This window comes from Trachurus trachurus, assembly GCF_905171665.1.
Source record: "Trachurus trachurus genome assembly, chromosome: 2".
NCBI classification, from domain to species: Eukaryota; Metazoa; Chordata; class Actinopteri; order Carangiformes; family Carangidae; genus Trachurus; species Trachurus trachurus.
The window spans coordinates 2441343-2585521 of NC_139914.1; the positions used below are offsets into that span (position 1 = coordinate 2441343).

The 144179-nt window shown below is 42.4% G+C and overlaps 8 protein-coding genes and 1 long non-coding RNA gene across 9 annotated transcripts in view; 6 read left to right on the forward strand and 3 right to left on the reverse strand.

Moving 5' to 3' along the window:
- Positions 1-6358: 6358 nt before the first annotated feature.
- LOC310997780 (double-stranded RNA-specific editase 1-like) lies at positions 6359-27853 on the forward strand (the record flags this gene model as incomplete). The annotated part of the gene is made up of 10 exons (XM_083987572.1): positions 6359-6458; positions 15797-15847; positions 17736-18790; positions 19557-19671; positions 20781-20949; positions 21507-21661; positions 23116-23284; positions 24642-24823; positions 26347-26525; positions 27327-27853. 10 exons carry the CDS (start codon positions 6359-6361, stop codon positions 27501-27503), a joined length of 2352 nt encoding a protein of 783 aa, XP_083843698.1. The 3' UTR covers positions 27504-27853.
- Positions 27854-30937: 3084 nt separating this feature from the next.
- LOC311000418 lies at positions 30938-31511 on the forward strand. The gene is made up of 3 exons (XR_014596087.1): positions 30938-31011; positions 31292-31359; positions 31453-31511. It is a non-coding gene; the product is annotated as an uncharacterized lncRNA (long non-coding RNA).
- Positions 31512-58257: 26746 nt separating this feature from the next.
- On the reverse strand, positions 58258-65297 carry LOC310997451 (uncharacterized protein; the record flags this gene model as incomplete). The annotated part of the gene is made up of 11 exons (XM_083987152.1): positions 58258-59393; positions 59617-59793; positions 59888-59971; positions 60284-60553; positions 60649-60951; positions 61035-61292; positions 61428-61676; positions 61766-62020; positions 62119-62382; positions 63382-63828; positions 65008-65297. 10 exons carry the CDS (start codon positions 65295-65297, stop codon positions 59730-59732), a joined length of 2484 nt encoding a protein of 827 aa, XP_083843278.1. The 3' UTR covers positions 58258-59393; positions 59617-59729.
- Positions 65298-69212: 3915 nt separating this feature from the next.
- On the reverse strand, positions 69213-72852 carry LOC310997459 (nucleotide-binding oligomerization domain-containing protein 1-like; the record flags this gene model as incomplete). The annotated part of the gene is made up of 5 exons (XM_083987163.1): positions 69213-69220; positions 69307-69449; positions 70231-70485; positions 70643-72287; positions 72462-72852. The coding sequence occupies 5 exons, from the start codon at positions 72850-72852 to the stop codon at positions 69213-69215; spliced, it is 2442 nt and encodes an 813-aa protein (XP_083843289.1).
- Positions 72853-75376: 2524 nt separating this feature from the next.
- On the forward strand, positions 75377-92472 carry LOC310997467 (protein Shroom2-like; the record flags this gene model as incomplete). Its single annotated transcript, XM_083987175.1, has 11 exons — positions 75377-75547; positions 76710-76864; positions 83958-84053; positions 84629-84950; positions 85470-87026; positions 87116-87171; positions 88262-88768; positions 89409-89858; positions 90844-91018; positions 91131-91403; positions 92200-92472. The coding sequence occupies 11 exons, from the start codon at positions 75377-75379 to the stop codon at positions 92470-92472; spliced, it is 4035 nt and encodes a 1344-aa protein (XP_083843301.1).
- A 3023-nt stretch (positions 92473-95495) lies between these two features.
- LOC310997479 (claudin-34-like) lies at positions 95496-97008 on the forward strand (the record flags this gene model as incomplete). The annotated part of the gene is made up of 2 exons (XM_083987184.1): positions 95496-95719; positions 96531-97008. 2 exons carry the CDS (start codon positions 95496-95498, stop codon positions 97006-97008), a joined length of 702 nt encoding a protein of 233 aa, XP_083843310.1.
- A 1436-nt stretch (positions 97009-98444) lies between these two features.
- sumo1 (small ubiquitin like modifier 1) lies at positions 98445-102155 on the reverse strand. The gene is made up of 6 exons (XM_083984945.1): positions 102048-102155; positions 101135-101323; positions 100680-100754; positions 100375-100452; positions 100211-100282; positions 98445-100086 (listed from the first exon to the last, which is right to left on the reverse strand). The coding sequence occupies exons 2-6, from the start codon at positions 101144-101146 to the stop codon at positions 100018-100020; spliced, it is 306 nt and encodes a 101-aa protein (XP_083841071.1). The 5' UTR covers positions 101147-101323; positions 102048-102155; the 3' UTR covers positions 98445-100017.
- A 137-nt stretch (positions 102156-102292) lies between these two features.
- On the forward strand, positions 102293-115191 carry map3k2 (mitogen-activated protein kinase kinase kinase 2). The gene is made up of 17 exons (XM_083984934.1): positions 102293-102336; positions 104286-104358; positions 104631-104749; positions 104842-104882; positions 104989-105088; positions 105170-105283; positions 105379-105475; positions 105571-105701; positions 107722-107801; positions 107896-107960; positions 108060-108152; positions 108274-108513; positions 109193-109341; positions 110463-110594; positions 110711-110840; positions 111520-111697; positions 112371-115191. Exons 2-17 carry the CDS (start codon positions 104304-104306, stop codon positions 112588-112590), a joined length of 1944 nt encoding a protein of 647 aa, XP_083841060.1. The 5' UTR covers positions 102293-102336; positions 104286-104303; the 3' UTR covers positions 112591-115191.
- Positions 115192-131970: 16779 nt separating this feature from the next.
- LOC310997487 (uncharacterized protein) overlaps positions 131971-144179 on the forward strand; it is a 13730-nt gene continuing 1521 nt past the window's right edge. Inside the window, exons 1-10 of the mRNA XM_083987196.1 lie at positions 131971-132224; positions 132395-134015; positions 134175-134429; positions 135432-135719; positions 142033-142473; positions 142725-142988; positions 143087-143341; positions 143431-143679; positions 143811-144068; positions 144153-144179. The exon at positions 144153-144179 is cut by the window's right edge and continues 276 nt beyond it. Of these exons, the coding sequence (XP_083843322.1) occupies positions 132077-132224; positions 132395-134015; positions 134175-134429; positions 135432-135719; positions 142033-142473; positions 142725-142988; positions 143087-143341; positions 143431-143679; positions 143811-144068; positions 144153-144179 (3806 nt within the window). The 5' untranslated portion in view covers positions 131971-132076. The remainder of the gene's footprint in view (positions 132225-132394; positions 134016-134174; positions 134430-135431; positions 135720-142032; positions 142474-142724; positions 142989-143086; positions 143342-143430; positions 143680-143810; positions 144069-144152) is intronic.

Here is a 144179-nt window from a genome sequence, read left to right on the forward strand (position 1 = left end):
ACCCCCCTTGGTTTTGCGGAGGACAGATAAGGTCAGCTGTGAGGAGGATGATGCATTCCCCTGCAGCTCGGGCACCAGAGTCCCGTCTGAACGCTGCTGCTCACTCTGATGCAGCTTGCAGATTTATTTTATTTTATTTTTTATTAAAGCTCGAGGTTTCAATCTGTCGACGTTTTGCTGTTTATTTAATTTTCAAACAATAATTTGTAAACCATGTGGATCCTTCATAGGAAAACAAATTCCCAGATAACCCATCAATCAGTCAATCATATCAATTACATCCGGTTTGCCTGTCCACCCGCTGGCTTAAACCAACATCCCTTGCTTTTTCTTTTAGTTTTTAGTATGTTTTTTTATTTGAACTTGTATTATAAGTATTTAAAACTATTTATTGCACCCCGCGCTTTCTTTCTTTCTCTTTTCTTGGATATGTTTGCCTTGGTTACTGTTATAGTGTATGTATTGTGTATGTATGTATTGCATGTACAAGGCAGCTGTTATAACGCCACTTGCCCAAGACAAATCTCCCCTTGCGCGACAAATAAGGTTCATTTGATAACTAGAATACTAATAACTCATTATTACTATTTTTTCCCATATGATCCTTAAAGGAATAGTTCACCAAAAAATGAGATTCAGTCATTATTGACTCACCCTCATGCTGATGAATACTCTGGAGTAGTTTTTTATTCCTCAAAGTGCATTTGGAGACCCGGGAGGCCGGCTCCTAGTCCAACCAAAACTTTATATGAGAGTCAATAGGGCCGGACACAAAAACGTCCATAAAACTACACAAAAACCATTTAATATTCCTCCACACTGCTCATCCACTGCAATCCAAGTGTCCTGAAGGGATATAGTCCAGAGTTTACTGGAAACTACCTCATTTAGGACATTTTTACAGCCTGAACGGTCCTGTATTGAATTTTCCTAGGGCGCGCGTGAACACAAGAGCGCAATCCAAGACTGTTTAGGCTGTAAAAATGACCTAAATGACGTTGTTTCGAGTAAACTCTGGACTATATCCCTTCAGGACACTTGGATTGCAGTGGATGAGCAGAATGGAGGAATATTTTTATATTTTTTGGTGAACTATTCCTTTAATGACGCTGTCCTCCTTTATCGTAAAGAGGAACAATGCAGGATTTTCACCTTAATTCAGCAGCGTCAGAGTGATTGTGATGGTTAGATGACTTGTCAGCCTTCCACATCGCTGAAAACCAACCTTCAAGGATCAGAGCCTCCGACACGTAACCTGTAATCCCTCATTAACGTTCCCCACCTTCACTCCGGGCGCCGCACCGTGGCTGCCCACTGCTCCTCAGGGATGGGTTAAATGCAGAGAAAGAATTTCACTGTACTAGCTGTATATGTGACAAATAAAGTACCTTTGATTGGCTTTTCGCTGGCTTGGTTGAAAACAAATGCACATGGCTGGGCAGAGGATGCACAGTGTTGTAAAATATGAACTTTGAAACTGTAGGCGAGGGGCTTTGTGGAGGAAAAGAAAATATGTTTTTTGCTTTTCCTGCATTTCTTTGTGGACTGAGGCTTTGGTATTGTAAATATTGATATGAAACCTAGGCCGTGATGACTTTTAGTCGTCGGTTTGTTGGTGCTGCTTTTTGTTTCTGTAAAAACAAATGGTGGGTGGGTTTAGGTTGGATCTTGAGGGATCCATCCACCCACTGGCTGCAGGATGCATTTGAAGGAGTCTTTCGATGTGGGACGGCCTCGTTGCACTGCTGTGACGCAATTGGTCTTGAAGTGCAACCTCGGAGGGATCGTGGCCCCTGAATTGGGACACGGCTCTTATCATCTCCTTGGTCTCACTCACCATAGAGATACGTGTATAACATTCAGTCATGTCAGGGAGCTGCTGAAGACGTGGCGGTGGTGGTGGACAGCTCCTGGTGCTGAAACCAGCTTTTTTAATCGTTTACAGCTATGATGAATTTCAAAAAGGACGACCCCGTCAATGATGAATCGATTGCAAAAAGATGGTATTACGCCGTCAGCTGGTGTCCGACTCCTCACCGGCCTTCAGGCAGCAGCTCTGACCTCTGACGGCTTAGATGAGAGAGATGAAGCTGCAGCGTCTCGCCTCAGTAGTTGTTGTGTTTTTGCTTCTGCAGGAAGAGACTTTGCCTGTAAAGTATGACCGTAACAGCTGTTATTTAGGCTTGTTTGGTCTTTATACCATGTCTTCATTGTGTCTAGTTTTCCTTTTTCTTTTGAAGGCAACTGGACTTTAGATGTTTGAGCTTCTTGAAGCACTGAAGTCTTTCGAATGAGCTGAAACATCCTCAAGACTTTGTGTAGCTCATAGAGACTCCTCACATGTCTTCATTAGGTTCTCACTATCTACTAACTATATATATACTAACTATATATATATATATATATATATGCTGCAGACAATATCTTTATTTTAAAGGTCCCATGTTCAGCAGGTTAATATAATATGGGACCTCAAAAGAGTACTTTTTGTAAGTGACGACTAAAAAGAAGATCTCATTCTCAGTTGTGTTTTATTTCCAGAACAACCTAGATTGAAAATTCGGCAGGTTTATGATATGAATCGATCACAAAAAGATCCTATCACACCGTGAGCTGGTGTCCGACTCCTCATCGGCCTTTAGGGCAGCTGTGCAGCTCTGACCTTTTCTATCACGCTGCCAGCAGCCGGTGTCGCCTGCAGAAGTGTCTGGAGGTGAAGCGTCTCGCGTTTGACATTGAAGACACGTCCAAGTGATAAACTGCAGATGTGCCTCTTCTATTTAAGGCTCTTTATGCATTTAGCAATTCTGTCTTTAACCTCAGACGTTAAAATGTTGCGTATACTACCCAAAAGTACTGTTCGCCTGACTAATTCTCATGAAATTTATTATTTTTCAGCACTTTATGGAGAATATCTATGCCTAACATGTATATAGAATACTTCCTTAATTCATAAGCTTCCATTTGAGTCCAAGAGCCTTTCTACTAGCTACTGGAAAGCTACAGGCTGTCTCCAAACAATGCAACACCTATTGTGAAAAACTGGCATGCATGTTAACTGGCATGATCAGAAAACATTCTATTTCTGGTCTCCCCAAAGTGAACAGATAGATAGAGAAGACCGTTGGCCACAGCAAGTGGGGCTTTGGAGATAGAAAGACTATCTTGGACTCAAATGGAAGCTTATGAATTAAGGAAGTTTTCTATATACATGTTAGGCATATAGATATTCTCCATAAAGTGCTGAAAAATAATCATTTTCATGAGAATTTGTCAGGCGAACAGTAGGCCTACTTTTTTTTTGTCTTTTTTGGGATGTTGAGGGAGAGAATGGGACTAAAAACAGTGAGTGATGTGGATGTAATTGTGTAATGGGCAGTGAAATGAGTCCATAGTAAAGCCTGTGTTGACTCGCTGTGGACGTTTTCTTTGATTAAAATCTGAGTCTGAGTTAATCGGCGGCCTGGTCGGGGTTGTTTTTGATTAAAGCTCCTTCAGTGTAACTCGGTCCCGGTCTGTGTTGGTGTTGGATCAGAGGACGGTAACGCTCCACATCACGTGTGTTGTTTCAGGCCGAGCCGAGGAGAAAGTCCTGTAGTCCAAACTAAGCAGCACATAACTCTGGATTGGAGCTCATTATTATTTTTTAATTTTATTTAGAATTTATTTAACCAGAAAAAACAACAACTCATTGAGATGTTTTACAGATCAGTCCTGGCCGAGTCAGCAGCAGCAGCAGCAGCACAACGAACAAAACCTTTCGCATCCACAATGAAAACATGAAATGAAAACATATTGATATATATTTTGTACAGTTTATATAGTTCATGATATATATTTATTATGCATAATGTCCTGTTTCTCTTTTATATTAGGCTGCTGCGACAAATGAATTTCCCCCCTAGGATGAATAAAGTTTAACCTCACCTAACCTAACTTACCTAAATATCATGGAAGCAGACCCAGGAAACATTTATGCTATCCCACATGTCAGGAAAATAAAATTAAAAAGTAAATTGTCCTGGAAAATAATCCAAAATCTGTGTCTGATTACCGCTTATAGTTAGATAATTTAAAAAAAGCAAAGTGAAGCTGCAGTGACGGCCGAACTAACGTCACTTATAACCAAACGCTGCACTGTTAAGGTAAAACAGACCATAATATTTGATGTATAACTGTCGTAGTGGTGCACAGGTGTGATAAACCTCATTAAATACTTCACTTCCTTTCTCCTGATAAAGGCAGTAAGCGACTAATTTAAAGTAAATGTCTTTGAATTGTACATTTAGCTGTAAAAGTTCAGTCTAAATTTGTCAGTAGGGAAAATTATGGGATATAATTTTGTGCTGTTAGTGCACAGAGAAGGGTTTTTAATGTAATTTGCAAGTAAGAGTCAGCTTTTAAATAAATTAGATGATGATACATTTTATTTATAAACCACTTGCCAAGCATTAAAAGTACGAGGTGTCGTTCATATTTTACTATACACAGGAAAAAGAAGAATAAATAGATACGAAAGTCCATAAAGACAAGAACTAGACGTCAGATACATATATGGAGTCATTTAATTTCTTTAATAACTAATCCAGACCACCTTTGTTCACATATAACTTCATATATCACATGAAGTTCAATGTGTTCCTCACTCAGTGTGGAGATATAAAGTACAACAGCTCCACCTACAGGCTGCTCCCTGTAACTGCTTTTTTTAAACATATATTTTTGGTTAATTATTCTTTTATGCAGCAAGTGGGATGATTTTCTTGATTCTTATTTGTATTTTAATCCTTACTAAGTCTGTTTCGCTACCATTTTGCATCATAATAGTGACATATTTCTTTGATTTCTTTTGTTTCAGAGTTTCACAGTGTTGGTGAAATCTTCCCTGATCCAGGAAACAGACATAAACCAGGTCAGTTTTACTCCTGTTTTTATTTATATGGCATATTAAACAGGCTAAATTATATAATTCCAACTCACAGCCAAGTTGAAATTCTCTAAAAAAAAAAAAAAAAAAATGAGCTGCCCACATCCGGACCCAGAGATGGTATGAAGGACAGACAATGCCGTTAATGTCGTTACAGAAAAACGTTGCGGCAAAAAGAAGTGGTGTGAGTGCAGATGTTATCGTATAGAACTGAGCAAGAAATGCTTCATTTTACATGGAAACGTAATTTTAATTTCTCTTTTAGTTGCTTAATATATACTGTATCATAATAACCAATATATAATGGGGTCATAACAGGGAAAATGTGTTGCATCTGTCTGCCAGCTGTGTTTCTGAGAGAGCACCACAAGGGGGCAGTGTTGGTTTTTAAACTGTCAAAGCCTCAACATGTTCGTCTTTGCTGGATCCTACAGTTCCCATGATGCAACACACCTCCGTTATCTTACTAGTTACAGATTTTTTTTGTTTGTTTGTTTTTTAGTATTGCAGATGTCAGGTAAACAATCCCTCCTTGTTGTGACATCACAAAGTTACAGTATTATTATAAAACCTACATGTAGAGCTACTTAATTATCAAAGAACACAAGGACAGCTACCTTTACACTGTATGACATTATCAAACAAAGAAAGACATTAAAGCCTCACTTTATATAATATGGGACCTTTAAAGGTGCTCAGAAGTGGCCGTTTGTCCTGTTTGTCGCCTCCTTCTACGAGTTTACCCGAGTAAGGAAAACAAATTTGATTGGTCGTTATCGAGCGGGCGGGATATTCAATGTTTGGGGCGAGACTGAGCTCGGTGTGTGTGTGTGTGTCTCAGACGTTTGATTGATGGATGACGGATCCAATATCAGTGGCTGATGAATCGTGAGCAGGCTGACGTATAATTTGTGTGCCTGAAAAAAAACTACCCCACTTTCATCCTGGATTTACTCGAAAATAGAATTTTGCACAAAGTTTGGGCTACATCGTCTGATAGATGAGTGGAATCAAATTCAATTTTCTTTTCTGTACAGCTTTAAGGCTCGGTTTCATACAGGCAGTGTGGATGTGATACTTTTATAAAACCTACATGTAGAGCTACTTAATTAAGGACATCTACCTTTACACTGTATGTTTGGAACCTTTTAATGTGTATTCCACAGACATTATTAAACAAAAAAGACATTAAAGCCTCACTTTATATAATATGGGACCTTTAATGTTGGTATTATTAGTATTCCTATAGAGTGTGGTTTTTTAGAGAGAGGAGTCTGGCTGACAGAGGAGGGGACGGCCATGAACGAATCAATGTGCCGACAGCTCTCTTGGTAGACTGCCCCTCCCCTCCTCCTCTGTCCAAAGTTGTATGTATGTATGGGCTGCGTGTGGCTCAGTACTTGGCGTGAGGCAGAGAGAGAGGACGACAGCATGGCTCTGCTGCTGGACGGCTCCCACAGCGCAGCAGCTTCCTGCTGCCCGGTCCGCCGCCGCTTCAGGAGGCGCAGGAAGAAACGCTCCGAGCGCAAAGGTACCGCTCTGCTCTGCTCTGCTCGGCTCGGCTCTGCTCTGCTCGGCTCTGCTCTGCTCGGCTCTGCTCTGCTCGGCTCTGCTCTGCTCGGCTCTGCTCTGCTCTGCTCGGCTCGCTGTCGTTGTGTGTTTGTGTTTTTGCTGTTTAGAGGACGGCATTTGATTGCTCTCCCTCAGATGAAGCCCTGTGGAAACTGGCTGTGCAGGTCAGAGACGGAGAGATGAAGCTGCAGCGTCTCGGCTCAGTAGTTGTTGTGTTTTTGCTTTTGCAGGAAGAGACTTTACCTATAAAGTATGACCTTAACAGCTGTTATTTAGGCTTGTTTGGTCTTTATATCAGTTTTGTTTTTTGAGGCAACTGGACTTTGGTAGTTTGAGCTTCTTGAACATGTTTCTTCAGCACTGAAGCCTTTCAAAACATCCTCAAGCCTTTGTGTAGCTCATAGAGACTCATCACATGTCTGCATTAGGTTCTCACCATCTAACTTTTTATATACTAACTATATACTATATGTTTCAGACAATATCTTTATTTTAAAGGTTGCATGTTCAGCAGGTTTAATATGATATGGGACCTCAAAAGAGTACTTTTTGTTAGTGATGACTAGAGGAAGAAAGAACTTTTTACATATTTATCTTTTTCCTGATCTCAATCTCAGTCGGTTTTTATTTCCATATATAATATAAAACAACCAGATTGAAGAAATACAACAATATTGTGTTGTGTCAAAGCAATCCTTTCATGGTTTCCTACAGTATGATTGTAGTCACAGTCAGTTTTATTTATACAACGCCAATTCAAAAGCGTTATCCTAAGAAGCTTTACAGCATCAACAAGATGTTATGAAATCTATTGTTTGAATATAGCTAATAGTTTTGCTTCTGCTAGTGAAATAATAATAATAATAATAAAGCATTGATAGAGAAATGAAAAATACTCGATTCAATGATTTCCACAACTTGTTAATTGAATTCTAAAATCATTATTATATACTTTGTCCACACATTAATTAAAATTTCACTTTTCATCCTTATATCCCACTGGGGAATATTCAACTAAGCTTCACTCGTATTCCTGCAGAGTAAAAGCTAAACAGCATAAATGTGTGTAAAAAGAAGAGCTGTTGCTGTGCATACTGGTACTTTGCATGCAGGGAGAATGAGCAGCCCATCATTTCCGCGTCCCGCTGTATGAGCACGGTGTTGTGAGACGAAGTGAAGTGTGAGTTTAATCTACTGGGAGCAAAAGTGAATTTCAGACGAGGTATAAGCCCCACATGCTCCTTCAGGCGTGTACGGCACACCGCCGCCGTTACGGGATGTGTCTGTCGGGCCAAAACCGCCGCCACTGATCTCTGTCTGGCAACCAGCCACTGATCCACCCTCCTCCTCCTCCTCCTCCTCCTCCTCCTCCTCCTCCTCCTCCTCCTCCTCCTCCTCCTCCTTTGCCCTGCAGTCGTGGTTTGGCCTGAAGCTCGCTGATAACCCAGACTCTCCTCTGAAAAAGCACCACATGCATCAGCTTTACCAGTATTGACCTTTAATTTAAAGGGATAGTTCAATATTTTGGCAGATTGGCCCATTGCCATAATCCCTATAGTCATAGCAGTAGGTTCGTTACCTTTAATTGTCGGTGCAAGCTGTTTTTAGAATGGTGGAGCAGAGCCGTGAGCTGCTCAGAGCTACGCTACGGAGGCTCATGGGATTTCTTGGTTTCCCTCATCAAACTCATCAAATACACAATCCAACAACTCCACAACGCTCTGGTGGACAAGTTGTGACCTTCACATTCACCACGCTATGAGATAATAACACAACGCTACCACACAGAGTTGTTTTAGAGGGAAATTCATGCAAAACCGCTGATGCGCGTTGCGTTCAGGGACAGTTTTCCATCAACAGTCTCTGTATTTCCCTCTAAAACAACTCTGTCTGGTAACGTTGTGTTATAATCTCATAGCGTGGTGAATGTGCAGGTCACAACTTGTCCACCAGAGCGTTGTGGAGTTGTTGGATTGTGTATTCGATGCGTTTGATGAGGGAAACCAAGAAATCCCATGAGCCTCCGTAGCGTAGCTCTGAGCAGCTCACGGCTCTGCTCCGCCGTTCTAAAAACAGCTTGCACCGACAATTAAAGGTAACAAACCCACTGCTATGACTATAGGGATTATGGCAATGGGCCAATTTGCCAAAATGTTGAACTATCCCTTTAAGACAGATTTAAAACAGTGGACAGTAACTCTGAAGCGTGCTCTGCTCGTCAGGCATCAGTGGGCAGCAACCAAACCTCCACACGCCTGTCTGTCTGTCAGCTCCCGGTCGTCGTAGTTACTAATCCTGAAGCCGTGGGGTGTGAAATTCAACATCGGCCCCGGGGCTTCCCATCCGTCCATCCTCTTCCCTCCCTCTCTCCCTCTCCCTCTCTGTGAGATAGCGGAGGACCGGTGCCTTGACCACGGCGAGAGGAGAACAACGATGGCTATCAGTTGTGCGTGATGAGGCCGGTGATGCGGAGAGAATAGGGTGGAGACGGGTCAGCGAGCCGCGGCGTTAACCTGTAATCTCTCACACCGATCTGCCCACAACTTATGAAATATATAATAAAGAAAAGAAAAGAAAAGTCAGAGCTGAAGCAAAGTAAACAGAGCAGTTGGTGAAGGATTCAGGCTTTCCATAACTCCAGCAACTACAAAGTCTCTCTGATCTTTGTTGCTGCTGCTGCGACTGAAAATGAAAAACTTTTATTAGACCTTTTTGAACTTTTGAAACCTGCCATTTACAATCCTCAACTCTCAACACCTGGAAGTCCACCACACTACAACCATCATTCCTTGCTATTTCAAAGTTTCGCTTCTTCTTCCTCTTCTTTTCGGTATTGGAAACTTAAAAATTAAATGTTCTTTCGTGCCTTTAAGAAGAACATTGATAGGAATTTAATTTCCTTGCATACTAGATGCACCCTGTGTTAGTGTAGAGTAGCCTACTCCAGTTCTTTCAAATTACAACCCATCACTAAAGAAGAGTTAAAGTTCCCTGAATGTAAATGTAGTAAGTCGCCATTTGTTCAAACAAAGAAAAGTTTCAAATCATAAAAATCAAATGGCCACTGTTGCACCATGGGTTGACACAAAAACATAATGTCCAATGCAAAGCTCAGTTTCAACAGAAAAAAAGGTGGTGAGTATGTGTTTTCTGTATGTATTTTTTTTTTTGTTTTGTTTTTTTTTTTTTTGTTTTTTTGTTTTTTTGTTTTATGTATTAATGTATTTTATGTGTTAATGGTTTGTATTTGTCATTTATTATGATGAAAAGACCCCAGGAAGAATAGCTGCTGCGTGGCAAAAGCTAATGGGGATCTAAATAAACTAAATAAAAAAAACTAAATAAAAAGTTTATTTGACCAGAAAATGAACAACCAAAGAACAAAGAAAATTCCACTGTGAGTCTCCTTTTCCGGTAGAAAAAAAATCGTAGCCCTACATACAGTATATTCTGTGCCCAAATGAAATAAACCACAAATAACAAACAGGAAAACACTGTTGTATTGTACTGTACTGTATCGGATCGCAATGTACCGTACTGTACCATATAGTACCATATCGTACCTTATTGTATTGTCCTGCATCGTACCATACCACACTGTATCGTATCATATCATTTTGCACCGTATCATACCGTATTGTACCGTATTAGATTAGATTAGATTTAGTCTGGGGCCGTTGACTCGCTGTTTTGGTAGGAAACTGATCCAGGGCGAGAGAGACAGGCCTTTCCGTCAAAATAAAAGCACCCAGCTAATAAAATGCGGTGAAACTCTTTAATTTAAGGAATATAATTTACAAGAAAGTCCCAGAGCCATTAAGTTAACATTTTGCTTCTTTTGTATTACAAGTTAATGTCTATTTTATAAGTTTTATGTTGGTGAGCACTTTTATTTTGGTGAATTTTGTGATTTCCGGTTCCGGTTCCGCTGTAACAGACACCAGGCTCTTCACCTGTCTGAAGAGCCTGGTGATGCGAGGATTAGATTAGATCAGCTTTATTGTATCATACCGTATCATATCGTATTGTACCGTATTGTATTGCACCGTATTGTATCGTATTGTACCGTATCACATGTATCGTTGATCCTGCATTGGGGTCCAGGAGTCACTGAGCTGACAGGAAACCCCCCGACCTCCGAGTGGTCACACCTCAGATGACCTTCAGCTAAACTCAGAGCTGTAGTTTAGTGACTCGTGTGGTCGCTCACCTCGAAGCCTGGTTTACAAAGCGCCAGGCTGCTGAAGCCTTATGGACCGAGATAATCCACTTAACTGCTTTACCTTCAGGAAAGCTGCGGCTTCTCTTCTGTCCCCCAGCGGAGACGAGGACACTACAGTGGTTTGGTCTGAGCAGCCTCAGTGTCTCTGGGAGAGGAAGCCCTGTTGGTTAGAACTTAAGTGTGTTGCATTAGCAAGTGCAATTGATACCGCACTGACCCCGTCTCTCCCTGCAGCTACGCTACCGCCGGGGCCACGCACCAAATTAAAGCCGTCATAAAGATTTCACAGAGTCGCTGTGAAAATGTTAGAAAGATGTCTGGCGCCAGAGAGTGTCCTCGGGAGGAAGGGAGGAATTTATTTTCTATATACTTTAAGCAGCGCCACTGCATCACAGCTTAAATGAAAGAGTTTCTCTAATGAGGTTGAGACTAAACCAACTTTAATCCATTAACAACGACCTCCACTACAAAGCTGCAGAGCTCCGTTGTGTGCAAAAACTATTAAAGATCCTGTGTTATCTTATTTCTATATCATTTTTATTAATGATTTTAAGACTTAACCCAGAAGAAGATAGATGAGTGACACTGTTGTACTCATTTTCTTGCGTGCTGAGAATTCGTAAAGTATTCTAAGTCGTCGCAAGAAAGTCGGTAGTGGAAGAAGTTTGGAGCAACTTAGGATCCTGTGTGAGGAAACTTGCAGAGGTGGTTTTCCTTCTTATAGTTTTTTTTTCAAAGTGCAGCAGTGCACACTGGCTGCATTGCAGAGTGTTGTGTAATCCGCCGTGCACCACTTGTTGCCTGAAGCCCACACAGTAGCCAGGCTGCAATATCCAGTGGAGTGTAGTTGATTTTTTTTTTTTAATGTTGGGTTTTGTTTAAGGACGTGTCCAAATGTTGCTGTTTTTATTGGAAAACACATTTCTAGCAGTTTTTTCTAGCGCTACTTTGCATGTTTTCCCTCAGTGGTGTTCATTTTATTCGTTCTTTTATTTCCCTGTTACATTAGACAGATCATGTTTTATTTTTCTTCTAATCTGCTGTAAATGTCACGTTTCTCGAAGGCTGCGAGTAAAAAAAATTAAAAAAGGGAGTGAATTATTCCGTGATGCAGGTTAATCAGCTTTCTCAAACTGAAAAGGTCGACCAATGAGCTCGTTGAATCAAACCAACTTTGAAAATGTCTTATTCTTGTTGAAAGTTAATAATTACGTTACATTATTACGGTCGGATACCAAACCAAAAACTTCCCTCCAAGTGTTTCCAGTTGATCCCTCTCAGTCTCTCTCCTCTCATCCACCATCTCATCGTCTCTCGCTGCACCATCAATATGTCACACCGCGGTCCGTCAGGGTCCAATTTCTGCACGTCTCCAAATGTCATTTCATGGGGAGAAAATTGAGTTTTTGTGCGAGAAAGCTGCAGAGCTGCCAGCAATATTCAATAAAGTGGGGTTTTTTTTTCTTTCTTTTTTTGTTTGTATCTCATGTTTTAGGCCTCTATATTTTTTATAAACGTATATTGTTTTCCTGCTTCTCCTCAGCATCGATCCATCTGCATTAGGCCGGTAAAGGAGTTCTCTGACAGCTGTTTGCAGGAGTTTTCTCTTCTCTCGGTGTAACATCCCTCCAGAAACAGTAACAGGCTCCGAAATCCATTCATCACTGTCGGCTCGGCTGCTCGTTAACATGAGTGTCTACATTTTCTGGTCTTGTAGCCGTGGTGTCCTGAGGAGGCTGCACAAGAGACCGACTTATAGACCATGAGCTCAAACCTTAAAGGTCCCAGATTATAAAATAGAAATAAAGTAAGATTTCTGTCTATTTTTATCTCTATATTTATACTGCTCTTAGTCCACAGAGAGATGCACACAATCTGTATTCAGAAACTTTTAAATGAGCCGCCGGGACTTCCTGAACTTTGTGATGTCATAACAAAGCAGCCTTATTATATTATATATATTATTAGCATACTGCAAAAACTCAAAATCTTTCCAAGAATATTTGTCGTATTTCTTGTCAAAATGTCTCATTTCTAGTCAAAACTAATCTCTTTCCACTTAAAGTAAGACTCATCACCTAAAAATCAACTTGTTTTTACATAATTTCACTTATTTCAAACAAATTTTCACTTGAAATAAGTAGAAAAATCTGCCAGTGAAAGTTTTTTTTGCTTGTAATAAGAAAGAAAAACTTGCCCCACTATCAGATTTATTTATTTATTTATTATTTATTCTACTTATTTCAAGTAAAATATAGTTCAAAAAAGTAAAAAGTGTCTAAAAACAAGCTACTTTTTAATGTGATGAGTCTTATTTTAAGTATAATTGTTTTGACTAGAAATGACATTTGGACTAGAAATAAGACAAATATTCTTGGTAAGATTTTGAGTTTTTGCAGTGCATTTTCATAACAAAACCAAATTTCCTCAGAAAGTCTAGAATTTCTTAATTGTTTCTAAAATATGAAGAAAGAGAAGTAAGCAGCTGCCTTCATTGCAGGCTGTTCTGTGATGCATGAACGGAATATTTTTAATTCAGATAAAACTGGTTCTCCATGCTGCCACTTCCTGTTTATCCTGCACAAACTCATGATGCTTTAAATGACTGCTAGACCAACACAGTAAACAAGGTTTTTGAGTATTGTGACGAAGCGTCCTGTTGATGCTGTCCTTCTCCTTTTGAATGAAACCCTGTTTTCCTTCCACTGGTCTAAATGAAGCCAGAGCGGACTGATCACATGGTCATGTCTGGTGTTCGGTGCCATGCAGCTGAGTGGTTTCGTGGCAGGAGACTGTACTTTGCCCACAGATGAGCCATTACTACAGAGTCTGTACTACAGAACTCTCCATGGTCCTGAAGTATGGACTCATACTAATGATAATGGTCTGAAACTCAAACTAGATGCTTATCGGGGCTTTTTATTTCCTCCTTCATGCTGTGTGTCAGTTTATTTGTCAGAATAGACTGAACCCGTTACGTTTTGAGACTACACGCAAGTCTGGTGTCTCCTCCTCTGTGTCTCTAACCCTCCTCTCCTCCGTGTGCATTTGTTTCCAACGAAGCCGGTCAGAAATCAATCAAGCGGTGGATAATGTTATTTATAGAAGTAAATTCATGCAAAACAGCTGATGCACGTTCCCGTCTGGGGCAGTTTTTCATCAACAGTCTCTGCATTTCCCTCTAAAACAACTCTGTCTTGTAACGTTGTGTTATTATCTCATAGCGTGGTGAATGTGCAGGTCACAACTTGTCCACCAGAGAGTTGTGGAGTTGTTGGATTGTGTATTTGATGAGTTTGATGAGGGAAACCAAGAAATCCCATGAGCCTCCGTAGCGTAGCTCTGAGCAGCTCACGGCTCTGCTCCACCGTTCTAGAACCTACTGCTATGACTATAGGGCAATGGCAATGGGCCAATTTGCCAAAATGTTGAACTATCCCTTTAAGTTATGTGTATTTTCTGTTAATGTTGCATAGGAATATGGTCTGTATCCTTAATTGCCTTTCTAGCTTGTTGATTTTTTATAAGCAAATCTGTTTTTATAGAGGCGTTGACGAAGCCATCAGGTTTTCAGGCAGATCCGGATCATTTACAATTCATATTAATTTAATTTCTCTGCTGTCTGCAGCGTTGTGTTGTTGTGATGTTGACCTTGCTGGAAGGTTTTTGTTGTTTATTATGTGTCAGCGCAATTATGCAAAAAAGTACTCAACCAACTCAGTGACTTACTTTTAGCTACAGATCTGGTTTCAGGGAGGAAGTCATGTTTAATTTCTTGCTGTAATAAATCTGATATTTTTATACTGGTAGCACTCTGCTCATGTGGTGAAGACTGAGACCAAACTTCCTCTCTCTGAAACTGAAGGACCATGAACTGTGAATGTCAGCGATGCATAATTAGGCTTCGGTCTGTCTTAGATCCACAATGAGGAACCAGGGTTTAGTCTGTTCAAGCAGAGAGGTGAGTACAGATGAAACCTGCTCCCCTCATCTCTGCAAATTGACAATAATTATCATGTCATTTCTAGCCAGACACAGTTTATTTGTGTTATGATGAAGGATAATACACTGCTGAGTGACAGTTTCCTGATGAGACCGGAGGAAATAATGGCAGCTCAGTGTCTCTTATCGAGTACTTCTGTCTGACGGGAGTAGCCACAGGCAGAGAGGAGGAGGAGGAGGAGGAGGAGGAGGAAGAGAAGGAGGAAGGGTAGCTGAAGGCAGAATAAGGGAGGAGGAATAAGGATGGATCGGTTCTGCCTAAAAATTAAAAAAAAAACTTTGCTCATTTGATTGTCTTCAAACTTTTTTTGTATGTAGGCTATTATTTAAATAAGAGATGCATTGTGGGGCCCTGAAGGTGTGCTTACAAAAAAAATTCTCATGAAGACTTTTGCATGACGCCGATATATGACTGTGTTTCTGAAGTGTTTACCCAACTACGACCAAGACTATACACACTCAATGTGTATAAAAGAGCTGCAAACTGATGCAGAACTGGGACAGGAAAGGTGGAAGTCTTGTGGAAAGCGAAGGCCACACATACAAGAACATGTTTTTATCTCGTTATTGACCGATAACGAGATAAATCATCCTGTGATAATGGAATAATTATCCTGTTTGTCTTGAGAATAAACAAAGCTGTAATGTTATCCTCTTATCTTCACAGAAATATTTGCAAGTTTGAATTTTTTCAGCTACCGTACAAAAGCAAAGGCCCAAGTGAACAGGACTGAGGCTTTGATACTTTCACAATATTGATATACTAGAACCTAGAGCTGCTTTATAATTGTAAAAATGAATATGGGACCTTTAAAGAGAGAGAGAGAAGGAGAATTTTTACCTTAATTAAACCCATGATCTCTTGTTTATGACAGATAAGACTACACAGATATACAGATATACACATGGTAACATGGTAGGTGATAAATAACGTTATCCACCGCTCGAAGGATTGATTTCTACTTTGTTGGAAACAAATGCACATGGAGGAGAGGAGGGTTAGCACTTGTATACTGTAGTTACTCTTTAATTCAATTAAATTCAAAACTTGTTCCACTCTGTGTTTCCTCCAGGTCACCAACAGAGGCTTCCCGCGCTCGAGGAGGACGGAGCAGAAACCATGAGTGAGTCTCTTTTCATAACGATATTGATGCATATTTATAAATGATGATTATGAAATATTCTCCGTGCACCGACGTCTCTATGACTTGTCCTTGAAAATACATCATCCGACTCCTTGTTGCGGGCGGATCGGGAGGCAGCGGGATCAGGGTCAGGGTGTATCTGCAGACCGTTTGGATGGCGGATTCTAAGCTCGTCCCCCTTTTGCTCCCAAGAAAAGCTCCCTAAAGCCTCCTGAAGAGCCACATCTGGAATTGGACCGACCGACCTGACCCCCCCGGGATAAAGCCTCAATAGGACTTTATTGAAAAGATGGAGATAAAAAATAATAATAAAGGTTTTAAGTGAAGTTAACACAGAGAACAAACTAAATTTACTTTTTATCTGACAGCATTGGAGGTTTGGGTTTGGACATGTAATCCTGTCCCTGCTCTAAGTGAAACCAACATGTGGATTAAGCCCCGACACTGGAGGGAGGGGTTGGTCAAGGTTATTCAAGGGCTTTTTTATTTATTTATTTTTTGCAATAAGTATAAACAGAAAGTCACAACATAAATGAAACATCGATGTTTCCGGATGTATTTCTGCCAGCTGACCTTGCAGTTGGCTTTTACACAACCCTCAGTGGACTTTATGTTGCTGAGCTGCAGCGCTGTCTGTTTTCTTTTCTTTTCTTTTTTTTTGCAAACAATAACAATATGTTCCCTCCTCCCCCAGCAGACATACAATCAACCCCCCCCCCCCACCGCCCCCACCTCCTCCTTCTGTTGCTTGGGGGCATTATCGGCCATTGTGTGTTTCATGTTGGAGTTTCATCTCTCTCTTACATGCTTGTTATTTTGTGCAGCCTCGTCCAGGAAAAAAGGGGTTTACAGTTTATATTGGAGGTTGTTTTACAGTGACAGAATCTGAAACTCCAGTCCTATCTACCGGTAATCCCCCCCCCATCTCCCTCCCCCCAGCACCAGAGATTTTAAATGTAGTTACCGTACCTCTGGGAGAATGACGACACGACCGCCAGAGCCTCTCGTCCTACAGATGTCACAGATAAAATGATGAAAACAGAAGCTTTGTCCCAAATCAGAGGTGGCATCATTCGGAAACTGCATTTGAATTTCCCAAATTCTTTATAATCCAAGATTCACTGGGTTCATTGAGATAAATATAACATGATTATTACATTTTGGAGGTAAATATAACATGATTATTACACTTTGGGGATAAATATAACATGATTATTACACTTTGGGGATAAATATAACATGATTATTACACTTTGGAGGTAAATATAACATGATTATGACACTTTGGAATGTTTTGTGTTGCAGCTGCAGCCTCTGATTTACGACCGTTAACACCTGCAGTTGAAGTTGTCTGTGTCTTGATGTTTAACAAATGCAAAAAATAACATTTCTTCTGATGTTTTTCTTCAGGATCTGAATAACTTTGACAGCCTTATTTGACCCCCTCCTCCTCCTCCTCCTCCTCCTCCCCCTTCCTCTTCCTCCATCTTCCCGTCTAAACCTGCATTTTATAGGATTGCTTTCTGTCCTGAGCACCGAAAGGAGTAACCTATCGAGCTTTTGCTGGAGGATGTTATAAATGGAAATTTACATTAAGTTCCATCGGCTTTGTTAACAGGGCCTGGTGATATGTGTTCCCCAAAAACACAGAGCATCTCCCCAGAGAGAGAAATTGAAGGAAATAATGAGTTCTTCTTTGTAATTTGGGGGGTTAGGGTTAAACTTTGTTAAAGCTAAAGGATGGCTGACGACCTTCAATGTGTTAATGTGCCTGGACTCACTGTGGTTGTGTGTTAGTTAGTATTTGTGTATTTCCATATAGTGTGAACATGGTTTAGTGTATTTTTCTGTTAGTGTAATGATTAAGGAACACACATCACTTGTTCAGTTGCAAAGAGAGATAAAGGAATCTCTAAATTTTACATTTACAAGATCCTGCAACGAAGGCATTGTAAGTTACTCTTTCTGGGCACCGCAGGTTCATGCAGCACAGATGTTAAGGAAAATCGGAACTTGGACAACCTCTTCTCCAAAGAGGGTGTTGCAGCTGAGGCTGCTCAGCCTCCCAATGGGAGCGCTGGGGGTGGGAGGAAGCGTCCCTTAGAGGAGGGCAATAACGGGCACACGCAGCACTCCAACAAGTACAAGCCCAAGAAGCGTAAGAAAGCTCCCGGGCCCATTCTGCCCAAGAACGCGCTCATGCAGCTGAACGAGATCAAGCCGGGGCTGCAGTACCGGCTGCTGTCCCAGACGGGGCCGGTGCACGCGCCCGTCTTCGTCATGACGGTGGAGGTGAACGGCCAGCTGTTCGAGGGCTCCGGCCCCACCAAGAAGAAGGCCAAGCTGAGCGCGGCGGAGAAGGCGCTGCGCTCCTTCGTCCAGTTCCCCAACGCCTCCGAAGCCCACATGGCCATGGGCCGCACGCTGTCCGTCCACACCGACTTCACCTCGGACCACGCAGACTTCCCAGACCTGCTCTTCAACGCCTTCGAGACGTCCCATCACGACTCTTTCTACCTCGCCGCCAGCAGTTACGCTTCCTTCAGGTCTTTGGAGATAGAGTACCCGCTGCCCCCTTCCTCCCCCGTCCCAAACCTAGTCCAGGTGTCATCGCTGCCCGTCCCCACCGCCTCCGCCTCCGTGTCCCGTACGAGCAGCAAGAACCCGGTGATGATCCTCAACGAGCTGCGGCCGGGCCTCAAGTACGACTTTGTGTCCGAGAGCGGGGAGAGCCACGCCAAGAACTTCGTCATGTCGGTGACGGTGGACGCGCAGAACTTCCAGGGCTCCGGGCGCAACAAGAAGCTGGCGAAGGCGCGCGCCGCCCAGGCCGCGCTGTCCGCGCTGTTCAACGTGCAGATGGATCAGGCGCCGTCGCAGCAGCCGATTCCCAGAGAGGGGCTGCAGCTGCACCTGCCACAGGTACGAGACGGACACACTCAAGCAGTAGGCTAGTTACCTTTAATTGTCGGTGCAAGCTATTTTTAGAACGGCGGAGCAGAGCCGCAAGCTGCTCAGAGCTATGCTACGGAGGCTCATGGGATTTCTTGGTTTCCCTCATCAAACTCATCAAATACACAATCCAACAACTCCACAACGCTCTGGTGGACAAGTTGTGACCTGCACATTCACCACACTATGAGATAATAACACAACGTTACCAGACAGAGTTGTTTTAGAGGGAAATTCATGCAAAACCTGCTGATGCACGTTGCCTTCAGGGACAGTTTTTCATCAAGCAGTCTCTGTATTTCCCTCTAAAACAACTCTGTGTGGTAACGTTGTGTTATTATCTCATAGCGTGGTGAATGTGCAGGTCACAACTTGTCCACCAGAGTGTTTTGGAGTTGTTGGATTGTGTATTTGATGAGTTTGATGAGGGAAACCAAGAAATCCCATGAGCCTCCGTAGCGTAGCTCTGAGCAGCTCGTGGCTCTGCTCCGCCGTTCTAAAAACAGCTTGCACCGACAACTAAAGGTAACAAACCTACTGCTATGACTATAGGGATTATGGCAATGGGCCAATTTGCCAAAATGTTGAACTATCCCTTTAAGATTCAGTCCTACACTTCGCATAAGTAACTTATATTTATAAGTAACTTAAAAGTGCAGCTTTTCAGAAGCCTAGAATGTGTTATGTGAAATAAGTGAGGACATGGTCTGTGTGTGTCTCTGCTCTCCGTCCTCAGGTCCTGGCCGACGCCGTCTCCCGTCTGGTTGTGGACAAATTCAGCGAACTGACCGACAACTTCACATCTCCGCACGCTCGGCGGAAAGTCCTGGCAGGCGTCGTCATGACAACAGGTGGGTCAGTTTTACTACAAAAAAATACTTTTGTTAAATACTTTTTATAGGCTACGTTTTCTCTGGAAGTAGTAGTGGTGCCAATTAAAAGCTAGAGGAGTGAGACGGAGCCAGAGGACCGTTCCCCCCTGAGCACCAGGAGCCAGTCGGTTTGTTAGAAATTGATTAAGTAAAGCGTGTTATGAGAATATTACAGTTACAGCATGAGCAGGAACGATAAGGCTCCTGTAGTAATACCTCATTCTGATTCCCTGTATAAAAATCTGGTTATTATTAACAGTACTGGGATTGGGCTATGGCCAATATATATTTGAGATGTTTCCCACCATATGCTTTATCTGCATGATACTGGATTTAAATTGCTTTTTGGATATTGCCTAAGCATAACTGAGACTGTAACAACTGAGTGTTTACATTCCCGATCACTATATCATGTGATAGGTGTCCAAATAATTCAGTTTTAGACTCATCTGTCTTTGTCTTTGTCTGGTTTTCTCTGGAAAACTTCAGTCTGGCCTCCATGTTTCTCTTAGACAGAGTCTCTTCTGCGATGACATTTTAGTGTTTTTGGAGACTTCTTTTAGCATCTTGTGCTCTGCTCTCGACATGTTGCCAGTTGTACTGAATGTCCTCCATTTGTAGACTATTTTCCGGACAGTGGAACGGCTGATTTCAAATAGTTTTGAGATGTTTTTAAAATACTTAACCAGGCTGATAAGCTGCTACAGTCTCAGACAGCTCTTTGCATCTCACCACGGTGTTCACTCTCACTTCAACAGTCAGGAGCATCGTACCAAACTAAACGTCTGAGGTTTAAATAGGACAAAAATGTATAAATGTGGGTGTGTCCTAATTTATTCCTCAACAAAAAACAGCTTTTCTTTAGAATTGCAGTCTTTTCTTCAGGTTTATTTCATTAGTTATATCACTTGAATCTCCCAGTATTATTAAAATCTATATTAAATATCCAAATGTCCAAACATTTTAACAAACAGATCATCAAATGAAGACATAATGAACCAAATTAAACTATTTTTTAATGATAATAAAAGAGTTATTATTCGTTCACTATTGTTTGACAGTGTGTATGTCACCACTCTGCCGTCCAGGTACGGATGTGAAGGAGGCCGAGGTCATCTGCGTTTCCACGGGGACCAAGTGTATAAATGGCGAGTACATGAGCGACAGAGGTCTGGCCCTCAACGACTGCCACGCTGAGATCGTGGCTCGGAGGTCTCTCGTCAGGTACCTGTACTCGCAGCTGGAGCATTTCCTCAGGTGAGGCACAGCACAACTCTACCCACAATGCACCTGCAGGTCTCCAAGGTCAGCCACGGGTCCTTCAAGGGATAGTTCACCCAAAATTCAAATTTCACTCGTTATCTATTCACCCTCATGTGGACTAAGGGCTGGGAGAAGTTTCAGAGTCCTCAGTCCGTGGCTTCTCTGAGTTACAGCGGGGCTCCGTGCAGCACTGCATGTCCATATGACGGTTGAGAACGGAGCTCACTTTACTTTTCTTCCTCCAAAAAGACACACCAAAAAACATCCAAATACCTCCATAGTGCTCGTCTGTAATGTCCCTCTTGTATTGAAGCCCCGACATGAGAAATTGTTCCGAAAAAAAATTAAATAAGTCTATATATTAAGGTTTTTTGTAGCAGAAGCTCCCAGTGTTGCTCTCTCTCTGAAACTTCTCCCAGCCCTTAGTCCACACATGAGGGGGAGGAGATAATGAGTGAAATTTGAATTTTGGGTGAACTATCCCTGTAAAAACGTCACAAAGTCAGAATCCTTTTGGCCTGTGAGTCATTTGTCTCCATCTGTGTGTTCAGCAACAACACAGAGGAGCAGCACAGATCCATCTTCACCCGGTGCGACAACAGACAAGGCTTCAGACTGAAAGACAACGTCCAGTTCCACCTGTACATCAGCACCTCGCCCTGCGGAGACGCTCGCATCTTCTCCCCCCATGAAGCCGGAGTGGAGGGTGAGTGAGTGGACCAACACCAGAATACGTCTTCAGTGTGTTGATTAGAGATAGTGATTAGTGTTGGACACAATAGTCTATTCTCATTGCAGTTCCTGGGGAAGAAAAATCTTCATTTGTTATTTTCTCCTCATAAATGAAATCATTAACAACATGAAAAGGCAAAACTTAGCAGATGCAAAACAAAAATTTCTGCAAAAGTATGAGCTCAGCATTAGCAAGTGCCAAATACCACATCCATTGTGCAAAATCTTGTGTTTTGTTAAAGCAGATATCAGTGGAATGTTTTTGTTAATATAAGTCCTAAATAGTCCTATTTTCCGTCAGCAATCACTTACATGAAGTATTTCAGCCTAAACACGAGTCTCTCCGTCACTCTGCTCTGCTGTAACCCGAGGAGAAAATTTTCCTTGTGGGATACAAGTGTTATCCAATGAGGAGAGAGAACGGCATGAAGGGCTGTGTGTGCAGCCAAGGGATGCGCGTGAATGTGGTGACGTAGCACGAGGACCAATTGATGCCTGACAAGGGCGGGGGCTGCTAACTCATGGTGCGTTCAAAGAAACTCGTACTTTGTGTTTTTCCTTCCTGTGAAGTCATACCAGTTCGATCTGGTACGAGTTCACGGGTCGGAAGTTACGAGTGGCCGTTATAGGGAACTTTCACAGACAACAGGATGGTAAAAACACGAGCTACGGGTTACCTGGAACGCTACCAAGTCGTAGTTGTGACTTGAAGCTGTAACTTACGGTTTCAAAAGCGTGCCTTGAACGCAGCATTAGCCGAAACGGCCGTGAAGCTGATATCTGCTTTAATTAATTTAAATTATTTTTTTGTCTCTTAAAAAAAAATAGAAAGCAAATACGCCAAGAAATGAATCCTGGACTTGTCACGTTTTTTGTTGTTCTAATTTATAATTCCTTTTCTTTATTATCTTGCTGCTCCGATTTATGCCTTATGCTTTATAATGCCTCATCTGTTACTGTCTGGTGTTGTTTTGTTTTCCTTCATGAATGTTTTTGCACTGCACTTAATTTTTCAACTGTAATATTATTATCCTCATTGAGAGTTTTTGTTTGTCACTTTCAAATGCAATTACTCTGTGTTTTACATCACCAAATGTGTCCCACGGCTAAAACTCTGTGGTGACGTCTTCATCTCTATGCCAGAAATGGCAGCCATCTTGGTAAGGGGTCAGCTGGTTTGAAGTTGAAGTGGCGAAGGGGGATTTTTTTTAAAGAAACAGAAGGACACGAGTGCTGCTGGCCTTTCTTCTGTTTCTTTAAGTTTATCTTTTGGCCGTGCACCTCTTTAGTTTGTTCCTGAGAGTTTTGTTGGAGAGTGCGTGTTTTTCTTTGTTTTCTACTACTGATTTTTTTTAAACCAATATAACCCACAACTGGCTGATATGTGACACTATATGAGAACATGTGTGAGTTTGTTTTCTGTGTCAGACCAGGGAGACAGACACCCCAACAGAAAGGCGCGCGGCCAGCTCCGCACCAAGATCGAGTCCGGAGAAGGAACCATCCCGGTGCGCTCCAGCAACACCATCCAGACGTGGGACGGCGTCCTCCAGGGCGAGAGGCTGCTCACCATGTCCTGCAGCGACAAGATCGCCAGGTCTGACTGGCTTTCATCTCATCCACTCATTCACTCTGTAAACACAAAGTCAGACGGCCAGTTGGTAGCTTAGTTTTAGTCTTAGTCTTGTGTCAAACACTCTTATTAGTTTTAGTCATATTTAGTCAACTCGTATTTTTTTTTTTTCGTCACATTTTAGTCAACGAAAAGTCTTGCCGTTTTAGTCAATAGTATTGTTTTAGTCTTTGAAAGCAGATTGACAGTAATGTTAATCAAAATAAATCTAGTCAAACCAATAGATTCATTTCTGTCTTTTTCTCACTCATCTCACAAGATTTACATATGTCTTTCTCTGAGGTAAGATAGGTTGCCAAAGAGCCCACCAAATTTAATTTTTTAAGCAGGTAAATATACGTATCGACCCAGATGCAGCTACGACATCTCAAATGAGGAATAATAAGTTTTATCTTCTATTGTTCAGTGTGTTTCAGGCAGGAAAATACATTTATTGAAACACGGGTTAACACGTGAAATGACTCTGTGTATTGATTGGCAGCACTTTTTGGATTGTAATTTGATTTCATCTCATCTTTTTTGCCACCAAAAAATGCGTGTTAATTTCGTCACAGCCAGTGTTTAAAGGTGTACAGAAAAGAAAATTGAAATTGAGCCCACTTTGGGTCATAAAATTAATGTGATAACTCATCTTTCAGACGTTGTAGACCAAACTTTGTGCAAAATTCTATTTTTGAGTAAATCCGGGATGAAAGTGTGTATTTTTTTTTTCGCATTGGATAATGCAGGCGCACGGATTATACGTCAGCCTGTACACAATTCACCAGCCACTGATATTGGATCCGTAATCCGTCATTCAAACGTCTGAGACACGCACACACACACGGAGCTCGGGCTCACCCCAAGCTTTGAATATCCCGCCCGCTCGATAACGACCAATCAAATTTGTTTTCCTCACTCGGGTAAACTCGTGTTGCAGCTCGTGACAACTCGGCGCGACAAACAGGACAAACGGCCATTTCTGTACACCTTTAAGGGCATTCGTCATGAAAAAAAACATCTTTGACAAATATATTTCATCTCGTCTGGTCTGATGAAATGAACACTGTAGCACCACATGAACCATCTGCCACTGTTGCCACTTTCATGTTTTATCTTTATTATTACTTTATTTATTATTACCAATACTATGAATAATCATGCTGCTATGAGCACTTTGCACTTTGTCCACCACACATATTGTTGTTTAAATTAGCTGGGAGCTAAATCTGGTGCAACCATCTTTTCATTTTTTTCCTTTAAATGATTAATGTAATTGCACATTGTCCCTTATTAAACTAATAAACTAAACTAGAAACCAAACCTTGGCTCTGTCCTTCAGGTGGAACGTGGTGGGCTTCCAGGGCTCTCTGATGAGCTACTTCACCGAGCCCGTCTACTTCTCCAGCATCATCCTGGGCAGCCTGTACCACGCCGACCACCTCTCCAGAGCCATGTACCAGAGGATCACGGAGATGGAGGAGCTGCCGCAGCCCTTCAGCCTCAACAGACCGCTGCTCAGCGGTGAGTGAGTGAGAGGATGAGGAACGCTGCTGCACTTTCACAAATGAATGCTTGACTGCTCTACTGACGGGAAGCTTTCAAATCCATACAACCGGGGCCGTGGAGCATCCTTCACACGTCTGGAAAGCAGCGTTTCCCCGCTGCTCGCTGCCGCTTTTATGGAAGGTTGAGGGCTGTTTGTCAAAGTCAGGAAATCGACTACTACATTTATCATTTTCTTTCTCATTTAAAGGCCCCGTACTACTTAAAGTTACATTTCCATGTGATGTTGGAATTATAAAGCAGGGCAGCGGTCTACAGCTCTGGAAAAAAAACTAAGAGAGCACTTTCACAAATGTTTCTTAAAAGCATCTCTACATGTATGACAGTCATTCTTTTCTTTTCTTTTTTAAACACCAACACAAACACAACTCATTCTACTTAATGAGACACTGATGAGGTCATCACCTGAACCACATCTGGTTTTATAGGAAGATTATAAATACAAACCACTGCTGGGATAACATTGACATTATCCCACAAAAACGGATTTATAAACTCTTCCTGAGTTAAAATATTCTTGCTGTGTTGTTTAGGAATAAATATGAACATGTTTTCTTTGCATTATTATTATTCAAGGTCTGAAAAGCCAATAAAAACTCTAAATGACAACATTTTTATATCAATTTTGGGAGAAATGTTGTTGGTAGTTGATAGAATAAAACACATTTTTTTAAATTAATTTTACTCAAACACATACCTATAAATAGTAAAACCAGAGAAACTGATCATTTTGGGAGTGGTCTCTTCATTTTTTCCAGAGCTGTATAATGTTAATGCTGTGAAAGTACCAAAGCCTCAGTCCACACACAACCTGAATCATGCTGTATTTAGTCGCTCAGAAGACAGTCAGCCAGTTAGACGATCACTGACTGTAAATAGTGTTGGCTTAAAGGGATAGTTCAACATTTAGTCAGATCCTCCTCTCACCATAATCCCTATAGTCACAGCAGTAGGTTCATTACCTTTAATTATCAGTGCATGTTGATTTGAGATCGGCGGGGCAGAGACGTGAGCTGGAGGTGAACGTCATCAAACTCATCAACTACACAATCCAACAACTCCACAACGCTCTGGTGGACAAGTTGTGAGCTGCACATTCACCACACTATGAGATAATAACACAACGTTACCAGACAGAGTTGTTTTAGAGGCAAAAGCGCAAAGTATTAAAGATTATTTCCTTCATGTGTCATAATGTTACATAATTATACATGATTATCTCATAGCGTGGTGAATGTGCAGGTCACAACTTGTCCACCAGAGCATTGTGGAGTTGTTGGATTGTGTATTTGATGAGTTTGAGATCTCAAAACAACATGCACCGATAATTAAAGGTGATGAACCTACTGCTATGACTAGAGGAGGATCTGACTAAATGTTGAACTGTCCCTTTAGGTTTTCTTCTTGTTCAGGATGGTATAGCTTCCTTCAGTGTCTCGATTAATAAAAACTGGATTCCCATGCTGCTTGATGCTCTGTAGGAATAAGTAACGCTGAGGCGCGTCAGCCGGGAAAAGCACCGAACTTCAGCGTGAACTGGACGGTGGGCGACCAGGGGCTGGAGGTGATCAACGCCACCACGGGGAAAGACGACCTGGGTCGACCCTCCAGACTCTGCAAACACGTCCTCTACAGCCGCTGGATGCGCCTGCACTGCAAGGTAAGGTAGCAGCAGACGTCACAACAAGACTTCAGGCATCAATCGGCGTCGATGTTGACTCCCAGGGTTCTTACGGATCCTTACAAAGTCTTAAAAGGCATTGAATTCATTCATCTAAAAACAAGGCCTTGATTGGCATTAAAATGTCTTAAATCAATTTTTTAAACGTCTTAAAAATGTTAACACTTGGTAAGTGGGATTAAATTTCTCACCGCCACCAGCTCCCGAGTCAGTTTTTTTTTTTCCGGACTTTTTATGCATTTATTTTGAAAGGACAGCTGCGGAAAACCCGCGCGAGTTTGGGTAAAATTGTCCCTAACCCTATGTAATATTCAGCTCTGGAAAAAATAAAGAGACCACTCCCAAAATGATCAGTTTCTCTGGTTTTACTAAGAAAAACGCAGTTTTTATTTGGACCTAACCAACTCACGTATCCCTCCGCCCAGGGTTAGCGCCCGGCGCCCGCCGATCAGCAGTTGGTTAGGTCCAAATAAAAACTGCGTTTTTCCTGCACTTTGAGGGGCTGGAAAAAATTATATTATAGCGAACAATGGAACTGTGTTTTTTTTTTTTCAGGTAAAACCTCTTTTGTATGTATGTTGTAAATCTCTGGGCAGGGCTATGGGCTGGCGTTGCTAACGGGAGGAGTGTAGAGAGTCTTATACTGCAATTAAAGTACTTAGGGGCTATTTGTAGATCATACAACCCCACTTTTAAAAAAATGCTACTATCCCTTTAAATTTCATTTCAAGTGGCATTAAAACGTCTTAAAAAGTCTTAAATTTCTTAAATGTCCCGTAGCTGTCCCCGACGCTGCGGATCAGGACGCCGCGGCCCTGCAGCTACCACGAGGCCAAGCAGGCGGCGGTGGAGTACCACGCGGCCAAGCAGAGCCTCTTCAGAGCCTTCCACCGAGCCGCGCTGGGCGCCTGGGTGAAGAAGCCCATCGAGCAGGACCAGTTCGCTCTCACCACCTGAGGCCGCGGCCGCCGGCGCCGCTCGGTCGCTCTGTCCGCTGGATCTTATGAACCGAACCGCCACGGACCGGACTGTGTGTTACTGGAAAGAAAGACGCACCGAACCCAGATGTCAGCATCCACGGATTTAACATTCCTCATGCTATTTTTGTTCTCAGCCAGCACTACAAACTCTCTCCTGTCGTCCAATCTGTTCCCTTCCTCCATCCTTCCTTCTTTCCTTCCCTTCTCCCTTCCTTTTTTCTATAGTCCTTTTTACTTTCCTTCCTTCCCTTTGTCCTCATTTCTTCCTCCTTCCTCTTTTGATCCAATTGACCTGATCTGTTCCCTCCTTCCGTCTTTCTTTCCATCCTTTTCCCCTTCCTTCTTTCCTCCCTTCTTTGCCTTCCTTCCCTTTGTCCTTCCGTCCTTCCTTCCTTCCCTTCGTCATTCCTTTCTTCCTTCTTTCCCTTCATCCTTCATTCCTTCCCTTCGTCCTTCCTTCCTTCCTTCTTTCCCTTCGTCTTTCCTTCCTTCCCTTTGTTCTTCCTTCCTTCCTTCTTTCCCTTTGTCCTTCCTTCCTTCCTTCCCTTCGTCCTTCCTTCTTTTCCTTCCTTCCTTCCTTCCTTCCTTCCTTCCTTCCTACCCACCCTGCTTCATCCTTCCTTCCTTCCTTCCTTGACCCAGGAGGACAACAGGAGGGTTTTAAAACAAAGATAATTATACAGTTATGCAACTTTATACTAAGGAAGACCGGGAATGCAAACTCGCTGTATGTGACGTATTAATCTTGCATGTATGATTGCACCAAAGTGAAAGGAAGAAAGGTTCTCAGTGCTTCATCGGCTCGGCTACAGCTCCCTCTCGAGGCTAACCGTTAGCTAACCGTTAGCTCCATCCATCCATCACACTTCCTGTCAAATGTAACACTTAATACGTAAACTGTAAATTGGTGAAGCCATATGGTGAAGGCAGGGTTGTGACGTGGTCCAACAACCACATCAAATAACAATAATATTTGAATTTCATATTGAAAGGAGCACTATTACGTTACTAGCTAGTAGGCTAGTTGTGATTAGCAGCAGGTGCTGAGGCCACATTTAAAACCGGTTTACTCACAGATGACCAGTTTTCTTTGGTCCAAACAAATGCTTCATTCATTTTATTTTGTTGGTCCTGTCCTTTAAATCCTCTGTGTTTGCTCATTTCCTCAACGCACAGGTTTGGTGACCGAGTGGTGCAGGATTAGTTCCACCAACTACTCTTATGCAAATGTGTCAGAGTCGGTGAATCCGTCCTGCAGTCGTAGTTCGTAAGAAGAAGAAGCCAAACACTGTTAATATTGTTGGTGTTGAAAGTCATTTTCACCACAGTGCAAAACACCAAAGATGATGTCAGCATTTTGCTTTTTCTAAAACCTTTGAAATGTATTTATTTTCTCTTTTTTATTGTTTTATTTTACACAAACCCGCTACCCTCTACAAACCTTGTACCTCAAACTATTCAACTGTATAATGTATGATGTGGTGTTTGACTGTATGTTTCTGCTCCTTTTAACCTCTACTGATCCACTATGTTTAACATCAGATGTTACATTTATTTTGTTAGTTTTTTCCTGTAAATAGGCCTATGTTTTAAATTTTCTAAAAAAAAAAAAAATCAGGCATCTGCCGTAAAGGACTTCAGATTTTTAACCTCTGGCTTCAACTAAATTATTAACTTATTTTCTTTATATATTTTCAATGTGCAGCCTTCTGTTTCTAATTGAATTCTGTCCATATGTTGGTGTGTGATGAGCCTATGCAGCTCCAGACGACTTCATGCACTTTGTTATTGTTTGAGATTGGGACTGCAGAGCCGACTGCATGAGGTGTTTGTGTAAAAGCATGAAAAATATACAATATAGCCTACAACATGTAGAAACTGAGTCGAGTCACTGAGATAGAGATTTAATAAAATGTTACTGCGGTAGCCTACTGCTGTTCTGTCTTTGCCTTTTGCTTTAAGTTAAAGGCAAACACACAGTGTATTGCTGGAGTTACCATGGAAACGAGTTGGAGCTTCACCAATCAAGACTGGAGGTTCGTCTTCTCACCTCGTGATGAACCTTGGACATGTGGGGACTGTACTGTTGAGCTGGCAGGTCTTTTGTTTATTTAAATTTTTTTTACGTATTATCTGAGTTTGAGATGATGAGCAGTCTGTTTTTGTTTAACCTGTATATGTATGTGCACGTATATTCACCCAAGCAGTAGCGAGACACTGCAGGTTGGAGTCTGGAGGAACCAGTCCCAGCTGGATCACGGTGAGTTTTGATTGATAGATTTTTGATAGATCACAGTCTGTCACACTCAGATTTACACTTGACCTTAATGTTTTGCAAGAAAAAGAACCCAAGAGCAACTCGAGGCCGGACGATCTGCTCCATACGGGCGGTGATCGAATCTCATTGAGGTCAGTCATCACTGTTGTCCTTCTGGGTCAAATTGACCCAATCTGTTCCCTCCCTCCAGCTTTCTTTCCTTCCTTTCTCCCTTCCTTCTTTCTACAATCCTTTTTCCCTTCCTTCTTTCCTTCCTTCCTCCCTTCTTTCCCTTCGTCCTTACTTCTTCCTTCCTTTTTGACCTAATTGACCCAATATTCCCTCCCTCCATCTTTCTTTCCTTCCTGTTCCCTTCCTTCTTTCCACAATCCGTCCTTCCTTCCTGCCTTCCTTCCTTCTTTCCCTTCGTCCATCCTTCTGCTGCCTTCCTTGAACTAATCTGTTCCCTCCCTCCCTCCCTCCATCTTTCTTTCCTTCCTTCCTTCTTTTTTTCCCTTCGTCCTTACTTCTTCCTTCCTTTTTGACCCAATGTTCCCTCCCTCCATCTTTCTTTCCTTCCTTTTCCCTTCCTTCTTTCCACAATCTTTCCTTCCTTCCTTCCCTTCGTCCATCCTTCTGCTTCCTTCCTTGACCTAATCTGTTCCCTCCCTCCCTCCATCTTTCTTTCCTTCCTTCTTTTGTTCCCTTCGTCCTTACTTCTTCCTTCCTTTTTGACCCAATGTTCCCTCCCTCCATCTTTCTTTCCTTCCTTTTCCCTTCCTTCTTTCCCTTCGTCCATCCTTCTGCTTCCTTCCTTGACCTAATCTGTTCTCTCCCTCCATCTTTCTTTCTTTTCTTCCTTCTTTTTCCCTTCGTCCTTACTTCTTCCTTCCTTTTTGACCCAATCTGTTCCCTCCCTCCATCTTTCTTTCCTTCCTTCTTTCCACAATCCTTCCTTCCTTCTTTCCCTTCGTCCATCCTACTGCTTTCTTCATTGACCTAATCTGTTCCCTCCCTCCCTCCCTCCCTCCCTCCCTCCATCTTTCTTTCCTTCCTTTTTCCCTTCCCTTTTCCTTCCTTCAGTCCTTAAATGAAGACAGACAGAGACGCAGCAGCAGCCTCCATGTTCATCATCTCTGTCTCTTCTGACACAGACAGTCCCCGTGAGGACAAGCGGATCCGATGGAGTCTTCAGGACCTGGACGGAGCTGCAGGGAAAAGAGGAGAGGTGAGGACCAGACCAGACTTTGTGCTCTAACAGTATGTGGAGATGTATGTTAGTGTTCATGCAGACAGGCTGGATTGTTGACTTTGTGCTTTTGTCTTTGTGTGGCCACAGAACTAGATCATATGTTTATAGTTTATTTCACTTTGTAGTAAAAACTAAAAGCTCCTTCATGTAAAAGAATTAGTATAAGAAAATGTTTGTCAACTTTATTCATGTTTTCAATGTAAACTGGTTTTCTGTGATTTAAAACTAACCAGGTGTAATTCTATACTTTGACCAGCAGATGGCACCACATCACCAGCTGGAGCCAGGAGTGAGCCACCTCAATGTTTCTGGAGAAAACACAATGTAAGTGTGATTTGTAGCTGAAGTGTTGCAGCTCAAACATTTCTAAATGTCAGGATGAGTGACTAAATGTTTTTTGTGTATGTGTTGTCCCAGGTGGAGAGTCAGAGGTGTTTGTGAACATCACAATGAAGATGAAGCAGGAGGAGCTGACTACTGTCTGCACAGCAGTAAGAGCATTTCTTTATTTGTCATTAATGCTAGCTTGTTTTTCTGGGGTTCCCTTAGGACCTCATTGATGTGTAGCCATGTGTGTATTCAGTAGGTTTATATATGACCAGCTAATTGTAACTACTAAAGCTATGGTCAACAATACATGTGTTTGTATTTTTGCCTTATTGCTCATGTATTTCTTGAACATATCTTGACTGTCACACTGACTCATTCACTCCAGATGTCTCCAATTTGATGCTCAACGAGGCGACAGCCTCCTGCTTCTCCATTGGCTGAGCACAGGTGTCTGCACTCCCGTCTGACGATCAGGGTAAGTGAGTTTGCTCGCTTTTATTCAATACGTTGTTTACTTCAGGTTTTATTCATTGGATCATGTGTTTGTTTGACTCTAATCTTTGTCTCCTGTGTAGGTGTTGAACCCTGAGCTGACTGGCTCCAGCGACCATGTGCTTGTACTGCTGCCACCTCTACTTGGTAAGAAACACTCAAGGCATACACAGAGAAATCTTTATTTACTTCACAACACACATAGTCACAGTTGCCTCCATCTTGTTCAGTCTGAAAGACAAAGGACACATTCAGCATGAGTTGCAGGTAGTCCTGTCTAACACTGATTGTCCATGTTCTCTCTTTCAGGAGCTGCTGTCCACCTTGAGTCCAGAAGAACTTCACCACCCGGTTCAAAGAAGACATTGTTCAACAATGTTTGTCAACCTTGATCCATCTCTGGTTTGTGTTGGCAGTGGAGTCTACCATGTGCTTCACTTGGTGAGTCAGCCATTTTGTAGACCAGGCCATGTGGCTGCAGGCGTTTGACTGATCGAATCTGATCAGAGTACTCTTGGTTGTTGGAGCAAACACCTGCAGCCACATGGCCTTGTCTACAAGATAGCCGACTTACCCAGTCAAGCACATGGCAGATTCCATTACCAACACAAACCAGAAATGGATCAAGGTTAAACACAATGTAAAGTTGTTTGAAAATGAAATAAAAGTACAAAATAAAAACCAAACCTGAAGTTAAAGACATAAGGCGCTGTGCTCCATGGCTCCATCTCAAAGTCGCGTTGGGTAAGTCGCATCTTCTAGCTGGTGCACCAGCAAACTGAATGACTATTTGTAGGACACTGCTCCTCTGTTTGCTGCGGCTGCTCATCAGGACCAGAGTGCAGGCACCTGTGCTCGGCCAATGGGGAAGCAGCTCCGCCTTCCTGGAGGACATCACCTCGTTAAGCACCAAACTGGAGACATCTGGAGTAAATGAGTCTGTGACAGTCATTGAGGTGGTCACTCCTGGCTCCAGCTGCTGATTTTGCGCCATCTGCTGGTCAAAGCATAGAATTACACTGTTAGTTTTAAATGACAGAAAACCTGCAGTTTACATTTTAAACATTAATAAAGTTGACAAACACTTTCTTATTAGTGTGACTGCTGAAGCAGTCACACTATTGTTCTTCTGTTTGGCCATTTTCTTCCGCCTTTTTACGGTCTTCTTCTAGTCCTTCATACTTTGTGCTATTTCAACAATTCATATATCAAAACGTGCAGCTTTTTTTGAACTTTATTGGCATTACTTTTCTCTTTTTAACTATTTATACTTTTTCAAATATTTAACCTTTTCTGATTTTTTTCAGCTTTATAATGGGTGTGTATTGCGTCTAACGAGCAGAGCCAGAGTGGTGTCAGAGTGGATAGAGGCAAAAAAACATTCTAGAGTTTTTCTGGCTAAACTGTCAGCACGGCCACAAATTAAACTCTAGACAAATTATTTTCTCCAGTTTTGTAGCCACACTTGTCTTCTGGCTAACATTCTGGTCAAAAATGCAAAGAGACTTAGATAATAATTTAAAATATTTTTTAAATGCAGCCAGGGAGCTCTCTGCTCTCATTAAGCTCAATGCATTTTTTTCACAGCAGCAGGAGAAGGAGCTCAACTTTGTAACTTGCTGTTAAGTGCTTTTTAATTCATTTTAATTCACCAAAAAATAGTCACAGGTCACAAAAAAGTCCTCTCCTTACTTGGTGTGGCTAATCTATACTCATTTCTTTTTATTTTAAGCATCATTGAAAAATCTCACATTCATCAAAGTCTCAATCTCTCTTCTTCACAACTCCACTGTAGTGTAGGGGTTAGGGTGGCTGCTTGCCAACCCTAAGGTCACTGGTTCAAATCCAAGGGAAGAACTCTTGTTATGTTATGTTGAAGTCTGCTCTCCTCCCCCGCCTTCAATTGGTTACAGGTGTTTGTTATCTCCTTGATTACTCATACCAGTTTGCAGCACATCATCACATAACAATGAATGACAACAGTCTTGAAAGCAGTGTGCTCTCTGTAGCCGAGTGGCAGAGTAAAGGTTTAGTAATCATATGGTCATGGGTTCAATTCCTGCCTCGGTCATTTCACATCATTGCTTGACTTTTGATTCCAATTATTCAGCTGTCATTGGACAGTCTTTGATTCCTCATAGTATAAAGCTCATTGTAACTCAGGTTCTCTGTGGCCATATGGTTAGTGTGTTAGGTGTTGTGCTATTTCAACAATTCATATATCAAAACGTGCAGCTTTTTTTGAACTTTATCGACATTACTTTTCTCTTTTTAACTATTTATCTCTGCTCTCATTCAGCCCAATGCTGAGAGTTCTCCACAACTCTGTCTGTAGCCTAGTGGTTAGCTTGCTGGTCTGGGGACCTGAAGGTTGCTGGTTCAAATCTTGCCTCAACAACAATTATAGTGAATTATTTTCCCAGTTGTCCTCTGTTGACTTCTGATAACTTGCTTCATGTTGAAACTGCTGCTCTCAGCCTGAAATTCACAGAAATTTTCATTCTAAGTCATTCAAGCTTGACTCTCAAGCTTTCTTGATGTTGACAGTGTGCAGATCATTAACAGACAACAGTCTCTGCAACTGTGTGTGCACTGTGGCCTAGAGGCAGAGTGGAAGTCTAATGACCATGAGGTTGTGGGTTCGATTCCAACCTTGGTCAAACATTTTTTTTTTTTTTTTTTTTTTTAACAACTTTATTTAAGGCATTTTCAGTTATATAAGAGTAACAAACATACAAACAAACGAATAATCAAAAATACAAGATACAAGATATCAGATCTTGTGAACATAATCCCATACTAGTGCCCTCCCACATACCCTCCCTTGGGACCAAGAGTAGAGAAAAAAAAAAAGAAAAAAAAAAGGGGGATCCAATGTTGCAAAAGTGTGACATCAAAAGACTAGTCAGACAGATTGAAAATAACAAAATAATATGATTAGTTACAGAATAAACTTCTTAACATAATCAATAAAAGGAGACCACACTCTGGTGTATGCGTCACAAGAGCCGTTTAGTGTATGTCTTATCTTTTCTAACTGAAGCAAAGATAGAACCTCCTGAATCCATCTCCTGAAGGGTGGGCATTTATTAGATTTCCAGTTCATTAAGATCACCCTACGAGTTATAAGGCTGCAGAATGCTATTGCTCTCTTTTGTTTATTAGTGGTGTATATTTCTGAGGGTGTGACTCCAAACAAAGCGGTGAGTGGGTTGGGTTTGAGGGGTGTGTTGCATAGAACAGATAGACAGTCGAAAATGGAGGACCAGAAATTAACTAAAGAGGGACAGGACCAGAACATATGGCCCAGTGACACTTGGTTGCCACACCTAGGACAGGTAGGGAGAACAGACGGGTATATTTTAGCTAGCCTATCATTGGAGTAATGTAGCCGATGAAATACTTTGAATTGTATCAGCCCGTGCCTAATACATATAGAGGAGGTGTGTATGTTAGAGATACATTTATCCCAGACATCATCTGGTATCACGGTTTCCAGATCGCGTTCCCATGTTTCATGCGTTTTAGTGTGTGATGGGGGATCCACATTGTGTATTATATTATAAGCCTTGGAGATCAGACCCCTGTTCCATGGATTCAGATTTAACAAATCATACGCAGAATCTTTATCTGGCGGTTTGGGGAAAGTAGAGAAATGTTTGGAGGCAAAGCTGCGTACTTGGAGATATCTGAAGAAGTGAGATCTTGGGATATTATGGTCTTTTACTAGGGCTTCAAATGAAAGGAAGGAGCTCTCATCAAACAAATCGTCAAAGAAAACCAGTCCATGTCGATGCCAGCCAGCGAAACATTGATCCACCTGTGAGGGTGCGAAGAGATGATTGAAAGAAAGAGGGGAAAGGCTATTGATCTGATCAAGGTTAAAATGCTTGCGAAATTGTACCCAAATTCTAATGGAATTTGACACCACAGGATTAGAAAAAGTCTTATAATTTGTCTGCGTTGCCAGTGGAGCTGTTAGCAGCGAGATGGGGGATATTGATGCATGTGATGAAAGCTCCATCATCGCCCAGGCAGGCCCATTTTTGTCGGAGAAAGACGTCACCCAGTATGCCAACTTGGAAATATTTGATGCCCAATAGTAATGGAGGAAGTTGGGGAGACCCAATCCTCCTTCAGATTTAGGCCTTTCCAAATAGATTTTCTTTATACGAGGCATGGCTCGGTTCCAAATAAACGAAGAGACATACTTATCCAGCTTAATAAAAAACTGTTTTGGGAGCCAGATAGGGATTGTTACAAACATGTATAGGAATCTAGGCAATACTGTCATCTTGAGAGCATTTATGCGGCCTGCTAGCGAGACAGGAAGGCAAGACCACCTCTCTAAATCTTTTTTGGTTTGTTCTAATAAGTTATCAAAATTGGTCTTTTTAAGTGACTTAAATGAACTGGTTACTTGTACACCTAGGTACTTAAAGGACTGATGTTCAATTTTAAAGGGAAATCCGTCATAGTCTAATAATTTGCTTACATCATTTATGGGAAAAAGAAGACTTTTTGATAAATTTAATTTATAGCCAGATAAACTCCCAAATTCCTGTAGTAACTGCAGAAGGTGAGGTATAGATTGGCTTGGGTTGGAGACAAAAAGGAGCAAGTCATCTGCATAGAGTGCAGTCTTATGGATTGTGTTTCCTCTAGTGATGCCCTTGATTCTCTCATCCCCCCTGATCGCAATGGCCAGAGGTTCTATGGCTAAGTCAAACAAATATGGCGACAGACAGCAGCCCTGACGCGTGCCTTTATATAATGGAAAATATGCTGATGTTGAGCCATTCGTTTTTACGGCCGACATAGGACTACTATACAAAATTTTGATCCAGTTTCTGAATGTTTCCCCGAATCCAAACTTCTTCATGACTGCATATAAATACTCCCACTCTATCCTATCAAAAGCCTTTTCGGCATCGAGTGACAAAATTACCTCAGGCTGCTGTGTGGAATGGGTGGAATACATTACATTAAAGAGCCGCCTTAGGTTGAAAAAGGGCTGTCGGCCTGGAACGAAGCCAGTCTGATCCTGATGTATAAGTGCTGGTATCACATCATTTAATCTGTTAGCCAAGGCTTTGGTCAGAATTTTGTAATCACAACAAAGGAGACTGATGGGTCTGTAAGATGAGCAGTCAAGTGGATTCTTATCCTTTTTTAATATTAATGATATGGTTGCTTGGGTGAGAGTTGGTGGTAAGCAGCCAGCTTCCAGAGTTTCATCATACATTGCTTTAATTAAGGGGACTAGTTTGGAAGAGAATGTCTTATAGTACTCAATTGGAAACCCATCAGGTCCTGGAGTCCGCCCGCTCTGCATAGAGTTTATAGCGGCTTGAATCTCATTGGTGGTGAGAGGTTGATCAAGGGAGGATTGGATGTCTGGGTTAAGAGTGGGAGCATCTAGAGAGTCCAAAAATGATTGAATTTGAGCCGTATTTGTGTCCACATTGGACAAATAAAGATTTGAGTAATACTTTTTAAATTGACTGTTTATAAGGTTCGGGTCAGACGTGGTTACGCCCGGGCCGATGTTAATCTCTGAAATTTGGGAATTGCTAGTTGACTGTCGGAGCTGATGCGCGAGCATTCGACCTGCTTTCTCACCGTGCTCGTAGAATTTTTGTTTAGTTTTAAGCAAATTACTTACTACTTTATGGGTAGAAAGGTTATTATATTCCATTTGTAATAAGATGCGCTCTTTGTGTAGATCTGATGAGGCCTGTGTTGAGCACTTCTTATCGATGTCTGCTATAGCCTGCTCAATTTCCAAAAGGCGTTTATTGTGTTCTTTATTTTTATGTGCTGTATATGAAATTATCTGACCCCTAATATAGGCTTTATGTGATTCCCACAAGGTACGACGGGATATATCTGGACAGTCATTTATTTCAAAAAAGAGGTCTATTTGTCCAGCAACAAATTTTTTAAATTCAGAGCATAACAACAGGGCAGGGTCAAGCTGCCACGTTCGTCGGGATCGGACGTTATCCGGGAAGTAAATGTCCAATTGTACAGGAGAATGATCTGACACTACAATACTATGGTATTGTGAGTTGGTAACATGCGGGAGGAGGTTATTATTGATCAGGAAGTAGTCTATCCTTGAATAACTTTTGTGGACAGGTGAGAAAAAAGAAAATTGTTTTGCATCTGGATTCAGTTTCCTCCAGGGGTCAGAAAGATTGTACGAGTGCATGAAAGAATCAAGGACACCACCAGATTTGGACAGTTGGCTGCCCGGTTTGGGATTGGACCTGTCTAGTTGTGGGTGAAGCACACAGTTCAAGTCTCCAGCTATAATAAGCTGATGGGTGTTGACATCAGTTAAGGATGAAATTACTTTAGTAAAAAATTGAGGGTCATCCCAATTTGGGCCGTAGATATTGACAAGAATAATGGGAGAGTTATATAGCTTGCCAACTAATATGATAAATCTACCACTGGGATCTTGAATTGTTTTAGTATGACTGAATTGGACTCCCTTCCTAAAAAGAATTGCGACACCTCTTGAGTTGTGGTTAAAGTTGGAATGATAGACCTGGCCGATCCAACTGTTTCTCAACCTTGTATGATGATTGACCTTCAGATGCGTCTCCTGCAGAAATATAATGTCTGGGTTAAATGATCTCAAATGACAAAAAATCTTGTTACGTTTAACTGCATTGCCCATGCCTCTAATATTCCAGGAGATGAAAGAAACAGAGCCAGGAGCTCTATGTATCTGTCTCTGTGACGTCATGTTACATTGAATTTGCAAAGATATATCATGTCCTCAAGCCCTTGGAGAAAATGGTTGGATCTAACAACGCAAACATACAGTGTAAACAAACTAAAAAAAAACTTCTGAAGAGTTGAAAACAGGTTAACAAAATACTCTTGGTACCCATCCTTAAAGGCTATCAGCCCACCCAAGTAGGTTGCTCCATCACCAGTTGAGCATACCATCGAACAAGAACACTTGGTGTTAACTAAGCCCTACAAGAACTATGCATGAAAAGAACAGTTAAAGACATAATGATCCTCTAAGATTAGGATTGCTGAGTTAGTTACTTTAAGTAGCTGCCATAAACAAAAAAAAACAAAACAAAACAAAAAAAAAAAATATATATATATAGTAATAATAATGGTTATAATAATAATAAATAGATAGAGGTAGATTGAGGATTATCCGTCCACTTAAAGTGAAGCCTGTGTAATGGTTCATTACTTAACGACAGAGGAAATGAAAAGGGGAAAAAGTAAATAAAAAAAAAATAAAAAATAAAAAAAAAAAAAATAAAGAAAAAAAGAAAAAAAAAAAAAGAAAAAGAAAATAATAAGAAAAATAATAATAAGTGAACAAATGAAAAAAAAAAGTGTTACCAGGGTTAACAAACTACCCGCACATTATTGATTAATAATAATGGCTACTGTGCTCTGATTTCAAATAAACCCCATGAAAATACTGGCGTATCTGGTTAATGTACCCTTTCAAGATTGTCATGACTTAGTTTACCGTTCAGGTGGAGAGTAAATAAACTGTACATGACATTTTGTGGCATAACAGGTATGTGACCGTGGGGTTTACAGTCCTTCAGTTACCTGCCTCCTCGGTTTGCAGGTGACCAACAATGTATTGCTTAGCTTCAGCAGGATTGTCGAATGATCTCTGTTCTCCATTTGGGCCGGTGATTTTCAACGTCGCGGGGAACAGCAGACCAAACCGGGTGTTGGGGCAGTGGCTCAGCAGCTCTCTCGCTTCCTTGAATGTGGCCCGGCGTTTCCTCACAGCAGCAGTATAGTCTGGATATATGTAGATGGGCTTGTTGTTATGCTGAACCGGGCGTCGGCTTGACGCTCTTCTCAAGACATCCATCTTTTCTTGAAAATAGTGAAACTTAACCACGATCGGTCGCGGGGGATCCCCCTGCTTGGGTTTGGGCATCAGGCTTCTGTGGGCTCGGTCAAGTGTTGGGGTGTAGTCCAGACCCAGTGCGTCTTGTAGCAGTTTAGCTACTGACCTTTCCATACGAATATCCCCGAGGCTTTCCTCCACTCCGATAATACGTAAATTGTCTCTGCGCTGCCTTGACTCCAGATCTTCCGCCTTAGATGTTAACTGCTTGACTTGGGAAGACAGCGATGTGAGCTGTGTCTCAAGCTCAACGACCCGGTCGGAGTAGTGGTTAGCCCCGTCTTCCAGGCTACGTATTGATGTAGCATGTAGCTTGAGCTCCTGGTTAGCCGTCTCCAGAGCTTCCCGTGCTTCAGAGCGGACTGTGTTTATTTCTTGACGTAGCTCGTCGGAGAGGCTCTCAATTTTCGTGTGCAAGTCAGTCGCTAGTGTAGAGACCGTGTCTTCTATTTTAGTCAAGACCGACCGTTCAGAGGCTTTGATAGCTTCCATTATGGAGGCGACGGCCGAGGTGTCCGTGGGAGCTTCTGCCATGGGAGAGTCCGGGGGTGTAGTTCCTCGCTTGGGCCTCGGTTTACGAGGCATGCGCGTAGGCGTTAAACGGGTGTAAAAAGACAGAAAAAAAGAAAAAAAACTGCAGCGACTGTATAGTGCAAGGTTTAGGATACGATTTTGTTAGTTATTTGATTGTTTTAGAGGATTAAATTTAACGAAATTGTAATTTTCATGCAGAGCTCGAGGAAGATGCGTGTTTACATGTTGCTGCTCACGAGCGCCGACCTTGGTCAAACATTTGTATGATGATCACTGCTTGCACTATTTGCTAATTCTGCAACAGCGTTCAGTTGCTGTCAGCAGTCACACCATTTCCATTCTTGGAAATGCTTTTTCTAGTTCTAATTCTCACACTGACATTTACATTTATGTCAAATAAACCTCTGGAAACTTCACACTTGTCTTTTGTCAGTGAACTGGGCTCTGTGGTGGACTGTTGTGTGTCTCTTAGGGACAAACAAGATTAAGGCTTCATAATATCATATCATATAATATCACACATACCTGTATCAAACTATACTTGTATCAAAGTATAGAGTCAAACAGCATAGATCAGCATGATGCACTGATCTAAAAAGTCTAGAAATTATGACCAGAAGAGATGGTGAAGATCTTCTGGAGCCTGTTTACTTTTTATCAATGCATTTATTTGTATTTTTATATAAATAAATGGTAATTATTTACTCTTTGTATATTTATACTTTTATATATTGTTCTTCCCCTGGCACAACAGCATTGTTATGTACACAAGTGTTCATAAAGTTAAAAAAAAAATTACAAGAAAGGGTGTTTAATTTCTTAAGTCTTTCATTGTGTTACTGAGATCGGCTCTATCTCTAGATCTCTAGATCTCTAGCCGGAAAAGGAGTCAAACTAGCTATAGAGTCAAACAGCATAGATCAGCATCATTTGTTCTCATGATGCTGGAAAAGGTTGAGGGGTCTGTCGGTCCCTGAACACCAGGATCCTCTCACGATCAGCACTCCCAGTTTTTTTTTTTTTTTCCATCACCCGCTTGTGGTCCAATGGATATGCACCCTGCCTGTCAACGCAGTGGTCGCTGGTTCGAGACCACGCAGTTTTCATCATCATCATCATCATCATCATCATCCTGCTCCAAAACAATCTCATCAACAAAGACCAACCAAACATGTCAATGAAGGAGACTGTCATAATTATTCACTTATTCATCTTCATGAGATAACTCCATCTCTTCAGCTCAACATTCAATCACTCTGCTGTACAAAGTCCACATGTTCACACCTGGAACTGTTGGTGGTCTGGTGGTGCAGTGGGTTTACTCATGTTATTGAACGTGGAGATCGTGGGTTCGAGTCTATGTGCTGCTTTTGGTTTGTATATGGTGTTGTGCAGCCGTACGAGTCACTACACAAGTTCCAACACATCAAGAACCACAGCCAGTTGTTAGTGCAGTGAATCGGCTACTTACTTGTAAACACAAACGTTGCTTGTTCAAAGCCACGCACAGCTTTTGTTATGTATGTTGTTGTGCAGCCGTACGAGTCAGTACATGTTCCAACACATCTTACCTCAGATCCACTGCTGGTGTAATGGATCTAGTACTGGCTTTGGACTCAAGAGATTGTGGGTTCAAGTCCTGGTGTTGGCTTCTTGGTTTCCTCCTTAAGTTTCTTTGTATGTGCTGCTTTGACTATGTCAAATACACTATGACCAATGTCTTTGTTACACTGATTAATGGTTGAGTGGGTTGTGCTGCCGCTTTGGGTGCAGTAGACCACGAGTTCGATCCCCGGGAGCGACAGAGAGAGATTTTCTCTTTAAGTTTCTTTGTAGCTGCTCTGACGATGTCAAATACACTATGACCAGTGGATTGTCTCGGGCTCGGTGGTCGAGTGTGTTGCGTTACCACTTTGGGTAGCGAAGGCCACGGGTTCGAGCCCCAGTGGGAGCAGTCCCCTCCCCCCCACCACGACGGTGGGTCACAAGAAGGCCGGACAAGGGCGTTACCGACTACTGACCGGACCCGACCGGACCTGACTGGTCCCGACCCGACTTATGTCGTTCGTCTCGTTCGTCTCTGTGTTGTGTTGTTCGTCTGTCTGAATGCATGCGTGAATGAATGTGGGTATATAGGTCATAAAATAGGAACTAAAAGTAAGGAATAAAGTAGAAAATAAAAGTAATGATAAGTAACTAAAAGTAGTGTAGGTAAATAAAAAAAACTAAAGTAAGAACTATTATTAAGTATTATTGTATAATTAAGTAATAAAGTCAATAAAATCCCACTTATTTACTCACTTCTCATGCATCTCTTTAACCGGCCTTCTTCTTCTCTCACTGTCCCCCCTGGGGATTGAACCCGTGGTCTGCTGCACCCAAAGCGGCAGCACAACCCACTGTACCATTAATCGGTGTGACAGAGACATTGGTCATAGTGTATTTGACATCGTCAAAGCAGCACATACAAAGAAACTTAAGGAGGAAACCAAGAAGCCAACACCAGGGATCGAACCAGCGACCTCTTCAGTCCATAGCCAGAGCGAGATCCACTACACCAGCGCTGGATCTGAGATTTGATGTGTTGGAACTTGTACTGACTCATACAAAGCAGCACATACAAAGAAACTTACGAAGAAGACCAAGAAGCCAACACCAGGACTCAAACCCACGTTGTCAGAGTCCAAAGCCAGGAGGATATCCACTACACCAGCGGTGGATCTGAGACCAGATGTGTTACTGACTCGTACTGTGACACAGATTGAATGTTGAGCTGAAGAGATGACGTCCTCCAGGAAGGCGGAGCTGCTTCTCCATTGGCCGAGCACAGGTGTCTGCACTCCCGTCCTGACGATCAACTGCAGCAAACAGAGGAGCAGTGTCCTACAAATAGTCATTCTGCACTGGAGCGTCAGCGGAAGCGTCAGGGAATGCGACTTTGCTCAAAGAACAGGCATCTTACACTTAAGGCTTTTATTCATTTGATAGTGTTTGTTTCACTCATCTTTGTCTCTTTTGCAGGTTTTCAACCCTGAGCTGACTGGCTACCATGTGCTTCTACTGCCACCTCTACTTGGTAAGAAACACTCGAAGCATACACAGAAATCTTTACTTACTTCCCCATGCACATAGTCACAGTTGCCTCCATCTTGTTCAGTCTGAAAGACAAAGGACACATTCAACATGAGTTGCAGGCGGAAGCCTCAGGAAATGCGACTTTGCTCAAAGACCAGGCATCTTACACTTAAAGTTTTTATTCATTTGATAGTGTTTGTTTCACTCTATCTTTGTCTCTTTTGCAGGTTTTCAAGCCTGAGCTGACTGGCTACCATGCGCTTCTACTGCCACCTCTACTTGGTAAGAAACACTCACGGCATACTGTTGAATACACACAGCATCTTTACTTACTTCCACAAGACGCATACCATCTTGTTCAGTCTGAAAGACAAAGGACACATTCAGCATGAGTTGCAGGTAGTCCTGTCTAACACTGATTGTCCATGTTCTCTCTTTCAGGAGCTGCTGTCGACCATTGAGTCCAGAAGAACTTCACCACCTGATCAAAGAAGACATTGAAGACTCAATGTTAATCGTGTGGAAATGTTTGTCAACCTTGATCCATCCCTGGTTTGTGCCATGTGCTTCACTGGGTGAGTCGGCCATCTTGTAGACCAGGCCATGTGGCTGCAGGTGTTTGTTTCAACCAAGAGCACTTTGACTGAGTCAGTCTGGTGTACTGCTGCTTGGTTGGAACAAACACCTGCAGCCACATGGCCTGGTCTACAAGCGTCGGGGTATGCGACTTTGCTCAAAGACCAGGCATCTTACATCTTTTACTTAAGGTTTTTATTTATTTAATGGTGTTTGTTTCACTCTATCTTTGTCTCTTTTGCAGGTTTTCAACCCTGGGCTGACTGGCTACCATGCGCTTCTACGACTGCCACCTCTACTTGGTAAGTAACACTCACGGCATACTGTTGAATACACACAGCATCTTTACTTACTTCCACAAGACACATAGTCACACAGTTACCTCCATCTTGTTCAGACTGAAAGACAAAGGACACATTCAGCATGAGTTGCAGGTAGTCCTGTCTAACACTGCTTGTCCATGCTCTCTCTTTCAGGAGCTGCTGTCCACCTTGAGTCCAGAAGAACTTCACCACCTGGTTCAAAGAAGACATTGAAGACTCAACAATGTTAATATCCATCTCTGGTTTGTGCCATGTGCTTTCACTGGGTGAGTCGGCCATCTTGTAGACCAGGCCATGTGGCTGCAGGTGTTTGTTTCAACCAAGAGCACTTTTGACTGAGTCAAGTCTGGTGTACTGCTGCTTGGTTGGAACAAACACCTGCAGCCACATGGCCTGGTCTACAAGATGGCCGACTCACCCAGTGAAGCACATGGCACAAACCAGGGATGGGATCAAGGTTAAACAATGTAAAGTTGTTGTAAATGAAAATAAGTACAAAATAAAAACCATATATAAAAAACCTTCTTTGTGATTAATGTAGCTTGTTTTTCTGTGGTTCACCTCATTAGTGTGTGTATATATAGGTGGGGTTCACCTCATTAGTATAGGTTTGTATATGGCCTTTGTAACTGTACATACTAAAGCTATGGTCAACAATACATGTGTTTTAAAGTTTTGTATCCAATTTATTGCATCTTGCCTTATTGATATACTCATTTACTCAAGATGTCTCTAATTTGACACTCCAACGAGGTGACGTCCTCCAGGAGGGCCATGGAGCACAGATCTTACTTCAGGTTACTTATTTTCATTTACAAACAACTTTACATTGTTTAACCTTGATCCCATCGGTTTGTGCCATGTGCTTCACTGGTAAGTCGGCCATCTTGTAGACCAGGCCATGTGGCTGCAGGTCTTCGTTCCAAGCAGCAGTACACCAGACTTGACTCAGTCAAAGTGCTCTTGGTTGAAACAAACACCTGCAGCCACATGGCCTGGTCTACAAGATGGCCGACTCACCCAGTGAAGCACATGGCACAAACCAGGAATGGGATCAAGGTTAAACAATGTAAAGTTGTTTGTAAATGAAAAAAGTACAAAATAAAAACCAAACCTGAAGTAAAGACGTAAGATCCATGGCCCTCCTGGAGTACGTCACCTCATGGGAGTGTCAAATACATAAACAATAAAACAAGCAATAAGGCAAGATGCAATAAATTGTTTATATACACTGCTCAAAGAAATAAAGGGAACACTTAAACAACACATCTTAGATCTCAATTAATGAAATATTGCAGTTTAAAATCGTCATTCAATATATAACATACAATTATCAATGTAAATCAAAATTATCACCCCAGGTTGATTTCACACGGGTGTGATATACTTGGAGTTACAATGTGTTGTTTAAGTGTTCCCTTTATTTTTTGAGCAGTGTATATAAAAGATACAAAACTTTAAATGTAAAATACATGTATTGTTGACCATAACTTTAGTATGTACAGTTACAATCAGGTCATATACAAACCTATATATACTAATGAGGTGAACCCCAGAAAAACAAACTAGCATTAATGACAAATAAAGAAATGCTCTTACTGCTGTGTAGACAGTCAGTCAGCTCCTCCTGCTTCATCTTCAGTGTGATGTTCACAAACACCTCTGACTCTCCACCTGGGACAACACATACACAAAAACATTTAGTCACACTCATCCTGACATTTAGAAATGTTTGAGCTGCAACACTTCAGCTACAAATCACACTTACATTGTGTTTTCTCCAGAAACATTGAGGTGGCTCACTCCTGGCTCCAGATGGTGGTTTGGCGCCATCTGCTGGTCAGAGTATAGAATTACACCAGGTTAGTTTTAAATGACAGAAAACCAGTTTACATTGAAAACATGAATAAAGTTGACAAACACTTTCTTATTATAATTTGCACACTGACACTATGCGGATAAAAAACTAATATTAAAGATTGTAGGCTGGAGAAAAAAATTGCAGCAAATATTGTGTTAAAAATAAAGGGTTTTACATAAAGTGGCTGTAGTTTTTACTTTTTACTACAATGTAAAACAACAACAACTAGAACTAGACTAACTAGAGTGGTCACCCATTCTGTGGCCAGTGGCCACTCCAAAACAAAAAGCACAAAGCAAACAACCAATCCAGCCTGTCTGCATGAACACACTAACATACATCTCCACTGTTAGAGCACAAAGTCTGGTCTGGTTCTCACCTCTCCTCCTTCACACTCAATAAAAACCACATCAGACAACACAGTTTGTAACTAAATAAAGCCACACGCGCTGTCACCATATACTCCACAGGAAATTAAGTAAAGAAAACACAGAGAGAAGTGAGGTCTATGTATGACAGTGGAAAAGTACAAGACACGTATAAGCAAAGTGTAGCCTAAATAAGATCCTCCTGAGACTGGATCACAGGAGGACAGCTAGATAGACATTTAATACACTGCTCAAAAAAATAAAGGGAACACTTAAACAACACATTGTAACTCCAAGTAAATCACACCTGTGTGAAATCAACCTGGGATGATAATTTTGATTTACATTGATAATTTTTATGTTATTTTGTTCTCAACACACTCTACTATATATTAAATAACGATTTTAAACTGCAATATTTCATTAATTGAGATCTTAGATGTGTTGTTTAAGTGTTCCCTTTATTTTTTTGAGCAGTGTATTACAGTACATGTAGAAATATATACAGTTGTGTTCAAAATAATAGCAGTCCGACATCACTAGCAAGATAAATCACTGATTTGGTTAGAATTTCAACTTTTTTTTTTTTCACCTTTTTCTAGAAGGTTTAGTAAAGGTATAGAAAACCAACAGAACCAACAGGCATGACGTGCATGCTGCTGATTCTGTGAAACTGAATCATTTACTGAAAGGGGCGTGTTCAAAAAAATAGCAGTGCCAGGTTCAATTATTGAGGTCATTGATTATGTGAAAAAAAATCGGTGTTAAACAGGTGGCCCTTATTCAAGGATCAAGGCAACTGATGCTGCATATGCTGGCTGTGCATTTGTCCTTGAAAAACAGAGTAAAATGGGTTGTTCAAGACACTGTTCAGAAGAAGAGCATTCTTTGAATAAGAAATTAATAAAAGAGGGGAAAACCTATAAAGAAGTGCAGAAAATGATAGGCTGTTCAGCTAAAATGATATCAAACGCTTTAAAATGGCAGCCAAAACCAGAAAGGCGAGGAAGAAAAAGAAAAACGACTATTCGAAGGGATCGGAGAATAACCAAAATGGCAAAGGCTCAGCCAATGATCAGCTCCAGGAGGATCAAAGAAGATCTAAGATTGCCTGTGAGTACTGTAACAATCAGACAACGTCTATGTGAAGCCAAGCTACCACCAAGAAGCCCCCGCAACATAGTGCGAATTACAGGGGGGTTTGGGGGGGTTTGACCCCCCTAATTACGACTGCGACCCCCCTAAAAGAGGTACAAATAACAGATAGGGGGGGTTGAAACATTTATCTTTCTTATTAGTAATCTTAAATACTACAATATACAGTATTTCCATAGTCATGCCAGGAAGATGCTTGTAGTAAAATTTCAAACACCCCTAGTGGACTAAACCATTTCATTGCCTGAATCTGCGTGTGTCACTATGAACCCGAGATACCGGGACTGAGTCCAGGTGTTTCATTCCTGTGTGGAGTTTAACATGTGAACCCGAGAGTAGAGCTTCAGAACCAGAACCAGCAGGTCCACGGACAGTCCTGGAAGAACTTTTACCTGAACCAGAACCAGAACCTGAGCCAGAATCTGAACCAGAATCTGGACCTAAATCAGAATCTGAACCAGAACCTGAACCGGGGACTGAGGCCAGGTGTTTCGTTCCTGTTTGGAGTTTAACATGTGAACCCGAGATACCGGGAATGAGTCCAGGTGCGCTGTGTAAAATGTTGGCCCCCCCAATTGTCATTGTATAATTCGCACTCTGCCCCGCAAAGTCCCATTGTTTAAAAAAAATACATGTAATGAAGCGGTTACAATTTGCCAAATAACACATTGACTGACCTAAAAAGAAATGGCGTAATATTTTGTGGACTGATGAGAGTAAGATTGTTCTTTTTGGGTCTAAGGGCCACAGACAGTTTGTCAGACGTCATTCAAGCCACAGTACACAGTGAAGACCCCCACCCCCCCACAAGCATGGTGGTGCAAGCATCATGATATGGGGATGTTTCTCGTACTATGGTGTTGGTCCTATTTATCGCATACCAGGGATCATGGATCAGTTTGAGTACACCAGAATACTGGAAGTAGTCATGTTGTCGTATACTGAAGAGGAAATGACCCGAAACAAGACAATGACCCCAAACACACCAGCAAGCGTGTAAAGAAAGATGTCAACACTGCTATTTTTTTGAACATTATATTTCTTGACTTTCTGTAAAATATTATCAAATTAAATTACTTTTTCCAATTTTCTTGGTTTGAAATAGAATGTGCAGTGTCCCCAATGCAGTTGTGTTCCTTAAAATACAATTTATTTGAAGAATTTTGAGGTTTGCTCACCTTTTTAAACACACTGCTATTATTATGAACATAACTGTATATGTAAGTTAACCTTTCTGACATCAAAACACTGAAGCAACTTTATAAGACACGACAACATGTTTCACTAACACATCCAGCTAGTGATTCGAGCCAAATGAAGCGGAAGTGTCGGCGGCTGCAGCTTCAGCGGTGCATCATCACTTTCGGGGCAACAACTGTGTCAAAGTGGTTCAGTGCTTCAGAAAGCTTCGGTTTCACCACCACTACATCCAGCTCTTTACAACACTCTAGTTCACACATTTACATTGGTCATAAACGGAGCTAAACAGACACACAGCTGAAAGCTAACACTGCTGTTGCTATGGACACGGAGCGGCTTGTAACGTCTCTTTCTACGTGTTCACGTCTCTGTAGCTCCTCGACCAACTTTTCTTTTCATTTGTGAAGGTTTTATCGCACTTACAGTGACTTTTAGCGAAGTTCTCGTAGACTCCGGTGGTCGGTTGTCTGCTTACTGCATGGATGAGCCATGCTTTCTTAACCGGAAGTGGTTGAAGCTGCAGCTTCACCAGCGCCGCCTGGCGGTGAGGAGCATAGGCAGCTGATGACCCAGCTGTGTGGACCAGGACCGATCACATGGATAAAAACAGGATAAATTAACTGGAACAGAAACAAATACAAAGTATCCCTGCTGGTGTTTCCATGTTAGCCTATTTAAAAGCACAATAGGACAGAACCCAACATTATCTATATATGTGCTTTATTTCAAGAAGAAGTTGTATCAGTTCCGTGTGTAGTCACTTATTGGAATAACTAACTCTAATTCAGTAAACAACCTTGACTGGAAGAACCAGCTAGATATATGATAAATAATAGAATAAAAGAAGTATCGTTCAAAATAATGCACAGAATTAATTTACCCTTCTAAAGTCTTCTTTTCACAACGTTTAAAATGTCACAATACAAGTTGCTCTTTTTGTTTGGGATGGCGGGTTCGATCCCCAGGGGGGGGCAGTGAGAGATGAAGTAGGCTGGTTACAGTGATGCATGAGAAGTGAGTAAATAAGTGGGATTTCATTTACTTTATTACTTAATAATACAATAATAGTTAATAATAGTTCTTACTTTAGTTTTTTTTAGGGACACATAAGTCGGGTCGGGACCGGTTGGGTCAGGTCATTAGTCGGTAACGCTCTTGTCCGGCCTTCTTCTGTCCGACCGTTGGGGCTTGGTACCCATCGTCGTGGTGGGGGGGAGGGGGGGGGGGGGGGGGGGGGACTGCTCTCTCTTGAGTCCATAGCCAGAGCAAGACCCACTACACCAGCGCTGGATCTGAGATGAGATGTGTTGGAACTTGTACTGACTCGTACGGCTGCACAACAACATACATAACAAAAGCTGTGCATGGCTTCGAACACGCAACGTCTGTGTTGACAGGCAAGTAACCGATCCACTGCCCCAACCACTGGATGTGGTTCCTAATGTGTTGGAACTTGTACTGACTCGTACTGTTGCACAGCACCACATATAAACCATGCACAAAGCAAAAGCAGCACATGGACTTCATCCTGCGACCTTCACGTTGAATAACATGAGTAAACCCACTGTGCCACCAGGTCACCAACAGCTCCAGGTGTGAACATGTGGACTTTGTACTGCAGAGTGATTGAATGTTTTTGGTGATATATATATATATATATATATATATATATATATATATATATATATATATATATATATATATATATATATATATATATATATATATATATATATATATATATATATATATATAAATAAAAGCTCCAATAGCATAAATCACACCTCACAGCTGCTGCTATTGGAGCTTATATATATGGAGCTTATATATATATATATATATATATATATATATATATATATATCAAGGGCGCCGGAATGGGGGGGGCCAAGGGGCCATTGGCCCCCCCACTTTACGCCCCTGCCCTGCTCTGCCGGTCGTTGATCACCATAGGCCGCTATCCCGGTTTCAATAATTCCCCCGGTCCCACCCACATCAAATGAAATAAACCAGTAAAACATAGAAGAATCTTTCATTTTAAATCAAATCTAATGCTACTCTGTCTGTAGTGCAGCCCAGTAAATAGTCCCAATTCAAGTCTCTCCGGCTATATGGTGCTCACGTGAATGCACAGCTGAACGGAGCTTCTCCAGCTTCCCTCGTCGGGGTCCGCCCGCTATTCAGACATCCCGCTATTCCGACATGTCACTATTTAGACATCCCACTATTACGACATCCCTCTATCTAGACATGCCGGTAGTCCGACACTTTTTGATACCGCTATTCTGACACGTCTTTTCTTTTTTTTTTCTTCTTTTTTTACAGCTGCGATACCCAGGCGCGTCTCTCTCTCTCTTTTCTTTTCAGCATGTCTATCACTGGTTTGATGAGGGAGTGATGTTCTTAATCTCAACAACTCAGCTATCAAGTCACAAACAAAACTGACACATATGATAAACAAACAGAACTATGCTGCAGTTTGTTTGTCAAGTTAACCTGTCACCTTCAGCACCACGGACAGCGCCGCGGATGAGCCGCGGAGCTGCAGCTGTGAGCGTCTGGGCTCTGGGCTTAAGGCCTGGGGCCTCATTTATCAAAACTGTAAGTAAGCAGTGTAAAACTGCTGCTACTAAATGTTTTGCTTAGGCCTACGGTGAAAAGACAGCCCAAAATATTTACACCTTTTTCAGATCTATCAAACTGTGCGTGCACAACTCTGCACCTCAACTTTGATAACTGGATCCAAGAATGGTGCGCAGTTGCGCACGTGAACACACCTCCGTCCCCGGAATGCCTACACAACCATATATGGTCAGCACGTGCATATTAATTAGCCATGTGCGCTCTGTGGAGCGACAACAAAGTGACAACGAAGACAACGGGCGGAGGGAGGGGGAAAGAAAGCGAGATACATGGCATTGGGCAATAAATCAGGCAAAAACCTCCCAAATCTCAACAAAAGGGAGCAGAAAAAAGAATAATCTTATGTAATCTGCCCCTTTATTCCAGACAATCTTTTTTTTCTTCTTTTACCTATGTTAAAACAATGTAAAGCAGCAGGATAAACTCAGGTGACAGAATAATAACAGTCTCAGTAGCTGCAGATCAGTGTGCGCTGCTGCCGGTGTGTTTTTAAACTTGGAGGGTTTGCTTTTTCTTCTCTAATAGGCCTATGTATTTGTGTATGAGAAACAGTGTCTCAGATGAAAAAATAAAAATAAATCAGAAGGACACGTCTGACTATAACGTAATCAATCAATGTCGGAAAAGCGGAATGTTTGAAAAATAGTAAAGTGCCGCTACTCCGACAATGAAAAAAAAAATGTCGGAATAGTGGGACGCTTAAAAAATAATGTTAATGCCGCTATTCCGACAATTAGAAGTCAATGTCGAAATAGCGGCATGTCTGAATAGCAGCATGTAACCTCCGTCGTCCTCCCTCCGCTTATTATCACCTTCACCTTCGTCACCTTCTCATCCTGTAGGCTTCATCCACAAACACTGTGGACCTAGTGCACCATCTCAGAAAGTGCAACTTCTGCTCTGCCGGTGAGCGAAGGGAAGTTTACTTTGAAAAAATGCGAGGAAAAGATTAATTAACCTGACGTGTTAATAGCCTAGTTCAGCTTTGGTGATAAATGCCTTTAGTTATTATCAATACCAGGTGATTTACAGTTGTTACAGCTGTTTCACCTGGAGATGACGTAGCCTACACACCCACAGAGACAGGTGATGAACCGGACTACAGCGGCGATAGATTTATGACGTTACGTAATTCAATAATCAATATTAACGAGGGCGAGTATGGTGACTGCTTATTTCCAGCATGTCACTGTCTGTTTACAGAATCAACATCTAGCTCATTCCTAAAGTTTGTGATGTGTGTGTGGAGCGGTCGAGCGGACCTGCTGACAGATGTGCAGCTGACAGCCATGACATCACTAGACCTGAGCCACCAGCTGATCCTCCCTCGCGCACGTCCTGAGGACGGGACAAAGTCTCCTGGATATTATTTTTTCTTTTCCTTTATTCATTTCTAACTGGCTTGTTTTGCCAGTAAAAACCATAACTTGTGAGAAAAAGAAGAAATGCGCGAAAACAACAAAATTGAAACATTGTAACCACAGCTGGCCCGAGTGGTCTATAACAGCGGTCCATATGAAGCGAGCACAGTCACGGACTGAGACAAAGTTATTTAGCTACATAAAGTCCAAACGTCTGTCTTAGCAGGCGTTGTCCTTAAGCATTGTTCCTATTATTAAAACATGAATGACAAGAAAAGAGGTGAAAAGTAGCCGCTGCAGACTGATGCGCCACAGACCTGAGTGCTCATAAACTTACAGTTACAGTAGGCTACTTCGGCTTTTACAAAGGCTGATTTTCTGCTTGATCCATGATGATTAATTTACCTACAGAAAATCTAAATGCATGGTAAAAGTAACATTATAGCCTACTAATATTTTAGAGATCTCAAATTCACAAATGATGTTTTCTATTATTAAAATTCTGATTAAAAAAATTGGGTCAGGTCGGACCACGGGCTTCTTTTATTTTTTTATTTTTGCCGTGGTCCAGCCGAGAGACTGCTCGTGAGTCTGGCTGCATCAGGTCCAGGCTTCAACACCTGGGATCGGACCGGGTCGGGTCGTTGAGAACCTAGCAGTTTATAGAAACTGCTCAAAGAGGTGTAGTATTCACAACATTTTATTTACTCAAACCGGCAGCCAGACCAGCACAGGAGACCGGAGTACAGGGCTTTCTTTTTTTTCTCTTCTTTTTTTTGATAAATTACGGTATCATGAGGGTCTGGGAGACGCTGGCGGAGGAGGGGGGGGGATTACGCATTATGCTGGTATTACGCATCACGGCCGGACGCTACAATATGACTATTGCACCGACAGTGAGTGTGTAAATCTATGCCCCGTAACAACCCAACCTCCATGGCCCCCCCACCTCTAAAATGAATCCGGCGCCGCTGATATATATATATATATATATATATATATATATATATATATATATATATATATATATATATATATATATATATATATATATATATATATATATATAAGACTGAAATATAAACATAAATCACACCTCACAGCTGCTGCTATTGGATCTTATCAATGTTTAAAAACAAAAAAAATTATATCTCACACACACCCAAAGAAATAAATTAAATGTCTCAGCATGTTGTCATATCGTGTAGTGTTTGAATGTAGGATAGGATGATCTTTCATTTTAAATCCCTGAATCCTTGCTCTTCCTGTTTGAATGTGTCAAACATTTAATTTAATGAAGTTTTCTTCTTTTTATCTCTTCAATAAATCTTTATAGACAAAGGCAGTTATTAATTAACAAGTCAGCGAGGGGCCAGCGGGGGCATATTCAAATAAATACAGTGAATAAAAAGCATAAATTAAATGTTTTGACAGCTTTCTTATGATTTGAGTCCCAGGTTGTTTGATGCACAAACATCAAGGCAGAAAAGAAGCGCACTTTTATTGAGAAAACCGTGTGGTGCAGTACCGCTGTTTCACCGCAAGAGGGCAGCATACAGAGTAAAGACAGACACAATATAGCATGGATGTACTTCCGGAACTCTTTCAAAATAAAATAAAAATGGCGACTCGACGGGCCGTGGCTTTACCTCAACTTTGTCCAGTGAAATGAGTGATTTGTAGCCGTGGTGGTGGTGCTGGGGGGTCTCGGGGGGGTACAGCTGTCCGAGCAAGAGAGCCAGAAGTTGGATTGGTCCCGGGGAGCGCAGCTGTCCGAGGATGAGACCCGGGAGTTGGAGCTGCTAACGGGCTACGTTGCTATCGGTTGATATCCGCTGAAATGTGAGAACGTTACGACCGTATCACATTCTTCCAGGGTTAAATAAATAAAGCGTCTACTTCTGAAGCTGTTCCTCGTCTAAACCACTATGTGAAAGGTCGCAGTACTTGTCGTTACCTGACCGTAAAGTTAGGGCGGTCGAAGTTATTTTATATTTAGAAAGCGAGTGGCGACTTCCGTTTGTGGCCTTATGTAACTTCTCTAGCTTGACGCTACGGTGCGATGCAGTTCCCCGTTGTGACCAGCAGAGGGCAGCAGACACAACGTGTTTCAATGGGTTGGATGAATTGTATTTTTAAATCCCTGAATTCTTGATCTTCTTTTTTTAAATGTATCAACAGACATTACATTTTATGATTATTTTTGTTTAATCTCTTCAATAAATCTTTATTGACAATAATAATTTCAGTACAAAGGCAGTTATTAATGTAGGCTCAAGCTGACAGCTGCAGGGAGGAAAGATACTACTACGAATATGAACAACTGTATTAATCCCCAAATCATGTACGTATATCAATATATATAATACTGTACACTGCTATATATCACTCTAGATGATTATTAATACTGTAAACCACTGTGCACAGCTGTTAATTAACTGCAGTAAAGCCCAGAAGACGCTGTTTTAATGTGTTTGCAGTGAGCTGCAGTTATCTAAAGTCACCACAGGGTGGCGATCAAGAGCCACTGTCCTGTTATATCAGCTTCTCAACAGTTTTATATGGAAGAAAATTAATAGTAGACTGAAATATAAACATAAATCACACCTCACAGCTGCTGCTATTGGATCTTATCAATGTTTAAAAACAAAATGTTGTAATCCGGATTAGAACCAAGTACCTCTCTCTCCCGGTCCCTCCAAAAACTAAAGAAACTCATTTTAAGATCTTAAATGATATTTACCCTTGTAATGATTTTCTTAGAAAAAGGTTTAATGTGGAATGTAATAATTGTAATTTCTGTGACCTAGATATTGAAACTCTTGAACATGTATTTTTTGAATGTCATTGTATTAGAACTTTTTGGGGATTTTTTCAAACCTGGACCTCAGAAAAGGACGCTCAAGCACCGATCCTAAATTTCAACACTATTAAAATAGGGGTTTTGATGCAGGATAAAAAAAGAGATATGCTATATAACACTTTAATTATTTTGGCGAAATATTTTATCCATAGATGTAGATTTCCAAACAGCACACCACTGTTTTTAATTTTTTTTGAATGAGATATTTATTTTCAAAAAGTCCTTAAAACATATCAAAACGAAACAAGCCTTATGTGTTTATGAAAAATTGACTACTTTAATTCCTGACTAACTCTGACTGTGTATTTTTTATTTAATTATTTATTTTTTTCATTTGTGGTTATTTTTGTATTATCTGCTTGGTCATGTTGGCCACATGTTGAAAGAAATGTTTTGAATTTTGTGTATTTTGGCTACATATTGACGGATATATTTTGAATTGTGTCTATGTTATGCCGGATTTTGTTAATAAAAATTTGAGATTGGAAAAAAAAAGAAGTTTAAAAACAAAAAAAATTATATCTCACACACACCAAAAGAAAGAAATTAAATGTCTCAGCATGTTGTCATATCGTGTAGTGTTTGAATGTAGGATAGGATGAGCTTTCATTTTAAATCCCTGAATCCTTGCTCTTCCTGTTTGAATGTGTCAACAAACATTTAATTTAATGAAGTGTTCTTCTTTTTATCTCTTCAATAAATCTTTATTGACAAAGGCAGTTATTAAGTCAGCGCGGGCCAGGGGACTTATTGAAATAAATAAATACAGTGAATAAAAAGCACAAATTAAATGTTTTGACAGCTTTCCTATGATTTGAGTCACAGGTTGTTTAGATGCACTCATCAGTTTCCCTCTGGGATTGACACAAAAACAGGCAGGAGGCAGAAAAGAAGTGCACTTTTATTGAGAAAACCGTGTGGTGCAGTACCGCTGTTTCACCGCCAGAGGGTAGCATACAGAGTAAAGACAGACACAATATAGCATGGATGTACTTCCGGAACTCTTTCAAAAATAAAATAAAAATGACGCCCGCGGCGGGATGTGGCTTTACCTCAACTTTGTCCAGTGAAATGAGTGATTTGTAGCCGTGGTGATGGTCCTGGGGGGTCCCGGGGGTACAGCTGTCCGAGCAAGAGAGCCAGAAGTTGGATTGGTCCCGGGGAGCGCAGCTGTCCGAGGATGAGACCCGGGAGTTGGAGCTGCTAACGGGCTATGTTGCTATCGGTTGATATCCGCTGAAATTTGAGCACGTTACGACCGTATCACATTCTGCCAGGGTTCAATAAATAAAGCGTCTACTTCTGAAGCTGTTCCTCGTCTAAAACACTCTGTGAAAGGTCACAGTACTTATCGTTACCTGACCGTAAAGTTAGGGCGGTCGAAGTTATTTTTTATTTAGAAAGCGAGTGGCGACTTCCGCTTGTGGCCTTATGTAACTTCTCCAGCTTGAAGCTACGGTGCGATGCAGTTCCCCGTTGTGACCAGCAGAGGGCAGCAGACACAACGCGTTTCAATGGGTTGGATGAATTGTATTTTTAAATCCCTGAATTCTTGATCTTCTTTTTTAAATGTATCAACAGACATTTAATTTTATGATTTTTTTTTTTATCTCTTCAATAAATCTTTGACAATAATAATTTCAGTACAAAGGCAGTTATTAATGTAGGCTCAAACTGACAGCTGCAGGGAGGAAAGATACTACTACGAATATGAACAAATTACTGTATTAATCCCCAAATCATGTACGTATATCTATATATAATACTGTACACTGCTATGTATCACTCTAGATGATTATTAATACTAGATATTGTATTTAGGAACGAGTTGGAGTCAGGGATGAGCAGTGGTCCAGGTAGTGTCGAGGTGATGTCGTCAGCTGCCATACATCACAGCAAGGGTCAGTGGGATCCTCAACTCAGCCCAAAGCCTACTACGTCTCCATTTTCATTCTCTGCTCAGTGGAGTTGATGTGAGATACGTTCAACCTTTTAAAGAGATAGCATACCAAGGGTTTTGTCAGTTTTGTCAGGACTACAGATGGAAATTAGTGGCTCCGCTAAATCTGGTGCAGCCATCTTTTTATTGTCTCAATAATTAATGTCACTGCACACTGTCCTTTTTAAATAAATAAATGAAAAAATAAATCAAGTCAGTCACTACATACATTAGTGTTCAGACATGACTGACCTCAATGAGATTCAATCACAGCCCATATGGAGCCGTATTTCACTCTTGTATTTCCAGGTGCAATTAGAAGACTTTTATTTTATTCCATAATAGCAATGAAAGCCAATTGTTTCCAGCTTCAGGTGGTGTCTCACAAACACCTCTGAGGTGGAAGAAGCTTTAATGGGAAGACAATGACGCCATCTTGGATTCCAACACAGGCTGAGTTATCAAAGAGACATTAGTCAGAACTTCACCAGTGGACAGACAGCAGGCTCTGTGGGTCTTTATGGGATTTATTGACCATAACAAAGACAAAATCAAGAATTTTAAAATGATATTTACAGATGCAGGGCTCATTCACCACAAAATAATCAAGTTAAACAGGAAAATAATACTAATATTATTAATTTGGCCAATTTCATAACACATAACAGAATAGCTGCAGTCCCTGTTAAAATCCTGAGTCCATATCAAGAAACAAACAAAACAACAAAAAATTTCAAGACAAAACCTGAGCTTTTGTTTACATCAGTACATAAATGTCAAATGATCAGTCACAGAGCCATACTCAGGAACAAATAAGTCAAAATGTTTGAGGAGATTAATAACGCACCACATAAAGACCCTGTCCCTCTAATAAACGTTACATGTACACATTTCAATAAACATCTTCATTAAAAGCAAAATCTCTATGATGATAAAATACATAAAAAGTACCCAGTAAACAGTACACAATACGAGTACCGTACAGATTCAGACTGAATTCACATGGTCATGTTGAACAGTCTGACAGCAGAGGAGATAAAAGACTCAGACCAACGTTTACTCTGACGAGCTGGCTGGGCACAACGAGGCCCTGAAGGCAACAGTGAGAATTCATTTGCTAAAATATACTAAAAAATACTGTGACTTCCTCATGACCTGTTGCTCCCACAGAGAAGATAAATCTCTGTGTTTCATCTTGGAGCAGGTTTTCACAACCCTGTTAAGACTGTTCCTGTCCTTGAGTGACAGGTTGATAAACCAACAGATAAAAGAATACGTTTGAAGGCTTTCAATGAAGGACTGATAAAAACGACACAGAATCACTGGACTGACAGAAAAAGCCTCAGTGTTTACATCCCATTTAAGTTGGTCGTCACACACAGTGCCGAGGTATTTGAAGGAGCTGACCAATGTTGACTTGATGGTTCCCTCATCTCAGTTGATGGCAGGTTATGAGAAACTAACACATCTAATAAAACAACAACAATAGAAGCAATAAAAAGCTGTTGCTGCACATGTGCCTTGTATGTTGACTGTAGGGTGATGAGGTAATGATCAACAGGTAAACACAGACACTAGCTGAGTATGAGGTCAGTCCTGATCCAGACAAGTGGGATGCTGGGTGGAGTCAGCATCATGACTGAGGGTCCAGTTCTGTCTGAGTCTGACCAGTCCAGTTTGTTGTTGAAAGCTGCAGACGTCCAACATGTCCTCTCTGCACTGATGACTGAGGTTCACAGTAAACAAGGTATTTGAATGAGGACACGACTCTCTCCTGATCGTCTCTTACAGTACTTGACTATAAATGTTTCTCATATTTACATATTCCTGACGTACTGGAACTGAATGTGGGTTTCTCCTGATTGGAACTTAATTACAGTTCACAGGATACAAAACGACAGTTGTTCTCACTAACGGTAAAAAGATAAAGAAGAATGAGGCCAGTCGACCTGGTGAGTCTGATCTGAGCTGCTGTGGTTGTGACACTGCAGTGACGTTTCCTCTGCTCATCATCAGACTCTGGTCAACACTGACACACAGATCAGAGATGACGACTGCTTCATCACACTTCAAACTGCCTGTGTCTCTGGAAGGCTGCTCTGTCCACGATGCTGTTGTTGAAGAGTCTAGAAGGAAAACACAGAGCAGAGAGTGAACGTCACTCACTGACACACAACAACAAGTTGTCGACTCTGAACAAACTCAGTGATGTGAACTCACAGCACAGACTCCATGGACGGGTTGATGGAGACCAGCTGCAGCAACTGGACTGTAGACGCATCAGTGATGTTGTTGTGACTCAAACTGGAACACACACACACACACACACACACACACACACACACACACACACACACACACACACACACACACACACACACACACACACGCACACACACATACACAGTTCATATTTAAATGTCCAGAAACATTTGTCCACATGAGACACTGACAGGAATCTTCAGATGCTATAAACTAGAATAATGTTTGGATGCAGGATTATAATTATATTTCTGGATCTTTAATTTCACGTTAACTCCTGTTAATGTTGTTTTAATAAATATTTAAAGCCGACACTACATCACAGTGTTGTCACATGAACAGTGTGTCACTCACTCCAGGACTTGGACTTTGTGCAGATGTGTGGTGAGTGTGAGCAGCAGCTGGTCAGTGAGCCGACAGTGACTGAGGTCCAGCTCCTTCAGTCCTTCAGACCAGTCCAGCATCCGGCCCAGATCTGCACAGACACTCTGATCCAGATCCGTGTGACTGAGGTCCAGCTCTCCACCCAGGGCTCCACTCAGAGACACCGCCCGTGTCCTCGTGTCCCACTCAGAGATCTCAGGAACCAGGGACAGCAGGCGGAGGACGACAGCTTTACTGGCTCTGCAACACAAGCAACAGAGACAGACTGTCATGGTGCATGAACATGAAAGAGAAGCAGCTTCCTCTCTGGTTCAGCTCAGCGTGGGCTCTCTGACCTGAGGTGGACTTTGTGTAGGACAGGAAACAGCAGGTCCAGTCCGCTGTCGTCCACCTCACAGTCTCTCAGGTCCAGCTGAGCGTCCTGGCTGCTGCGTGTCAGGACGGAGGAGACGGCGCTGCAGTCCTCAGCAGTCAGACACAGAGTCTCAGGCTGGTCCTGCTCTGACAGATCCACTGAGAGGGAACAGGACAGATCCAACCTGTGCTGAGTGGCTCTCAGCAGCCGTGATGCTGCCTCCTGCTGGTCGCCACCGGCAACACAGCAGTGGATCAACCTCAGCAGCAGCTTCCTGTCAACACTGATACATACATCACTGTGTTAATGCATCTACAGGAAATACCACAGACTGATGATGGGATGGAGCTCGTCTGTTTGTCTGACCTGAGCTGAGAAACTCTGTCCAGAGAGAAGAGGATGGACTGTGTCTCCTCTGCTGGTATGGAGCTCCACATCAGGTTCAGTTGAACTCTGTCACTGTGTGTGAGGGTGAAGAGCAGAGCAGCACAGTCCTCTGAGTCCAGCTCTGTGCAGGTCAGGTTGATCACATGATCAAGTATTCTCAGTAAACTGGGTAAACTCTGTCTGGACTGAGTTTCATAGATGTGTCTGATGGAGGTCAACACGAAGCTGGGAGTGGACCTGGAAACACCACAACAGGGTTTAGATGTAGAGAAACAGCTGATGAAACAACAACAAGAACAGACATGACACAGAGGATCAACTGTTTGTCTGTGTCTGGTCAGAGGTCAAATCAAACATCAATAAACTGATCACCGTTTAATGATGATCCTGTCCAGGAAGGGAAGCAGCTGAGTGAAGTTCTCCTGTAAGAAGTGGTGTTTCCTCAGGTCCACAGTGAAGCTCTGAGCTGGTGAATGCTGCAGCAGATAGTGAAGAACATCCCAGTCCAGACAGAAGGAGCTCAGGTCTCCACCAGTCTTAGTCAAGGTGGACAACGTCAGGTCCTGGTCCTGGACTTCATGGAGGAAGGCCGGGAGCTGCTGGAGACTCTCTGCACTCAGTCTGTAGGTTCAACAAATACAACTAGTGAATACACAGTGTGTTACCACAGCAACTAGAGTGAATCTGTGAGACTCAGGAAAGACATTTACTTGACTGGTAGAGGACGGTGGTGAAGCAGCAGTGTAACCAGACACCGAGCAGGGACACAGAACTCAGTCAGGTCCAAACTCCTGACGTCCCAGTGTCTCAGCAGAGACGCCACGCCACCGACCACCTGCTGCACTTCTCTTTCTGACAGCTGGACTTCCTCAGAGACAAGAGACAGCTCCTCCAGAGACACGGGACAGACCAAGCTCCGTCTTCTTACACATCGACACAGCAGCAAGGCCACGTGATTGGACAGCCTGAGAGTCAAGAGACAGGACAGAGCAGCTCTCACATCAATAATACATCTTCAAAGAGGACAAGATGGCGTCATGGCAACAAGAGACAGTGATCATACTTCAGACTGTGCAGTCGTGTGGTGGATCTAAAGAGGAGGGAGACTCCTCTGACAGACACTTTACTGGGAGTCAGGGTGAGATCCACGTTAGAGGAACAACGTCTCAGAACCATCCCCACAGTCCTGCAGGTCTTCCTGTCTAACGCTCCTGTTAAGAGCAGGGTGAAGTCCAGGAGCTGCAGCAGAGAGACCAGCTGCTCCACATCCTCTCTGGACCGGACACAGATGGATGAACACACACTCTGGAAGAACTCAGGATCACAGCTGAAACACAACAGAACAGATCAACTGTGAACACACATGTACAGCACAATAACAGACTCACTGCACTACAATGTCATCCTTAAATAAATGTCTTACCATCTGTACATTTGGTGTTGGCTGTGAATAACATTACATTTAAAGACCATACATTGTCAAATAGTCACTCATCAACCTTTAACTCCACTGTTACTTTGTAAGAAACAGCTTTTTTTTTCTTTCACATCTTGTTATTGTTTTTTTTTTCCTTTCAAACATAGTACATCTGTTAATTTGTATACAATATTAACAGTGAGAGCACAATATGAACTCGAACCCCTTCCACCCTGTCAAGCCCTTATTTCCCATATACTGAGACCATACATTGTCACAATCTTGTATATATGAATGCAGAAAGGTAAATAATATATACAGGTACATATATATATATATATATATATATATATATATATATATATATATATATATATATATATACATATACACAAGCACACTGGAGCCGATTAACACAACTTTGCTGGAAGTAATAGGTAATGTTTACACTGAAATGGAGAAGAGGGAGTAACTGAAAGCAGGGATTGACTAGGAGTAAAGAATTTTCCTGTAATCATTTGTCGAGGTGAGTGAGATTTATATGACATGTGAGAGCAGATAGGATTGCAAGAATGATACCCTATTGTGTATTAAGACTTTTAAAGTGTTCGAGGAAAGGTCCCCACACATTCAAAAACTTTTTGTATGAGTTATGGATTGAGTAACAGATTTTCTCCAGGCTCAGGCAGGACATAATGTCCCCCAGCCATTGAGCATGGGTGGGCGGGGCAGCATCCCTCCATCTTAGTAGTACTGCTCGTCTGGCCAGAAGAGAAGCAAACAACAATACATGGTATTTATATGAAGTCAAATGAGAATCATCTCTTCTAGTTATGCCAAAGAGAGCAGAAACAGCTTTTTAAGGACACAGCTGGGTGGAAGAATCTTCATAATGTTTGTATGGTTTACCTGAGCTGTGAGATATAAGGCAGACACTGCAGAAAACTCCTCACTTCACTCTCTTCATCTGACCAGTCTGTCAGCTCCACTGGTTTCTTCTCTGGTTGGAGTTTCAGCACTTCCAGGAGGATGGAGGTCTTTCTCTCTGAGAGGTTTATGATCCAGACTGAAGGAGCTGACTGGAGAACTGAGTGTAATGCTGGAAGGACTCTCAGACCTGTTTTAGTCTCATGGTCCTTCACATGGGAGAAAAGATCCAGCAGGAAGTCACTCTGATATTCTGCATAATCATCATCATCCCTGTATCTGTCCGTCTGAGGGAAAAAACTGTATCTGCACACTGATGTTAACGTCTCCAGTATCTTCTCTCCTGTCTGATGTTCTCTCTCTGCTGCTGCACAGAACAGATTCACAAACAACTTGACTCCATCAGAGATGTCAGACAGTTCAGAGAAACTGGAAGAGAAGAACACATTGAATGAAGACGTCAGTATCAGAAACAGAGACACACAACACTGACATACAGGGAGTGGAGCTGCTAAAAGTCACTAAACAGCTGCTAATGAGCAAAACACAGTCACATCAATCAGCCTGAAACTCAACTAACAACCACTTTGACTGACCAACTTCACTACATGTTGAAGGAACCAGGGGGCTGCTGCACAAAACCAAGAGAGCTTTTATTAGGCTGCTGGAATTGTTACGTGTATTTCAAGACCGTTTTACCAACTGTTACATGAAGTTTGATGAATACTTTACATATATCATGAATAATATTATTAATAAATAGTTGATGATGATGAAAAGGTGCTTTTTTCTGTGGGGGGAAGGAGGGGCAGGAATCACTGCAGGGACATCTGAATAAAGGCACAGTTTCAATCAACTGTGATAATTATTATTAAACCATATTTAGTTTACATTATTAAACTCTGCTACACAAGTGTAAACCATTTATTTGGAAATAATGTTAAGTGACTCACTGAATTGTAATTATTACCTTTCACTGTTAGAAAGTTCATGTTTTTTAACTTTCACATTCAGTTGATGGGCTCATGACTGTCAGGCTTTTCTTCTATAACAGCAGCTGTATTTCTGAAATGAATCCATCACCTCCTGGTGAGTTTCCAGCAGCAGCAGCTGCTCGCTCAGTCAACAGTTTGCTGCAGCGTGTCTTTTCAGCTTCTCCATCAGTAAATCAGTGATCGATACCGTGGTCTGATTCAGAAAAATGTGGACGCGCTCTGATCTGAATCACTGACACCTGGTTTAACAAATCTGTGATCAAATCATCCTGGATCAGTAAATGTGCAACGGACTGAACCAGGATTCACTGAGGAGGCTTTGTCAAGTCAGACTTTATCACTTATCCTGGATATCTTAATTCAACCTTTGTGCAACAGGCCTCTGGAGCTGTGTCTCCTTTCTGCCCTGAGGAACTCTGGGTAATGTAGTCATCACTACGCTGTAGTGGCTGGAGTCACAATGTTCCCTCAGTAAAACTACACAGCATGATGTGATGTTCATGTGGACTGGTCAGTTCAACACTTCACCTTCAAACTAACAGTGAGCTGGTGGAGATGAAGAACACAGCTCCACTAATGGAAACTCAAGTCATGTTTAGTACAGTACATTTACCTGAGCTGTGAGATATAAGGCAGACACTGCAGAACACTCCTCACTTCACTCTCTTCATCTGACCAGACTGTCAGCTCCACTGGTTTCTTCTCTGGTTGGAGTTTCAGCACTTCCAGGAGGATGGAGGTCTTTGTCTCTGAGAGGTTTATGGTCCAGACTGAAGGAACTGACTGGAGAAGTGAGAGTAATGCTGGAAGGACTCTCAGACCTGTTTTAGTCTCATGGTCCTTCACATGGGAGAAAAGATCCAGCAGGAAGTCACACTGATATTTTATACCTTTGTATTTCATGTCTCTGTCACTCAGAGGGAATGATCTGTATCTGCACACTGATGTTAACGTCTCCAGTATCTTCTCTCCTGTCTGATGTTCTCTCTCTGCTGCTGCACAGAACAGATTCACCAACAACTTGACTCTATCAGAGACTTCAAACTCATCAGAGAAACTGGAAGAGAAGAAAACATTGAATGAAGACGTCAGTATCAGAAACAGAGACACACAACACTGACATACAGGGAGTGGAGCTGCTAAAAGTCACTAAACAGCTGCTAATGAGCAAAACACAGTCACATCAATCAGCCTAAAACTCAACTAACAACCACTTTGACTGACCAACTTCACTACATGTTGAAGGAACCAGGAATGTCAGACAACAGTGGTGGATCCTCCAATCACTGATCAATCAATTAGCTCCAAAGCCTGAAATACTGGACCTCCATTTACAACATCCATCATTCTGTTCAACTCTTTACAGATCAATAAAGTTGTAGTGACGCATCATCAGGATTCACACTGGTTTACTGTCACTTAATCATGATCTGTTGTATAATTTGAATAAAGCAAAAATGAATTTAAAAAATAAAGTTCAATCTTCTAATAGATTAATTCTGTTACCTGAGCTGTGAGATATAAGGCAGACACTGCAGAAAACTCCTCCCTTCACTCTCTTCACCTGACCACCCTGTCAGCTGCACTGGTTTCTTCTCTGGTTGGAGTTTCAGCACTTCCAGGAGGATGGAGGTCTTTCTCTCTGAGAGGTTTATGATCCAGACCGAAGGAACTGACTGGAGAACTGAGTGTAATGCTGGAAGGACTCTCAGACCTGTTTTAGTCTCATAGTCCTTCACATGGGAGAAAAGATCCAGCAGGAAACCACACTGGTATTCTGTATCTTTATCATCATAATCCAATTTCATGAATCCGAGCCTCAGAGGGAATCCTCTGTATCTGCACACTGATGTTAACGTCTCCAGTATCTTCTCTCCTGTCTGATGTTCTCTCTCTGCTGCTGCACAGAACAGATTCACAAACAACTTGACTCCATCAGAGACTTTAAACTCTTCAGGCAAACTGGAAGAGAAGAAAACATTGAATGAAGACGTCAGTATCAGAAACAGAGACACACAACACTGACATACAGGGAGTGGAGCTGCTAAAAGTCACTAAACAGCTGCTAATGAGCAAAACACAGTCACATCAATCAGCCTGAAACTCAACTAACAACCACTTTTACTGCGTATTTTGCTCCCCCCAACACTGGGTGACCATCAGGACAATGATTTAGGGGTCAAAAATGACCGAAATTCTCCTTTAACTTAACTCATCCTGGTGTTGTATAGGTTTAGTCAGCTGTCAGTCTGATCAGAGATCAGTGTGTTGTAGTTATTTCAGGGTCTCATTTTTATCAGTGCATTAAAACACCACAGATCCTCCATCATTCAGTGAAGAAGCCTCTTTTATTAGGCTGCTGGAATTGTTAAGTGTATTTCAAGACCGTTTTACCAACTGTTACATGACGTTTGATGAATACTTTACATATATCATGAATAATATTATTAATAAATAGTTGATGATGAAAAGGTGCTTTTTTCTGTGGGGGGAAGGAGGGGCAGGAATCACTGCAGGGACATCTGAATAAAGGCACAGTTTCAATCAACTGTGATAATTATTGTTAAAACATATTTAGTTTACATTATTAAACTCTGCTACACAAGTGTAAACCATTTATTTTGAAATAATGTTAAGTGACTCACTGAATTGTAATTATCACCTTTCACTGTTAGAAAGTTTATGTTTTTTAACTTTCACATTCAGTTGATGGGCTCATGGCTGTCAGGCTTTTTTTCTATAACAGCAGCTGTATTTCTGAAATGAATCCATCACCTCCTGGTGAGTTTCCAGCAGCAGCAGCTGCTCGCTCAGTCAACAGTTTGCTGCAGCGTGTCTTTTCAGCTTCTCCATCAGTAAATCAGTGATCGATACCGTGGTCTGTTTCAGAAAAATGTGGACGCGCTCTGATCTGAATCACCTGAGGGGTATGGGCTCTATGCACAGCTCCAGCACTTGCTGAATTTAAGGCAGGTCCTTCATTTCCTGTCTTACATTATTGGACACACTGATTAATCCAGGTGTGTCTGAGTAGTCACAATGGTCAGACACACCTGGATTAATCAGTTTGTCCAATAATGTAAGACAGGAAATGAAGGACCTGCCTTAAATTCAGCAAGTGCTGGAGCTGTGCATAGAGCCCATTGCACAAAAGTAGAATAAAGAAATCCAGGATGACTGAGCAAGCGCGGCTTGACCTAGTCTGCTCGGCGCATCCTGGCTTAATTGGTTGCACTAACGCTGAGCCAGGCTGAGGAGCAGCAGCTTGGTCAAGCCAGGTGTAACTAATTCTCTCGTCAGTAGACCACAGAAATTGATCACAGATTCACCGATGAGAGGACAGGTGTGGCTACTTTCCTCCAATCAACAGGAACTTAATGCTGACGTCAGTTGACTCACCTCTTAAAAAAAAAAAAAAAAAAAAAAAAGCACCGCTGTCGTAAAGCTCAGAGAGAGCGCAGCGGACAACTGCGGACTGATTGAATGATCCAAAACTATAATCACAACTCAAGTTCCTTTCACAAATGAACAGTTGTGCACTTTGCCTTAATGATGAGCAGTAGAAGTTGATTCATTGCACAAATTCATTATAATCTGAACGTACATAACAAGTAATACAAGTTCATACAGCAAAAGTGGCCAAAAGTGCAACAGGTGAAAATGAATTACCGGTAGGCTAAATATAAAAACATTATGCAGTCTGCTGCTTCAATAAATTGCTGATAACAATGTTCACATGAGGTGTATAAATTATTTGGAAGGTGGTTGCTCACAGACTCAATTTTATTCTCATTTTACTTCAACCAATATTTAGGCCAATATATTTTGTAACATATATTATAAAAAAATAAATCTATATGCCATTTTTGCTCCATTGCTTTTTATGAGAAGCCAGTGATGTATAGTGGTCATAGAAAATATCATAGATGGACACATTTGTAAATGTTTAGTTATAAATCAGGCCAATATGTACATAAGAACATGGAATAACTGTATGAAACACATTGATTTCTGATCAGAGTGACTGCTGACTTCACAACAGAATCAACTAAGCCTGGCTGTTAGCCTGGTCAGGAGCAGGCTAGCTGCAGAGAATAAATCGCCATAGTAACTTGACCAGGATAGATTTAGCCTGCTTTTGAACAACCGACTTGAGGCTAAATTCAGCCAGGATAACCAACATATCCCGGCTTAATCCCTGTTTTGTGCAATACCCCTCTGGTTTAACAAATCTGTGATCAAATCATCCTGGATCAGTAAATGTGCAACGGACTGAGCCAGGATTCACAGAGGAGGCTTTGTCAAGTCTGACTTTATCACTTATCCTGGATATCTTAATTCAACCTTTGTGCAACAGGCCTCTGGACTCTGGAGCCGTGTCTCCTTTCTGCCCTGAGGAACTCTGGGTAATGTAGTCATCACTACACTGTAGTGGCTGGAGTCACAATGTTCCCTCAGTAAAACTACACAGCATGATGTCATGTTCATGTGGACTGGTCAGTTCAACACTTCACCTTCAAACTAACAGTGAGCTGGTGGAGATGAAGAACACAGCTCCACTAATGGAAACTCAAGTCATGTTTAGTACAGTACATTTACCTGAGCTGTGAGATATAAGGCAGACACTGCAGAAAACTCCTCACTTCATTCTCTTCATCTGACCAGCCTGTCAGCTCCACTGGTTTCTTCTCTGGTTGGAGTTTCAGCACTTCCAGGAGGATGGAGGTCTTTCTCTCTGAGAGGTTTATGATCCAGACTGAAGGAACTGACTGGAGAACTGCGAGTAATGCTGGAAGGACTCTCAGACCTGTTTTAGTCTCATAGTCCTTCACATGGGAGAAAAGTTCCAGAAAGAAACTACGCTTATATTTTATATCATCATCATCATCATCACTCTCAGGATCCATGTTACCTAAATGTAAAATGTGTCTGCACATAGATGTCAACGTCTCCAGTATCTTCTCTCCTGTCTGATGTTCTATCTTTGCTGCTGCACAGAACAGATTCCCATAGACAGTGGTCTCTCCTGAAGGATCTGAGGACTGAGGCACAAAACTAAAACCACAAGCACAAGAAAATAAAAAAAACAACATAAAAGAGATGTATGTATGTTTTTAAACAAATATCAAACATGATTGTATGTACACAAATACGTTAACACAATTCTTAAATATATATGAAGTGAATCTGTGATCTAAATTTTAAACATTCATCCTACATATGGAGGCTCACCTCAGATCTCTCTGGTTCTACAAAGTCTAAATGTTGACTTCATTATTGTCATGAATATTACAAGTCACTCTGTCACACCTGATCACTGTGACGCCCTGTGACGTCCAACAGGCTCTAAACCTTTAACATGTGTTTTCAGTACAGAGCTCGACAAACAAAATGTTTATGAGTCATTAGTAATTCACTGCGTCATGATGTTTATAGACTTCATGAAAAAATATTGAACAGATCAATCAAGAATATAATTCATCTTTTCTTTCAGCCACATAAGAGCAGATTATGATGATGCTAATTGTTTTTGAATGGGTCTGACGGTGATTTTGCAAGTTTAGATGTCAAGTAAATGAACTGTGTCATCGTAACTAATTCAAGTGGACTTTCATTTATCCATCACGGCAAATTAAGCGCATCAATTATGTTTCCTGTTGAAATGCCTCAGTGGGTTAAAGCATTGGCTTAGCCACCTCTAAAAGCAGAATGTGTCACATTTTCAAATTATAAATGGATGGTCAACCCAAAACATATTTTCATTTGAACACAGACGTTTTCACTCAGTGATAAAAATGAAGATGTTTGTAATCATCATTAGACAGAGACCTCCTACCTGAGAGTGCTGATGTGGGGCAAAGCCTTTGAGAGGAACAGACACAGTCTGTGACAGACAGGATCTGGGTTCTCCCAGTAGAAGGAGACATCAAACTTTGTCTCAGCCTTCTGCAGGACGTTTACAGCTCTTTGAAAAAGCTGCTTTTTACCCTCAACTGGAAGGTGCAGCTGATTCCCAGCAAGGCCAAGTAACTTGACATGGTCCAACTGCCCTTCACTGAGAAGGATCAGTTTCCACAGCAACAGGTCACACCTACAATTAGAGCAAATATCAAGGACATATTGTAAGAGCAAAGTACAACATTAAAACAGTAACGAATGTCCTGTCCACTTTTATACTTTCTATCCTAAAGTAGAAATGTAGAGACCTGAGCAGCTGTTTGACACTCAGAGCTCATGCTCACCCGTACCATTGGACATTTTGACGGCATCCAATCAGTCGTCTCAGTCCTGGTTCTGATATCACAGCGTTTTCAAGGTCCAGCTGTATTTTCCTCTCCTTGGACTGAGTGACCACATAGGCCACAGCACAGCAGGAGTCTGGGTCCAGACTCCATCCACTGAGGTCCAGGCAGTAGTCCAGTTTGTCCAGAAGGTGGACGCATGCTTCAGGACATTGGGACTCATACAAGCACTGACACAAGAACAGTATGTCCACATCAGACCCACTGTCCTCAGCATCAGACTCGTCTTGCTCACGCAGACTTTGATGAAATGTGTTAATCATCTCCTTAAAGAACCAGTCAGACGTCTTCTTGAGCTCCTCAGCTGGAATCAGACACTCCATCAACCTCGGGTTCTTCTTATTCAACAACCTGCACATGAAGGGGATCAGATACTTCATGTGTTTCTTCTCTTTGGTCAGGCATTGCTGAAGAACTTCCCTGATTTTACCTGGCTGCTTGAGAAGCCACAGTGCAGCAAAAAACTCCTGCATGGTGTAATGGAGAAATGCATATGTGTTTTCTGTCTGGGTGGGACCAAATCTGATAACAAGTTGTCTCAGGAAGGAGAGGACACAGCTGTCTGTGCAGGAAACATCTGTCAAGTTCACAGTTCTTCCTTCAGTTGCATGAAAAGCAGCCTCAGCCAGAGACAGGATTTCACTCCCTGTCTTTCTGATGTGGACATCCAGATCCTTGGTTCTTATTGGTTTGTTGCTGTTCTTCTGAAGACAAAAACGAACGATGTTGATGTATATTTCAGTCACAGTGCAGGGCTGTGGAGAGTCTTGTGATGAACAGCTGGCAGACACCATCAGTGCATACATTGGGACGTGACAGAGAGAGAACAACTCCAAGTTGTCCAAGACCTTCTTGTGTTCTTCACCAAGTGTTGAGGTTAAGTATGTTTTAATGGACTGCTCACTGAAGCCTTTCACTTCCACTCTGACAAAGTCTTCAGAAAACAGCTCTTCATCTTCATCATCTGGTCTGCATGTCACTATGATCTTTGCTTCAGGTAGTAGGTCTTTCTGTACAAGTCTCTTCACCACAGATGAAGACAGATCTGTGACTCCATCAAAAATGATCGTCACATTGTCAGAGTTCTCCTTTATATCATTTAAAACCTCTTCTTTGTCCTTGTTTGGTTCACTGAACAAATTGAAAAGAAGTTCCTCCAGACTCACAGCCTTCATGAAGTCAGGTGTTTCTCTCATGTCAAAGTAAAACATGTAGTCCAACACCTTATCATCACTTTCTGCCCAGAGTTTCAACATTTCTTGTGTGACGGCCGTCTTCCCAATCCCTGCCTTACCAACCAAGACGATGTTTTTACCTTTTTTCAGAAGTTCACTGGGGGAGATTTCTGCTTTCTTCTCAGGGATGTATGTCCTCATCTTTTTATGGCGACTCATCTTACTTTTCTTGCCCTTCAGTTTCTTTATTTTAGATGAAGAAACATTTTCTTCTGTGTCTAATACAAGTGGTGTGTATGACAGCTCAGGCTTGTTGCTTCCTCCAAAGAGGTTTTTGTTTGCCGTCCAAAACTCATTTGATATTCTTTGTGCTTTTGACTTCAGCTTCTTCTGATAACTGTGGCACGACCTGGAACCTAAGACAACAGCACAGAAAGAAATGTACTGTGAGTTTGTTGCTTTTTTTTTTTACACACTCCTGCTTAAAAATGGATGAATATATGCACATAGATAGATAAAAGTGAATCAAACACAATGAGTACAACAGTGATAAATAATGAAATGTTAATTAGAACTCATAATCAGCATACCTTGTAAGTAGTTGTATGTAGTTTCTGGGTCATCATTAAAAGAAAAGCAGCTGATCCAGTGGTGCAGGTCAAATGTCTCGTCCTCAGGAGGAGCTTCACTCTTTCTCTCTGATGGGATGGGTGGTCTTTCTACGGTCCTATTCCTCATCAAGTCAATAATTCTCAGTAACTCGTAACAAGCTTCTTCTCCCTTCTTTATGACTTTGTACAGTATTTCTCTGTTCTTTTTCATGTAAGACTTCTCTGCCTCTATGTCGCAGACCTCTTCATCACCAAAAACTTTTAGCTCACACAGGTTATGTAAAATGACAGAGGGATACTTCAGTGCTCTCACAAGTTGGGGTACGGCCTGCCTGATGTACTCTACGGCACTCTGTGATGTACAAGCCATGTTGTGACTTCAATGATCTGGAAGATAAAATGTTAGAAATAAAATGTTGATTAAAACAATATTTAGTAGTAATATTAGTTGAAATCATTTACAGTAACTAACCCTTTTTGCAGGACTGCCTAAAGACTATATAGTAATTCAACATACAGTAGTTTTACTGTACAGTAAGTTAGTAGGAGCTTTTCAATGCAGTTCAACATGATTTTAGATGTTGTAAATTGAATTTGGTATCATTTATCAAATGTATTTATTTCAACTTTATTTTATACATTTGTACATCACTAGAGAAAATGTGTTGTTCCATAAGGTGCTAATGTGCAACCTAGCTAGCTACCTCCTATCTTCACTAAAGTTACAACAGGCACTAACTAGACTGCCATTAAACTATAATAAATTATAATATTATATTATTATTTTTGATTAATTATTATTGCCATTATTTTATCTTCCAGAGTCTGGCAGATTATGATAATTATGATATTGTCTGACATTAAATATGAATATGGGGCTAATTTCAATAACATACACGGCTTGAATTCAGTATAATGTTTTGATATTGATAATAGCAATGATAAAAGTTTAATAGTAATAAACACACACACACACACACACACACACACACATGCATGCAAACACACACACAGAAGAAGCAATGTTGGAAGTAAAACAAAAACAAAAAAGATAGAACGTTTAAGTGAGATAATATAATTAATATAATAAATATAAGTCTCCAGGTAGGTCTTTCACAGGTCCTTCTTTTTCTATTAAAAGCGGTGTAAAAGGCCTGAGGGTTTTACCTTTTCTGCTACAGCTTCCAGGCGACATGTGTCCAACTAACTGTGTCCATCTCTCCCTCCTCAAAGATCCTGTTCCTCTGTGTCTTTCCTGTCTCCGTCCGAACCTGAGCACAGAGTCACGGAGAGACTCTCCGTCTCCATCGTTAAAAGTTTTAGTTTTAGTTCTGAACTTCTGATAGTCAGGTTCCTTTCTGCTCGACACTGAGCTAACGGCTAAGAGCTGCTTTGTGTTGTAGGCTACTCTGAACTTTTTACTTTCACTTTTGAAGTGACTCATCCACGCGTGGCACGCATAGGCCTATGTCATCTGTGACGTGTTCATACGTCAAATACGTATGAGGAAGTCCTCATTCAATCTAAATAGATTATTATTAGTATCAACAATAATAGATAGATAGATAGATAGATAGATAGATAGATAGATAGATAGATAGATAGATAGATAGATAGATAGATAGATAGATAGATAGATAGATAGATAGATAGATAGATAGATAGATAGATAATCGATTATTATTGATTTATTACTGGATTAAAACTAGATTACATTGGATGAATTATCACTAATTAATGGTTTATTGATTGTTTTTTTTGTTTTGTTTTTAAAGAAACAAAATAATGTCCCAAGTTTACGTGAGACACCTGAAGGCAACTCACAGGTCTGGCTGTGTCCGAAATCACCCCCCTACTCACTAGTAGGGAATGAGGGAGTGATTTCACTCCCTCATTCCCTCCTCCCTGCTCACTATATAGTGAATTCAATATAGTGCACTATATAGTGAGTAGGGGGTGATTTCGGACACAGCCTTGTGTATGTCATAGACTGTAAAGGTGACGCTGCACGTCGCCGCCGCCAGGGGGCGCGGTGACATCATGTCTGACGTGTGTAACTGGCACGCGCTAGTAACGTAACGGTCGGAGTCGGAGGAGGTGTAGGCACTCTAGTGTAGAGGAGCCGGGGTGAGTTGAGTCCGGGGGGGAGGAGGCTCCAGAGGCCGGGGCCGGGGTCGAGACACGGACACACAGCTCCAGCTTCTCCCAGCCACTCGGTTCAGTTAAAATCAATAAACTAATTAGCGGCTCCATCACCTGGTGGAGACCGGAAGTCGTCACCTGTCCGTCGTAGCCATGGATGTATTATAGGTCGTAGCTTGTTCATCCTCCTGGGAGCGTCTGTGCCGAAAACATCATACAGGTGAGTTAAAAGTCTTAGAAACCGACTAACAAACACTAAAACATCAATTAAATTATATTTAAGTCATTATAAAGAACTGTATCTGTAGAAAACGTGTTTAATGTGGCGGAGCCACTTTTTGTTGGACATTAACTGAATTGAGATGGTTTTACTGGTTAATTAGCTGATTTATTTCGAACAGGATTCAAATGTAAACATTTATTTTTCCATAGAAAAGCCAAATTGATCTTGCATAATTCCTCAAGCGTTGTTATAGTAGCCTAACTGAGTGTCATTATTTACTTTTATCTCTTGTTTTGGCTAAAACTGTTTAATAACATTTGACAAAATGTGAGATAACAAGTGAACAATCACATCTGAGATACATGTTGGATTAATCAATACTAAGAATAGATGTTAGATAATTTTCTGATGATAAACTGATCACTTCCTGCTCTGTATTTGTCAGTGAAGTGAAATACTCAGTGAACAGTGTTCTGTTCTCCTCTCTCAGTGAACTGATGTCGATGGAGCCCACTGGACCGGAGGTGTCATGGCTGCCGTGGGCTACGGAGACGACCTGAGGATGAAGTGGCGGAGGAGGAGAGAGGAGGAGGAGGAGGAGGAGGAAGAGGTGCTGGAGGTGCTGCTCCAAGGCAAAGCTCCCTGGGGCTTCACCCTGAGGGGGGGCACCGAGCACCGAGAGCCTCTGGTCATCACCAAGGTGACGAACCATCACTTTCATCTATCTATTTTCATGTATTCAGAAAAGTTGCACCTCCACCTGTGTTTGTTCTGCGAGGTGCACGTCACGTCGTCCTGCTGCAACCCGAGGAGTCACATTAAACTTTAAAACGGTTCAGCGGCTGAAACCTGAGGGAGTCAGCTCCATGTTGGCTGCACCTCACACCTGCACATGGAAAGTACAGCTCCTCCCCCCGAGATATAATGACTCTTTATTATCAGATCATTCTCATTTGAGTATTTGACCTTATGAGTCTGTGTGTTATTGATGGTTTCTGATGAAATGATCCCCATCCAGCCCACAGCCCTACTGGACACAACATGACCAAAACACTACAACACTAAACCTGTTTTCTGAATAAACTACTGTTTTTATTTAAGAGGTTGTGACACTTAACCTCACAGTGATTGTTTTTTATATTTGTAACTATACTACAAACTGGCTGCAGCACAGGGCTTTTGTTGTACTCTACTATATTCTATGCAAAAGTAATATAATTGATCACAGTGACGTACAAGTTTTATTACATAAATACTGCAGTTTGTGTTTTCCAGGGTTATGATTAATATGATGTGTTAATGTGGACATTTGGAGTTGTTCTCAATATAAAGTTATTTATCATATTGTTGGTAAATGTGTCACCATTTTCCTGCCAAAACACAGGAAACTTGGGATACAGCCGCCAAAAAAATGAAGTGAATGAAGCATCTCTACATGTACGACACTCATCCCATTACAGTTTTTGTTTTAAATACCAACACAAACACAGCTCATTCTCCTTAAAGAGACACCACATCTGATTTTATAGGAAGATTATAAAAAACACTGCTGGGATTAAACATTGACATTGATTAAAAACTCTTCCTAAGTTAAAATATTTGTGTCTTGTTTAGTTTATTTGCATTATTCAAGGTCTGAAAAGACTTAGTAAGTTGTATTATGTTGACTAGTTGTCATTTTCAGCCTATAAATGCTCTAAATTACAATATTTTTATTTCAATTTTGGGAGAAAAGTTGTCAGTAAATAAAACAAAAATGTTAATTTTACTCAAACACATATCTAGAAATCATTTTGAAGTGTTCAGATTATTTTTTCTGCGAACACACATGATGAAAGTTAACAGTGTGTGTGTGTTCTCAGGTGGAGGAGGGCAGTGCTGCGGCGGCGGCGTCCGTCCGTCTGCAGGCCGGTGACGAGCTGGTGAGCGTGAACGGCGTTGTGCTCGGCGGGTCCCGACAGGAAGCCATCAGCCTGGTGAAGAGCTCCCACAAGACCCTGAGCCTGGCGGTCTGGAGGTAGAGTCTGTGAGAGAAACACAAAGATTCATTTAAAGGAATAGTTCACTCAAAATTGACATTTTATTTCTCATTATTTCTCATCTCATTACTCATTATCTACTCACCCTCATGTCGACTAAGGGCTGGGAGAAGTTTTAGAGTCCTCCGTGCCTTCTCTGAGTTACAGTGGGGCTCCATGCAGCACTGCACTGCCATATGACGGAGCTCATTTTTCTTCGTCCAAAAAGACACCAAAAACATCCAAATACCTCCATAGTGCTTGTCTGTAATGTCCCTCTTGTATTGAAGCCCCGAAATTGTTCAAAAAAAAATTAAGTAAGTCTATATTTTAAGCTTGTTTGTAGCGGAAGCTCCCAGTGTCTCAGTTCACTGCTTTGCCTGACACCCAGTACACGGCTCCGCAAATCACGCGAGATTCCGGCAGAGCAACACTGGGAGTTTCCGTTCCAAACAAGCTTAAAATATAGACTTATTTAATTTTTTTCGGAACAATTTCTCATGTCAGGGCTTCAATACAAGATGGACATTACAGACGAGCTGTGTGGAGGTATTTGGATGTTTTTTGGTGTGTATTTTTGGACAAATAAAAGTGAGCTCCGTTCGCTACCGTCATATGGACATGCACTGCTGCACGGAGGACTCTGAAACTTCTCCCAGCCCTTAGTCAACATGAGGGTGAGTAGATAATGAGTGGAATTTCAATTTTGAGTGAACTATCCCTTTAAAAAAAACAGTCTGATTTAGTTGTAAACAACAACTTCGTGTCGTCAACCTCCTCAAATCCAAACGTGAGTAATTCCTCCTGGGAGAGGGGGAGGCGGGCTGAGGCGACCCGGCCTGACAGCCTCACACATGGGCCTCTCGCTGCTCCGTTTGCCCCGTCGAGGAGAAACAATGGTGGGCATTGTGGAGGCGGTCGGTCAGGCTCCAGCCAACAACTGTTATTCCAGAGCTCAGATAATGACTCGTCGTAGATGAGACAGAGGGGGAGTCGCCGAGCGCCGGGATGCCCTGTGCACAAACGCTGACAGTAAACGCATCATTTCAACTCAGTTTAACATTTCAACTCAGTCTGTGTGGTAGGATAGAAACAAAGATGCAGAAATAGAAAATGAAATTCCTCATTATGGTCATGAAAATACTGTTTCTGTTTTCATTTCAACATTTATTTACCTGTTCATGTATGCATTTTCACTAGAATGCATAAAAGCAGACGTGGAGAAATGTGGAGAAAACAGAAGTTGCATCTTTCATCACCAAAAATAAATGTCTATAAAATCATTAGAAAGCAAAAACAAAAAGTCTCCAGGTGCAGGCGCAGGTGAGGTTTCAACTGTTTTCAGTGTAAATCAACATGTTTCCACTCAGTTCTGCAACATTAAACCAGATTTAGGAAAAATAACAACAATAATGAATAAATATAATCACAATTTCTAGTCACTATATTTTAATATATATATTACATCTACTATACAAAGAGTAAAATAAACACCCAGGTCGAGTTAGAGTCACTGAACGGTGTCTTTTCTGCTTAGGAATGATCAACAATTAATTAATTCATCATTAATTATTATTATAATAAAACACAGATGATGAATTAGCTCCACCCTGAGTAGACCTGTGTGTGTGGAGAGAGTATTCATTGATTTTCACTGATAATCCACTTAAATAGTTAATTTATCACCAGCGTTTAATCGCATCAACCCCAGAATCCTAAAACAAGAAGAAATTAAAGGTGTATTTCAAACTAAAATCCCCCTCCTCCTCCTCCTCCTCCTCTTTGCGCCGATGTCACGATTACATCTGCTCACCGGGAAAATGGCAACAGAGACTTAAAAGCCTGAATCCAATTACCAGCTGCAAAGCCACGGGGGCCCGGGTTCAGCTTTGCAGAGCGGGTGGATTCACTGGGAGGGACAGGTGACGCCGGCCGGGCTCACCACCTTAAACGACCACCACCACCCCCCCCCCCCCCCCACACACACACACACACACACACACACACACACACACACACACACTGAGGAGGCACAGGATCGGAGGAGTTTGTAGAGTGAACGGCAGCAGAAAGAGAGGAGGATTAAAAACAAAAAACCAGCTCGGAGGTGGGTCGACCTCAGAGCTGCTGACACACTCCCTCCTCCTCCTCCTCCTCCTCCTCCCCCCGTGTGTGCAGGAGCAGTGGTACGCTCCGTGTTGCCTAGGTGAGTCGACTCTACTTAGTGGGATAGGCCGTATCAGCAGAGCTCATTGTTTTCAGGGGCTTTGGCTGCACAGACTGTCGGCTTCTCCCCTCTCTGGACATGTTTGCTCTGTAGAAGATAAAGAGAAGATTTTCCACTCCCAGGTATTTCCTCCTCCTCCTCCTCCTCCTCCTCCTCTTCCTCTTCCTCTTCCTCTTTTCTGTCTTTCTCTCTCTCTTTCTCTACCTTTTTTTTTTATCTCATCTGCTCTGATTCAATCGCTACCGACGGGATTAGTTCAGGGAGGGAGCAGAGTTTGTGTAGAGACAGCACTCAGCTGTTTCCTGCCACTTCAGATTGACAGTTAAAGGTTGAACAATTGATCAGAAAACAACGTGACAAACTGCCGGAAGAAAAACCCCCACAAAAAAACAGGAACAGTGCAGGTAAAATGTCAAACAATATTTATCTATTTATAAAAACGCGCCGAGAAATATTTGAATTCAGAGGCTCAAAATCGTGTAGAGTTTTTTAGTTGTTGGATTGACTGTGTTTGTTAATTTAAAATGTCATCATCCAGACAGAAACACATTGATTCATTGATGATATTTAAGTTTTTACTCTGTTATTATTATTATTATTATTATTATTATTATTATGGTTATTACTACTTCAGCATTTCCTGTTGTGTCTATGAATGTGCGTCGTGCTGCCACAGGTGGTTGTCGTTGTGTATCCAGATGTTTGCAGCTGTCGGTCGTCTACTCCTGTGTCCTGTGCCCACACACACACACACACACACACCCTCCTCCTCTGTGTGTTTTCGGGCAGTGACACACGGCGATAAGCCCAGCTGTGATGACGCTGGCACTTTCTATTGTGTGGCTGAGGGAGCTCGGCCTCACGAGCCGATGGCGCTGGTGAATCAGCAACATGTGTCACCGCTGAAGCCACTGGTAGCTGTTATTTACACCGTTGTCAGTCATTTACGTCTGGGGAGAATCAGGAAATTATGAAAATATCCACCTGTTGGTCTCAGTTGGAGGCGCAAGTGGAGAAAAACAGTGACGTCCTGTGTTTTATTTTGAAGGGTTGCATCCATGAGAAGATCTAAAAACCAGATTTCAGAATAAAACACTCAGAGAAACCAAATCCTGCAACGTTTTTGGATGGATGGTGGGTCCAGGTGGTGAGGGGGCGGGGCTTAGTGTGTCTGCTTGTGACATCACAAAGTGACAGGAAGTCCTGACGGCTGGTTTTAAGGCTCAGTTTCTGAATACAGGCTGTGTGCAATTTCTCTGTGGACTGAGGCTTTGATACTTTCACAGTATTAATATAGAACCTAGAGCTGCTTTATAATCACACTACACATGGACATCTACCTTTATACTGTATGGAGCTTTAATACAAACATCTACCTTTATACTGTATGGAGCTTTAATACAAACATCTACCTTTATTTTGAAGGAGCTTTAATACAAACATCTACCTTTATACTGTATGGAGCTTTAATACAAACATCTACCTTTATACTGTATGGAGCTTTAATACAAACATCTACCTTTATTTTGAAGGAGCTTTAATACAAACATCTACCTTTATACCGTATGGAGCTTTAACACAAACACTCAGTCTTTTAAACTCCTGCAGAGATTGTAGACTCTCCTCTCCTCCCGTCAGTTGAGGAGTCATTGCATGATGAAGATGCCTCCTCCTCCTCCTCCGCCGCCTCCTGGTATCTCTGAAAACAGACGAGGTCTCGGCTCAGACATTCCTGTCTCCTGTCTTGTGTTTCCCAACAGACAAGGACACTGAAGAAAACTAAACAATAATCGAGCACAGACTCACTGTTGGTCTCACAAATACTTATCACAAAACAAAACTCGTCTCTGTCGCAGAGAAATCACCGCTGCTCCTGTTGGAGGACAATTAGACTTTTGCATCTAGTATTGATGTTGTTATTTCGCCACTTTAGAGTCCAAACACTGACTCACAGTGAGGACAGGACAATAACTCCTCCCCCTCCACTCAAATCCCCCCTCACTTATAATCTCCCTCAGGAAATCTCCTCTGCAACATAAGGTGTGTGTGTGTTTGTGTGGGTGGGTGGGTGGGTGTGTGGGTCATGAAGTTGTCAGATTCCTCACCGCTCGTTTCTGACGCAGCTGCAGGAGTCGTGGTGTTAAAGTGCAACTTCTTTTTCTTGTGGTTTTCAAAGAAGTCACACACTAGATAGAGAGCTGGTGAGTCTCATCTTATTTTCTGTGCTCAGAAACACAATTGTAATCTGGTTTATGCTGCAGAAACATGTTGATGTGCATTGAAAACAGTTGCATCTGCACTTGGAGACTTGTTGTGTTTGAGATAATAATCAGTGAATTATGAATTTGCACCTTTTCGCCTCCTTGGCGACGAGTTCCTGCTGCAGCCAACTGGGTCAGCTGTTTGTCTCTGTGTCTGTGTTTTCTGGACTCGTATTTCCTGGCGTCTCCTCTCTGCTGGAATATCTGTGACAGAGCAGCTGTATCCCCTGACAATAGCCCCCGGGGGGGCTTTTAGAAAACAGGGCATTTGCATTCCCATTGTGTCGGGCAGAGGGGCAACTCTCTCTCTCGCTTTGTGTGACATGTAACAGAGGCAGAGACGAGGAGCCCTGGAGACCTGCAACACATGCAAGGACACAAACGTCCTGCAAAGACACAACACAACAGGAAGTGTTTCTAGGGACAGGATAGAGCGAGGGACCAGTCTGGGGCCTTTAGGGCCCAATTCCAATCCGACCCCTCACGGACTCACTGACTTAGAGGCGCGTTCACGGGAAGTCCGTGAGTGTGTGAGGGCTGTTCCATTGTCAGATCACCAAGTCAGTGAGTCAGTGAATGAGCCCTTTCTGCCCCCTTACCGTAAGTCAGCACCGATGCTGACTTTGGGTAGGGGAATTACCCACAGTTCATAGCGTTGTGAAGTCAAACCGTAACACAGGGGATGCCGTCGGAACGCAAGTGTTAAAAAAAAAAGAAATTAACACAAGTAGTCAGAGAAAGCTCCGCCGGTCTCTTTATTGTTAATGGACAGGAGCCAAAAAAAAAAGGAATAAATAAAAAGAAAAGAAGAAGTTAACTGTCAGTGTTAACGTGCAGTTTGTCATTATTGATGATGATTTGATCAGATCTGATCCAGGAATATTTTGTTTTGAGTCCGTCCCCCTCACACACCTTGTGCGCATTGAAAGTAGCCTACAGTAAATTTATCGGTCCAAGGGCGGAGTTAAAAACATTTTGTTGTCAAGGTAACGTGTTGTAAGAGTGGGTAAGTGCTGTTCCATTCATGTTTACAGCATCTGGACCCTCACAGACTCTCACACTCTGTCACTTAGAGCTGACGTCACTTTAGTCAGTGAGGGTTCAGGGCCTGAGTCTTCAGGGGGCGGATTGGAATTGGACGTAGTTGTTCTTCTTCTTGACTTCAGAAGTTGTGCAGACAGCTTCCTGTTAGTGAGGTTTGACAATAAGCTGAGTTTGTTTGGTTTATTAGAACGTCAATATCACATGTTATTGATCAGATGGACTGTTAGCTTAGCATTAGTCTTTAGCCTGGTCCCCCATTTTATTGTGTCCCCCCAGAAACAACCTGGTTTTAAGATTATAATGAAAATTATTAACTGAGGAATCAACTAAATATTTATATTTATTCTTTATAGTAATATTTCCTCTATAAAAGGACATTCAAATCAAAATAAGTGATGTTTCTGGGTCTGTTTCCTGGTTTCCTTGAACCCTCCAGGCCACCGTAGTCTGATCTAAAAGTTTCTGTGGACAGAGAAAGTCAAACACAAAGACGTGGCGGTGTCTCTCCTCCCCGGGGAGACTCCCAGACTCCGACTGGGCGATGGCCAACAGAGATGTCCCAGTTGAAGAAGCGAGGGAAAATACCTCGCTGCATTCCTCCTCTGAAGGAATTCAACGTCTCCATCACAGAAAAAAAAAAAAACCCAAACAAAACCCTGCAGCCTCTTCCTGACATCAACATCTCACTTTGTTTTTGCACCTAACCCCGTCATATCTCTGCCGATGGAGGTGGGAGCAGCTAATCAGCTCAGCTTCGTCTGGAACATATGGCTGCACAGAGCTGTTTCCTGTTGTGACAGCTTTTCACAATAAAATACAAATTTAAAGTAATTTGAATTAGTAATTTAAAAGGCTAAGGGACTCCAGATACACTATTTATTATTATTTATCATTATTTTATTATCATACTTTATTATTATTGAGCAAATGTTGTAGATAATTTTAATAGATTTAAATGTATTTATCATTTATTATTTAAATGTATTTATCATTCTATGCTTAAAGACCCAAGACCCAACGTTATTTGTGTATTTTGCCGCCTTAATCTTACATTAATGTAGTTTATATATAGTGATCATCAGTGGCTTCACCAGTAAAAGGTCAAAGGTCAATGACATGTGGGTCTCCTTTGCCTCCCTCTGCCCCGCCGCCAGTCAGGGCCTAAAAATGGTCGACGTGGTGTCGCCGCATGCCATGCCGTCCGAGAGCGAGGTCCACGTGGCGAGGAGCTTCCTCACCAAGATTTTGCGAAGCTCCATGAGGTACCATCAGTGGTAGTTAGCGTCTCTGTGGTCGTCGGGGTCGTTAGTTGTGACGTGTCGGTTTGTGTCAGTGCAGTAGTTTAACGTGTGATTGAGTCGTTTAATCTGAGCAATTGTTTTTCCCTTTCCACACGCTCTCCAGGAAGAACCGCTTCAGAGGGTACGAGGCACGATGTTGATGTTTGCATGGAAAATAAACGCATGAGATTTTTAGAAACCAGAGTTTGTGAAAGTGTGAGGAAGCAGAAACGTGGGGTTGTGAAGCTGTAACGTGTTTTGTTTCGTCTCCGTCCTGCAGGAGGAATGATCCCGGCTCGCGGCCTCACACCTGGCACTCCTCCAAGCTGACGGAGGAGGAGTCAGCGCCGGTGTGGCAACTGAAACATGAAGCAAGGTGACGAGACGGCGCCAATTAAAGGGATAAGCCAACTTTTTTTTTTTTTTTTTTCCCGTGTCTTGTCTCACTCCCGAGTCCATGACCAGCAGATAGACACCATCCTTTCGACTGTGCATGCAGTAACAAGGGAGATAGAGCCGTATCGCCCGTAATTAGCTTAGCTCAAACGCTGGAAGTGTATAGGTAGTGTTAACATGCCTCCACCTAAAGTCATCAGAGAAACTCTTCAGCAACTCTAAACGGAAACCGGCGGGCCGATCTTCGTCTCAGAGCTGACAAAACTCTCCAGTAAGGCATCTTGAGCGGTCAAATGCCGGGACGAGATGGATGCAGGTTCAAGGCAGGCTAACACTACCTATACACTTCCAGCGTTTGAGCTAAGCTAATTACGGGCGATACGGCTCTATCTCCCTTGTTACTGCACGCACAGTCGAAAGGATGGTGTCTATCTGCTGGTCATGGACTCGGGAGTGAGGCAAGACACGAAAAAAAATATTGGCGTATCCCTTTAAAAAGCAAAGTAACAAATATATTTCTATGATATTGTAACAAACGAATCTCTGTGAGCTCAGGCCCAAAGAGACGGATCAGAAGACGCAGCTCAGCAGCCGCTTCAGCTCCGTGAGCAACATGGAGAGACCGGACCGGCCGCCGCCTCACCTCCACCCGCCGGCTCGCCTCTCTCCGACCGAGCCGCCCGGTGGCGCCGGAGGGAAGAGGGACTCCGGGTTCGGCTGCTTCTCCAACGGCTCCTCCGGCCCCCCCGTTCACGACCTTCACGGCGTGTCCGGCAGAAAGGGCACGAGCGCCGAGAACATTTTCTTCAAGGGCCTCCAGGGCGAAGGGCGGCCACGCCACCGAGACCCGAGAGCCGGCGCCGGCCCCGTGTGGCAGGTAGGGCTGGGATGATACGCTTTTCTCCTGATTCGATTCTTCTACGATTTTTTTGAATGCCGATTCGATTTAAATTGCGATTCTACAATATTGCCGATTTTCTCGATTTTTTGTTTAACACCATTGAAACAGTTGAATGATTATGATTGTCTACAGACTATTCCAGGAACCATATTTCCCCCAAAATACACATCACATGTAAGTCAGTTTTTAAGATTTATTCAGCAGCAATATATATGTTTAGTCTCTTTTCAAAAGCCTGGACTGCATAAAAGAGGCAAAAATAAAAGATAGATAGAAAAAACAGGCTGAAACCTTTCTGAGAAAATACTGTAGGAGCCTAGAAATTAACATATTCCATTATAAAGTGAACTTATACCCTTTTCAAAACCTTGAGTCTGTATGTAAAAAACAAATGCACATTGCACAATATTAAAAAACTAAACAAAAATCGATTTAAAGATCGTCAAAAAAATACCGCGATACTTATGTGAATCAATTTTTTTCTCCCACCCCTAGGTACCAGAGAGGAGGAAGTCTCCGTCTCCTCCTCCTCCTCCTCCGCCCCTGCGCAGCGACAGCTTCGCCGCCACCAAGGTGTTCCCGTTCTCCGAGGCGCCGAGCGAGCAGAACGGCGTCATCAGACCTCATCAGGAGAAAACCTCCGAGTCCAGACGCAGCTTGAACCCCCTCCCCACCAAAGACTTCCTGCATCCCAGCGCGGCCGCGGCGGCCGACCACAACCACAACCAGCTGCATCCCAACAAGCTCTTCTCCCGGTCCAGCACAGACGTCCGACCGTCTCACGCTGCCGCCGCCGCCGCCGGCCACCAGCGGCAGCACAGCGACGAGAGCGCGCTCTACCTGCAGACCCGCTCGGCCCCTCCCACCAAGCCGCAGAGCGTGGGAAGCTACTACCGCAGCCTGCAGGACCTGCCCGCCAACGTCTTCAGCCGCAAGCACGTGCGACACTCCACGGCGGGCGGGGCGGGCTCCGCGGCGGCGAACCAGAGCTCTGAGGGCCCCGGCGGGCACAGCAGGTACTACGCCGTGGCGAGCAAGCAGCTGCTTCAGGGGAAAGTTGAGGGATGGAAGTATCCTCTACCTCAGCCTCAGGCGCCTTACAGCGAAAACAAGGAGCGCAACGGCCACTCGCATGTCGGGAACGGTCTGGCGTCCGAACACCCGGCGGAAAGACACTTCCTGGATCAGAAGATCAACCTTCCGAGGCAGCAGGACCCGTGGGTGCCTCAAGACGACCACCGCATCTCGCCCTCCAAAACGCCGCTGCTGCACTCCCTGGCCCAGGAGAGCAGGAGTCTGGCGGCGGCGGTGGCGGTGGCGGCGGACGTTGGGAAAGCGAACCGGCGCAGCGACCGCTACGCCACGACGCTGCGCAAGGAGATCCAGCAGAAACGGGCTCAGCTGCAGAAGAGCCGCAGCGCCGCCACGCTGAGCTGCGACGCCGCCGAGGACGAGGAGGGAGAGGACTGGCGGTCCGCTGAGGCCGCCGCCACGTCCTCCAGCGTCTCCTACAAAGACCACCTGAAGGAGGCGCAGGCCCGCGTGCTGCAGGCCACCTCCTTCCAGAGACGAGACCTGGAGCCGCTCGGACCGGACACGCAGGCGGTTAAAACCTGCAACGCTCGCATCCGGGGACGAAAACGCTTCCCGCTCGCCAAGAGGACGCACTCCTTCTCCGAGCCCGACAAGATAGACCAGGTGGGCGTGGAGGCGGATCCTCAGAGCGGCTCCTTCGGGGAGCGGAGGAAGTTCTTCGAGGCCAAGCCGGCGTTCTCCCGACCGGTGCCGAGGTCCGGTCAGGGCGCCAACCTGAACGCAGACCTCGGCGAGACGGGCAACGTCAAACAGAGAGCTCAGACCGCCGCCGTGGACTCGAACCGCCTCGGGACGTTCGCCGAGTACCAGGCCACGTGGAGCAAGCAGAAGAAGGAGGTGAAAACCCAAGGGAGGTATCACTCTGCTGAGAATATCTTGGACGCAGACGTGGAGGAGAAAACCGTCTGCGTCCACGAGAGATCCAGGTCGTCGCCGTCTGCAGACTTCTACTCACAGGTGAGTCTGTGTTTCTGGTTCTGGACGGAAACTGCTCAGATCTGCACAGGAGGCGACTGAAACCTTGGTTATTTTATTTTATTTTGCAGAATATCCCCTCGTCGTGGAGAGACCCTCAGGCCCAGCAGAGCAGCTACGCCACCAGGTGAGTCTCTGGGTTTTTAAGTGACTGAGTTCTCGCAAAGTTTCACGGAGATGAGGAATGTGTCAGGGCGGCGAGGACACGTCTCAGTGTCCTGCTCTGAAAGGAAGTGAAACGTATCTCCCACAGTTACAGGTGATTTACAGAGGATCTGTTGCTGTTCAGCTGCTGCAGACAAAGAACACTCACTCACTCACTCACTCACTCACTCACTCACTCACTCACTCACTCACTCACTCACTCACTCACTCACTCACTCACTCACTCACTCAGTTTTCTCCTTTTGTTATTGGACTGCAGGACGACTGAATTCTTTCTCTCTGCTATTACTTCATGCACATTCAACATTTTGGCAAATTGGCCCATTGCCATAATCCCTATAGTCATAGCAGTGGGTTTGTTACCTTTAATTGTCGGTGCAAGCTATTTTTAGAACGGCGGAGCAGAGCCGTGAGCTGCTCAGAGCTACGCTACAGAGGCTCATGGGATTTCTTGGTTTCCCTCATCAAACTCATCAAATACACAATCCAACAACTCCACAACGCTCTGGTGGACAAGTTGTGACCTGCACATTCACCACGCTATGAGATAATAACACAACGTTACCAGACAGAGTTGTTTTAGAGGGAAATACAGAGACTGCTTGATGAAAAACTGCTCCCGACGGGAACGAGTATCAGCTGTTTTGCATGAATTTCCCTCTAAAACAACTCTGTCTGGTAACGTTCTGTTATTATCTCATAGCGTGGTGAATGTGCAGGTCACAACTTGTCCACCAGAGCGTTTTGGAGTTTGCCAAAATGTTGAACTATGCCTTTAAAGTCACAGTTCCTCTGTTTTCTCCCACACAGCTGCAGAACAGAGGAGCTGTGGTCTTTTTTTTTTCTTTCTAAACAGAGCTGCGGCTCCAGCGACCACAGAACGAACCCTGACTCATGTTGTGTTTGAGTCTAAAAAGCAGTAAATATAAACCTGTAATCCAGACAGTTGTCACTGTGAGGCGTTCAATGTCTCATGTGTTTGTGTGAGACCGACTGTGTTGCCTTCAGGTTCCTGTGATGAGATGAGACTGTGTCTGTGTTTTGACCTCCAGAGGGAAGTCAGAGAGCAGGCTGCGACACCAGCCCGACCACAGCCCACAGTCGGCCTCAGCGACTCCAGCCAAGGGCCTCCTGCCACCGCCCAGGCCCCATTTAGGCCCAGAAACCACATCCTCCTCCCAGGAATTCCTCGCCGGCGCCCAGGCGGACCAGTCGCCGGCGCTCCAGCCTCTGTCCAGACGCAGCTCGGACGCCCAGCACCATGCCGCCGCCGCTCGGGGCTCCTCCACGGGCTCCCCTCGCCTCAGGAGGACGCCCGGCCCGGACATGAGCGAAGGAGACGTAGAAACGGAGCAGCAGCTGCCACCGCCGCCTCCTCCTCGTCCTCCATCTTCCCGCTCTCCCTCCCCGTCGCCGTTCTCCTCCTGGACGGAAGCTCTGTCTCTGTCTCTGCCGGCGGCGGCCGACGGAGCGCGGTCCCCCTCGCCACAGTTCGCACCGCTGAGGCTGACGGACGAGCCGCCGGCAGCGTCCGTGCAGGAGGAGTCACGGCTGCTCAGGTAAGCAGCTTTAGCAAAGAGCCCCTCGTTACGTAAAGCCTCTCCCTCTCCTCTAATGCACGACGAGGCTTTGAGCAAAACACAGAGCTGCGACTCTGCAGGTCCTGACCTCTGCTCTGTGGCATGCAGAGTTATTATAGTTCACTAGGAATAAAACTAAAACTAGCAGAAAAAAAACAATTTAGTAAACTGAAATAAAAAAAAATCCAAAAACTGAAACTAAATAGAAACTACAAACAACTGAAACTACAGTAGAGTCAGATAACATCAGCTTAGTTGTAGTTTTCTTGTCGATGTCCAAAGCTGCAGGAAGAAAACGCCACAGCTCAATATGGGACGACTTGGCGTACGACCCACAGGTAGATGAGGACTGATGAGAACATTATGGGATGCAACTGAAAGGGAAAAACCCACAAATATGGAAGTTCATCTTCAGAGGGCTGACAGAGGCTTTCTCCTAAAACCTGAAAAACTAAAACTAAGAAGTGAATAAAAATGAGTCTAAAATAAAAACTAAACTAAAGCTGCTTCATCACTTGTTGAATTCACTAAACTGAAATAAAAAATCAAACTAAAAAACTAAATAAAAATAAAAACAAATGAAAGTTTAAAACTATAATACCCTTGGTGTCGTGTCCAGGTCGGAGGAAGAGGAGGAGTCGCAGCCTGCGGACGTGACGGTGGCGAGGAGTCCGGTGAGGAAGGTCCCGGTGAGGATCGTCCACACTGAGAGCAGCTCGGAGCGCGAGGGCCGGGCCTACCTGCCCCAGAGCTCCGACGCCGGCCCCGTCTTCGGCCCCCACCACCACCACCTCGTCCCCGGCCTGGGGGCCGCAGAGCGCCCGGCCGCCCCGTCCCTGTTCAGCGCCTACACCCGGCAGACGGCCGCGGAGCCGACGTCGGCGCCGGCGGAGGAGGACGCCAAGAGAGAGGAGCTGGTCAGGGACATCATGGGGAAAGACAAGTCGCTGGTGGACGTCCTGGACCAGAGCGGCAGGAAGACCACCATGGACCTGATGGAGGGGCTGTTCCCCTCGGAGGAGCAGATCCACCAGAGGAGGAGGACGTCGGCCCCCAGGAGCACGGACAGGTGAGACAGACTGCACCTTTAAAGAGGAACTACGCAGGGTTCGTAGCTTAAAGGGATAGTTGAACATTTTGGCAAATTGGCCCATTGCCATAATCCCTATAGTCATAGCAGTAGGTTTGTTACCTTTAATTGTCGGTGCAAGCTATTTTTAGAACGGCGGAGCAGAGCCATGAGCTGCTCAGAGCTACGCTACGGAGGCTCATGGGATTTCTTGGTTTCCCTCATCAAACTCGTGAAATACACAATCCAACAATTCCAAAACTCTCTGGTGGACAAGTTGTGACCTGCACATTCACCACACTATGAGATAATAACACAACGTTACCAGACAGAGTCGTTTTAGAGGGAAATGCAGAGACTGCTTGATGAAAAACTGACGCTGAAGGCAACGTGCATCAGTGGTTTTGCATGAATTTACCTCTAAAAGAACTCTGTCTCATAACCGTTATTATCTCGTTGTTTATGATAGATAATACTACACAATTATACACATGGAAACATCTTATATGATGCGTAATGTTATGTACCGCTCTATTGATTGATTCCTCGCCAGCTTCGTTGCAAACAAATGCACATGGCCAGGAGAGGAGGGTTAGCAACACAGAGGAAAAGTGACCAGACTTACGTAATTCCTCTTTAAAGGGGACCTATTCTGCTTTTCAGACTTATAATATGTTTGAAATGTTGGATACTTGCTTTAGAGGACGTGGAATTGCCATATCATGGTGATAAGTATGGAGATTTTAATGGATCGAAACTCTCAGTCGTGCCCCACTGGGCTCCACTATCACATTAAAATGGTTACAACAAAACTTCACATCTCGTCCTGGCAGCTCTGACCTCTGCCCTCCTCCCAGACTCACAACAAAAGTAAAGACAGTGAACAGCCCGCCCTCTGGTGGTCAGACCGCTCACTGCAGCCAGAACCACAGGCTTGGTTTTACTGGAACTGTGTGGTTGTGTGTGGTTCTGTGTGTGTGTGTAGGAGGGAGGAGGAGGAGGTGTGTGTGTCGGCTGCAGCCTCCCTGGTGCCCAGCTCCTCCTACTACAACACATCTGCCCCCAAAGCCGAGCTGCTCATCAAGATGAAGGACATGCAGGAGCAGCTGGAGGAGCAGGACTCGGAGGACGAGCTGGACGTGGACCTGGCCAGCAAGAAGGTAAAACACCTGGAATCAGCTGGAAGTGAACTTCTTCTTCTTCTTGGTCTTATTATTATTATTCTTTTTCATCTTCTTCCTCTTTGTCTTCTTCCTTCCTCTTCCTCTGCAGCAAGAGCTGATCTCCAGCCTGGCGAGGAAGCTGGAGGTTCTGCGCGAGGCGCGGCAGAGCCTGCAGGAGGACGTGGAGGACAACGAGACGCTGGGCCGCGAGGTGGAGGCCACGGTGCAGCGCCGCTGTCGGCCCAACCAGCTCGACAAGTTCCGCATGTTCGTGGGCGACCTGGACAAGGTGGTGAGCCTGCTGCTGTCGCTGTCGGGCCGGCTCGCCCGCGTGGAGAACGCCCTCAACAGCCTGGAGGACGAAGCTCCGCCGGAGGAGAAGGTGACCGGACCAGCCCTGGAGTAGCAGAGCCATCAACGATAAACTGATAATAAACTGATAATACAGTTTTTCTCGATTGCTAAGACACATTTCTCGAAAGCTGCTCTCCTTTTCTCTAAACACAAACCTCAATTTTCAAGCTACATTCACAAAACCTCAGACTCTTCTTGCAAAACCAAACTTTCACCTCAAAACAGTTTAATCTGTGCTCAAAACTGAACTATGTTGTCAAATCAAAATTAAAAACACTACAGAGCAGTCACTAAACACTACATAGAAAAATAGAAAACACAATGCTCAGGACATGAAGCTGTAGAAATAAATGTTTATTGTTCACTGTAGGCTAAATGCATGTTGCAAAAAAAACTGTGCATTTAGCACTTGTACAGTACAAAAACAAACAGAAATCTTGTGCACTTAGCAAACACAGTAAAAGTAAAGTACAAAAATATACAAATGAGAAGTGCATAACTCAGCTACAGCATCATTTCTCCGTACCGACTTCATCCTGAACTGGCTTATATATGTTCCCTCACATCATTAGCCACAAGTGTGTTCAACCGGTGACACCCGTGCTTTAATTGTGTTTTAATTGTGTTTGACTTTTGCCACCTGTGCTCACTGTGCTTAAAATGTGTTGGCAAGTTGTGTCTAAACAGGTGAAAAGTGCTGATGGTTTTTCCAAAAGAGTGACTGATTCAATGAGCATTTGGTTCAGACAACAGGGTTTAGTGTTTTAGCAACTTAGAAAAACTGTAATGATGATAATAATAATATGATGTGTGTTCTCCGGCAGCGCACACTGACGGAGAAACGCAAGCTGCTGATGCGGCAGCACGAAGACGCCAAGGAGCTGAAGGAGAACCTGGACCGCCGGGAGCGGCTGGTCTCCGGGATCATGGAGGTCCACCTGGACGCCGAGAGCCTGGACGACTACCGGCACTTCGTCAAGATGAAGTCGGCGCTCATCATCGAGCAGCGCAAACTGGAGGACAAGATCAAACTGGGCGAAGAGCAGCTCAAGTGCCTGTTGGACAGTCTGCCGCTGGAGCAGAGGCCGCCGCTCTGAGGCTCCGCCCACAGGAACTGGACCGGGACCGGGACACCTGGACCGCAAGAGAAGGTGCAACATGTAGCATTTTTGATATTTATGTCACTGTTAGATTGAGTCCAAGCCTCTGTGGCGCGTTATCGTTACTGTTTCTCAGGATTAATACTAATAAGTATAATAAGGCCGTTTTCTACCAGATAATTCAGGAATTGACTGAAATATTCACAAAAAGAAGAAAAATATTCAATATGCTGAACACATTTCATTTTTAATGTTGTGCTCTCCCTCCTGTCGCCACTTCCTGTGTTTTATTTTGAAGGGTTGACCCATGAGAAGATCTAAAAACCATCTCAGTGTAGTTTTTCATCTCCTCTCTCAATCTCAGCTTCTCTCTGGAGCTCAGGTCAGCGTCAGCCAATCAGAAGAGAGGAGGCGCTGAGTCTATATTCTGATTGGCTGACTGTTTTCTGACTGATAGAGCAGATTTCAGAATAAAACACTCAGAGAAACCAAATCCTGCAAAGTTGTTGGATGGTGGGTCCAGGTGGTGGAGGGCGGGGCTTTGTTGTGACATCACAAAGTGACAGGAAGTCCTGACGGCTGGTTTTAAGGCTCAGTTTCTGAATACAGGCTGTGTGCATTTCTCTGTGGACTGAGGCTTTGATACTTTCACAGTATTAATATAGAACCTAGAGCTGCTTTATAATCACACTACATATGGACATCTACCTTTATATTGCATTTGTTTCTATTTTTTTAATGTAAAACTCATTAGTTAATGAGCTCTGGACACTTTTAGAAGACAAAGCGATGACAAAACTCTATTCAAGCTTGACAATGAAGAACAAAGTGGAACAAAATGCTTCTTTATGAGGCCTGTGAAGTAAACACACACACCAAAGTATCATTCATATGTATTTAATCTACGTTGTGACTCATCATCATTGCGTGTGTTTTCAGTTTCTAATTATGATTTTATAGTAATTTATTGTAGCCTTTTTCTTTTTTTTTTGAAAATGTATACGGAGAGAGGGAAGGAAGTTTTCCCAGTATTTTAATTCCACTTCCTGTTTCCTGACGAGGGGAGATGAAGAGTTTGATTTCTTCACCTCCACGAGGAAGACGACGCCGATTAAACTCACAAACTCTGTTGTGCTTTTAGCTGAAGCTCCAAACATCCTCCTGGCCTGAGGTGCAGCTGCTGTTTTCTACCGTGAAGTTAGCACTTTACTCTGCTCCACATTATAATATACATATATATGAATATATCTATATATTTATCTGAAGACGTGCCTACTGTAGCCCCCCTCCCCCCCGGGTGCCGAGCTCGGCCCACTCTTCATGTCTGCAGTGGCTCTTTCACCAACTTGGCAGCAATAAAATGATGAAGCTGAGAAACCTGTTGGTCCTGTCGTTTGTTTTTTATAAGGTCTAATAACTCAAAATTTCACAAACCGACTCACTGCGAAACTTTCTAAAAAAGAAAATATTCAAACTAAATCAAACTTTAAGACACGATAAAACACCATGTTTCTAATAATTAAAAAAATCCAAATTACTGTTACTCTTCAGGTTGTCTGCACACTGTACATGATTAGATAAGTTTTAATCGTGTGTTTATGTTCTTTAACGTTCACTTTGTGCACATATCATACATCATATTGTGTCAAATCCCGCTTCTCTTCAGTTTCCTGTTGTTTACACCACAGCAGCGTTTACAACCCCACCCTGGGGCATTTTACTGCCCCACGTTTACTGCACCTACTGAATAAAGGTCCATTATCCGGTGGTTCGCTTTTACAGTCGTCTTAGCAGAGAGAAACCAGGTCATTTGTGGCTCACACACTTTTCAACATGTCTTACAACAACACAACACTTGATTTCCATCTTTAATCTATGTATTTACACCAGAAAACAATGATTTTTATCTTTTAATTTGATCAATTGTGAGAAAACACATTTAATTCATGCTGTTTTATTATGGATTCATATAAAAATATGCCCTTTGATGTCAAATAATGATCCTGGTTATAGGTTTTTACATCTCTGACACATTTGAGCCGTGATAAATGTACTTATAATCATAAATCAACATTATTTTTGGACACAGGAAGTGGATTTCTCCATGACCATATGATGAAACCAGGTCAGACTGTCGCTGAGGTGAGAGCGACTGTCCGTCAATCATTTACAGTCAAGACGGGAAACTGTACCTGGGTTTCTAGTAACGAGGAGTAATGAGGAAGTGTCATTCTGCATGTGAGAATCAAAGAAAAGGTGGCCGGTGTGTTTTCTGGTGACAGGCGGACGACTGGAACAGGTACGTAAATAAAACAACCCATCAGGTCGACAACATCACCTGAAACAGGTTGATGTTATAACAGCTTCTAAACGTTGATGTGATGAGTCGTGTGACGTCAGTTTGATCTTTGTTCAATTTGTTAACGCACTAGAGCTGATAAGAGTGATACAAGTGTGTATATATATATATAGGTGTATTATGTATAGGTAGTTAGGTACATTAAATATTAAATATGTATTACTTTATGTACTTTAAACCATTGATAGTTGTAGTTTTGTTTATAATATCTTAGTTTTTGGTGTCTCAGGTTGTCTTTGTGATAATTTCTTCTCCTTTTTATGTTAAATGGAGATTAAATTAGAGCTGAATTAATTAATTAAAGGTGTATAAATATATTTAATACATGACAAAATGTTTTTTTCTCTTATCTTTCTACTGTAAAATCAACAGATAACATGAAGCCTAATATAGATCTGCTGTGCCTGAGTTGCTTTCTCAATATGTGTGTGTGTGTGTGTGTGATCTGTCAGAGCCGCTGCAGGTGTGTCCAGGTAACCACGGCGACCCAGGTGACAGAGGAAGGTGTGCAGAAGAGAGTAAACAGAGAGCAGGAAGCCGACGACTGAGATTCCCATCATGCCGCCCTGCGCCCGGCTCTGACCCCGGTTCAGCTGGGATCAGGACTTCCTGTGTGGTTCCTCCGAGGTTCTGCTGTGGCTCCGCCCCCTCGCCCAACGCCATGACCTACCTGGCCCACACCGCCCACGCCCAGCTGGCCGCCCTGTGGATGAGCTGCGTGGGCTGGACGCTCACCGCCGTGGCGCTGGGGCTCATCCAGTGGCGCGTGTGGCTGGTGGCGGACAGCGAGGCGGTGAGCTCGGGCGTGGCCTGGGTGGGCGTGTGGCGGGCGTGCTTCAACAGCCACGCCTCTGTCACGCCCGGATACAGGGTCATGCACTGCAGGTAGGGATGGCACAATTACTTGTTTTCATAATTAATTGCAGTATTAAACGCCACAATTAATTAATCGTAAAGATTCCTAAATACCGTCACTTTCAAAAAAAAAAGATCATGTATGAACTGTGTCGGCAGATGTTGCGCCAAAGTAAAGGTAAATGCACAGATGCTGGTACATTTACCTAACGTAGCATTGAATTGGTAGGAGTTTGAATGCTAGAGTGTCATTTGTAATTTAAAAAAAAAGATTAAAATTAACTTAAAGGGATAGTTCAACATTTTGGCAAATTCATCTATTGCCATAATGCCTATACTGTAGTCATTGAGGTAGGTTCATTACCTTTAATTATCGGTGCATGTTGTTTTGAGATCCATGGGGCAGAGGCGCGAGCTGCTCAGCAAACACAATAAAGGTGAATGGTACTGGTCCCCTGTCCCTTTAAAACTCATCAGATACACAATCCAAAAACTCCAAAACGCTCATGTGGACAAAGGGTTAGTTAATTGTGACCTGCACATTCATTGTGCCAAATTGTTGTTTTTGCCAAAATTTGCCAAAATTTGCCAAAATGTTGATCTATGGCTTTAAACATTTGGTATTGATGACACTTCCCCTGGCAGATTAATAATTGGTCATATTTTAATAGATATTTAAAATATTTTATAAATGTATATTTTAACTATATTTGATTTTACACATTAATAGTGTTGTGAAATTAATTAATGCATAATAATCGTGATAATTGTAATACCGTGATTATTTCTCTGACAATAATCGCACCAAGAAAATGTGTAACGGTGACATCCCTACCTGCAGGAGCATCGGGCTGACCGAGGCCTTCACGCCCCCGGAGGTGGCGGCCGGGCAGGTTCTCATGGTGCTGTCGGTGCTGGTGGGGCTCTGCGGGAACGCGGGCGGCGTCTACGCCCTGAGGAACGTCTACTTCGGCCTGGAGAAGAGCTCGCCCATCCGCTTGGCCTTCTCCGGCGCCGGCGCCCTGTGCCTGGTGGCGGCCGCCATGGCGCTGGTCCCTCTGGTGTGGAACCTGAGCTCCGTGGTGACCAACCAGACCATCAGGTTCCCGCCGGACTTCAAGCTGCCGCCGGCGCCCGACTCGCAGCGGGTGGGCTGCGGCATCGCGGTGGGGATGGTGGGCGCCGTGTTCATGATCCTCTCAGGGGTCGTTTTCTGTAGGTACAGGCTGCCGGCGGCGACGCCACGGCCCACAATGCACCTGGACAGGCCGTCAGGAGGGAAGGACAACGCAGCGTTCGAGTCTCAGGAACATCTGTGACCCGAGAACGCAGAGGTCACCGCCGGGGGCTGACGCCGCCCTGCTGGACAGTGGAGGTACTGCAAGAGGACAGAACAGACTGAACAGCACTGAGTTAAAGCAGAAGTAAGGGGAATGTTTGTGTTAATATAAGTCTTAAATTGTTCTATCTTCCGACAGCAATCACTTATATAGAGTGTTTGGTCTGAAACACGGGTCTGTCAGTCACTCTGCTCTGCTGTAAGCCGAGGAGAAAACTTTCCTTGTATCCTACAACCTTTATCCAATGAGGAGAGAGAACGGCTTAAAGGGGCGGCCCTCTCTGTATGTGCAGTCAAGGGATGCGCCTGAATGTGGTAACGTAGGGACGAGGGCGGGGACTGCTAACTCCATCTGCTGACAAGAAGCCAAAACAACTGGATCGCTTACTTCTGCTTTAAAGAAACATATAGTATATAATTACATTGTTTCTTTATCACATATGATAAAGTAACACAATTAATGTTTTTAAAAGCTTTTAAATGAAATTATGTTTTTATAAAGATGGAGATGTAAAGCTATGGGCATGTACCAGACCTAGAAAAGTAAAATAAAAGCAGAAAAAACAAATGGAAACAATACTGCCTTACAAAGGCAAAGTGCAGTATCTGCATTTTTTCCACTTTTTTTTTTTTGACCAATCAAAAGTGTGGCATATTCTCTTCAATTTGGTAGAATTTGAGTTATTGGGCTTTTTATTTTGCTGTCCATCCAAAAAAGCACTGTGAAACCAAGGCAAAGTGCAGTATCTGCCATAAAACGGTCAAAATTGGTCAGAAAGACAAACTACAAAATACATTTAATTTAGTCCACCTTCTTATCAATTATAGACTTGGTAGTTATTCATAATTTGATGCTTAAACCTGACAATGAAAAACACAAAAAGCTGTTTTGGCATTTCTACAGATACTGCACTTTGCCTTCATAGGGCAGAATAGAGAAGAGATATTAATACACTGGGACGGGTTAGTCAATAAATACTTGATATTTATGACTTTTATGAGGTTGTAAATGTGGCCGAATGACGACAGTGATGTTCATACATACGTAAATGTGATAAGTGTGCGAGTTAATACAACTGTGAATGAGGCTTTCATTTTGTCACCACGGCCTCTGTAGATCAGCAAACTGGTGTTTACACAGTGAAACCAGTGATGTAAAGACAACAAGCAGAATGAAGAAGTTTACAAATTAAATATAGAAATATAATTCTGCACAACTTCCACTGAGTGGAGGCTTCACTACGTGTTTAATAGTTTTTACTTGTGCATAACTGTTATCTGTTAATATTCAAACACATTTTGAGTGATCTGGATCTTCTATAGAGTTTTTGAAATGCAATAATTTAAACATTCAAGAGGACAAAATACTGTGTAACCATTAAATAAATAAAGTGTCAAAGCACATCAAGTCTTTTCTTAAATATTTTATTCAAAAAAAGCAAAAAGCTCATCATCTCCAGAATTTCAAACCATCTGTGTCAACGTTCCTCTAATGGTGAACAACAGTCCCTTCTCTGCACTGAGATCAGCGTTATGGCTCAAATCACAGCCCTTCCTGCCCGGGGAGGGGGGATGGGGGGGGCGGGGGCGGAGTCTCGTTCACCTGACAACAGTCGCTCAGGTTGGGAATCACATCATCACCTGTGGGAGGCGACGGTCGACTGTTCTGAAGAGCAAAGCAACCAGACATCTGTGTTTTGTTTGTCTTCTTTCAGGTGTTGAGCATCTCCATCATGCATCCATCTTTGATTACACACACACACACACACACACACACTTGGAGGGAGTTTGGGGGCTGTGGACGATCTAAACCTTCTTGAGGAACTTCATACAGAACAGTTTTTTTTTAAAGTTTCATCCCACAAACTGAAAGGAAAGCTTTAAAAACGAGCGGCCCAGTCCTCCCAGTCTGCCGGACTGGGACGAGACGGCCGGAAGAACATTTCCAGAACGGGTTTATATTTGAGAAGATAATCACAGAATGAAACCCTCAGATATAAATTAAAAAACGACACTGGAGATACATGTGGTATAATCATCCAAACACACTCTAATACTGAATACAACATATACAAGTAGAGCACAGTTATCATTTAGAAAAAGGCTTCAAATCTCAAATATCATCATTTCAGGTCAATTTTCATCTGATTACGGAGCAGTTCTTCAAACACAGGCTGCAAAATGAAAACGACTTGGTTCTACGCAAAGAGATTTTCATGATGAGTGGTTCTGAGTTTACAGAGACTCTGAAGTCCAGCGATCCAAAACACAAACAGCAGTCGAACTCTGACGTATTTCAAACTATTTTTCTTATGTTTTCCTACACATCAAAGGAATAGTGCAACCAGGAAACATCTGACTCTTCATCTCACTCTTTTCAAAAACTGTCAATCAAACAAGCGGCTGCAAACACGCCGATAACGTCAGCCTCGTGTGGCGTTCAAATTGATGCTTAAATTCCACTTTTCTTGTTAAATGAGTAAATACTGAACTTTTTGGACCCTCAGTGCAACTTTTTATCTTCTAAATGCTGAAATTAAACAGGTGAAAACATTTTACTGTCACTTATGTTACTGAAAAAAATGTCTGCAGCCACTTTTACTCCTTAGGAGGAAGGCTGTGTGACACCTGGACGTATGTGAAGATGACGACGTTTTCCTTTTGTGTGAACTATTCCTTTAATGGAGCTTGTTCCTTGACAGAGTTATTCACTTCCACTGACAAACAAAGGACAGAAAACAAAAACCAGATGCTAGGTGGTTGAATGCTATTGCTCGGGGTCAACATCATGAGCGTCCCTGCAGACCCACTGTCCTTGTCCTCGTCCTTACCTCAGTCCATTCACCTTCACGCCCTCACACATGGAAGCCCTGATAGAGTCGGTTTTGATCCAGATGGTTTGAAACTGAACAAAAAATACGTACATACATACAAAATAAAATATAAAATAAGAGAGAAAAAAAAAAAAAGATTTAGAAATGCAGGAGGTTTAATCATTCCAAAGTCCGCCGGTCTGTTCTTGATAAACCTCGATGACGTCCTCGTCCTCCATCCCCAGCTTTACACACACACACAGCAGAGACAGGAAAGACATGTTTAGTTACAGAATAGTTGTCTCCTTATGATTATAAACATGTTGGACTGAGACATTTAGGTTTTGAGGAGGCTCGAGACAAGTTTACCTCTTTTGGAGTTTGGTTATCTGCGATTCTTTGTCCTTCAAACAGAAACCTTAGCGTGCTCGCTGGGACGCCCTGGAAGAAAAACACACCAACACACAGCGGTGAGGTCACAGGCTCTGGTGATGATGGAGCTCAACCAAAACAAAAAAGCATTTGTCTCTTACCTGTCTCTGACTGTACGACTCCTTCAGCTTTTTTAGATGTGTGGTCATTTTCACCTTAAAGTGGATTTCACTGCTGTCCTGTGTTCACAAGCAGGAAGAACAATGAGAAGCAGCAGAAATGTGTAGAAACTTGTGTAAAACACACTGTAATAATCACATTGTCACATCCATCATGGTGCAAGCTACAACTGCTGCTGGTGCACCTTAATAACAGGTAACTACAACCTACACGTGACTTTTACTACACATGTAAACAAAGCACCTACAGAGAAAAGACATGTATCATGAGTGCCATCTCTACACACCTGACCAATCACTTTTAATTTGATGTACTCTCCGTCCTTCTTGTCGCCGCCGTCTTGGCTGGATGGTTTTGTCTCCTGTGTAGAAAATGCAGCATATAAACACAACACAGCACAGTTATACACATATACACATGTAAACGGGCCTACATGCTCCGTTCCTCTGACTTTATCAACACTGAGCATCGCGTATCTGTGTATTTCTGGTTTTAAATCACAAGTGGAGCTTCGTATTCACTCCATAACTTTGGAAATGAACTGAAACCGAAGGTAGCTGCTATGCTAAGCTAAGCAGCAAAATAAGCAGTGAAACCTGGGCCTGCAGCTACATGCGCTAACAGTTAGCATGTTAGATAACTACATACGGAGCAGCAGCCGCCGCAAAAACGATCCTTTGCCACTTTTATTGTTTCTGTCCTTTTTAAACATTCAAAGACTCGTTGGAGTTTATATCTCACCGTGTCTGACATGTTTTTTCCTCTGTCTGTGTTGTGAAAAATGCTCCGAGAACAGCGTTAGCGTTGTAGCCTCCAGTCGCTGCTTTCGCCTGATGTTGTCAGAACTCGACTTCGACCGGACGTGACGACACAAATCGAGCCTTTCAAAACAAGATACATATCCTTTGCACGAGACCGCATTTAGCGTTTCTGAAATAAAACAAAAAATGCAGCAATTATTGAATTAATATTATCAGAATATGAAACATTTAATTATTTCAATAGTGGTATGACAGTATTATTTGCGTATCGTATATGAAGGCATACATTATCGTCGGCAAGAATTCGTTGGATCGTGATATATGTATTTGTATAAACCAAACGATTAAAAACATATTATTAGATGGTCAACATGTCAGTATTTCAAAGTGAATTAAATATTGCAAGTACGTCTGGCTAAATCATGAATAACTAGTCCAATAACACACCATATATTCAGATGGCTATTATTAAAATATTGATCTGTTTTACTCATGCGTGTGCAAACGTTACAGACGTGATGTTTGGATACTTCCGTGTCAAATTTAATTTCTTCTGACATGAAAAGTTGTGTTTCTGTGTGACACCCCCCCACCTCAAACACGGCTGGTCGGCTGTGAAGCCCACCGACGTTAAAATAATACATTTCCGGTTAACAACTGTCAGCGTAAAAAAATACAAACTGTGTATTTATGCTTTTCCTTGCTCGCGAAGAGACGTTATACTTTTATTTTGTCAGCGAAATCTCTTCACTTCCGGCAGCCGTTGGCACACCGACCGTTAGCTTGACGCATCTGTTTGGGGGCAACAGCGGAGCTACCGTCAACCACTGTGTAAAGAAGAGCCACAAAATGACCGCTGTCCGTTGACTTAGCCCTCCCGTTGCCGCGCAGACCTGAGGATACTCTCTCGGGAGACCAAGTCGTCATCTTGTCATCTCTCTGCCGGGACTGGACGCCTTCCTCCGCCGGGCTCCGCTGACCACCACGGCCGTCGGCTTCGGGGCCTCTTCGTCGCGGCGGCCCAGCAGGACTCGAGTGAAGTTGAGAGCGGACTGCCAAAAACTTCTGCTTCCTCCGGCGGCTCGGCTCTCCGCGGGGGCCCGGGGCTCCTGTCACCGGCCCTGTGGATGAGGAAGTGAGACCCAATCTAACCAGTCCCTCCCCTTCCCCCCCACCCACCAGGTGAGCTGACCCCAGGTGAAGCGGTTCGGTTCGGACCTGACCTGTTTGCTGGTTGCTCTTTATGGCCGTGCAGTGCTGGAATTAGCATTAGCATTAGCTTAGCATTAGCTGGGAACTAGCGTTGGCGATAGCATTAGCTTAGCGTTAGCTTGTCAACTTCCCTGGCCCTGACAGCTAGTTAGTACACGGAACTCTTCGTTAGCTGCCGTTAGCCGCTTAGCTTCCTCTTATCATCCCTTCATATATGATTGTGTTGTTGTGGTTTTATGTATTCATTACATGCCACATCTTTGATTGATTGATTGATTAACGTTAGTCATATTTTGTTTGTTTTTTTGGCCCCTTGCACGTAATGCCAAATGGGGCTAGCACTAGCAACAGTTGTTGTTGTTCATGTAGCTTCAGGTCTTGCTACTCAGCTAATTAATTTACAGATTGTTATCAGGTAAAGGAGGCCATCAGACTAACTTTTTTTCCCACGAGGAGCACAGTGACGATCTAACTTAAATTTTTAGGAGCACAAGCAGAAAATGTAGGGGTGCAGACCATAAATCGACTTGCAAAACAAATATTCACATTGCCTTTTCATTCATGATCCTCACACACATTGGCCTGACACCTGTAATGACAGATTCCAGAGTCTTCCATGTTTCAACAGTGTTAGATAAAAACAAATACAAGAAAACAGCAAATTTACTGGTTGCACATGTGTATGTAGATGCAAAATGTAACTGCAATGTCTCAAATTATAGGGTAAAATGTCCCAGTTTCGAGGCAGTCTGGAGCCCTGCAGTGACAGCTGGGTTGTTGTTGTTGGTATCAACTTTGCTGCGATCAGCTCAGCACAGTGATTTGTTAAAGGGGGCGGTGGTGGTAGTAAAGTGCTAAGCTAATGTTGATGTTGATGTTGCAGCCCACTCTGAGCAGCGTGATAGAGTAGTCAGGTTTTACGTCACTCACAGACTGGTGATCAATCGGTGAAGATCAGAGACTCTTGATCAGCAAAACCCAATCAGCTCCTGTCTGATCAGCAGAGGCCATCTTGACTTTAATATCCAGTCCGGTGCAGAGCCTCAGTCTGGGGGCTTCATCACGACCTCACACCAGTTACTGACACTTAGCTACAACACCATGACCACTGGTTGGACATGTGAAGTTCACATTGTGAACATATGGCTGCAAATAACAATTGAATCATCATCACTGAATGTGAGCTGTTGATGTATTACCATATATTATATATCAATATATGTGCTACTGTACACCACTGCCTCAGTAAACTCAATTTTAGGAGCTGATCATTCAATAAGTAAGATAATAACACATTAATAACCAAATAACACCAACTGCTTCATGCTTATTTGTGCACATTACTGCACCAATAATAATAATATTAATAATAATCTATTGATACAAAACAGTAACTGTAGTACGTGATAACACTCTGAGTCTGCACCAATACTTTTATTATTGATACTGTTTCATTTGTTCTTTTTAATACAGGGTTCTTCCTATTTTGTTATTACTTTAAGTTCTGCTTTTACTTTTTCTTTTTTTTCCCAATCTCTGACATGATTGAAATCATCTGTCACATGACATGTTGCATGACTGGAATATACACAGTGTGTCAGTTTAATGGGATCTTATAATATAATCTAGTCTAAATATAATGTTGTATTGCAGAGAGAAGTCAGTTGAGAGAGTTTGAATAGAGAAGTTCATCCAAGCTAATTACATGATGCAAAGATGATATTAAAAACCATAAATTCAAAATGCACAGTTGTGTTTCTGCTCCGTACGTGTTGTGACAGTGACAGCGGTTGCAGACGATCTCACTTGGGTAGAAACAGGGATTTTTTTTGCAGACGTGTGTTCGCTGCAGCTTCAGGCTCTGACTCGTCTCCATCAGCTGCTCGTCAGGATTTACGTTTGTGCTTTTGCTGTTGCAGGAGAAAGGAATCCCTTTGATGGGAGAATCCTCTTTCCTGGCCTCCTGGGTCAATCGCCGTGCCACGATGATGGGTGTGTATGTGTGTGTATGTGTGTGTGTTTGGCAGAAAGCCAACTTTGTCTTTTGTTAAACCTACAACACAAGGAATGTTTTTTTCTGCCTGAACAATGTTTCTTTGACATCTTTACCTCACAGTAAACCTCTGTTATGAGCCACTCTAGCGCACGTTACTATAGTGACATTTGATTTATATGTAATTTATGTGTTTGCTGTTTTTTTAATCAGCTTTTATCTTTTATAATGAATTAAATAAAGTAACACTTTTCTGTGCCTGTTCCCTCAGATGAGCAGGAGGCGCTGAACTCGATCATGCAGGACTTGGCCGAACTGCACCGCTCCAGCCGTCCTGCCATGTTCCTGTCGGACCTGGGCAAACCCAAAGCCTCCTCGCCCAAGAACCAGGTAACGGCTCCTTTATGACTTTTAATTTGAAGGACACAGACAGGAAGTGTAGAGAGGACTCTGAACAAACCTTGTGTGTGACTCGTCCACAGAACGACGTCAGGGTGAAGTTCGAGTTCAAAGGGGAGAAGAGGTGAGGCTTCGACCAGGTCCACGGCTTCAGACACGTGACGTAGCTTCCTCCTCCCACCTCTGACCCTCTCCACCTCTTCTTCTTCTCTTTCATTTCATCTCCTCAGGATCCTGCAGTTCCCTCGACCCGTCAAGCTGGACGACCTGAGGTCAAAAGCCAAAGTGGCTTTCGGTCAGACGATGGACCTTCACTACACCAACAACGAGGTGCGCAGCTTCACACAGTTTGAATGTTGCTGCTTTTGTTTTTAATATTAAAGTTGTTTTTTTCCCATCTTCTTGGTGCAGTTGGTGATTCCTCTGACCACTCAGGACGACCTGGACAAGGCCGTGGAGCTGCTGGATCGCAGCGTTCACATGAAGAGCCTGAAGATCCTGCTGGTGCTGCAGATGTCGTCTCAGGTCGGCAGCTCCCTCCCTCACACATCTGGAGAGAGAAAATGTTGTTGTGGTTTTTAATCCTGTTCACAGCTGCTTTGTTTCCTCTGTGGGTGCAGAACTCCTCGTCCAGTATGGACCTGCTGCCGTCCCACGAGGAGCTGGACAACACGGGGTTCAGGGCGGCAGACAAGAAGAGCATGCTGGCGTTGATAGGTGAAGAAATCGGCTCTGGATCCATCAGGTTGTTGTTGTTATTGGTCACCGATCATCAGATATTGATGAGGATATTTATCCCTCTGAACTTTCAGGCTCCCACTCGACGGATCGCAGCTCTCCTCCTCCAGGATACATTCCCGACGCTCTGCAGCAGGTGGCGAGGAACGGCTCCTTCACCAGCATCAACAGCGAGGGGGAGTTCATCCCCGAGAGCATGGACCAGGTCCGTCTCTAGAAGAGCTCTGAGTTTGTTCTGATCAAATGTTTAATTAGAGTTTTGAAAGGCATCTTCATACGTTCAACAGCAGACGACTCAAAAGATCAGTGAAATATAGGAAGCCTCTAAAAAGCACTAACATGAAGTGAATTAATATACATTCAACATCTACCACAAGAAATACATTCATACTTATTCATTAGATTCACATGACGTCACTGTGTTTCTGCGCCGCCATATTTGTGTCCGAATCAGGGCAATCTGGGCACAGATCACAGCGTCACGTTACCAGAACAAGTGGAGTAGTAGGAGGAAATCAGCAAGAGACCGAAAATTGACATTATTTGAAAGATGCCAGGATTATATTGTGCTGTTGACTGTGATAGCAGTCGCCAGAGAAACCCCGGACTGCAGTTTTATTCCATCCCAAAAGACGTAAAGTTATAGGCGGAATAAATGGTTGACTGCAGGCAGTCTATCAGTGGCAGCATGGGCTGTGACAAGTCTCACAAAAAGAGGGGATTCACTTTTAACATGGATATATTGAATTCTGCACTTTGATTACTTTCTTATTAATTAGCTACTCACTGATCCTTCATTTAGGGTCTTTTATTTCTGTATAACAGACCGTTGCTAAGTAAAACGGGCCGTTGCTAGGGACTCCGCTCTGATCAACGGAGCAGGGCAGAAGAACTATCAAGGATTTTTACCTTGTGTTTCATTTTTACTTGTAGCTGGTTAGAGGGAGAGTGGCGGCTCTCTGCCTCCCTCACCGCTGCTGGAACCAAACCTGCGATCAGAGCGGACAGAGCGGACGGGCCAGCGCAGTGTCACAGCTGTGACCAGCTGTGTCTGTGCCACCACGAGTCCGTGACACAAACGTGTCCCGTATCGTCATCTCTTATGACAGACAGGACGACATAAATGCCACATCGTAACATTTACATGATAATTCATCAATCTACTGATTGATTATCAAAAGCTCGTTGAAAACAACTACACACGAGTCGACCGGGAGGAGGGTGAGGAGCAAACAGCGGAGAAGTGACCGGACTAAGGACTTTGATCAACATTATGTCTCAAATTAATTAATTAATTAATAAACTGTGTAATAAGTGGGATAATATAGAGTTAGTCTGTTGTTATAGAGATATAAACCCAGACAGGATGTATGAAACCCTGTCATTTTGTCAAGAAACTGTCATTTCCATCCTGCGGTTTGCATGCTGTCATATGAGGAGACCTGTCAAATCGGACACAAATATGGCGGCGGTCCCTTCGACGTGACGTCACTGCAACCCATGAATATAGACATTTACAGGCCTATACGACCAAGTAGTTACAGTAAGAGATATTGAATGAAATAGACATATAAATGAAAAATAAATAAATAGAATAATATAAAATACAAGTAATAAGTAAATAAATCCGATAAAATCTTGAGAAAGCAAAGAGATAAAGTGCTACTGATGTTGAAAGCTGAGAGTTGAGAGATGAGATGAGATAAGGAAATTAGAAAAGTGCATACAGCCATGACAGCAACAATTACAATAACAGACAATATAGTCTTGCATAGATGCAAATAAAGTCATGATATTGCGATAAAATAAGAACCATACCAGTCGACATTACCAGTTCTAATTAAGACGTGAGAATAGACAAGAAGGTGTCAGCTTAATTTGTCTGCAAAATAAGAAAGTAAAAGAATAAATAGTAAAGTTTATAAAAGGTTAAGGAGGAGATTAAAGATCCGAAGTGTTAATTGTTTATTTTTAATAAAAAAAAAAAGACAATTAATGAGCACAATAATAATATTATAATAATACAAAAATACAAAACTGAAGCTTCAGAGCCGAGGCGTCTGCAGCAGAGATACAATCTTTTTGTTTATTTGACTCTAAAGAGAAAATGTGTAAACGATGGAACCTGAGGTGTTTTCTATATTTCCAATGACCTAATAACAGATCAATTTGACGATGAGCTCCTGTCACTCAGACCCTGTGTTGTTTTTTATTTTCTCCTCCAGATGTTGGATCCTCTGTCCATGAGCAGTCCGGAGAACTCAGCGTCTGGAAGCTGTCCGTCGTTAGACAGCCCGCTGGACAGGTGATCAATCAGCCGCCGATCAGAAATCAATACCGTTAGTGTGTAGATGAACCGATGGACACGTGAGCTGTGATGTTTGTGTGTTTTCATGCAGCGACTACCCGAAGTCCAGGATGCCCCGAGCTCAGAGTTACCCTGACAACCACCAGGACTTCCCAGGTGAGAGTGTGTCTGGTCGTCACGGCCGTTTGATCTCCTCCTTCTGTCGTTGTGGCTCTTCATCATCATCATCATCCTCTTCCTCCTCTTCCTCTGCAGAGTACGACATCCCAGTGTTTGAGAAGTCGGGGAAAGGAGGGACATATCCACGGCGATACGGCATCCCCTTCGGTCTCCAGGACTACAGCGACGGTGGGCGGAGTCTTCAGCTGCTGGAGATAAACTGAGCTACGGGATGAAGATTAACTCTTCATTAACACTTGTTCTTCCTCCTCCTCCTCCTCCTCCTCCTCTTCTTCCTCCTCCTCCTCAGGGAGGAAGACCTTCCCTCGTGCTCGGCGGACCCAGGTCCACGGTTTCCGTTCTCCCGTCAGCTTCAGTCCGACTGAACAGTCTCCCAGCACCAGCAGCGGCAGCAGCGTCTTCACCCCCGACCTGGAGGAGGCTCCCGGTCCGGCCCGCCGGCCGCGGCGAGGCAGCGACATCGAACCCAACCCCAACTCGACCACGGCCCCCACCCTGTCGGTCATGGACATCAGCCCGCCGAGCCGCTGTGAGAACACACACACACACACACACACACACACACACACACACACACACACACACACACACACACACACACACACACACACACACACACCAGGGTTCCCACGCATCCTTGAAAATCTGGAAAACCTGGAAAATGGTTGACCAATTTTCCAGTCATGGAAAATTAGAGAAAAAGTCAAATGTCCTGGAAAAGCTTGAGTTGTCCTGAAAAATGATTTATTGCATCATGACATCAGCTACCAGAGCTCTATTTGACTTTTTCAGACCCTGCTAAGGATTTTGTTTCCAAAAAAAAAACATGTTTGTGCTGTTCTATGATAAATTTGTCATAATTTCTTAGCATTTAAGAGATTATTTCATAAATTGGAGCCATAGAATGCACATCTTTAAATCAGATTTCTGGGAGAGAGAATAAGAGAGAGGAATAAACACAGAAACAAACTGATTAAATGTACAAAATATGGTACCACTGACGAAAAGAACACTTGTCCAAAGCATGAATGGGACAGGGGATGAATCAGTGTACGGCGTAAAAACTAATGTCTGTCAGACAGCTGAAAATGTCCTGGAAAACGATTTCAAGAAAAGAGTGGGAACCCTGTCACACACACACACACACACACACAGCCCCTCCTGCTTGGTCCAGCTCCTGTGTTTGACGTGGCTGTCGTCTCCTGCAGCTCCTCGTGCTCCCACCAACTGGCGGCTGGGGAAGCTGCTGGGTCAGGGAGCGTTCGGACGCGTCTTCCTCTGCTACGACGCCGACACCGGGCGGGAACTGGCTGTCAAACAGGTCCAGTTTGACCCGGAGAGTCCGGAGACCAGCAAGGTGAGGAGTAGGGCTGGGTAAAAATATCGATTCAGCAATGCATTGCAATTCTTTTCTCTGCAATTCAATATCGATTCAGCAATCTTCTGAATCGATTCAAGCCCCTGGCCAGTGGGGGCGCTGCGAGCAACACCCTCGTGTGATTCGCGCTGTACGGACGGGGGCCGCACTAGACCAAACCATAACAATATGGGAGTGAGTAGCAGCAGCAGCGTTAAGCCAGCACCTTCAAACCTGAAAGCAGATGTGGGGATTCATTTTGTATTTATAGGCGCCGATTCCGTGGGTGCTCCGGTGCTCAAGCACCCACTGACCAGGTTGAGCCACCAGATGCGCATTTCTCCGTGCCGCGAAAAAGCTAAAGTCAGACCGACAACTGCCCCCTTGTGTTAAGCACACGTTGTTATTGATATTGTAGCGTCAGACCCGACGACAAGTCAACAACATAACACAAACTTATCTGACAGCTGCTCTCACTTCTTCCTGTGCTCCTCCTCACTCACCTACACACAGACAGGACTCTGTCTTCCTCACACTCACCCCGGCCCCTCAGTTTCTCATCCCACCTGCCCGTACCATACCCATTGACAGTCAGTCAGAAATCACAGAACTTAAACATCATAACAAGAACATTACTGCGGGGTCGCTACAATATTTTCAGTTGTGCAGTAGGCTATTATTAATAATATTGTTTTGTATTGTTTTATTACTCAAAATGTTATGAGTTATTTTCCAAGAGGAAAGTAACACATAGCCTAATTTAAATTTAGCTGCACTGTAGTTCAGTGTTAAAGCAGTGTCATATTTTGTTATGCTATGAGTTATACTATGGCTGTTCATAAGGCATGAAACTAAACAAATAATTATTTAAAAAAAAAAAAATCTGGTACTCTTATTTGTGTATTTCTGCTTGATACTGAATCGATATCGAAGCATTTCAATCAATATCGAATCGAATCGATATCGAATCGAATCGTGACCTAATGAATCGAAATCGAATCGAATCGTGAGATTCTCAACAATACCCAGCCCTAGTGAGGAGGGTCCAGCACTGTGTGTCTTTTATTGTGTCGGGGAACAACAGAGACCAAGGTGTGTGTGTGTGTGTGTGTTGTGTTTAGGAGGTGAGTGCGTTGGAGTGTGAAATCCAGCTTCTGAAGAACTTGTGCCACGAGCGGATCGTCCAGTACTACGGCTGCCTGAGAGACACCATGGAGAGGACGCTGTCTATCTTCATGGAGTACATGCCCGGGGTGAGGCCACCGGATCAGACCGGATCAGACTTGTCACGATACCAGAATTTCAGTAATCGATACTTATTCGATATCACGAAGAGACGTCTGGTATTTCCTTCTCTTTCTCTCCTCAGGGCTCCATCAAGGACCAGCTCAAGTCGTACGGAGCGCTGACGGAAAACGTGACGCGGCGCTACACCCGGCAGATCCTGGAGGGCGTGTCCTACCTGCACAGCAACATGATCGTCCACCGGGACATCAAAGGTGAGACGGACCGTTTTGACGTACTTTGGAATTGAGACGCACTTACTTACTCAAAATAGTTAGTTTAAGTGTGGAAGTACTGGAATTTAGATATATGTGTTTTAAAGGGATAGTTCAACATTTTGGCAAATTGGCCCATTGCCATAATCCCTATAGTCATAGCAGTAGGTTCGTTACCTTTATTTGTCGGTGCAATATATTTTTAGAGCGGCGGAGCAGAGCCGTGAGCTGCTCAGAGCTACGCTACGGAGCCTCATGGGATTTCTTGGTTTCCTTCATCAAACTCATCAAATACACAATCCAACAACTCCACAACACTCTGGTGGACAAGTTGTGACCTGCACATTCACCACGCTATGAGATAATAACACAACGTTACCAGACGTGAAAAACTGTCCCCGACGGGAACGCGCATCAGCGGTTTTGCATGAATTTCCCTCTAAAACAACTCTGTCTGGTAACGTGGTGTTATTATCTCATAGCGTGGTGAATGTGTAAAAATAGCTTGCACCGACAATTCAAGGTAACGAACCTACTGCTATGACTATAGGGATTATGGCAATGGGCCAATTTGCCAAAATGTTGAACTATCCCTTTAATTATGTAAGTATTGGAATTGAGACACGGCGAGAAACTCAAATAAAACCTGAACGTTGTCTCCGTCTCCATCTCCGTCCAGGAGCCAACATCCTCCGAGACTCGGTGGGCAACGTGAAGCTGGGAGACTTCGGGGCGAGTCGGCGGCTGCAGACCATCTGTCTGTCGGGAACAGGCATCAAGTCGGTGACCGGCACGCCCTACTGGATGAGCCCGGAGGTGATCAGCGGCGAGGGCTACGGCAGGAAGGCCGACATCTGGTGAGAGACGATAAGCCTGTGAATATTCTCATTTGTCCAGGTCATAGTTTTCTCAAGGAAATTTAAATCGAACGCAACTGGACTTGATTATTTGTCTAGGAAGACGTTTCACCTCTCATCCAAGAGGCTTCATCAGTTCATGTTCGCATCTGACCAGACTAGGACTGCTATAGTGTCATTTGTAATTAAAAAAAAAGATTAAAAATTAACTTAAACATTTGGTATTGATGACACTTCCCCTGGCGGATTAATAATTGGTCATATTTTAATAGATATTTAAAATATTTAATGTATATTTTAATTATATTTCATTTTACACATTAATAGTGTTGTGAAATTAATTAATGCATAATAATCGTGATAATCGTAACACTGTGATTATTTCTCTGACAATAATCGTACTAAGAAAATCTGTAATGGTGACATCACTAGTCTCCGCACCAGATAGTTGGAGCAGTCCCAGCCTGGTCAGATGCGAACATGAACTGATGAAGTCTCTTGGATGAGAGGTGAAACGTCTTCCTAGACAAATAACCAAGTCCAGTTGCGTTCGATTTAAATTTCCTGGAGATAACTGGTGAGAGACGTTTGCTTCCTGTCCGGAGGTGAGTCACTGACCATCCTCGTCTCCCGTCCTCATGGCGTCCTGTCCTGTCCCTCCCTCTGCCCGCAGGAGCGTGGGCTGCACCGTGGTGGAGATGCTGACCCAGCGCCCCCCCTGGGCCGAGTTCGAGGCCATGGCCGCCATCTTCAAGATCGCCACGCAGCCCACCAACCCGGTGCTGCCGGCCCACGTGTCCGACCACTGCCGAGAGTTCCTCAAACGCATCTTCGTAGAGACGAAGCAGCGGCCGTCAGCCGACGAGCTGCTGAGGCACATCTTTGTACATTAACCCCCCCCCTCCCCCTCCCTTCCCTCCACCTGGACCTCCACACGGCCTTAACCTGACGGGGGGTCGCTGCCTCTGGCCCCGCCCCCTCCACCCTGAACCCACAGCGGGGGGGTGAGGAGGGGGAGGGGGAGTGGGGCTCCTCCTGTCTCTGTTTGTATGAGGACATGAACTTTATTTTATTTTTCTCCGCAAGTTGCACCTTAATTTGTCAGCTCCTCCCCCCCTCCTCCTCCTCCTCCTCCTCCTCCTCTTCCTTTTTTTTATGTTTGTACGTACGGTTCCTCCTCTTCAAACGTCTCGGAGTGGGACAGCGTCGGCGTCTCCCCTCCCTCCCCCTCCCTCCCTCCCCCATCTCGCTGACCCGACCCCAGAATGTAGTTTCCTGCCAAAACCCGGAGCGACGCTGAGGACCTGGGCCCGCTGCTATAGAAACAGTCTCCACTCTGGTTCTGCTCTCAGATCAGATTTTTTCTGCCTCTGCTTTTACTGTCTGTAACCCCACCTTCCCCCCTTCCCCCCTTCCTCCCCTCCCTCCCCCATCTTGTGCCTTTTCTGTTTTTAAACGCAGTGAGTTTCTTGAGAATCGTCCGTCGCTGTCGTTCGTTTCTTTCTTTCTTTTTTTTTATTTTTGCCTCCTGGACAAACTGCCTTCGCACCGTTTAGCCCGAATCCAGCTGATCCCAGTTCAGCCCGTTAACGTCCGTTTCTGCCTTTTCCTGCATCACACGCTCCTCCCACCTCAGCTCCGTTCACCTGCCGACGAAACCCACCTCAGACTTTTATTTTGAAAAGAAAAGTGTCCCATCTGCATCTGCTTCACAGGATCCAGATGTTGCGCACGACACGTCTCTCCTCTGATTGGTCAGACTCAGGTAATCGCTGCAGCTGACACCTGAAGAAAAAGTTTCCAGTTTAGAGACAAAAGAAGACGGAAAGTAAAGTTCGGCTGCATCAAACTGTTTATTTAAATGAGGAATATCAACCTGAGGAGGAGAGTGGGTGGAGCTGAGGAGCTGACAGCCGATTGGTCAGAGCTCTGGCTGTATGACGCTGTCGCATCGTGGTGCGTTCATGTTTTCGTTCGTGTTGCACTCCCACAGGACACAAACACACTCCGGCTCCGTTAGTTTTAGTCGTTCTGTTCGCTCGCTCCTCTTCTATGCACCAGTCACAGTCGGCTCAACGCGCCTCCACCTCAACTCAGAAATCAGACTTCTCTTTAATCGTCTCTTTGAGGTTGAAGTGAGAGTTGTGTTTAAACGGATTGATGAGAGGACGAGTCTGTGAGCAGAGCTGCTGATTCTGCTGTTTCTGCTTCTCAACGGTGCGTTCAATGACGTTTAAATGGAGCTGCATGTTCCCATCGGCCCTGAACTTCTTCTTTTTTTATGTGGTGCTGACATGATTTTGTTGCCGGTATGAAATTGTAGTGCAGCAGGTTTCCAGCGCTGTGTTTGGTACTGATCAGAGATGATGATCGATTACGGTACAGATGATGTTGTTGTTGTTCCCTGCAGTGTCCACTGGGTGTCAGTGAAGAGCCAGGTTCTAATGACAGCGCCGCAGTTCTCATTTTCCCTCGAAGGCACTTAAACGCATCAGAGACAGATGCGCCTGTCGACAGGTCGTGGAGAGAGACGAACTCCTCCCTCGTTTCTCGTTATGCATTTTCACAACGGTACAAGCTGGAGGAACAGAGGAACAGTGGAACAGTGTGGTACAGACGGAGAATCAGCACTGGCAAACCTTGACGCGCACTAACGACCATTATGCACTATCGATTATTCACTGATGCTTTTTTTCCACGGTTCCTCGGCGGCTGTCGCTCCTGCAGCTCGGTTCGGTTCAGCGACTTTTCTTTGCACATTTTAAAGACTATTCTTTATTTTTACACAAGTGTGTGTGTGTGTGTGTGTGCGTGTGTGTGTGTGTGGATGGATGGTTCAGTTAGCGATGACCTGTACATGAATGTAACGTCTCATTTCTACCGTCAGATGGCCTCGTTCACCACAGTGGATTAACTCTACCAGTATTTGCCACCTGCAAACGCCAAGATACACCTGTAGTTCTCTTTAGTGTCTAAAGCCACTGCTGCCACTCCTGTGTGTGTGTGTGTGTGTGTGTGAGATTTGTATGTGTGTGCGAGAATTTGTAAACGTGCATTTACTGCAATTTGTGCTCATTGGACACTGTGCCCAAAATGCCTTGAGCATTCTGACTGTAGGGGGTGAGAACATTAAAATAATAATGAAAATGAAATTTAAAAAAAGAAAAAAAAGATCATGTACAAATGTATAAAATGAAAATGTACCCTTTTTTAAAAAGAAAAGTACACTTATATCCCACATGTTTGGTCTCTGTGTATTGTAAAAGAAGCCATGTTTATAATTCTAATTGGTTTGTGACCAATACGCCTGTTTATATCAGATCTGTATATCAGTGGTACGCATAATTTTTTAATATATATTTTTTATTTTACCTTTTTTTTTAAATGGGAGATTGTATGGTTGCATGGTTGAGTCCTGAGAGACGCAGCGGTGCCGTTGAATAGTTGCTGTTTTTTGGCAAAATCCTGGAGTATTGCCGCAGCTCTGTGTTCATAATTACAACAATTATGACTATGATGAAAACAATAAAAGATATTTATTTCACATCGGAGTCTGTCTTGGTGATTCATGAGAAGATACGTTTTAATGTAGTTGATGTGTTGCTAAGTGAGTCAGGAAGTGAGGGAATTCAAGATGTTTTAGTTTAATTGTTTGAGCAAATATAGTATTCATTATTTTATTCTTTTTTTTTTTTTACCGAGTTAATACATTCTGATCCACACTCCTAACCACTCGGTGGCGGTAATGCACTGAAACGCTGTTTGCCAACCGCCATGAAACTGAAAGAAGATTTTTTTAGGGTCCGGGCAGCGCAGCTGACAGGACACTATTGTATTCCTAGGAATTCTTCTTCTTCTTCTTCTTTCTTTCTTTCTTCTTCCAAGGAAGTCATACTTCCCATGGGCGAAAACTCACCAAACTTTGCACAAAGGTTCAGTCCCATGCCAGATTCACTCAACTCCAAGGACATGTGCCCCCCCCTCCTAGGGGGGGCACAATAAGCGTTTAAATTTAAAAACTTTAAAAATTCCTACCAAACCAACGGTAGATGCTACAGTGTTGAAACTTCACCACAATGTAGCCTCAATACTGCTGAAACTTTTGTCCACTTAAACTTATTACAAATTATGAAGTCCATCACTCTGTTTTTTTCAATAACTGTAAAACTTTTAAAATGTATCTCCTCCCACAATTTTTGCTCAATTGACACCAAACTTGCTACAGAGCATCTCCAGACCGTCCTCCACAAAACTTGTTTCTCGGATTTTTGATTAAGCAAAAATTGAGCCTACAGTGCATGAAAACGTTTGACTGCAAACAGTACTGTAAACATATACCATCAAATTCTTGATAAATACATTTTCAATCTTCCTGAAAAAAAATGACAATATTCTGGAGTCATGGTTGATGAAGTTTGGCAAATATCAGAATTTTAACTCAAAAACTGAATTTTCTAGAACATTTTGAATTCTGCTCTCATGGGAACAACTGCAGTCAATGTGAGAGTGGAATTTATAAACATCATATTTTCTCTTATGAAGCAAAACACTTATCATTAAAAACAAATCACCAACATTTCCATGCTGTCAAGATGCAATTTATGTATTATCAGATTTTTGTTTAGATGACTGAATTATTGACATTTTGACCATTTCATCACAACAGCTGCCCGGGCACTGGCTCACCTGAGTGGATAAATGAAGCTACACAGCAGGTCTCACTACCAGCCAATTAGCTCAGTGAGTTAGGAGCTGATTCTTGGTGTCAGAGATTGTGAGTTCGAGACCCAGCAAGGGTGATGATGATGATGATGATGATGATGATGGATCAAAATGTCACATGTCCTTAAGCTGATTTGCTGTCTAAATGCAATTTATGTATTAACAGATTTTTGTTTAGATAACAGAATTTCTGACTTTCTGAAATCTGCCTTGACAACAGCTGCCTGGGCACTGACTCCCTGAGTGGATAAATGAAGCTACACAGCAGGTCTCACTACCAGCCAATTAGCTCAGCGAGTTAGGAGCTGGTTCTTGGTGTCAGAGGTTGTGAGTTCGAGACCCAGCAAGGGTGATGGTGGTGATGATGACAGATCAAAATGTCAGTTGACCTCAATATGAAACACAAGACAATTGTCCTAATGGTGGCATCACAGCAAGCCTCTAAATTAAAAAAAAAACAAAACAAATAGCTTGGACTGGTCCATGCGCGAAGGCTCCTAACATCTTAGACTCATAGTAGATGTTTGACAAATATCATTATTTTACCTCAAAAACTGATTTTTCTTTTTACTGTGGTTTCAAATCTGCCTACACGACAGTGAATGGCTTACTCAATTTGTGAAGCCACTGTTGATCTGCCACTTGTCAATTAGCTCAGTGCGATAGACAATGGTCTTTGGTTCCCGAGGTTGTGGGTTCCATCCTCAACTGATGCAAATTGAACATTATAAGGTCAACTGTCTTGTCTTCCTATTCTCCTGTTTGTTGCTCAGAATTGCCTAAATTTGCCCAAAAGTAGCCCGGACCCGACCCATCGCTGCGCAGCAGCTATAATTTTAATTATTATTGCAAAGTGCAAAATACAATGCAAATAAGCATATTCAAATGCAAATTCAAAAGTTGTTGCTTTCAGAACTGATTGAGAACTGAAACATTTTCAGAAACATTTAACTTTAACTGAAACATTTATTACATTAAAAAAAGAATAGGATATAAACAGAACAATAATAGAAAGTAAAGCAATAGAAAAGAAATTTAAAAAAACAACATTTTCTTATAGGGGATCAATCAAAAGTAAAAGTAGATAAACTGTCATACAGCAATAGGGCTTTCTTTGATTTCATACGTTTTAATGAATCAAAGTAAAGGTGCAGTTCTTTAAAAAAAAAAAAAAGTAGTTTTTCAGAATGTATTTGAACTGATCTATCTATCTATCTATCTATCTATCTATCTATCTATCTATCTATCTATCTATCTATCTATCTATCTATCTATCTATCTATCTATCTATCTATCTATCTATCTATCTATCTATCTATCTATCTATCTATCTATCTATCTATCTATCTATCTATCTATCTATCTATCTATCTATCTATCGTTGTGATTAAATGCTGGTGATAAATTAACCATAAGTGAATTATCGTTGAAAATCAATAATCTCCGCACACACGTAGGCTATTTGACGACGTGGGCCGCCACGTATGGATGAGTCATTTCAAAGGTGAAAGTACAAAGTTCAGAGTAGCCTACAACACAAAGTAGCTCTTAGCTCAGTGTCGAGCAGAAAGGAACCAGACCATCAGAAGTTCAGAACTAAAACTTTTAACGATGGAGACGGAGAGTCTCTCCGTGACTCTGTGCTCAGGTTCGGACGGAGACAGGAAAGACACAGAGGAACAGGATCTTTGCGGAGGGAGAGATGGACACAGTTAGTTGGAAACATGTCGCGTAGCAGAAAAGGTAAAACCCTCAGGCCTTTTACATGTGTTGTTGAGTTTACAGCTTCTAATAGAAAAAGAAAGACCTGTGAATGACCTACCTGGAGACTTATATGTATTATTGTAACGCTGGGTGATTTACTGATGTGTGTGGGTCAGTGATAGCCTGGCTCTCGCCAGACCCTTGTAGTTCCGCAAAGCTCCACCAGAGGCGCTACGCTCAGCTTCACACAAGGGTCTGGACTCGAGGCCAATGCAAACTTCTTCCCCGGAGCAAAAAATAATGAACCAATCAGGATCGCCGGGCGGGACTTTCTGAGGTGTGACGTAGCGCTGAAGCGACTGTTTGAGTCAAACAACAATGGCGGCTCGCAGTGAGGAGTGTCAGTGCCCGATCCGTACCCGGAACACGATCCGTTCCAGCGCTTCTGCGCATGCGCCGTTTTAGCCTAGCAGTAGAGCAGCTAAAAGTCCGCCGTAGCGTTGTTAAAACGTCACTTTATTAATTTTAAATATTTTTTCCATGCGAGAAAGTCACAGTTTAGAGTCCTAATCTGTGGTCAGTTTATCCAACTGACGTCTGTTTGGAAGTTTGCTCCGGTTTTGGGAGAAGTGCAGAGCTAGCTGGGAGCAGAGCTGGGAGTAGCCACCGGGAGCTAACGTTAGCTCGCAGCTCGGCTCATCCATGGATGTATTATATTGGGCTCATCTCAGAGGCAGCAGCGGCCGGCCGGCTGAGGTGATCGACCGGTCACCCAGACGTCTTCATGCCGGTGGAGAAAGCGAGCAGATTAATTCATGGTCTCATTGATTAGTTTGTGTAAAAGAAAAGTGAAGCTTCAGGTGGAGCTGGTCAGAGGAGCAGTGCTGACTTGCTGCTGCCTGCTGTCTGTATGTGCAGAAATCACCACATTTACATCAATAAATAAATGTTTTACAATTAACTGATCGGTCTACATTACATTTAATTTAATCAGAAATAGAACAGAGGGGAATTCGTTGCGACGTGCTTGTGTTTTTCCTCATAGAACGTCTCTGTTTTCATGCATATCCGCGGTGTCTGCCGTAAACTAAAAGAAGGGGGAAGTGCGCATGTGCGTGCGCATGCGCAGAACCGTCCTGGAACGGATCGTGTTCCGGGTAGCGATATTTTTTTTCCTACTATGACCAGCCAACTCCCGCCAAGACCCGCCTTACTCCGCCTCTGATTGGCTGCCTCTGCAAGGCTAAGCCTATCCCTGCATCTTACCCTAACCTTAACCACTCCCTTCACACGCCTAAACCAACCGTCTTTGCCTAAACCTAACCGTCAGAGTCGAGCCAATCAGAGGCCTAGTAAGGCGGGTCTTGGCTGGTCATAGTAGGAAAAAAAATATTGCTTCCGGGTACGGATCAGGCACCGACAAGGAGTCGTGCGTTGGCATTGATTCTGCTATTTCAACTGTTTTGTCGAATCTATCGAATATTAATTCTTTGAAAGATGAACAGAGAACGGTTTTGAAGGCATTTATTGGTGGCAAGGATGTTTTCAAGATAACGGACAAGTGGTTTATCCAATCACATACAAGATTTTTTTTACAAGGCCCCGCCTTCTGAAATGAATCGCCTATGGAGCAGTCCCAGACCCTTGTGTGGAGCTCAGCGTAGCTTTGCGGAACTACAAGGGTCTGGCGAGAGTCAGGCTAGGTCAGTGACATATACACCAGAAAAATTCAAAAATTTCAAATAACAAGCATGAAAATGGTTGAGTTTTGTTCTACTAACTCTCATCTCTATAGAAACATATGTGGTTTTTAGATTTTCAGTTGGAATCAGAATGTATGTGACAATTTGTTTTATTAGCGCCTAAAATCGTCATATGGTGTGACATGAAAATAATTGTATATAAACTGAAAATGGATTATAGCTCTCTTAAAGCAGAAGTGAGTGGTCCGGTCGTTTTCGCTAATGCTGCGTTCCAGGCAGGCTTTTGAAATCGTAAATTACAGCTTCAAGTCACAACTTACGACTTTGTAGCGTTTCAGGCAACCCACTCGTGTTTTTCCGACCTGTTTTACCGGTGAAAGTCACTATAACGGCCACTCGTAACTTCCGACCGGTGAACTCGTACCAGATCGAACTGGTACCACTTCACGGTCGGAAAAATACGAGTTTCCTTGAACGCACCATAACAGTCCTCGTCGCTACGTCACCACATTCACGGCGTTCCTTGGCTGCACACACAGCCCTGCATGCCGTTCTCTCTCCTCATTGGATAAAAACTGTAGGATACGATAAATGTTTTCTCTTCGGCTCAGAGCAGAGCAGAGGGACTGACAGACCCGTGTTTCAGTCCAAACACTCTATGTAAGTGATTGCTGTCGGAAGATACAACTATTTAAGACTTATATTAACACAAATATATCACTCACTTCTGCTTTAAGTTACTCACTTTATCAAAGTCATTTATCATAACTAAACTGTGATCCATTATACTTTTGTGGAAATTAATTAAATTTGTGTATTATTTTCTAAATCATTGCTCAATGTGAGACCTATGCCGTCGGTCTTTCAACATATTTTCTATTTATTGTGACAAACATTGCTATAAAATTATAAAAATATTTGTGACTCTTGCTGATACTATTTTCTATGTATTCCATGAACATTTTCACATTTTATCATTAATAAAGGTATGTCATTTTCACAATTTGGAATGTCACACCAAATGATATAGTGTCACACCATATGATCATGTTGCCATGTGTGAATGCAAACCATGTATTATCCAACTTATTATCATGTATTATTAGTAGTATTTTTATTATTATTATTACTATAATATTAGTTGCACTGCCTACAGTGTTCTAGTCCTATGATATTTTAGCTATCATGTATTGCCAGGCTTCAAGAAATCTGCCTAAAGGCCTTTTGAATCAACAGTGAAAGCACCCCTTAAAACCCTCCCTCAAACCTTCCTATTGGTCAGTGAATGGAAACAAGAAGTTGTTGTTTAGGCTACTTTTCTTTTCTTTTCTTTTCCTCAGCAACTCCTCTCTCATTGCAGGGTCAGAATTCTGTCTCTCCCTGTATCTCTTTGTCCTCTCTGCACTTGTCATAATTACTGCCTCAAATTGACCAAAGAAAAGGGAATATGGTTTGAGGTGAAGACAAAACATTGTTTAGACTTAAACAGCATTCTAAAGTTTCTGTGAAGGGGTCTGCTGTGTCTGTCTGATAAACTAGAAATCTGTATCACCGACACCGAATAAAACTAAACTAAACTAAACAACTGCAGTGAAGTTAGTTTGAAGTTGGATATTTGACAGACATTCGCTCACTCACTCGCTTCTCAATATATTAAAAATCCATATAAAATATTAGATGTGTTCAAATGCAATAAAAACAGGTGTGTCTCATAGAGGAGGCTTAGCTCTACCATCCTGTGTCGATCTTGAGCCAACAGGTCACATGACCTAGGAGTTATTGAGCTATAATGCTCATATTTACAGTATAAAATACATTAAAAATTCATATAAAATATTTAATGTGTTTAAATGCAATAAAAACAGGTGTGTGTCATAGAGGAGGCTTAGCCCTACCATCCTGTGTTGATTTTGAGCCAACAGGTTACATGACCTGAGAGTTATTGAGCTCTAATGCTCATATTTACAGTATAAAATACATAAAAAATATAAAATATTAAATGTGTTTAAATACAATAAAAACAGGTGTGTCTCATAGAGGAGGCTTAGCCCTACCATCCTGTGTTGATTCTGAGTCAACAGGTCACATGACCTAGGAGTTATTGAGCTCTAATGCTCATATTTACAGTATAAAATACATTAAAAATTCATATAAAATATTAAATGTGTTTAAATACAATAAAAACAGGTGTGTCTCATAGAGGAGGCTTAGCCCTACCATCCTGTGTTGATTCTGAGTCAACAGGTCACATGACCTAGGAGTTATTGAGCTATAATGCTCATATTTACTGTATAAAATATATAAAATATTCATATAAAATATTAAATGTGTTTAAATACAATAAAAACAGGTGTGTCTCATAGAGGAGGCTTAGCCCTACCATCCTGTGTTGATTTTGAGCCAACAGGTCACATGACCTAGGAGTTATTGAGCTATAATGCTCATATTTACAGTATAAAATACATTAAAAATTCATATAAAATATTAAATGTGTTTAAATACAATAAAAACAGGTGTGTGTCATAGAGGAGGCTTAGCTCTACCATCCTGTGTTGATTTTGAGCCAACAGGTCACATGACCTGGGAGTTATTGAGCTATTAATGCTCATATTTACTGTATAAAATATATAAAATATTCATAAAAAATAGTAAATGTGTTTAAATGCAATAAAAACAGGTGTGTCTCATAGAGGAGGCTTAGCCCTACCATCCTGTGTTGATTTTGAGCCAACAGGTCACATGACCTAGGAGTTATTGAGCTATAATGCTCATATTTACAGTATAAAATAAATCAAAAATCCATATAAAATATTACATTCGTTTAAATGCAATAAAAACAGGTGCGTCTCATAGAGGAGGCTTAGCCCTACCATCCTGTGTTGATTTTGAGCCAACAGGTCACATGACCTAGGAGTTATTGAGCTATAATGCTCATATTTACAGTATAAAATAAATCAAAAATCCATATAAAATAGTAAATGTGTTTAAATGCAATAAAAACAGGTATGTCTCATAGAGGAGGCTTAGCTCTACCATCCTGTGTTGATTTTGAGCCAACAGGTCCCATGACCTGGGAGTTATTGAGCTATAATGCTCATATTTACAGTATAAAACAAATCAAAAATCCATATAAAATATTACATTCGTTTAAATGCAATAAAAACAGGTGTGTGTCATAGAGGAGGCTTAGCCCTACCATCCTATGTTGATTTTGAGCCAACAGGTCCCATGACCTAGGAGTTATTGAGCTCTAATGCTCATATTTAGCCTACTGTATAAAATATATTAAAAATTCATATAAAATAGTAAATGTGTTTAAATACAATAAAAACAGGTGTGTCTCATAGAGGAGGCTTAGCCCTACCATCCTGTGTTGATTTTGAGCCAACAGGTCACATGACCTGAGAATTATTGAGCTCTAATGCTCATATTTACAGTATAAAATAAATTAAAAATTCATATAAAATATTAAATGTGTTTAAATACAATAAAAACAGGTGTGTCTCATAGAGGAGGCTTAGCCCTACCATCCTGTGTTGATTTTGAGCCAACAGGTCACATGACCTGAGAGTTATTGAGCTCTAATGCTCATATCTACAGTATAAAATACATTAAAAATGCATATAAAATATTAAATGTGTTTAAATACAATAAAAACAGGTGTGTCCCATAGAGGAGGCTTAGCCCTACCATCCTGTGTTGATTTTGAGCCAACAGGTCACATGACCTAGGAGTTATTGAGCTATAATGCTCATATTTACAGTATAAAATACATAAAGAATTCATATAAAATATTACATTCGTTTAAATGCAATAAAAAACAGGTGTGTCTCATAGAGGAGGCTTAGCTCTACCATCCTGTGTTGATTCTGAGTCAACAGGTCACATGACCTAGGAGTTATTGAGCTATAATGCTCATATTTACAGTATAAAATAAATCAAAAATCCATATAAAATATTACATTCGTTTAAATGCAATAAAAACAGGTGTGTTTCATAGAGGAGGCTTAGCCCTACCATCCTATGTTGATTTTGAGCCAACAGGTCACATGACCTAGGAGTTATTGAGCTATAATGCTCATATTTACAGTATAAAATAAATCAAAAATCCATATAAAATAGTAAATGTGTTTAAATGCAATAAAAACAGGTGTGTGTCATAGAGGAGGCTTATAGCCCTACCATCCTGTGTTGATTTTGAGCCAACAGGTCACATGACCTGGGAGTTATTGAGCTATTAATGCTCATATTTACTGTATAAAATATATAAAATATTCATATAAAATAGTAAATGTGTTTAAATGCAATAAAAACAGGTGGGTGTCATAGAGGAGGCTTAGCTCTACCACCCTGTGCTGATTTTGAGCCAACAGGTCACATGACTTGGGAGTTATTGAGCTATTAATGCTCATATTTACTGTATAAAATGTATAAAATATTAATATAAAATAGTAAATGTGTTTAAATGCAATAAAAAAGGTGTGTGTCATAGAGGAGGCTCACATCTGCCATTCTGTGTTGATTTTGAGCCAAAAGGTCACATTAATTTTTTATATATTTTATACAGTAAATATGGGTGTTAGAGCTCAATAACTCCCAGGTCATGTGACCTGTTGGCTCAAAATCAACACAGAACAGAAGATCTAAGTCTCCTCTATGACACACACCCGTTTTTATTGCATTTAAACACATTTACTATTTTATATGAATTTTTAATATATTTTATACAGTAAATATGAGCATTAATAGCTCAATAACTCCCAGGTCATGTGACCTGTTGGCTCAAAATCAACACAGGATGTATAGAGCTAAGCCTCCTCTATGACACACACCTGTTTTTATTGTATTTAAACACATTTAATATTTTATATGAATTTTTAATGTATTTTATACTGTAAATATGAGCATTAGAGCTCAATAACTCCCAGGTCATGGGACCTGTTGGCTCAAAATCAACACAGGATGGTAGAGCTAAGCCTCCTCTATGAGACACACCTGTTTTTATTGCATTTAAACACATTTACTATTTTATATGGATTTTTGATTTATTTTATACTGTAAATATGAGCATTATAGCTCAATAACTCCTAGGTCATGTGACCTGTTGGCTCAAAATCAACATAGGATGGTAGGGCTAAGCCTCCTCTATGAGACACACCTGTTTTTATTGCATTTAAACGAATGTAATATTTTATATGGATTTTTGATTTATTTTATATATGAGCATTATAGCTCAATAACTCCTAGGTCATGTGACCTGTTGGCTCAAAATCAACACAGGATGGTAGAGCTAAGCCTCCTCTATGAGACACACCTGTTTTTATTGTATTTAAACACATTTAATATTTTATATGAATTTTTAATGTATTTTATACTGTAAATATGAGCATTAGAGCTCAATAACTCTCAGGTCATGTGACCTGTTGGCTCAAAATCAACACAGGATGGTAGAGTTAAGCCTCCTCTATGAGACACACCTGTTTTTATTGTATTTAAACACATTTAATATTTTATATGAATTTTTAATGTATTTTATACTGTAAATATGAGCATTAGAGCTCAATAACTCTCAGGTCATGTGACCTGTTGGCTCAAAATCAGCACAGGGTGGTAGAGCTAAGCCTCCTCTATGAGACACACCTGTTTTTATTGCATTTAAACACATTTACTATTTTTTATGAATATTTTATATATTTTATACAGTAAATATGAGCATTAATAGCTCAATAACTCCCAGGTCATGTGACCTGTTGGCTCAAAATCAACACAGGATGGTAGAGCTAAGCCTCCTCTATGACACACACCTGTTTTTATTGTATTTAAACACATTTAATATTTTATATGAATTTTTAATGTATTTTATACTGTAAATATGAGCATACAGCTCAATAACTCCTAGGTCATGTGACCTGTTGGCTCAAAATCAACACAGGATGGTAGGGCTAAGCCTCCTCTATGAGACACACCTGTTTTTATTGTATTTAAACACATTTAATATTTTATATGAATATTTTATATATTTTATACAGTAAATATGAGCATTATAGCTCAATAACTCCTAGGTCATGTGACCTGTTGACTCAGAATCAACACAGGATGGTAGGGCTAAGCCTCCTCTATGAGACACACCTGTTTTTATTGTATTTAAACACATTTAATATTTTATATACATTTTTTATGTATTTTATACTGTAAATATGAGCATTAGAGCTCAATAACTCTCAGGTCATGTAACCTGTTGGCTCAAAATCAACACAGGATGGTAGGGCTAAGCCTCCTCTATGACACACACCTGTTTTTATTGCATTTAAACACATTAAATATTTTATATGAATTTTTAATGTATTTTATACTGTAAATATGAGCATTATAGCTCAATAACTCCTAGGTCATGTGACCTGTTGGCTCAAAATCGACACAGGATGGTAGAGCTAAGCCTCCTCTATGAGACACACCTGTTTTTATTGCATTTGAACACATCTAATATTTTATATGGATTTTTAAATATTGAGAAGCGAGTGAGTGAGCGAATGTCTGTCAAATATCCAACTTCAAACTAACTTCACTGCAGTAACTAAACACAATAAATTGTGGATAATTACAGCCTTTATGTGATGATGGACCCAAATAAATGTTTAAAAGGACAAAACATACATTTTACTTTGTTATTTATAGTTATAATAGCAGGAAATTACAATTCATATCATATGGTGTGACAATAAAATCATATGGCGTGACAGGCAGACATGTCACACCATTATGACCAAGTGTCACACCATATGATGTTTTCTGCACTTAGCACAACCTTGAGTCTTGTAGCTACACATTATCATACTAACAACATGCTAGATGTAACAAAGCAACATAGGTTTACATGAAAATATGACAAAATAATAAAATTTCTTTTGCATTTTTATGAAAAATGTGTCACACCAAAAGACATCTGGAAGTGGGACCTTTGTCAGAGTGCCAACAAGATCTGATTTATTGTAAAAATAAAAATGATGGCACAACTCAGGTTGTACAGTACTAGCAATACATTGCCAGTACTGTACAGTCTTCTTGAAGAGGGTCCTCTCCTTCCCAAGGGTGTCAAAGCAATTGCCCGTTGAAATATCCCAAAACAGTGTCACACCATATGATTTTGATTTTTGTGACAAAATCTTTTTGATTAGAATTGACTCAAAACATCATGCTTGGACATTGAAAAGAGTAGGCTCACAAATAGACATCTGTATTATTTTTCTGTATTTTTTTGAGAATTTTTGCACTTATTTTTCTTAGTTTTATTCAGATTCTCACTTTGAGAAACAAGTGTCGGTGTGACAGTCACACCATATGACTTTTGTCATGTTTGGTTGAAAATTCTGAAAGAATGAGTGATGAACTGTTTAAATGTTGAGTATGTTCACATAAAGCATGATGTTCTGCACAATATTGAGAAGGTGTTCGGCATATTTTTTATTCATACATGTTTGACACTGAAGACAGCAAAACTGCCATGTCACGTCATCCACCCGTGTGTAGGGTGTTAAATTGAGGGAGGTGTCCACGGTAGTGAGGAGGGGCTGACAGATGTGTTCAGGGAAGGGAGGGGAAGCTGTGTGTTTATGTCGGGGGAGGAGTTTGGTTATGGAGAGGGGAAAAGAGCGTGTGAGCACGGAGAGAGCAAAGTCTTCAATATTAGAACGTCTCTGGAGACAGTTCCTGAGTTCCGAGGGTGAGCCACGCTGTTTGTTGTTTTCCGGGGGACACCTCAACCTCGGGTCTGTGCTTCGGTGAGGGAATAAATCTGGGCTCAGTTGAGCTAGCAACTTTCATCTCGTCTCCTCCCGTTCTTCCGTTAGCCACCCAGTTACCCCGCAACGTTACAATATTAATTAGCCTAAATTATCTCACTTTAACGATCTTATGTCTCTTTTTTTTAACCTGCTTCTTTTGTATGTGTGTGTGTGTGTGTGTGTGTGTGTGTGTGTGTGTGTGTGTTTATTACTATTAAACTTTTATTATTGCTATTATCAGTATTAAAACATTATACTGAATTCAAGCCGTGTAGGGTCCATAGACTGTAAAAAGAGGGTCATTGAAATTAACCCCATATTCAGACAATATCATAATTATCGTAATCTGTCAGACTCTGGACGATAAAATAATGGCAATAATAATTAATAAAAAATAATAATAGAAATAGACAAGCAATAAATTAATTAAATTAAATTAAACAGCTGTCTATGGGATTGTTTTATTTTGAAAGGCGGATGTTGTTAAAGCAGAAGTAAGTGATATATTTGTGTTAATATAAGTCTTAAAGGAGTATTATCGCAAATCCAAATCCTTAATTCGGCCACTAGATGGAGCCAGGCGGAGCTTATCAGATATAAACAAGTGGGCAGCTGTCAGAGAGAGAGAGCAGCCTCCTTTAGTCCAAATGCTGCATTTGCCCCACGGACACTATACTGTTGGCGATTTTTTTTGTACATTTAGTTATGGCTCCCCCCGACCCATCTTTTGCATATTTCATCTTATTTTATGCTATTACTGCTGTATTTGCGATAATGCTCCTTTAAATAGTTCTATCTTCCGACAGCAATCACTTACATAGAGTGTTTGGACCGAATCACGGGTCTGTCTGTCACTCTGCTCTGCTCTGAGCCGAGGAGAAAACATTTATCGTATCCTACAGTTTTTATCCAATGAGGAGAGAGAACGGCATGCAGGGCTGTGTGTGCAGCCAAGGGACGCCGTGCATGTGGAGACGTAGGGACGAGGACTGTTATGGTGCGTTCAAGGCAACTCGTAACTCGTGTTTTTCCGACCTGTGTGAAGTCGTACCAGTTTGATCTGGTACGAGTTCACGGGTCAGAAGTTACGAGTGGCTGTTATAGTGACTTTCACAGGTAAAACAGGTCGGAAAAACATGAGTGGGTTGCCTGGAACGCTACAAAGTCGTAAGTTGTGACTTGAAGCTGTAATTTACGATTTCAAAAGCCTGCCTCGAACGCAGCATTAGCGAAAACGACCGGATCAATTACTTCTGCTTTAACTGACATCATAATATTATTTAATGTAGCCTACATTTGGGGGGCAGGGGGATGTTTACTAGGGATGTGAACGTACCAAAATATGTACACGTGTACACTGTGCAATTTCAGGACCGCTATAGGCTGCTATAGCCTTATTTTTGTTTAGTCTGATATGCGCAGCCGGTGGAAGCACTGGCACTGCACCCCCCCCCCCCCCCCCCCCCGACACGCACCCGACACGCACCGCACCAGAGAATTTCTAATATTGAGGAGAAGTGCCACTCTCGTCCAACTTCCGGGTTTTCGGAACACGTCTCTGTCCATGTGGGGGCGCTCGCAGGCGAGTGCAGAATGAATGGGAGTCAATGGGGATACATACACCCCTAAAAATCCACTTTTCTCTGGAAATAATTTTTTGTCAAGTAATTTGAATATTATTATCAAAAGGGGGAAACAATAAAATGCACTTGGCTGAATATTGGATTTTTTAAGTTCACTTTTCTGTTCTAAACAGCTGTTCAAAAAACATGATGACGTCACACACAAGAGGTGCTGCTTAACGGTAATTTCTGAGTCACCTCAGAGCACGATGACAGCCCGTCCAGCCCGTCTACGGAACCGCGGACCGTAACCATGTTATATAATATAACATCATAAAAAAAACATTTAATGCAGACGATCGGTTCATTGTAAAACATTTATTTAATTATGTAAATATGGTGAACGTAGGCTACAGAGCCCCCAGGCAACACTGCTCTCTGTCCAATACACACATGAAGCTTCACTTTTCATTCAAACAATAAACTAATGCTACTGCTACAATTGTTAGATTTCATCAATGAGACCAACATTATCTCCTATAAAGAATTTAACCAGCCGGTGGTAAACCTCTACAAACCTATGGGTAAGTTAATTAGCGACCGTTTTCTCCGCCGGGATCGACGACAGAGTTAGGTCGAACGAGCACGTCAGCAGACCGTCTGGCTGCTGCTGCTGTGATGTCCCGGTCATTGCTCCACAGGTGGAGCTTCACTTCTCCGAAAACATCGGAGCAGACTTCTAAACAGCCGTCATTTGGATAGACTGACCGCATATTGGGGGACTAAACAGTTACCTTCTCGCTTGAAAAAATATTAAAAGTTAATAAAGTGCATAATAACAGCGTTACAGAAGGAAATAAAACAGGTTTTCGCCCGTTTTACAGCTATTGTGTCATCAGGTGGGATCTCTGGTCGTAAATAGTCGCAAGTCCGTCACTGACCAATCAGCATTCATTAGCAGAATGCTAGCGTTTTATGGGCAACAACAGCCCAACCTGTAGGAAATCGAAAGGACAAAACTTCTCAACAATTTCACTTTTAACCTATAATCCATATTGATCTTGCAGAAAATACAACAATATTTGCGATTTTTTGACTATTACCAGAAGGACTTTGCTATTACCAGGTGAAAGGGACAAATTTAGCCTTCTAGCTCCATAGGGCCCCATTCATTCTGCACTCGCCCGCGAGCACTCCTAGTGGAATTCTGGTGGAACTGCAACCAAGTTCGATACAATGGGGCTAATGGAGAGTGGCAAGGCTCGTCAATAGACTGGCTCTGAGAGATCTGCCCGGTGAGCGTTCAGAGTCCCTGGCAGACGCCGCGGGACACCGCGGATATGCATGAAAACAGAGACGTTCTTTGAGGAAAAACACAAGCACGTCGCAACAAATTCCCCTCTGTTCTATTTCTGATTAAATTAAATTTAATGTAGACGGATCAGTTAATTGTAAAACTTTATTTATTGATGTAAATGTGGTGATTTCTGCACATACAGACAGCGCCAAGTCAGCGCTGCTCTCTGACCAGCACACACCTGAAGCTTCACTTTTCATTTACACAAACTAATCAATGAGACCATAAATTATTCTGCTCGCTTTCTCCACCGGCATGACAACGTCTGGGTGACCGGTCGATCCCCTCAGCCGGCCGGCTGCTGCCTCTGAGATGAGCCGAGCAGCGAGCTGCTCCCAGGCATAGGGCTCCCAGGTAGCTGCTCCCAGGTAGACTTCTCCCAAAACCTCGGAGCAAACTTCCAAACAGACGTCAGTTGGATAAACTGACCACAGATTAGGACTATAAACTGTGACTTTCTCGCATGAAAAAATATTTAAAATTAATAAAGTGACGTTTTAACAACGCTACAGCGGACTTTTAGCTACTCTACTGCTAGGCTATCAGTTAGCATAGCTTTGAAGCTAATGCCGTAAAACGGCGCATGCGCAGTGGATCTTGTTCCGGGTACGGATCGGGCACTGACAGTAACCAGTATGTAGAGTGCCTATAGAGAGATCACATGATCAAGTGTCTCTCTCTAGGCACTCTACCAGTATGTAGCCTACGTAACACAAGCCTTAGCCACAGAAGATATGGCAGCTCAAGTGTAACGTTAACCGTTATGAAGTTAGCTTGTGTTCATTTGATAGAGGACGGTTTTTAAATTTTTGTTTTTTATTTTTGACGACCTATAGAATTTTTTTTTGACGAATGAGTTATTCTGTATTTACTAAGTATTATATATATATATATATACTTAAGCCAGAGTAAATAAGTATGTTGTAGTAAAGATAGGAGGTGGTAGGTAGCTAGCTAGGTTGCGCAGTAGCACCTTATGCAACAACAGATTTTCTCTAGTGATGTAACGTTACAAATGTATAAAATAAAGTTGAAATAAATACATTTGATATTTTATTATGCTTTCTGTAATTAAATAAATTATACCAAATTCAATTTATAACATCTATAATCATGTTGAATTGCATTGAAATGCTCCTACTAAAGTAAGACTACTATGTTGAATTACTTTGTGTAGTGTTTAGGCGGTCCTGCAAAAAGGTTTATGTTTCTGTAAATGATTTCAACTACTACTACTACTACTAAAGATTATTGTAATGAACATTTTATTTCTAACATTTTGTCTTCCAGATCATTGAAGTCACAACATGGCTTGTGCATCACAGAGTGCCGTAGAGTACATCAGCCAGGCCGTACCCCAACTTGTGAGAGCACTTAAGTATCCTGAAGTCATTTTAGATAAATTGCATGAGCTAAAGGTTTTTGGTGATGAAGAGGTCTGCGACATAAAGGCAGAGAAGACTTACATTAAAAAAAACAGAGAAATACTGAACAAAGTCATAAAGAAGGGAGAAGAAGCTTGTTACGAGTTACTGAAAATTATTGACTCGATGAGGAAGTGGACCGTAGAAAGACCATCCATCCCATCAGAGAGAAAGAGTGGAGGTCCTCCTGAGGACGAGACATTTGACCTGGACCACTGGATCAGCTGCTTTTCTTTTCATGAAGATCCAGACACTACATGCAACTATTCACAAGGTATGATGATTATGAGTTCTAATTAACATTTCATTATTTATCACTGTTGTACTCACGTGTTTGATTCACTTTTATCTATCTATGTGCATATTCATCCACTGTTAATCAGGAGTGTGTAAAAAACAAAGTAACAAACTCACAGTACATTTCTTTATGTGCTGTTGTCTTAGATCCCAGGCCGTGCCCCAGATATCAGAAGAAGCTGAAGTCAAAAGCACAAAGAATATCAAATAAGTTTTGGACGGCAAACAAAAATCTCTTTGCAGGAAGCAACAAGCCTGATCTGTCTTACACGCCACTTGTATTAGACACAGAAGAAAATGTTTCTTCATCTAAAATAAAGAAACTGAAGGGCAAGAAAAGTAAGATGAGCCGCCATAAAAAGATGAGGACATACATCCCTGAGAAGAAAGCAGAAATCTCCCCCAGTGAACTTCTGAAAAAAGGTAAAAACATCCTCTTGGTTGGTAAGGCAGGGATTGGGAAGACGGCCGTCACACAGGAAATGTTGAAACTCTGGGCAGAAAGAGATAATAAGGAGTTGGACTACATGTTTTACTTTGACATGAGAGAAACACCTGACTTCATGAAGGCTGTGAGCCTGGAGGAACTTCTTTTCTCCTTGTTCAGTGAACCAGACGAGGACAAAGAAGAGGTTTTACATGATATAAAGAAGAACTCCGACAATGTGACAATCATTTTTGATGGAGTCACAGATCTGTCTTCATCTGTGGTGAAGAGACTTGTACAAAAAGACCTACTACCTGAAGCAAAGATCATAGTAACATGCAGACCAGATGATGAAGATGAAGAGCTGTTTTCTGAAGACTTTCTCAGAGTGGAAGTGAAAGGCTTCAGTGAGCAGTCCATTAAAACATACTTAACCTCAACACTGGGTGAAGAACACAAGAAGGTCTTGGACAACTTGGAGCTGTTCTCTCTCTGTCACGTCCCAATGTATGCACTGATGGTGTCTGCCTGCTGTTCATCACAAGACTCTCCACAGTCCTGCACTGTGACTGAAATATACATCAACATTGTTCGTTTTTGTCTTCAGAAGAACAGCAACAAACCAATAAAAACCAAGGATCTGGATGTCCACATCAGAAAGACAGGGAGTGAAATCCTGTCTCTGGCTGAGGCTGCTTTTCATGCAACTGAAGGAAGAACTGTGAACTTGACAGATGTTTCCTTCACAGACAGCTGTGTTCGCTCCTTCCTGAGACAACTTGTTATCACAGTCTGTCCCACTCAGACAGAAAACACATATGCATTTCTCCATTACACCATGCAGGAGTTTTTTGCTGCACTGTGGCTTTTCAAGCAGCCAGGTGGAATCAGGGAAGTTCTTCAGCAATGTCTGACCAAAGAGAAGAAACACATGAAGTATCTGATCCCCTTCATGTGCAGGTTGTTGAACAAGAAGGAACCGAGGTTGATGGAGTGTCTGATTCCAGCTGAGGAGCTCAAGAATACGTCTGACTGGTTCTTTAAGGAGATGATTAACACATTTCATCCAAGTCTGTGTGAGCCAGACGAGTCTGATGTGGATCTGTTCTTATGTCAGTGCTTGTATGAGTCCCAGTGTCCTGAAGCATGCATCTACCTTCTGGACAAACTGGACTGCTGCCTGAACCTCAGTGAACAGAGTCTGGACCCGGACTCCTGCTGTGCTGTGGCCTATGTGGTCACTCAGTCCAAGGAGAGGAAAATACAGCTGGACCTGGAAGACGCTGTGATATCAGAACCAGGACTGAGACGACTGTATGGATGCCTTCAAAATGTCCAATGGTACGGGTGAGCATGAGCTGAGCTCTGAGTGTCCAACAGCTGCTCAGGTCTCTACATTTCTACTTTATAGAAAGTATAAAAGTGGACAGGACATCCGTTACTGTTTTAATGTTGTACTTTGCTCTTACAGTGTGTCCTTGATATTTGCTCTAATTGTAGGTGTGACCTGTTGCTATGGAAACTGATCCTTCTCAGTGAAGGGCAGTTGGACCATGTCATCTTACCTGTCCCTGCTGGGAATCAGCTGCACCTTCCAGTTGAGGGTAAAACACAGCTGTTTCAAAGAGCTGTAAACGTCCTGCAGAAGGCTGAGACAAAGGTTGATGTCTGCTTCTACTGGGAGAACCCAGATCCTGTCTGTGACAGTCTGTGTCCGTTCCTCTCAGAGGCTTTGCCCTACATCAGGACTCTCAGGTAGGAGGTCTTTGTCTCTGTGTAATGATGTTTAAAAAAATCTTCATTTTTATCATTGAGTGAAAACATCAGTGTTCAAATGAAAACATCTTTGGGTTGACCATCCATTTACAATTTGAAAATGTGACACATTGGGGCGGTATTTGGCTCGGGTGGTGGAGCACCCGCCCCATGTGTTGAGGCTGTGGTCCTCGCTGCAGGCGACCCCGGTTTGAGTCCTGCACCGAGCGGCCCTGTCCTATGTGTCATTCCCCCCCTCTCTGCCTCCCGTTTCCTGTCTCTCTCTCAACTGTCCTATCCATTGAAGGTGAAAAAGCCCCCAAAAATATACTTTAAAAAAAAAACAAGAAAATGTGACACATTCTGCTTTTAGAGGCGATTAAGCCAATTCTTTAACCCACTGAGGCATTTCAACAGGAAACATAATTGATGCACTTAATTTGCCGTGATGGATAAATGAAAGTCCACTTGAATTTTAGTTACGATGACACAGTTCATTTACTTGACATCTAAACTTGCAAAATCACCGTCAGACCCATTACAAAAACAATCAGAATCATCATAATCTGCTCTTATGCTGAAAGAAAAGATGAATTATGTTCTTGATTGATCTGTTCAATATTTTTTCATGAAGTCTATAAAACATCATGACGCAGTGAATTACTAATGACTCATAAACATTTTGATTGTCGAGCTCTGTACTCAAAACACATGTTAAAGGTTTGGAGCCGTCACAGGGCGTCACAGTGATCAGGTGTGACAGAGTGACTCATAATATTCATGACAATAATGAAGTCAACATTTAGACTTTGTAGAACCAGAGAGATCTGAGGTGAGCCTCCATATGTAGGATAAATTACAGATTCACTTCATATCTATTTAAGAATTGTGTTAACGTTGTATTTGTGTACATACAATCATGTTTGATTTATTTGTTTAAAAACATACATACATCTCATTTATGTATTTGTTTTTTCTATTTTCTTGTGCTTGTGGTTTTAGTTTTGTGCCTCAGTCCTCAGATCAGTGTAGTTTCCTGCTGGATCTTTTCTCCCATGTGAAGGACCATGAGACTAAAACAGGTCTGAGACTCCTTCCAGCATTACTCTCAGTTCTCCAGTCAGCTCCTTCAGTCTGGACCATAAACCTCTCAGAGAGAAAGACCTCCATCCTCCTGGAAGTGCTGAAACTCCAACCAGAGAAGAAACCAGTGAAGCTGACAGGCTGGTCAGATGAAGAGAGTGAAGTGAGGAGTTTGCTGCAGTGTCTGCCTTATATCTCACAGCTCAGGTAAATGCACTGTACTAAACATGACTTGAGTTTCCATTAGTGGAGCTGTGTTCTTTATCTACACCAACTCACAAACTTGTAATATAAAAAGTAATTGTCTTAATGTAAGTGATAAACTAATAATATATATATATTTTACCCTATTCACCTGTAATGTCTCACCTTAAAGCAGAAGTAAGCGATCCGGTCGTTTTGGCTAACTTTCTGTCAGCAGATGGAGTTAGCAGGCCCCGCCCTCGTCCCTACGTCACCACATTCACACGCATCCCATGGCTGCACACACGGAGAGGACCGCCCCTTTATGCCGTTCTCTCTCCTCATTGGATAAAGGTTGTAGGATACAAGGAAAGTTTTCTCCTCGGCTTACAGCAGAGCAGAGTGACTGACAGACCCGTGTTTCAGACCAAACACTCTATAGAAGTGATTGCTGTCGGAAGATAGAACTATTTAAGACTTATATTAACACAAATATTCCACTTACTTCTGCTTTAAACAGGAACAGATGAAAATGAATCATCATGATGAAGTGACAGTAAACCAGTGTGAATCCTGATGATGTTTCACTACAACTTTATTGATCTGTAAAGAGTTGAACAGAATGATGGATGTTATAAATGGAGGTCCAGTATTTCAGGCTTTGGAGCTAATTGATTGATCAGTGATTGGAGGATCCACCACTGTTGTCTGACATTCCTGGTTCCTTCAACATGTAGTGAAGTTGGTCAGTCAAAGTGGTTGTTAGTTGAGTTTCAGGCTGATTGATGTGACTGTGTTTTGCTCATTAGCAGCTGTTTAGTGACTTTTAGCAGCTCCACTCCCTGTATGTCAGTGTTGTGTGTCTCTGTTTCTGATACTGACGTCTTCATTCAATGTTTTCTTCTCTTCCAGTTTCTCTCACAGGTTTAACGTGTCTGGTGGAGTCAAGTTGTTTGTGAATGTGTTCTGTGCAGCAGCAGAGAGAGAACATCAGACAGGAGAGAAGATACTGGAGACGGTATCATCAGTGTGCAGTGATATAATATTCCCTCTTAATAACAGACACATGAATGATGATAAAGATACAGCACGTCAGTGTTATTTGCTGCTGGATCTTTTCTCCCATGTGAAGGACCATGAGACTAAAACAGGTCTGAGAGTCCTTCCAGCATTACACTCAGTTCTCCAGTTAGCTCCTTCAGTCTGGATCATAAACCTCTCAGAGAGAAAGACCTCCATCCTCCTGGAAGTGCTGAAACTCCAACCAGAGAAGAAACCAGTGGAGCTGACAGGCTGGTCAGGTGAAGAGAGTGAAGTGAGGAGTTTTCTGCAGTGTCTGCCTTATATCTCACAGCTCAGGTAAATGTACTGTACTAAACAGCAGTACTAAAAGCAGACAGGGAGGGAGAGCCTTCAGTTACCGGGCTTGTTTACTGTGGAACAGGGTATAAAATTAAATTTTTGACCTACCTGCCAATGGCAGCTAGGTCAAAAATGTTACTGGCCAAAATACGTTTTCATCGGCCACTGAACTGCTCACAACACAAAGTCATTAAAATCAGCAGTGTTTTCCCCATTGCATTATAGTTAGGCAGCTGCCTTAACAACACACACCTCCCTCCTAAACTAAATTGATAATAAATATATATATAAGAATAGGTTAGCTGATGGAATGACAACAGACATTACATAAATAGGCTTTCAGAGGAAGATATAGTGATGTGAGTTTTGAAGTGCTGTGAACACAGTTTTTTTTTTTTAATATAGATTGCCTACTGTTCATCCTACAGTAGCCTATAGAAGCATGCAACTTTCCAGATCAAAAATAACACAAACATCGTTGTTTTTACAGCACTACAACTTTATTGATCTGTAAAGAGTTGAACAGAATGATGGATGTTCTAAATGGAGGTCCAGTATTTCAGACTTTGGAGCTAATTGATTGATCAGTGATTGGAGGATCCACCACTGTTGTCTGACATTCCTGGTTCCTTCAACATGTAGTGAAGTTGGTCAGTCAAAGTGGTTGTTAGTTGAGTTTCAGGCTGATTGATGTGACTGTGTTTTGCTCATTAGCAGCTGTTTAGTGACTTTTAGCAGCTCCACTCCCTGTATGTCAGTGTTGTGTGTCTCTGTTTCTGATACTGACGTCTTCATTCAATGTTTTCTTCTCTTCCAGTTTGCCTGAAAAGTTTCACGTCTCTGATGGAGTCAAGTTGTTTATGAATCTGATCTGTGCAGCAGCAGAGAGAGAACATCAGACAGGAGAGAAGATACTGGAGACGTTATCATCAGTGTGCAGATACAGATCATTCCCTCTGAGGGACAGAGACATGAATGATAAAAATATGAAATATCAGTGTGATTTCCTGCTGGATCTTTTCTCCCATGTGAAGGACTATGAGACTAAAACAGGTCTGAGACTCCTTCCAGCATTACACTCAGTTCTCCAGTCAGTTCCTTCAGTCTGGATCATAAACCTCTCAGAGAGAAAGACCTCCATCCACCTGGAAGTGCTGAAACTCCAACCAGAGAAGAAACCAGTGGAGCTGACAGGCTGGTCAGGTGAAGAGAGTGAAGTGATGAGTTTTGTGCAGTGTCTGCCTTATATCTCACAGCTCAGGTAAATGTACTGTACTAAACATGACTTGAGTTTCCATTAGTGGAGCTGTGTTCTTCATCTCCACCAGCTCACTGTTAGTTTGAAGGTGAAGTGTTGAACTGACCAGTCCACATGAACATGACATCATGCTGTGTAGTTTTACTGAGGGAACATTGTGACTCCAGCCACTACAGTGTAGTGATGACTACATTACCCAGAGTTCCTCAGGGCAGAAAGGAGACACAGCTCCAGAGTCCAGCTCCTCTCCTCTGAGCTGATACATGTTCACTTCACCAAGCTCCATGTTTGTTGTTCACAGGATGTTTAAACAGGAACACATGAAAATGAATCATCATGATGAAGTGACAGTAAACCAGTGTGAATCCTGATGATGTTTCACTACAACTTTATTGATCTGTAAAGAGTTGAACAGAATGATGGATGTTCTAAATGGAGGTCCAGTATTTCAGGCTTTGGAGCTAATTGATTGATCAGTGATTGGAGGATCCACCACTGTTGTCTGACATTCCTGGTTCCTTCAACATGTAGTGAAGTTGGTCAGTCAAAGTGGTTGTTAGTTGAGTTTCAGGCTGATTGATGTGACTGTGTTTTGCTCATTAGCAGCTGTTTAGTGACTTTTAGCAGCTCCACTCCCTGTATGTCAGTGTTGTGTGTCTCTGTTTCTGATACTGACGTCTTCATTCAATGTTTTCTTCTCTTCCAGTTTCTTTCACAGCTTTAAAGTCTCTGATAGAGTCAAGTTGTTTGTGAATGTGATCTGTGCAGCAGCAGAGAGAGAACATCAGACAGGAGAGAAGATACTGGAGACGTTAACATCAGTGTGCAGATACAGATCATTCCCTCTGAGTGATAGATACATAAATAATGGTTACGCAACACATCAGAGTGGTTTCCTGCTGGATCTTTTCTCCCATGTGAAGGATTATGAGACTAAAACAGGTCTGAGAGTCCTTCCAGCATTACACTCAGTTCTCCAGTCAGTTCTCCAGTCAGTTCTCCAGTTAGCTCCTTCAGTCTGGATCATAAACCTCTCAGAGAGAAAGACCTCCATCCTCCTGGAAGTGTTGAAACTCCAACCAGAGAAGAAACCAGTGGAGCTGACATACTGGTCAGGTGAAGAGAATGAAGTGAGGAGTTTTCTGCAGTGTCTGCCTTATATCTCACAGCTCAGGTAACATAATTAATCTATGAGAAGATTGAACTTTATTTATTTGTTTATTATTGTTTTGCTTTATTCAAATTAAACAACAGATCCCATCTAACAAAGGCATTATCCACTATATATATATGAAACTCTCATCTTTACAGTTAGCATCTCTGGATGCATTGAGAGAAGCATGACAAGCCGATCTGAAGTTACAAATTACAGATACTGAATGGTCAGACATATTTTCTAGAATACACTCGTCATCAATTTGTGCCAGACATAGCCTACTTCAATTTAAAGTAGCACATAGATTGCACTTGTCCAAAGCCAGGATCGCAAAGATGTACCCAGCAATGGATAATTCGTGTAATAGATGCAAATTTTCACCTGCAACATTAGCCCATACATTCTGGTTTTGTCCGAGGCTCTCGGGTTACTGGTCATCTATACTTGATGCCCTATCAAAGATTCTTAACAGACCAATAAACCCAAATCCTCTTACGGCCATATTTGGTATTCAATGTGAGGACGATCATCTTCCTAGGACTCAATCTGATCGCATTGCTTTTGTCACCCTCTTAGCGAGGAGACTCATTTTACTGAACTGGATACAGGCAGCACCGCCCTCCTACAAACACTGGGTTAGAGATACATTACAACTCCTGAAGCTAGAAAAGATTAGACTAGCTCTACGACGTCCTAATGAGAACTTCAACAGGATATGGCAACCTTTTATTACATATCTGCTGGAACAAACATGAGATTTTGTCTTATATGTCATCTATATATTGTTTTTTTCTACTGTTACTGAAAATCACATGTTTGCTCTCTCACACACACCGTATGTTTTGTCTTTGTTTTTTGTCTTGTCGAGGATACAGTGTCCACTGATATACTTTACCTAATTTACTTTTTTTTTTTTGCTTGTCCCCTAGGGTGGGGGGTGGGGGTGGGAGCGAGGGATCTGTTCTTGCATTTCTGTATATATGCTGATACATTTTCAATTGTGAAAACCAATAAATAAAGTGTGAAAAAAATTAAACAACAGATCATGACAAAGTGACAGTAAACCAGTGTGAATCCTGATGATGCTTCACTACAACTTTATTGATCTGTAAAGAGTTGAACAGAATGATGGATGTTCTAAATGGAGGTCCAGTATTTCAGGCTTTGGAGCTAATTGATTGATCAGTGATTGGAGGATCCACCACTGTTGTCTGACATTCCTGGTTCCTTCAACATGTAGTGAAGTTGGTCAGTCAAAGTGGTTGTTAGTTGAGTTTCAGGCTGATTGATGTGACTGTGTTTTGCTCATTAGCAGCTGTTTAGTGACTTTTAGCAGCTCCACTCCCTGTATGTCAGTGTTGTGTGTCTCTGTTTCTGATACTGACGTCTTCATTCAATGTTTTCTTCTCTTCCAGTTTACCTGAGTTTGAAGTCTCTGATGGAGTCGAGTTGTTTGTGAATCTGACCTGTGCAGCAGCAGAGAGAGAACATCAGACAGGAGAGAAGATACTGGAGACGTTAACATCTGTGTACAGATACAGAGGATTCCTTCTGAGTGACAGAAACATGAATGATAAAGATACAGAACATCAGTGTGGTTTCCTGCTGGATCTTTTCTCCCATGTGAAGGACCATGAGACTAAAACAGGTCTGAGAGTCCTTCCAGCATTACACTCAGTTCTCCAGTCAGCTCCTTCAGTCTGGACCATAAACCTCTCAGAGAGAAAGACCTCCATCCTCCTGGAAGTGCTGAAACTTCAACCAGAGAAGAAACCAGTGGAGCTGACAGGCTGGTCAGGTGAAGAGAGTGAAGTGAGGAGTTTTCTGCAGTGGCTGCCTCATATCTCACAGCTCAGGTAAATGTTCTGTACTAAACATGACTTGAGTTTCCATTAGTGGAGCTGTGTTCTTCATCTCCACCAGCTCACTGTTAGTTTGAAGGTGAAGTGTTGAACTGACCAGTCCACATGAACATCACATCATGCTGTGTAGTTTTACTGAGGGAACATTGTGACTCCAGCCACTACAGTGTAGTGATGACTACATTACCCAGAGTTCCTCAGGGCAGAAAGGAGACACAGCTCCAGAGTCCAGCTCCTCTCCTCTGAGCTGATACATGTTCACTTCACCAAGCTCCATGTTTGTTGTTCACACAGGATGTTTAAACAGGAACACATGAAAATGAATCATCATGATGAAGTGACAGTAAACCAGTGTGAATCCTGATGATGCTTCACTACAACTTTATTGATCTGTAAAGAGTTGAACAGAATGATGGATGTTCTAAATGGAGGTCCAGTATTTCAGGCTTTGGAGCTAATTGATTGATCAGTGATTGGAGGATCCACCACTGTTGTCTGACATTCCTGGTTCCTTCAACATGTAGTGAAGTTGGTCAGTCAAAGTGGTTGTTAGTTGAGTTTCAGGCTGATTGATGTGACTGTGTTTTGCTCATTAGCAGCTGTTTAGTGACTTTTAGCAGCTCCACTCCCTGTATGTCAGTGTTGTGTGTCTCTGTTTCTGATACTGACGTCTTCATTCAATGTTTTCTTCTCCTCCAGTTTGCCTGAGTTTTACGTCTCTGATGAAGTCAAGTTGTTTGGGAATCTGATCTGTGCAGCAGCAGAGAGAGAACATCAGACAGGAGAGAAGATACTGGAGACGTTAACATCAGTGTGCAGATACAGATCATTCCCTCTGAGGGACAGATACATGGGTGATGATTATACAAAATATCAGAGTAACTTCCTGCTGGATCTCTTCTCCCATGTGAAGGACCATGAGACTAAAACAGGTCTGAGAGTCCTTCCAGCATTACACTCAGTTTTCCAGTCAACTCCTTCAGTCTGGATCATAAACCTCTCAGAGAGAAAGACCTCCATCCTCCTGGAAGTGCTGAAACTCCAACCAGAGAAGAAACCAGTGGAGCTGACAGGCTGGTCAGGTGAAGAGAGTGAAGTGAGGAGTTTTCTGCAGTGTCTGCCTTATATCTCACAGCTCAGGTAAACCAGACAAAACACTATGAAGATTCTTCAACCCAGCTGATCCTTAGTGACCTTTAAAAGCTATTTCTTACAAACTAACAGTGTAGTTAAAGTTGATGAGTGACTATTTGACAATGTAATGTTATTCACAGCCAACAGCAAATGTACAGATGGTAAGACATTTAGTTAAGAATGACATTGTAGTGCAGTGAGTCTGTTATTGTGCTGTAGATGTGTGTTCACAGTTGATCTGTTCTGTTGTGTTTCAGCTGTGATCCTCAGTTCTTCCAGAGTGTGTGTTCATCCATCTGTGTCCGGTCCAGAGAGGATGTGGAGCAGCTGGTCTCTCTGCTGCAGCTCCTGGACTTCACCCTGCTCTTAACAGGAGAGTTAGACAGGAAGACCTGCAGGACTGTGGGGACGGTTCTGAGATGTTGTTCCTCTAAAGTGGATCTCACCCTGACTCCCAGTAAAGTGTCTGTCAGAGGAGTCTCCCTCCTCTTTAGATCCACCACCCGACTGCACAGTCTGAGGTATAATCACTGTCTCTTGTTGCTATGACGCCATCGTGTCCTCTTTGAAGATGTGTTATTGATGTGACAGCTGCTCTGTCCTGTCTCTTGACTCTCAGGCTGTCCAATCACGTGGCCTTGCTGCTGTGTCGATGTGTAAGAAGACGGAGCTTGGTCTGTCCGGTGTCTCTGGAGGAGCTGTCTCTTGTCTCTGAGGAAGTCCAGCCGTCAGAAAGAAAAGTGCAGCAGGTGGTCGGTGGCGTGGCGTCTCTGCTGAGACACTGGGACGTCAGACGTTTGGACCTGACTGAGTTCTGTGTCTCTGCTCGGTGTCTGGTTAAACTGCTGCTTCACCACCGTCCTCTACCAGTCAAGTAAATGTCTTTCCTAAGTCTCACAGATTCACTCTAGTTGCTGTGGTAACACACTGTGTATTCACTAGTTGTATTTGTTGAACCTACAGACTGAGTGCAGAGAGTCTCCAGCAGCTCCTGATCTTCCTCCATGAAGTCCAGGACCAGGACTTGACGTTGTCCACCTTGACTAAGACTGGTGGAGACCTGAGCTCCTTCTGTCTGGACTGGGATCTTCTTCACTATCTGCTGCAGCATTCACCAGCTCAGACCTTCACTGTGGACCTGAGGAAACACCACTTCTTACAGGAGAACTTCACTCAGCTGCTTCCCTTCCTGGACAGGATCATAGTTAAACGGTGATCAGTTTATTGATGTTTGATTTGACCTCTGACCAGACACAAACAGTTGATCCTCTGTGTCATGTCTGTTCTTGTTGTTGTTTCATCAGCTGTTTCTCTACATCTAAACCCTGTTGTGGTGTTTCCAGGTCCACTCCCAGCTTCGTGTTGACCTCCATCAGACACATCTATGAAACTCAGTCCAGACAGAGTTTACTCAGTTTACCAAGAATACTTGATCATGTGATCAACCTGACCTGCACAGAGCTGGACTCAGAGGACTGTGCTGCTCTGCTCTTCACCCTCAGACACAGTGACAGAGTTCAACTGAACCTGATGTGGACCTCCATACCAGCAGAGGAGACAGAGTCCATCCTCTTCTCTCTGGACAGAGTTTCTCAGCTCAGGTCAGACAAACAGACGAGCTCCATCCCATCATCAGTCTGTGGTATTTCCCTGTAGATGCATTAACACAGTGATGTGTGTATCAGTGTTGACAGGAAGCTGCTGCTGAGGTT

What these genes read in the sequence shown, in the direction of transcription:
- sumo1 (XM_083984945.1), bottom strand. An exon ending in AGTCGTACAGTCAGAGACAG is followed by an intron (nt 100,283 to 100,374) that starts GTAAGAGACAAA and finishes TTTTTCTTCCAG; the next exon opens with GGCGTCCCAGCGAGCACGCT. An exon ending in ATAACCAAACTCCAAAAGAG is followed by an intron (nt 100,087 to 100,210) that starts GTAAACTTGTCT and finishes GTGTGTGTAAAG; the next exon opens with CTGGGGATGGAGGACGAGGA.
- map3k2 (XM_083984934.1), top strand. Translation starts at nt 104,304, where the DNA reads ATGGGAGAATCCTCTTTCCTGGCCTCCTGGGTCAATCGCCGTGCCACG. An exon ending in CAACCACCAGGACTTCCCAG is followed by an intron (nt 107,961 to 108,059) that starts GTGAGAGTGTGT and finishes CTTCCTCTGCAG; the next exon opens with AGTACGACATCCCAGTGTTT. An exon ending in AGAGTCCGGAGACCAGCAAG is followed by an intron (nt 109,342 to 110,462) that starts GTGAGGAGTAGG and finishes TGTTGTGTTTAG; the next exon opens with GAGGTGAGTGCGTTGGAGTG.